We start from the raw sequence: 144179 nt of genomic DNA, 5'->3' as shown, positions 1-144179 counted from the left end.
AAGGTTTTTTAATGTTATTATTATCAGTACAATAGGACGATTAATTATAGTCAAATGATCACTGGATCCCACATCATTCCTAGTTGTCTAACGTGAAAACAAAAGATTGATATATAAAATCATCCAATATACTGGTTATCAACTTAAAGTAATTATCAGATATCGGTGCATTAAAATTCTTTTTCTTTTCAGGCGTTCACGTATTTGGCTTATGTGCCACGGCTCTGATTACCGACATCATCCAGTTGTCGACGGGTTACCCCACCCCCTACTTCCTGACTGTCTGCAAGCCCAACTACACTCACCTCAATACCTCCTGTGAGGAAAGTTTCTTCATCCTGGAGGACATCTGCTCAGGATCTGATGCTGCTGTCATCAACGCCGGCAGGTACAGCTCTGATTCTTGGCAAGCGGAGACCTAGATCTCTGTTGGATTAACTGTGCCACAGTCATGTGAAACATAGATTATCTTAACATCTGCTGATACAGACAAGCTGATAAAAAATCTTTAAGTACTAGTCAAGTGTGAATTCTTGACTCTCAGGAATTCATATGAACGATATAGGCACAAGAGCCCATACAGATCAAAGCCAAGCTTCACTGCAGCCTAAGAATAGAGGCTGTAGATTAACAGAACAGCTTTTGATGTACTTTTTTAATAAGGTTGGTTTTCAAAGGAATGGATGAGGCTGGTGACCATCTCTCCACTAGTGAATTCACTAAATAATAAAGTACTGAAGTGGCTTATGAATTTCTGAGCATATGTATGATGCTGACACAAATACAAAGATATTGTTTACCCAGTGTATAACTCCCTCTCTATCTGAACAAGATTTGCTGTTGTGTCAATTCCAGAACTCTTCATCAGACTAAGTTGAAACTTGGCTGTGTTGTAGACCAGCAAGTGTAATCTAATGGTTCTGAAATTGTAAATAATGTTGAAGATTTTTGCATGCTTTCTCCAGACTTTTTTATTTACAATGTCTCTGTTTGTCAAAAATATAGAGTATAGCATATTATGATATTTGTTGTTTCCTGCTTACGAGGCCGCTGTGAATGTTTATTTATCCTCTGAACAGTCAGAGAAGATGCAGATACACCATTAGGTTCAACAGATTCACCACACCATGGGAGTCTCCCAAAGAGCCAGTAGCCATGGGCATAAACTTTGTCTCTAGAACATTCATATTAGTAATTACTAATTGCACAGACAATATGTGTGTGTATATATATATATATATATATATACTTAAAGAGATGTAGATCTTGTATGCGCAATATGTAGGAATGTTTCAAAAGTGTCTGCTGTATTCTTGTTTCAAACTCTTTTGATGCCAGAACTGATCGGAATTCCTTTCATTTATTTCAGAAAATCCTTCCCGTCACAGCATGCAACACTGGCATCCTTTGCTGCTGTTTATGTCTCGGTGAGTAAAAGTCAGGCATTCAGAAGTATTCAGGCACTTTCAATTCACTGTGTTGCTAGAGACTAACAGATAAAAAAGCTGCACTCATGTCACTTTCTGTGAAAAACTGACCCTGATGTGTGGATAAAAAGACTACAGCTCTCTACTGTTATTTGTGCTGCAACATCCGGATACCTTCATGCAGTTTTGTGGAGCTTGTCAAAGTAGCGTTGACCCGTTTGAGTCATGTGTTTTTATGTGTTTGTATGTAATTGTCCATTTGAGGGTAAGAATACAAAAATGTGTGTCTTTACATGTTGAACAAAATGCTGTTAAATACCAAAAATCTCATTCTCATTTTTCTCTGCTCTTGAAATCAAAACATACACTGCCCTCCAAAAGTTTGGAAACACCCTAGAAAAGTGGGGTTTTGGATAATATTGGCATGAATCCTTTTTAATTTGTGATAATTTTGCACTGATAAGGTACTACACAAACTACGAAAACATATTTTATTATATTCCGTTTATACATAGAAAAAAACTTTTTCGATTCATCAAAATATCCACCATTAGCAGCTATCTGACCTAAACTGGGTTCTGATTGGTTCATTGTATTCTAAACTTAATTGGCAATCAATTGTTGAATCTATTAAGGTTTGCTGACTCAAAAATCTTTTACAAACCTGGGCCAAGTTTAAACCAGTAACCAGGCATCACAGCTGGCAAAAGGGGATTTCTAACTTTGACATGTATATATTGCCATTATTATGTAATCAAAATGGAAATGATCATTGCTGGTCTTCAATTATAATGTCAAGTTACTGTAATATATTTGCACCAGAAAATGATGAGGATTTATGCTGATATCGTCCAAAACCACACTTTGCCAGGGGTGTTTCCAAACTTTTGGAGGGCAGTGTAAAACGACATGACCTATGTGCACATTATAGAGTATACTGTATGTTGATATATGTTGACAATGCAAAAAAAGGTATTTACATTTACATAAAAAATTATAAACTGACTAATTTAGATTCAAAGAACTTGTTCGCATGCAAAACCTTACCCCAAATTTGCATAAAGAGCTGAAAATGTGTTTGGTCGTGTAAATAGTGTTCTATTGTCAGTTAAAGGTCATAAAGGTCTAGACATATTTTTTGCCCATTATTCTGCATGCAAACACCTTTCCTGGTTTTCTGGCAGGTCAATATCTCTTTTTAAGTTTTAACATCAAAACCCGACAATTTCAAAGTGTGGTTTTCAATCTATATTGCTCCTCTCAAGCTCTAGGTCATTTGATTCATTACATACAACAAATAATCAACTGTTATTTATATTGAGCAGTTTCGCTTCAACCCTTCTGAATTTCCATTACAAGAACACAGTTTAAGCTGTTTAAATGATCTTACACATTGTCGTCAGTCTACAGTCAGTCTAATAATCTTGAGTCAGTGGATGCTGACTCATGTCTCTGGGAACTCTACCAACCACAACCCTAGGGTCTACCCAATCTCAAAATACACAAATGATCTAAAAGCACTTCATTGGTGTAGCGATAATGCGCTCTATGATATGCTCAAATCAGCTGATTCATATTCCCTGTGGTTAATTCATTTTTTTGTTATGTGTTTTAAGATCATTATAATTATCAAAGTGTCTATGTTCATTTGCAATGAAAAGCGGATGGTTCTGGCTCACTGCTACCTGATTCTGCTTCAGCTTGGAAACATTACAGCAAATTTGTGATCATGATCGTCTTTTTCTTGCACAGATGTACTTCAACAGCACACTGACGGACTCATCCAAACTGCTGAAGCCTCTTCTGGTCTTCTCCTTTATTATCTGTGCAATCATATGTGGCCTAACCCGCATTATTCAGCACAAGAACCACGCCATTGACGTTTACCTGGGCTTTCTGCTTGGAGGGGGCATCGCTGTTTACCTAGTGAGATGAATATAGGCAGTTTATCATATATTTGATAGCATTTTAAAGAATCTTCGTCAGATAAAAAGTCATGGTAATGCTATTTACTTGCATGTCTACAACATGAAACATGAACGCCATGATTTAGCCAAACTAGGACTTGCTCCCGGATCAGATCTTTGTCAGTTCTGGAACAACATTCCCATCAATCATAAGCCAAGCTGTATACTGTAGCTAACCCTTTCCTTTCCCTAAAATCAGAAGGAATCTGATTTTTTAAATTCTCCAAACTCTGGCCTGAGTCTGACCATAAAATCAGACAGTTCACAGCAAAGTTGTTCCAGGACCAAAAAGGATGTTGATCCAGGAATATGTCCTACTTGGGTATATTGTGTTAAGCAAACCAATATTATTAAGTATGTTGGGAAGTACCAATGAAATATTGTGTTTTGTCTGTCCAGGGTTTGTTTGCTGTAGGAAACTTTCAACCGAGCAAGGAGAAACAGACGAGTCAGTTTCACGTTCGGGATTCTCATCGAACTATGGCTGACCTGTGCCATCAAGGTCACCACCTTCCTGCCAAGAGTTGCAGTGGAAGTGATGGCCTCTCATCTTCATGTTCTGAAGGCATCCTGCACCGCAACGCCCAACACCACAAGGCCGGACCTCTTAGCAGCCTGAAAAAAACAAGCAGAGATGTGGAGGTCATCAATACTCGCAGCCCTCCACACAAGGAGAACATGGTGACCTTCAACACCTTGCCCAGAGTACATACACCCGCCATGGATGAGTCTGCCTTCCGGAATGCCACCATCCACACATCCTCGGTAGATTCTAGTCGATCCAAGCAGCTGTTGCTGCAATGGAAGAGTAAGAACGAGAACCATAAACATTCCCTGCATGCCATGGAAGGTGGACCAGGACAGTCCCCTCCAAACAGCATGGATGTCCGCTGCAATTCTGAACCCTCAGCTGTGGGAATCAACGGTGAACATCACGGACCTGGAACCCCATACTTAAAAATGGCCACTGGGAGTACAACACTACCAAGCAACCCCAGCGGGATTGCCGGCGGTGCTCGGATACCCATGCAGTCTCGGCCTGGTTCCTCGCAGTTGGTCCACATCCCAGAGGAGACGCAGGAGAACATGGGCGGCTTGGCGAATAACAGTAACGTCCGTGACAAATGGTTGAAAAGCATGGATAGGACTGTGGAGAAGGGCGGTGAGGTACCGATGGTTAGGACTAATTCTAATGGCCAGCCGCGCATCATGCAGGTCATTGCGATGTCCAAGCAGCAAGGTCTCTTGCAGGGAAGCTCTCCCAGTTCTGAAAGCAGCAGCCACACCAGCTCCACAGCACCGCTGCAGCGCTACAAGAGCCTAACTGAGGAGTCCGGAGGTCAAGGCAGCACTGGAGCAATCATTCGGGTGGAAGCCCATCCGGAGAATGGTCGACCCCTGGTGCATGCGCACTCCACGGATGGAAGTGGCTCCTGGACGTGGAAGTCCCAAAGCAGCTTTAGACAGTCATTTGAGCTTAACGACTTGAATCGGGACTCGGAGAGCTCTGAATCCGTGAGGGATGGGAACAGTTCTACAGATAGAAAGAGCTCTACGGACAGAAAGAAGAATGGCTCTAATGCTCCTAAAGTCGTAGCCGTGCCAACTGTCCCGACTGTCCCTATTGTATCTACAGCTGGCAGTGATCACCATCCCAACCAGACCATTTCCACCATCCGGGTCACTCCCATGGAAATGACTGAATCTGGTCCTGGGAGCCGCGACTCCAGCTTGCGAAGAAAAACCAGGATCCTCATCCCTGAAAGAGGAAACAGTCCAGATAATACCAGGAACATTTTTTACAAGGGAACATCAACCACCCCAGTTTTCAAAGAGTAGTCAGTCAATATCTCAACAAAAACAAGCAAATGAAGAAACTAGAAGAGGTTGGTTGGTTGGTTGGTTGGGTTGCTATGTTTTACACATCTCCAATGACGTTATGCATGAGATGATTCACTGACTTAAAAATATATACATGATAGCAAGAAAAGCACAAAATTCAGGTTTTGGTTTACTTTTGTGCTAATGACATTGACAGTATATCACATGGAAATGGTCTTACCTTTTGTGACACTGTGAAGATGAAACTGTGACTGTGCCAAGTTTGAACTGCAACACTGTATTTAAGTATTTAACATCACAAATATCTTAAAAAGATTTTTCATATAGTCAAACTTTAATATACATCATTCACTCATTCATACACTGATAACTATGCTAGCTGAAACTCTTATTTTTGTATTCTGTAAATAACTTTTAAACTTGGTGCTGCCCAATTCTTAGAACATTATGTAAAAAATGACAAGTTTTAAAAAAAAAAAAAAAACAGATGTTGAAATAGAAAAAAATATTGTTTTCCAATCTGTTCATTGCACTCCTGAAAACTGTCATTTGAACTTCCTAATGACCATAAGTGCTTAGAATATTCTCTGTAGCAAATGATAGTCATAAAATGACATGCACTTCACGTTTACTACTTGCAATACAAATACTTTAAATATGTATCTGTAGGAATTTGTACGTAAAAAGTATGTTCATGTATATTTCAATAGACACATAAAAGGCTTAATGTTTCCGAATTTGTCCAAACAATGATATTGTATGTATCCGTGTCTATCCAAACATAAAAAACTATACTTTACATACAAATACCAATGAATACAAACAAGATTCATTTCTTCCGCTCTTCCACTCTTTTCTCAAATGTATATTTGCATAACAGAATTAATTTTACTTTATTCCAAAATATAATTCTGATTGTATGTCAGTTATTTTAAGGTTAGCTGCATTAGTAGCAAAACAATATTCCACAATGATTATCTAACTGTGGTTATACCACTGTGAGCTCCAGCTTTTTAGGCCAAACAGTCATATTAAATGTTTTATATACACTTGAGTAGCCCACAAAGAAAAAAGAAAGATGGCTTTACTGTTCACAAAGAGATTTGCAATGAGCAAGAAGTGGCTCATTAAATCTAGTGTCATCTTAGCTGTTTAAAACTACAGCAGAGACATTAAATTCCATGTTAATTTACTGTGTAACTTTTTATAAACTGTAAATTAATGTGCCAAAGGGTATTTTAAAGAGAAGATTCTGTTTTGAAACATTTCTATAGAAGTCTGTATTCTTATAAACCACAAACTCTTTCAGCACAGCTGTAGCCAATGCATGGTAGTTTGATATTTCACATTTATTTTTGGTTTTCTTTTTGTAAATTATGCATTTGTGTAGAAGCTGCAAGTGTAACTATTTATACTGAATATAAACTACTTGTTGACAATCTTTATAGATAAAGATATTTTAAATCACACCAGAGTACACTGTATGTTATCTCTAACATGTCAAGAGATTGTTGGATACCTGTTAATGTGCGCTAATGATTTTAGAAATGCATTAAGCATGCTGGTAGCAGTGTGTGTGTGTGTGTTTTCCGAGGAACATTTTACTCTGTAGCACTCTGTGTAACTGTCATCGACACAGTGACGTGAGATTCAGTTTGAATAGGAATGAATCCAGTCGAACCTGTTACAGTGATGTTATGTGTTAATGTTGCTGCGGCCTGGCTGAAAAAATATGTCAAACTCTGTTAACATACAGTTTGTTTCTAACGTTACATGGTTTTGTTTTGCTCCAGTAACAGGGTAGATGAATAAAAACTGTGCTGTATCAGTGTTTGAATAAACATTTGCCATTTAAATCTTCTCAGTGTCTTCAATCATCAATTGGCTCAGCATTTGTAATGGTACTTTCCACAAATTGGGTAAGAAAAGGTCAAACTAAATATTACATGATGTGTTTTATTTTTTATTTATTTTATATGTAGTATACCCTTATTTTTGAATTTTATGTCTGAATATAATTTAAAACCCAATTTGTGTTTTATTATGACATTTAATTGTTGGATACAGTCAAAATGATAAAGACTACTGAAGTGGGACAGGGCAAAGTCTTAAATGTCAGAATTTTAATGGGACATCAGTTTGTACCCTATTCTTGAAAAGTGCCTAATACTTTGTTTCTTATTCTAAATATTGATAATTATGACACGAGAGTGATTTCTCTGTGCGTGAAGAACAATCAACAAACACGAATATGCATGTACTGCGTTTGAAATTGTAACTTTTTTCAAATGCAAATGAAGGCATAAGTTTAAACTGCTGCCTTTGGTTTTTTGTCCATCCTCGAAAATACACTCTGTCAGAAAATTAGCATGGTCAGATAACTCACATCCTTTCCCCTACACAATTCTACGTCAATTGCATTAAGCAAACCAAAGCTGGCATGCAATGCTTTATCCATGGCTATGCATTTAATGAGGATGTTTTAAAAGAAACATTCATTTCACACCAGATCAAGAACATTCAATGCCACACAAACACACACTAAGCTCCCTTCATGATGTGGAAACACTGGTCTCGTTAAGACTGCCATGTGTAATTATCATCGTACAGTAAAAAAGTAGGTCAGTGAATTGACCTAAATTGAATGTGAGCGCTGCCAGATACAACTCGTCTCTGATGAACCCATGAAGTAAACCAAAGGAAAATAAACCACATAAACTCAACAATGGCAGCTCTGTTACAAAAAAACACTTGTGTAGACCAGGGGTGTCCAATCTTGCTCCTGGAGGGCCACTGTCCTGCAAAGTTTAGCTCCAATCCCAATTAAACATGAAGTAGTGCTTCTGATTTTCAGTTCTCAGTTTTGTAAATATCATGACAAACAGAATAGGTAATACTTAAAGGGTTAGTTCACCCAAAATGTATATTGTATATTGTATATATATGGTGCCGCAAAAAACAAAATAACAACTTATTTAGTGATGGCCGATTTCAAAACACTGCTTCATGAAGCTTCGGAGCGTTATGAATCAACGTATCGAATCATGATTCGGATCACGTGTCAAACTGCCAAACTGCTGAAATCACATGACTTTGGCGCTCCGAACAGCTGATTCGACACACTGATTCATTATGCTCTGATGCTTCCTGAAGCAGTGTTTTGAAATTGGCCATCACTAAATAAATCGTTATTTAGTTTTTTTTTGGCGCACCTAAAATATTCTTGTTGTTTTATAATATTCATATTGAACCACTGTACTCACATGAACTGATTTAGATGTGTTTTTAGTACAGTGCTGGCTATATGCAGGCCTCACTGAGCCATCGGATTTCAACAAAAATATCTTAATTTGTGTTCCGAAGATTAACAAAGGTCTTACGGGTGTGGAAAGGCATGAGGATAATTAATAAATAACAGACTTTTAATTTTTGGGTGAACTAACCCTTTAATATACTTAAGGTATTTTTGTAGCAACCATAATTTAAGTGTACAGGCACACATAGCTAGTAACCACTAGAAAACCTATGAATAGCATTACTGTGGTTTGATCAATGTAACTGCAAATCAAACATACAACTGCCATAGTTGTAATAAAAAGGCATTAAATCCCCTCATTCCCCTAATAGGTGATTTAATATAAATACCAAAATACCCCGCTAGTTAGTGATATGGCAAGGAAAGTCCCTAATACAATTATTTTCAGACTTACTTCTTCAAGAGCAGTCAATATCCTTAGCTAAAATACTAGTCTGTACTACTTGTTTATTCAATTAACATATGGGAGTGCTAACCAAAAAACCTATTGGGCTACAAGATCTTGAAATCTGTAAAGCTAAAATGCTAATGCTAATGTTGTGGGTTCCCAAGACAGCTTCTGAATGCAAGCAATTATTGCCTTTGAATTATTCGGTATTCCTTGTGTCTGAAAGATGAGGAATTTTGTTTTGGATATGTATTGTTGAATAATGTATTGGATATCAATTAATGATTAATGTGAGACGGTTGACAGTCAAACTATACAAAAACAGTGGGATATGCATAATACAGAAGATGAAAATAAGAATGATTGGTCAGGTGATAGCAGAACTTTAGCTAACCTAACCATGTTTGAAAGAACTCATACAAAACCAGAGGGCATGAAATTCATAACTAGAGATAGCTGAAGTGGTATCATGGATATTTTAACACCTTTTCTTACATGTGCACCTTTTTTCACAAATCAAAGCTCACGCAATTTGGAAACAATTAAAACATTGTAATTGATTATTTGTGCATACAAAAATATATAATAATAATATAATATGATATAATATAATATGATAATTTAATTTATAAAAAATTGTCATCAATTTGACGTCAACACACTGATGGATCACATGTCAAACCGCCAAACTGCTGAAATCACGTGACCTTGGCGCTCCGAACAGCTGATTCGACACACTGATTCATTATGCTCTGAAGCTTCCTGAAGCAGTGTTTTGAAACTGGCCATCACTAAATAAGTCTTTTTTCTTTTTTTTTTGGCGCACCAAAAATATTCTCGTCACTTTATAATATTAATATTGAACCACTGTACTTACATGAACCGATTTAAATATGTTTTTAGTACATTAATGGATCTTGAGAGAGGAAATGTCATTGCTGGCTATGGAGGCCTCACTGAGCCATTGGATTTCAACAAAAATATCTTAAAGGTCCCATTTTTCGTGTTTTTTTGAAGCTTTGATTGTGTTTATAGTGTGCAATATAACATGTGTTCATGTTTCACGTGTAAAAAAACACAGTATTTTTCACATAATTTACTTATCTGTATACCGCTGTTTCCACTGTCATAAAAACGGGCTGATGACTTCCTTGTTCTATGAAGTCCCTCCTTCAGAAATACGTAACGAGTTCTGATTGTGCCAGCGGTTCCTGTGTTGTGATTCGACAGCAGCTTAGCGCTCCTTGCCGGGAAAGGTCACGCCTCTTACCATAACGTGTGCTGCACATAGTTTTACATGTGGATTATTGTGGTGTTGTGCCGAATGAACACAAAAGACAATAATTCCCGAGAGACTGAACTCTTTAATTTCCACAAGCAGCGACAGAAAATGTACAACGTTAACACTCACTCAGAAGAGTACCTTGTGGCCATTATGTGCACTGCAGTCCAACATTAACTATTGCAGTAAGGATAACACAATTATAATTTTCAGGAACGAGTTAAACATAAATTGTAACCATTGATCTCTATGTACAGCGTCCCTGGGAAGACCAAACAAAGGTGATTGGACTGCGGGATGAAAATAACACCGTTTCGACGACATGGCGACAAACACACTCTACAAACGCAACTCTTGTGTATTCCTGTGGGCGGAGGTTAGTCAAAAAACTGTTTTAGTGACGTCATTAAAGAAGGAAGTAGAGGGATGTAGTCCAAACTGGCCGTTCGGTGTAGGCGACTTCTGTTAAATAAAATATCTCGCTTGGCATTGAATTTTGAGCTTTAAAATTTTACAGATTTTATTTATACTCTAACAACAACATTACACACTAACTAAAGTTTGAAACATGGGATCACGAAGAACGGGACCTTTAATTTGTGTTCCGAAGATTAACAAAGGTCTTATGGGTGTGGAACAGCATGAGAGTAAGTAATGAATAACCTCACCTCATTTTTGGGTGAACTTTAATATACTTAAGGTATTTTTGTAGCAACCATAGTTTAAGTGTACAGGCACATAGCTAGTAACCACTAGAAAACATATGAATAGCATTACTGTGGTTCGATCAATGTAAATATAAAACAAACATACAACTGCCATAGTTGTAATAAAAAGGCATTAAATCTCCTCATTCCCCTATGTTGAAAAAAAACCCAAATTGACGTCAAATTGACGTCAACACACTGATGTCCAATTGATGTATCTGTTGGAACACAACAACATTTTTCTGTCATTGTAAATGCATTGAAAACTGAGATCAATTTCTATAAAATTTCTCATGAATGACATGATGGTGCTAAATAATGAAAGATTTTTCATATATGGGTGAAGTACTCCTTAAGTAAGGTTAAGTTAGGTCAACTATGAAAGGCAATTTGATTGTACTTGTACAAAAGCTGCAGCCTTCCAATGCCATTAGAAATTGGAAATGCTAATGAATGCCCTTTAAGTGCAGTGACCTTAATGGAACAAACATTTGTCAGCGTCACAGTTTATTTATATATTGCTGATATCATATTTACCTCACAGCATATGAGCACTGAAAGGTCAAAACTTCAAGTCATGTTGTATAGGATATGGGCAACAATGGCGTATAGGGGAAATAAAATAAATAATAAAACATAGCTCTGATTTGTAGAGCCAGAAATGCATTAAGGCTCAGGCCAGGTGCTTAGACATGATTTCTTCACACTTTGTGTGATAAATGACCTGTAGGCATTTACTGTATGGATCAGTACACAATGTAAAATGCAGCTGATTCCAGCATTAAAGATGTTTTCAATATTTGCAGCAGTTTATGGACCATTGCAGCTGTCTAGCAACATTCAGATTTGAGGTCTAATTGAAAGAAAACAAGTTATTCTTAAAGCACAGTCATTAGCGAAACTTTGCAGGCAAAGAATGTCCATCACCCATCAATAATGTAGCGATGCTTGAAGCAACGGTTACTCAGAGGTCACTTTCAAACTGACCAGCTTTTTATAGGCAAATCATGTGTTGAAAGATTAACAAACTTGAATCCGATGAGAAATCCGTGCGGCGAAATTCCAGATCGCATGGATTCCTGAGATAATTAATTAATTGAGATAATTAATTAAATTTGCAGTACAAAGATAAACAATGTGTGTGGACTGCAGGTTTGTTGTCTGCTGCTTTAAATGCTCGAGCTCAAGCAGGGTGGATTGTGATTGGCTGTCAGTGTTTTTATCATTCTTCAGCTGGAAAAAATCATTCTGAACGTGATTCCAACTCTCTGCGCTGTTATAGTTATGCACTGAATTGTTGGTTTAACTTAAAAAAGTAAGTTACCTGGTTGCCTTAAAGTTTTGAGTTCGTTGAAATTAAAATTTTGAGTTAATACAATGAAAGGGATTGGTTTAATCAACAGAAACTCAAAATATTATGTTATCTGACCCACATGAATTATCTAAGTTGATCTAACAAAAGAAAAAATGCTGTGATAACAAATCATGAAAATTATTTTTTACAGTGTAGTTGTGGTGTGAACGCTGCTTTTATGCATGTCCCTACAATGGACTGAACTGACATTTAGAATTTATGACATATTCAAAAATAAAATGTAAAAGGATATTAAAATCATAAAGAACATTACAATAATTTGATTTGAATATAATAATTTTAAATTAATGATTTATTATATTTAAATTATTATTTTATTAATAATTTTTATGTCTGTATATTTTATCAAATGTAACTGATCACTGTATATCAATTCTGACATTATTAAATTAAGTTGATATATACAATAAAATTATTTAATTTTATATTTTTATTATTATTTTAATCATATATACTTATTTTGAGCAGATGTAACTGAATATAAATTCTGACATTATAAATTACAAAACAATATACACAACAATAATTTAATTTTATATTATTATTTAACTAATGTATACTTATGATCAGATGTAATTTATCAATGAATATGAATTCTGATTCTCTCAGTTCTGTCGAGTGTACTGATGAAAACACTGTGACTTATTTTTCAGACTGGCTGCTGCCAGATTCATGAGATTTGTGCTGTGGATCATGTCATCCTAAACACCTCTGAATTTTTCATGAACAGCCCTGATGTGCCACAGGCAAGCTGGCATTATATTAATAAAATCCTCACTGGCTTGATGCAGAGGAGGAGGCGATAAGGATTTAAAAATCATTTAGATTTTTTTGTAATGTAAGCCAATGGAAGGAATTCCATTATTGGATATGAGAGTCAGGTAAATGTGGAAAATTCAAGTGCCTGGCATTTAAATGACTGTGTAATTTAAGTCAACATAAAATGGCATTGGCACAACCCATTTTCCTACATAATGTGCTAAGATATTTTTTAGAGAAACAAAAAATATTCAATGAGATTTTTTATTTTTTGAGGTACATTTTGATTTCATGTTGGTTTTAAAATGTTTTTTGAACTAATTGAAATAACAATAATTTGATAATAATGAACATTTTTAATGCAGAACTGGCAAGCATTGTGGAAAAGAATACTGCAAAGTGAGTCTGTTCTGAACTGCATTAAACAATAATGAAATGTTTCTCAAAAAAAGACACCACTGTCATATAAAATAAGCTTATTCAGCCAGGAAAGGACCTTGTTCAGATGTACTGTTGTTTTAGACAATACATACTCACTGCAGACCACAAACTGGGTCATGTATGATGAGATATGAAATGTTATTTCTGCGAGTGATATTTTGCCAGTTTTACCTTCACTGCCATGGAATCAAACAGTAACTCGGTGGGTCATGATTGTTGTCATGACAGTGAACTTCCAAAAGAGACTTCATTATTCCAGGATCCTGGAAGACAAACATAAACAGCATGAAAGGGCTTGTGGATGATGCATTTGTGTTAAACAATAATTGCTTGTTTGAATTTTTTTCAATTGCTTGTTTTTTTAGAGTGGATATCAAATCGATCCGAATCTTTCATGTTCTTTCTATTCTATCTAAGGTTTAAATGTCAGAAATATTAGTAAATCCTGACCTGCATTTGTATTTGGTTGATTATGAATGGATTTTGTTGTACCAAGTCTACATTGTTGCTGCTTTTGTGCAACCTTGAACTGACTCTGAATTTAATTTATTATGCAATTAAGTATAATTATGAAAATGTATGTGAATATTTTTTGCTTTATTTCAATAAACTCCACAACAGCTGTCTATCTCTCTGCTCATCTATGGATAGATTTGCTTTCAGAGCAGAAACCGAAGGTTTTAGGTGTGATTCTCATGGGAGGTAAGGCTGTTTGTTAACGGCCTACAATCGAAACAGATGCATTTGTTCAGCCTCATCTCTGTGGGTGTTCTGTGATTGTCTGAAACACAAACAGATATCTGAAGAAGTGAGATATGGACTTGTACTATGGAGGAGGAATGTTTAGATGTTTATACTACGGGCTCTGAAGAGAAAATTATGACTTTTCATGTGACCATTTATCAAGGCCCATTCACACCAAGAACGATAACTATATTAACGTCCGCACCAACGCACATTAACATTTTGTATGTTTTGTATATTTTAAGCAGTTATGTTCCCTGACAGCAACATAGTGTCGTCCCAGATCCGGCCCATATCTGGTCCACGTGTAATCCACAGGTACCAGATGTGGGCCGGATCTGGGCCACACTATGTTGCTGTTTGGGTATCTGCTGCATTAAAGGTACAATTTGTGATATTTTTTTCCGCTAGAGGTCGCTAGAAGCCTATTCAAAACAAAGGCGTAGTTTGATGACGTAAAGTTTTAGAGTGGAAACTTGGAACATGTGGTCTCCATAGGAGGCCCCAAGATGGCGCTCTGATAAGACGTGCATTAGAGAGCTCCGCAAATTCAAACTAATATTTTAATTGTAGTGCAATAACAAAGACCATTCAGTTACATTTTGGTGCATATATGATTGTAGTAACATTTGGAATAACTGAGAATGGGAAAATCTGAGAAGAGGAAAAACAAGAACGTGTATCAAGTTAAGGCTAACCCGACTAATAAAGCTACTTCAGCGACGCAACAAGGCCCGAACAAACTTTTAAGTGAAAATTTGCATGATTACCTCGAGTCAGAAATGGATTCTGCAGATATCATGCCTGCTGAGGTAATATTTCCTCCTCTTCCCCAAACTCCAAGCGAATCTCCTTTAATTAAACAACGGAAGATGGAAAGCCTTGATACTGCCAGTATTCTCTCACAGTTCAAAGAACTCTCGCGTCTGATTAACTATCGATCTGATGCACTGGAAAGAATGGTGGGTGAGAATGCACGAGCGATCGCGAACATGAAAGAAACCATCACTGAAAACACCAAACAGATAACCGACGTGAAGACAGCTGTTGAGTTTGTGAGTGCCGAAGTTAATGATGTTAAAATTCAACTCGGCACAATGAAATCACAAGTGAAAAATGTTGAGACGAAATCGTCCGAGCAAGAAAAACGTCTCTCTCACCTCGAAGGATACACGCGTCGATGGAATCTGAGAGTTTACGGGATCCCCGAAAAGGAGAGGGAGGATGTTCGAGAGAGTGTCATCCAGGTATGCCAACAGCTTTTACCAGAAGCAAGGGATAAACTTCCATACATTGTTGACACTGTACATCGACTCGGTCGTAAACAGATTAGCAACGACAAACCTAGAGGGATCATCGTTCAGTTTACATCGCGTTTCTATCGTGACGCAATTTGGCGAGCAGCGAAGGACTCTCAGTTTCTCAGAAACAACAACTTAAAAATCTCAGAGGATCTGTCTCAGACGGATAGAGAAAACCGAAAGAAACTGTGGCCTCTCGTAGAACAAGCACGGCGAGATAACAAGCGGGCCTATTTTGTAGGAGGTAGGGCCTTTGTGAATGGCATGGAAATATTCCCACCAACTTGAATTCTCCTTTCTTCTCTTCGTTTACCTGCTCCACTCTAGAATAGAACTGCACACTTTTGTACTTAAGGAGTTTTGTATAAACAAACTCGTGTGCTTGTACGCTGAACAGCAATGCCTTTATTCTGTTAATCTACCCCTTTGGATTTCAACCCTGTTCTAATGGGTTTAGTTTAGAATTGGTTGAACAAAACGAGAAGCTTTGGTGCGATTGCTGTTTAGCAATGTGTGGATTACCTGTTCTCCTATTATATTATGTTCTGGTGTTAATAATTTATGAATATTCATTTTATACTGCACTACATAATTACTTTGGTATCTTTTGTTATAGAATTTGCTGAGCTCCGTTATGCGCATACTCCCTCGTAGATAAGTGCGTTTTCTTGCTACGTTATTCGTATAATATTTCTTGAAGGTTTTATTTTTCATTTTTCCTTTTTTTTTATGTCATGGTTCTGTCTATTATTTCTTTTAATGTTAGAGGGCTAAGAAACCTTACCAAACGCAAGGCTGTCTTTTTATACCTTAAACAGTTTAACTCTGACTTCTATTTTTTACAAGAATGTCATTCAGTCAAAGAAGATTTAAATTTTTGGAGATCACAATGGGGCATGGACCTGTGGATGTCCCATGGAACATCAAACTCAGCTGGGGTTTGCATCTTACGTCATCGCTTTAATGGGAAAATTCTTTTTTCAGACTGTGATCCAAATGGACGATATGTTTGTCTTTTACTTGAAATTTCAGATACTACGTTTATTGTTACCAATCTCTACGGATTTAATCAACAAAAGGAAAATGAAAATTTCTTTTATCGAATGGAAGAACGTATGCTTTCACTGTTAAATAATTACCCCAACTCTTATTTGGTTTTCGGAGGCGATTTCAATGTGGTTATGGACAATAATATTGATAGATGGCCCCCCAAATCTAATACGCCTAACTCCAACTACTTAAAGATGTTCATGCAAAGATTTTCTCTTGCTGATAGCTGGAGAGAAACCCACCCATCTTTAAAAGTATTTACATGGAGTAATAACTCTCTCTCATGCCAATCTCGTATTGACCTATGGCTTACTTCAAAGGACCTGCATAATATTTCATCTGACATTATACCTTCGCCTTTATCTGATCATAAATGTATTACTATTAGAATCCCTCTTTCAAATAATATTAACTCATATAGATCTCCCTCTTATTGGAAGCTTAATAATTCAATCCTCTATTATGATGAAGTAAGAAACAAAATTGATAATATCATTACTACCTTTTGGAATAAAGCAAAAGAAGAAAATAATTATTGCAGCAATTGGGAGCTAACCAAATATGAAGTTTGTAAGTTTTTTCGTAAATTCAGTAGTGACTTAGCTAAAAAGAGGAAATCCTATGAGAATGAAGTAATTTTTAAAATTGCCAATCTTTTAGCCAAAAATATAGAAGATATTACTGATTTGGAAAAAGCTGAACTTGCTGAACAGCAACAGCATTTAGATAAAATATATAAAGATAAAGCTGAAGGAGCCTACATACGGTCGCGCAGAAAATGGCTCGAGGAAGGTGAACAAAGCTCTGCGTATTTCTTTAGATTAGAAAGGGAGCAAGCCAAAAATAATAATATAACAAAACTTATAATTGATGGAACAATAAGTGAAGATCAGAAAATTATTGGAAAATTTTGCGCTAAATTTTACAGTGAATTATATACATCCAAATTTTGCTACCAAGATGCCAATGATTTTTTTGAGTCTCTCCAGAATGTACAGCAGTTGAATATGGTAGATAAAGCCTTTTGTGACAGCCCTATTACCTTGAAAGAAATTGTTGATGCAATTAGTATGTTAAAAAATGGAAAATCTCCGGGAAATGATGGACTCACCTCAGAGTTTTATAAATTATTTAGCAAAAAAATAGCACCTTTTTTATTAGAAGTTTTTAAAGAAAGTACAGAAAAAACATTTCTCCCCCCCACCTTATGTCAGGGAATAATTACCCTAATCCCAAAGCCAAACAAAGATCCCCTTCTCATAGACAATTGGCGTCCAATCTCCTTACTAAATAATGACTACAAAATAATAGCATTAGTTCTGGCTAAAAGACTAAAATGTGTGTTAAACTCAATTATTGATGAAACGCAGTCTGGATTTTTGCCTAACAGACATATTTCAAACAACATACGTTTAATATTAGATATGTTAGACTATACACATTTACTTCAAAAAGAAAGCTTTATTTTATTTTTAGACTATTATAAAGCGTTTGATACGCTAGAACATGAATTTTTGTTTCAAGCACTGCATAGAATTGGCTTTGGGGACCCCTTTTGTAATATGATCAAAATGTTGTATGCGAACAGTAATAGTTCAATTAAATTAAGTAATTGTACCTCTCCCAGATTTTTCTTAAATCGAGGTGTTCGACAGGGATGTCCAGTCTCTCCCTATATTTTCCTGATTGCGACACAATTTCTAAGCTCATACATCAAAACAAGCCGTCTAAAAGGCATCAGTATTGGAAATACAGAGATAATTATTACTCAGTTAGCAGATGATACTGCTCTGTTCTTAGAAGACTCTCTCCAAATACCAACAGCCCTACATATTCTTCAGCGTTTCTCTAAAGCTTCAGGCTTACATCTTAATCTTAATAAATGTGAATTACTTCCAGTTAAAAATAGTATGGCTTCTTCAATTAATGGTATTGCAGTTAAAAATTGTGTTACATATTTGGGTATACAGATAACTAAAGATAACCTTAGATGCTCTGCAAATTTTAACCCTATTATTACAAAAACAAAAAAAAGGTTCAATTGCTGGCTACAGAGAGACCTTTCTTTGAAAGGCAGAAGTTTGCTTGTTAAAGCAGAAGGTCTATCTCGCCTCACTTATGCCACTCAATCATTGTACATTAATAACCCCACATGTAAAGTAATCGATGGAATCTTATCTAAATTTTTATGGAAAAACAAGCCCCATTATTTAAAAAAATCAGTCATATTAAATTCTCAGAATAAGGGTGGTTTAAACTTTCTTGACTTTAACTCCTTAAATAATACAATTAAAATAAATTGGCTTATTCGTTTCCTCAAAAATCCCACCTCCATTTGGAATATTTTTCCCCATTCTGTCTTCTCACAGCTTGGTGGTGCAAAATTTGTCTTAATGTGTAATTATGATCCCCAAAAATTCCCTGTCAAGCTATCTAATTTTCACCAACAGGTTCTTCTGGCATGGACTCTTATTTACAAACATAATTTTTCTCCTCACCGGTGTTACATATGGAACAATAGGAATATTTTATTTAAGAATAAATCTTTGTTTTATAATCAGTGGTTCAGTAATGGAATATTTCATGTTGGTCAGCTCTTTAACAAGGATGGTCTACTTTTTAGATATACAGAATTTCTTTTACAATATAATATACCTGTAACTCCTAAAGAGTTTGCAACTGTTATGGATGCTATTCCATCTGGCTTATGCATGCTTTTCAGAAATTATACTGTATCTATAGAAACAATTCCCTTTCCTGAACCTGTTAACACACCTATTGGTGAAATATGTTTTACTGGAAAAAAAGGAAGAAATTATAAAATAAGAACTTTATTCCTTGAGAACATTGTCTCTGCCCCCCCTGCAGTCTCATATTGGAACAACCTTTTTGATAATTTAAATTGGAAAAATATATGGTCCATGCAACAAAGATTTTTCCTTACTAACAAAATAAAAGAAATAACTTTTAAATTGCTCCATAATATTTACCCTGTCAAACATTTTCTTAAGAAAAAATTTGGATCAGATTTTGACACTAAATGCTCCTTTTGTCAGAATAATACTGAAACACTTCTTCATTTGTTTTGGTCATGTAACTATACTTTTCAACTTTGGAAAGATGTAAGTTCTTTTATTTCAAGTACTATCTTACAGGGTTTTTCAATGAGTCCTAAATCTGTTATTTTTGGTTTCTTTACTGCAGATTCAAATGCCTGCTTTATAATAAACCTAATTCTCTTTCTATGTAGATTTTATATTCATAAATGTAAATTTTCAAATTGTAAACCTATTTTTCTAGTATTCTTTCAAGAGATAAAACATTACTTACTCACAATTTCACTCTCACTTAACAAAAAAGCTCTTAAAACATGTACAGTTTGCACGGCCTACAAACTCTTTACTGTATTTAATGTATAATTTTTATTCATTTGTATGATGCCCTCATTTCTTTTTTTTTTTTTTTGTTATGGTCTTTTACAGCTTTGAATTATGTTATTGTTACTTTTACTATATGGTTATTATTATTTTTTTTATTATTATTATTGTTGTTGTTGTTTTTTCTTCTGTATATTCTATTGGTATTATGTTTAATTGTTGTTGTTACATTTTGAGTTGTTTGTTCCATAGTGTAAACTAAGTGTTCAAATAAAGCATATAAAAAAAAAAAAAAAAAAAAAAAAAAAAACATGTGGTCTCCATATCAACGGACGGTGCAAAAGAATAGGGATTGGAGTCTGGAAGAACTCATGTTCGTGGATGCGATTATTAACGTTACCTAGTATGAAGTAGCGCAGGACCGAGTGTTGCGGGAGCTGAAGGAGGAGCTGGAGCGATTGATCAACACACGCCTCACGAGCAGCGGGACTTTTATTATGACACAGTCGTCGGCGCCGCTTCCGCTTTTCCGGTCATGAGTTTACGGGAGCTGTCCTTCGCTGCGTTCCAGTTCAGTTTTTAAATGCCCTTCCCTCGCTAACTTCACTCGGTCTCGTTGACTCGGATGTACGTCATTGCTTACGTTGCACGAGTGCCCACTTCTGGCGGAACCTTGCAATGGGCTGAACTGGAACGTCCTAAGCCCTTCATCACTTGGAATTCGCAATGGAGCTGATTTATTATTTATTTTGTCCCCTTAAAAATTGTTTAATACAGCATTCTATATGTATATATGTGTGTTTTAAATGTTTTAAAAAATAATTAAAATATCATAGAGTTGTTTGTGGTGGAGTAAATTAAACGTGATATGCGGTGATGTCATAATCGTGTTGCATTGTGGGTTATGAAGCTGCCTGAAGTGTACATATGAAGTAGACTCGCTCCCTCGGTCAAAATCGAGGGAGCGAGGGTCTGTCCATAAACTTCCCTCGTCCACTTCGCGAAGTGGAACGCACTTCAAAATGGCGGCAGGGATTCCCCGGAGGGGAAGTGTTTAGGAAAGTTTGCGAGTGTGTGTCTAAAACTGGACTGGAACGCAGCCCTTGTCGACAGAACCAGCGGCAGATGGTAAACAGTAATTATTTTCCATAAATAAGTAACACAATCCACCATAAAACGTGCAAGAAGTAAATAAGGAACTGCTTGAAGCAACTAGTGGTTTGCTGGACGCTAGACACTACTTCCGCATTTGTCCACGGCACTGTTGTCATGTGGTTTCTACGTCAGTAAAGGCGGTAACAAAGGTAATTGACATCATTGACAGGCGACTGCACTGCCCCGTGTCACGGTTTAGAATGGGAATTTTCTCATGATTTACAAGTAGTTGAAAACATTAGAGATATTGTTTGTAATCAGCTGGACAAAATATATAACACTAGCCTAGTGGTTTTTGGATATTTTACTGCAAAAATTTTACATATTGTACCTTTAAATGTTCAAGCTCCTTAAATGAGGATGGATGAATGATAAATGAGGAATTTTTTTTTTTTTTTTTTTAATATATCAAAATCAACTGTAGGCGGTAGATCCTTCTCCTATTTGGCACCTAAACTCTGGAACAATCTTCCTAGCATTGTTTGGGATGCAGATACACTCTGTCAGTTTAAATCTAGACTAAAAACGCATCTCTTTAACCTGGCATACACGTAACACATTATCAATTTATATTTTCAAATCCGTTAAAGGATTATTAGGCTGCATAAATTAGGTCAGCCGGAACCGGGAACACTTCCTATAACACCAGATGTACTCGTCACATCAGAAAAATAATGGCATGTATGTTAATATTAGTCTTTCTGTTTATCCCGAGGTTTACCGTAGTCAACCGGATCTGGGCCGTATCCAGCTGAGACCAAGGACCGGTGCCATGACACGACCACAACGCAGCCCTGAATTATCAGCAGAGATCAAGTCAACTAGATCATCCATTGTGAAGACATCATCAACATGACAGCCAGTGCCACAGTTCCTCAACAGACCGTCCATATCGGCGTGATGAATACGATCCTCAACTGGACACGACCACAACGCAGCCCTGAAGTATCAGCAGAGATCGAGTCAACTGGATCATCCATTGTGAAGGCCTCATCGACATGACAGCCAGTGCCACAGTTCCTCAACAGACCGTCCATACCGGCGTGATGAATACGATCCTCAACTGGATGGAACTGAAATAAATACTTTGATTGTTGCGATCCTATCAGACTTATGATAGCAACCTGATTGTAACAAAGCACTGTTCGCCAGAGGAGAACTGGCCCCCCGACTAAGCCTGGTTTCTCCCAAGGTTTTTTTTTTCTCCATTTTAACACCTATTTGCCACCTGATGTCACCTGATGGAGATTGGGTTCCTTGCCGTTGTCGCCTTTGGCTTGCTTAGTTGGGGACACTTGACATTTGATATTCAATAGTATTCTTGATATTTATTCAACAGTGCTTCTGATCTGCCTGCATTGACACTATTATCTAAGAGCTGCTGTGCAGCCAAATTATGTACCAGTTATCAATGTAAAGCTGCTTTGACACAATCTGCATTGTAAAAATCGCTATATAAATAAAGGTGACTTGACTTGACTTAAAGTGATTCCAACAATATTGATCTCCTGTGCTGTTATCGCTACAGTTATAGTTATACAGTTATACTCATTATAGTTTTCATGCATGGAGTGAACGGGCCTAAAGCTATGCTGTACAAACTAGAGAAAGACTCCAGTAATATCATGTGAGACACCAAAGTATAGAGTTTTAGAACAGATTTCAACCATAGACTGTATAAAACAAGATGAAAAATGAAGCCGAAATGGCCGTTGACATTGTGCAGAGTTTATGTCATTTGGAGCCTGAGTCTGCACAGTAGTAATCCTGAGGTTGAGCTGTTGTAGAGTCCCACCAATACTCCCGCAAACTGAAATCGCAAGCATAGCTGTCAATCATGACAGTACCTGGGTTTAGGATCAAACTACTAACTAAAACCGAACTTACTGAAAAAATAAATAAATAAAGGTACGCCAACATGATGAGAACTACATAAAATTACAGAAACCATCTTTGGAAAAAAATGTATTTAAGTGTAATTGGATTAATTTGAAGCTTTGTATGTCCCATACAAGTACATGGAGGGTTTATGACATATGCAGCCAGGGGGGCAATCAAAATGTTTTGGCTTCACTTTTCAGGATGTGTGTGGCACACTTGATCTCAACAGTGTCACAAACTGTGCATTCTCAGCCGTCACATCTTCGGGAGGTTCGATGCCAAACCTCCTCATGGAAGAAGAAAGCAGTTATGTGACAATGAGCGCAATGTGCTCAGATTTGCCAAAGTCTCAATACAAACTCAAATACTTCTCACTACATTTTTCCATAACCATATGATCAATTGTAGCCACATTAAACCTTTTACTCTGCATGTCAATTATATGATTCAGTTGTGTCCATTAATAATATATTTATCAGAATATCAGCCATAATTTTAACGTGCATTCCATGTTAGGAACAACATCTGAGATGAAATTGATACTTAAATGAAAGAACAGGTAACTGTATGAGATATAAAAGAGCAACATCTGAACAATAAAAAATTAATTTGGGAATGGATAGCTCGCCTGGGACTCAGCATATTAAAGGAAGATGAATCCTCACACTAGCATAAAAAAGAAGGATGTTTTTTCCTATTGTCAGTGTTAGTTACATTTATATTTGTCACACTTGCTGTTTGGATCTAAGAAACTGTTAAGCTCTAGTCTAATCTTTACACCTGAATACTCACACACACACATCATAAAGAGTTGGCCTCATTCTGACAAATGACACATGCCGCTTTTTTCACACGCGGCGTTGCACGATTAGCAGTGCGGTGAGCCGTGAAGCTAATTGCCACAATGGTGTTCACTCATGCACCGTGCTGACATTTAGCGAGCGATGGCCAGACATACATTTCCATCCAGTTTATGGGGATGAAAGTGGATTATGATTTATCAAAGTAGCATGCTAGCTTGAACAATCCTTCTGTCAAAGGTTTACTACAAAAATGTTTTATTACAGCATTAAAGGTGCCCTAGAATTAAAAATATAATTTACCTTGGCATAGTTAAATAAGAGTTCAGTACATGGAAATGACATGCAGTGAGTCTCAAACTCCGTTGTTTCCTCCTTCTTATATAGATCTCATTTGTTTAAAAGACCTCTGAAGAACAGGCGAATCTCAACATAACACAGACTGTTACGTAACAGTCGGGATCATTAATATGTACGCCCCCATATTTTGCATATGCCAGCCCATGTTCAAGGCATTACACAAGGGCAGCCAGTATTAATGTCTGGATCTGTGCACAGCTGAATCATCAGACTAGGTAAGCAAGCAAGGACAACAGAGAAAAATGGCAGATGGAGCAATAATAACTGACATGATCCATGATAACATGATATTTTTAGTGATATTTGTAAATTCTAAATGTTTCGTTAGCATGTAGCTAATGTACTGTTAAATGTGGTTAAAGTTACCATCGTTTATTACTATATTCACAGAGACAAGACTGTTGTTATTTTTTTAAACACTTGCAGTCTGTATAATTCATAAACACAACTTCAATCTTTATAAATCTCTCCAACAGTGTAGCATTAGCCGTTAGCCACGGAGCATATAACCTCAAACTCATTCAGAATCAAATGTAAACATCCAAATAAACAATGTACTTACGAGATTAGACATGCTGCATGACGAACACTTTGTAAAGATCCATTTTGAGGGTTATATTAGCTGTGTGATCTTTGTTTATGCTGTTTAAGGCAAACGCGAGCTCCGTGGGCGGGAAGCACGAGATTTAAAGGGGCAGTTAAAAAAATTAACAAAAAAAATCTATGGGGTATTTTGCAATTTCTGCAATTGTTTTGTTTCTTAAAAATAACACAAAAACAAATAAGTTGATACAAGAACTTAAGTTTATTAAGTTGGTTTAACAATGCATAATTTGTTTAAATGAAATTGTTTTATTATTGTTATACCAACCTAAACTAATTGTGTTTTTTCTTAATTAAATTAAGTTTACTGAACAAACATTTTTTTAAATGTACATTCTCGCCTTCTTTATTATGTTGTCTTTTTTTCTTTTGCTGTGTGTCTGGTTATGGGACAGCCAGGACACTCCTAAAGCAGTTTAGATTGGATGGTTGAACAGGTACATGGGCACTGAATCGCCCATGAGAAGGGAAAAAAAAAAAGGAAACAGTGGCAAAAATGTAAAATTAGAGTTGTGAGAGATTCAAAATACCTCACTGTGTTAGCAAAATTCACAGCAAAAGAATGTTTAAAATATGTGGAGGTATATCAGCAAATACTTTGTACAACGTTTAAACATTCACTGCATAAGCATTTTAGTTCTGCTTCTCACAATCAGATGGGTATTGAAGACTTTTGGGTTGACTTTTCCTGTCATCTGCTGGTGGCTGGGTCTCACTACAGATACAGAGCAAAATATCAGCTGTTCAAGAGAATATTTTAATTTATAATTTTAATCTATTATGTGTGTGCACAGAGTTTATTAGCATCAGTTTGATAATATTAGAACCTTGTGCAAGAAACATTCTGGGAACAGAATCCAACAGCAAAAATCTAGCTATCTGAATCCATTTCCCTACCAATATGATAAGAAATGTTGATTTTTTATTGTGATAGGACAGTATAGGTAGACAGGAAGAAAAGTAGGAAAGAGACAGGATTAGGAAAAGTCCATGAGCCGGGACTTGAACTCTGGTTGCCCAAAGCACAAGAGTGCTGTATGTCCAAAAATATTTTCGTCACTTTATAATATTAATATTGAACTACTGTACTCACATGAACCGATTTAAATATGTTTTTAGTACCTTTTTGGATCTTGAGAGAGGAAGTGTCATTGCTCCCTATGGAGGCCTCACGGAGCCATCGGATTTCAACAAAAAAATATCTGTTTGTGTTCTGAAGATTAACGAAGGTCTTACGGGTGTGGAATGGCATGAGGGTGAGTAATAAATAACAGAATTTTCATTTTTGGGTAAACTAACCCTTTAAGCTAGTCCCAGACTAAAATGAATGTTTGAGCTGTTTTAACTGAATATGTCACTTAGTGACATATCTTAAAATGTCAGTGACATTATTTTGTCTCAAGATGCACACCTGTAATGTTTTTATCTAGTGTACTTTTATAAAAGCTATTTAAATATCCTAATTGAACTAAGGCTTTTTCTTTGTCCTATACTCTGTTCAGCACTTTGGTCAGCTTTGCTGTATTTAAATGTGCTATATAAATAAAATTTACTTACTACTTACAGCTAACAGAATTCTGTTATAAGAATGTTCTCTAAATATTCGATGTTGGTTCTGGGAACGTAAAAAATGTCCAGTTTTTTCTTGACGTTATTTAACTGTAATTACCAATAATCGTAATCACCAATAACTTAAGCACACATCAAGGTCTCAATGTAACTGAAAAGTCTTTGGCTATTCAGTGGAGGAGGTGAAAGACACTTTAAACACTCAAGTTACATACAAATTCATTTTATTAAAGTAATGCTACAATAATTTTCTACCAGATTACAGTGTTGGTGCACCAAACAAAACAGACATTAAGAGACTCAGAATAACAGCCATGCTGCTCTTAGGAATACATTTTAAGAGGAATATTTCTCCCAAATATGAAAATAGTCATTTGAACACAAAAGATATTTTGAAAAAAAAAAAAAATAATAAAAAAAAGCTTTTTTTGTGTTTTTGTGTGTGTGTGTGTGTGTATCTTCATTTAATGGAAGTGGAAGTTACAATGGAAATTCATGCAAATTCAGACAACAACAGAGATTTAATGTGAAATTGATTTTGTTGATTAAAAAAATCTTTTGCTTTGAATAACTTTCATGCTGATTTAGCTCAGATCACAGGAGAAATTGCAATGCTTTCAGCTAACAATGTGCCTGCAAGTCCTCCTGTGTCTGAGTGAACAAGTGTTTTCCTGGTAACCCTTTCAACATAGACATGGCCCCAATTTTCAAAACCGAAAACAATTTTCAACTAAATCAATTTCATTGATTCAGAACACACTTAACTCAGATTTGGGCTATCAGGATTTTGATCCCGATAGGCGAAATATGAAACAACACTCAAAGGGACAGTCCCACTGAAGGAACATGGGTATAAGTGCTTAGCCCAACTGCAAAAATGGAAATAGTTCATGGCCTGTAAGAATCAAACCAACAACTTATCCAGCACAGGAGTGCATTTCCCAAAAGCATCGTTAGTCAACTATAGTCGCAAGTTCCATTGAACTTTATTGATAATGGGAACTTGGGGAAATGCACCCCTGATCTTAAAATCTTATGGATCTTTCTGAATCTTTGTATAAAACTCTTTAGTTGACAATGCTGGCTAATGTTAAGTTGAGATTCAAAGCAGTAACAAAAATAGTATTTATAGGTTACTGTACAATGTTTTGCAGGGGGGTCCTTTAACCAATAATCTATACCTCGCTTTGGTTCCCAATCTTTTGAGATTCTGTTTAACAATATAAAGCTTAATGAAGAAATTTGAAGAGAAAAAGGATGAAAATGGCACTCAATATATATTATATAATACACTGACCTTCAGCTTAAAGGCTTTACAAGTGGTCAGTGCCTTAATTTTTAAAATATACTCTTTAGAAAAGACAAAACTTGAATATTGCTAATTTAACAGAAGAATGTAGCATCATAAATTCTGAAGCAGCTCCATGAGGCAGGCGTGCATGCTGTAGAGAATGTAATCTTTAGCCAAGGTCAGAAGAATGATGTGATTACTGGTCTTTATCAGGCTTGTAGATGGACAGGGTTCTGGCTGAGGGGTCTGTAGCCTTGATCCAGCGGGGCATCCAGTAATGTGGCGTCCATTCGCTGCGGCCCGGGTACATCTTCTCAAAGACCTGCCTTATGTAGAAGCCTTCTTTGGTTTTGGGGGGGTTGAAAGGGAACAGCTTATCAGCCTTCTCCAACTGAGAGTCATTCACCTGGAGGAGAAACAATAGATTAGAGGGTACACACTGTGTACATCCATGACATCATGGTCTGCGTGTACATGTGTAGTACCTCAGACTCAATGTGCTCCTGTAGGCTTGTATACCAGGATTTCTTCAAGGATGTTATACCATCACTGAAGGCTTCTTTCCTTCTCCAGAGAATCTCATCTGGGATAAGTTTCATCCCTTTAAACGATTCCCTCAGGAGATACTTCTCCACGCCATCCTGCTCCAATCAAACAAATTATTCAGTTTGGTTACAAAAAAACACTATTATGATATTTGAAAAAGTGATAGCAATAAATTAAGCATCACTATTATTACTCATTGCTCATATTTGGGGTTTTGGTTTTTGTATTACACTTAAGACCAGGCACCGTAACTGATGTGGGAACAGACACATTTTAGACTGACATGAGGAAGGATAAATCATTGAAGTGTAAGGTGTCAGGACTCACCGTTGGTGCTCTCATCTCTGCAGGCAGAGAGAGGTAGTATGCGGTGAATCTATGGTCCAGGAAAGGCACTCTCAGCTCCAGTCTAGTGAAAAAGTTTTGATGTCACAAACACAGTGGAAATCACCAAGCTACTGTGGGAAGGGAAGAGAAGGAAGGAGTATTTTGTCTTACCCGTGTGCAGCTGTGGTTCTGTCCGCTCTCAGCACATCAAACAGATAAAGCTCTTTCAGCAGACGTACACTGTCCTCAGCACCCACTTTAGGGGACGGCGCCTAATTCAAAGCAGGTCAAATTCAGCTGAAATCAAGTCTTAAGATGCAGCTAACAATGAATGACAAGACACTGTCTCACATAGGGACAATATAGTGAAAAAACTGCTTGAACAGTGAAGCCTCTCTTAGGTGCCCTAGAACCAGTTTTTACAAGATGTAATATAAGTCTAAGGTTGAAGTTTCAACTCAAAATACCCCATGGATTTTTTTTAATTAATTTTTTTAACTGCCTATTTTGGGGCATTATTAACTATGCACCGATTCAGGCTGCGGCCCCTTTAAATCGCGCACTCCCTGCCGCCCGAGCTCTCGACTATAATACAGTGCATTTACAAAGTTCACACAGCTAATATAACCCTCAAATGGATCTTTACAAGATGGTAACTTTAACCACATTTAACAGTACATTAGCAACATGCTAACGAAACATTTAGAAAGACAATTTACAAATATCACTAAAAATATCATGATATCATGGATCATGTCAGTTATTATTGCTCCATCTGACATTTTTCGCTATTGTTTTTGCTTGCTTACCTAGTCTGATGATTCAGCTGTGCACAGATCCAGACGTTAATACTGGCTGCCCTTGTGTAATGCCTTGAACATGGGCTGGCATATGCAAATATTGGGGCGTACATATTAATGATCCTGACTGTTACATAACAGTCGGTGTTATGTTGAGATTCACCTGTTCTTCTGAGGTCTTTTAAACAAATGAGATTTACACAAGAAGGAGGAAACAATGGAGTTTGAGACTCAATGTATGTCGTTTCCATGTACTGAACTCGTTATTCAACTATGCCAAGGTAAATTCAATTTTTGATTCTAGGGCACCTTTAAAATGTCTGTATGTCATTGAATTACATTATAAAACTGAAAAAAATTTTGTTACACTTTTTCTCAGAACCAGCTTCATTTTTCAGTAAACTTAGAACATATTGACATGTACCTTATGAAAGTAGATGTATCCTTGTGTCAGCTCATCAGAGCCTTCACCTGAGAAAATCACAATGCTGTCAGTCTTCTCACGGATGTACTTTGATATCAGGTACATACCTTTGTAGAAAAGAGAGAGAGAGAAAAAAAAAAAAACTAAACAAATCTTTTTTCTGCAAAGCACTGTTGCCACCTAGTGGCTATAAGATGAGCTAGGAAATTCATATTGCTGAAGCAAATAATGAAAAAAAAACCAAACAAAAAAAACCTCCTACTGAAGAGTATAAAATAAAAGTATAAAATAAACAGGGCATGACAGTGTGAGCATTTTACTCACATTAAAAAAAAATAGAAACTGAAAAAAAAAACTGAAAATATTTGAACTGGTATAACACTTCCAAGTATAAATATGAGCACTGCATGTTTTAAAGCAGCGGTTCTCAACCTTTATTGGGTCACCATAAGCATAGTATTATTTTTTACAGAATTTTTACAGAAGTTGTTCTTCATTTTCTGTAATGCTTGAAAACGTGTTTTTACCACATTGATCTTACAATTTTTGGGAAATGTTTTTAATTGGCTTTCAGTGAAAAATATTTATTTATTCCTTAGTTTTAGAAGATATCCTTATTTTGATGAATATCTCATGGATTTTTGAATCCTGACTCATGGACTTTTCCCGATCCTATCACCACCTCTCCATTACTTACTGTCAAATCTACACTGTCCTATCAAATAGGCAAAAACAGCCAAAAAATAAATTTAAAACACTCTAAAATACATTTTTGGTCATACAGATAAGAGTAATACATTATTCAAAAGATTACAAAAATCAAATTTTATTTGTGTGCATTCACAATAACTATAAAATGATGAAAACAAACAGGATGTTGACCTGAAAAAAAAAAAAAAAAAAAAAAAAAAAGATTCTGTACTCACCAACAGAGGCACGCACAGTGGTGATGTCATAACTCTCCAAGTGAAAGATGACTTCGTCCAGTGCGCGGATACCCTCCTCAGGTGTGAAGTTCACCTCATGGTGTTCGCTGCCAATGTGGGCTGCCACCTGCCACACAATGCCAGTTAAAACTAGGGCTGCAACTAACGATTATTTTGATAATCGATTAGTTGGCCGATTATTTTTCAATTAATCGGATAAAAATCCTAATTTTTATTATTTTATTGACAAAAACTATTGCACAATTCATGCTCACATACTGCATTTTGGTATAATAACAGTATGTCCAGTAAAGCTGTTCTCATTTACATATTTTCTGTCAGACAACGGAACAAGTTTGATATAGTGACTAAGTACATGTTAACCAGCAATCACTTCCACTGCTAAAATTCCTTATTTCTAAATGTAACAACGTCAGCCAAAATCACTCGACTTGTAAGTTGTAAGTGAAAGACAGCAGCTGAGCTGTTGAATAGTATTGCATTACAGCACAGTGATTGAATTAAGTTCATTCTCATGAATAATGCAGAGAAAAGCTCAGAAACTGACGATGTAGTTTCCAGCCACGGCAGCTAATCACCACTCCAAATTAATGCACATTAAAAGTCAACACAACGTGCATAGAAATGCACTATCCATAGAAAGTGCCACACGTTCAGGCTATAGAAGCATAGAATGCATATGACATACTGAATGTACAGTGTCACTTACCTTGCGGGCAGCAATAACATCTGGGCTGTCATCTGAACCAATGGCAAAGGTCTGAATGGGATACGGAAGCTGTTCTTCTTTGGCAAGTTTCACGAGTGTCGCGGCAACCAGACTTGAATCGAGACCACCTGGAAATAAAAACATCATGGATAGGGTGAAGGTAATAAAAAGAAAAGACCACTTAAAGCAAATAACAGAAAGAGCACAGGCACCTGAGAGGAGGCAGCCGATTCTTCTGTGAGCCATCAAGCGTTTCTTTACAGCATCTTCAAACAGGATCCTAATGTTGCTCTTGACCGTCTCCAATTCAAAGCCTGACGAAGAGGAGGGAAGGGGAGGGCATATTTCTCTTTAGTTTTGATTGATGGTAAGCAGACATACAGTGCTGCTTCAAAGTTTGTGAACCTTTTAGAATTTTCTATATTTCTGCATTAATACTACCCGAAACATCAAATGTTTACAAAATTTCTAGACAAAACGACTGTTTCCACAGAGCGGTACGGTTAATTACAGTACAGTACGGTATGCAATCATTTCCGTTTCCATTGTCAGAAGTTGTGAATGTTACCAAAATTCTGAATCGTAGCGTACCACTTTTTTGGAACCATTCTGTTTTGGGTCATATTAATGCAGAAATATAGAAAATTCTAAAAAAGGTTCACAAACTTTCAATCAGCACTGTAAAATACAGTGATTGGAAGGTTCCAACAATATTTCTCCCATTTATCTGTTCCATAGACATTTAAATGCAACAAAAATATTGATTCAGTGTGCAAAACTGGACTGAATGATTAATCCAACAAGTGAATAACTTAATTTGTCACACAAAGCTATCAAATGGCACACCAAGCCGACGATCCACCATCGGGCTATTATTGAGCATCAGCCGACATAGTGTTCTACGGCTACCATCCATTTTCGTGTGTTCCACGCACAGGCTAACTGACAGTGAGCTGTAGTACTTTTAGTGTGTTCAAATGCAGCTTTTTTGCCCTGACGCAGGCAACACAAGGTGACAACACTGACAGCTTTCATCAGCGCTAGTTCTTTGGAGATGGTTTGGTGTGTAATCTGGACTACTTTCACGCCACTATATGACATCTACCTGTGCCAAGGCCCTGAAGGATGTTATAGGAGGCATGTTTGGGTTCATCTGTGCAGCAGTGAAAGCGATCTATCATGACAGACTTCACTTTTCCAGTGAGCTTCAAGTCAAACACCTCAAAGTATCCTGGGGGGAACGGGGTGATCTTTGCAGGGGTGGGCAGGGAGTGTGTGATCTCTGTCAAACCTGTTTGGATTAAAATCACAGTGAAAATGTGATGCAAATCGTTCTGCAATAAATGTGTGCTTAAAGTACTGCACCAATGATATGAATGAAACTAAATGAAATGTAATTACATAAAAAAATACAAATAAAATAACTCTCCTGGTTTGCTGTGCTTCTTCATAGGGCTGCACAATTTGGCCCTAAATTGTTTGTTTTTATATCAATATGACTAACAAAAAATTATTATTTTATTCTGATTATTATTAGTAGTATTGCTAAGAATATGAAAATAAAAATATTACTAAAGTAATGTTGTAGAATAAAGAATTACTATTTAAGAAATACATTTTTTTTTTACAGTATCTCTGTGAATTTACAATGCTAAATGGCTATGTTAATTTCTTTATTTTCAGACTTTGAACCATCAAGCATTTATTTTGGTAGAAAATGGCAGGGAGACCAACTCTTAAAGGGTTAGTTCAACCAAAAATGAAATTTCTGTCATTAAGTACTCACCCTCATATCGTCCCAAACCTATAAGACCTTCGTTTGTCTTCGGAACACGAATTAAGATATTTTTGATGAAATCCGAGGGGGCAGCAATGACATTGCACCTTTTAAGGTCCAATAAAAAGGTACTAAAGATATTGTTAAAATTGGCAACGTGACCACAGTGGTCCAACCTTAATATTATGAAGTGATGAGAATACTTTTTGTGCGCAAAAAACAAAACAAAAATAAAGACTTTATTCGACAAATTTAACAAAAACAAGTTCTGCAACGAAAATAGCATAGCAGTATGACAGGGGACAGATGAATTTGTTGAATAAAATCATTATTTTTGTTTTGTTATTGTGCACAAAAAGAATTCTCGTCACTTTACAATAATACGGTTCAATCACTGTAGTCACATCGCCGGTTTTAACAATATCTTTTGTAGCTTTCTGGACCTCAAAAGGTGAAATGTCATTGCTACCTATGTGTGGATTGGATTGGATTAATGACAGAAATTTCATTTTTGGGTGAACTAACCCTTTAACTGTCACCCCCCTTTTTTGAGAATAGACATGGAAATGCACTTTCCAAACTTAAAAGAGAAGTTGATAGATTGCTTATAAACTTATATAATTATATCATCCATCAAAATGCATCAATGCAACATTGGAGTGACAATCAAGAAATGGATCTTGATTTTCAAATAAGTTTTTCTGTATCATGATGCCAATGTGCCCATTTTAAGTTGTCCCTCATGCTCACATGCTAATGGCCTCATCTGCAAATGCACTGCCTCCTCCAAATTCTGTGCGACATAATACTTTATCACTGAGTATTTCAATGAATTATGCTTGATTATGCCTTCATTACAGCTCTACATATTTCTTTCCACACAGTCATTACAATTTTGGAGAGATGGCAGTTAGTTGCGCTCCAAAATTGCTTGCTTTAAGCAACCCAAACTCAGAGCAGATGCAGAGAGGAGTTCGAGTGGAGCAGCATTTGCTCAATTGAGCCACTCAGGCATATAAAAGAACAGAGCAGTGCTTCCCACTGAATTGTGCATTCATTTATTTCTTTTAAATCACAGCTTTGCGATTTGATAGTCACAATAATCAGTATCGGGATTACCGTTTTAGTTCAATTAATCGTGCAGCCCTACAAGGAGAGGACAAATATGACTTGGATTTATTCATTATACCTTTGGCTTCAGAACAGGCAGCTAGAAAGCCATCGTCAGTGAGCAGTTTGAACAGTGGTCTCACACCGTAGGTGTCCCTCCCTAAGAAAACCTTTCTGTTAGCAGTATCCAACAGGATGAATGCAAACACGCCATCTAGCAGAGATGCCATCTTCTCGATTCCAAAGCGATCATACAGGTGCAGAAGGATCTCTCCATCGACTTTGGTCTGATACTCAAAGTCATAGTGGTCCTTCAGCTATAAGGGAAAAGACTGGTCATCAGATGTTATGTTAAACCATCTATGATTCAATCACATGGAGGAGAAAGGCCTTAAAGGGATCATTCCATGAGAAATCAAATTTTCCTTCATCCTTTGGCATAAGAGGTCTTTGTATCATTAATACATCCTGCAAGTTCCATAACTCAATCATCAATAAAAAAGCATTCATATAATCAAGCTGTAAAAATACGTTTGAATCCAAGGTGGCATGTGACGTCACAGGGGCACAATTATTTTCATATGGCTACCTCTGGAATAAGACAACACCACCAACTTTTACAACATCCTTTTCTTCGCTCCACTGCCACTGAGAGGCCACCAACTTGTTTGAGTTTTTTTTTTTTAAATCTCCAAGCTGGTCACGTAATTGGCTGCTAGCATTCTGATTGGAGGATCTCAAAAAATTTCCCACGACCGATCTAAAGTATCCAGAGAGAAATTTGTTGCTCATTCTCAAGGGGAAAGTGCCCAAGCAACATTGCTCAAAAAGTTGCCCTGTGTATCATCACCTTAAAGGATTAGTCCACTTTTAAATACACTTTTCCTGATGAATTTACTCACCCCAATGTCATCCAAGATGTTCATGTCTTTCTTTCGTCAGTTGAAAAGAAATTAAGGTTTTTGAGGAAAACTTTCCAGGATTTTTCTCCATATAGTGGATTTCAATGGCTACCAACAGGTTAAAGGTCCAAATTGCAGTTTTAGTGTAGATTCAAAGGGGTTTAGATGATACCAGACGAGGAATAAAGGTCTTCTCTAGTGAAACGATTGGTAATTTTCGAAAAAAATACAACCGTTTATGCTTTATAAACAAAATATCGCCTTGAACGTACTTTCCGCTTCCGCATTCTTCAAAACGTTTACGCTGAATGTCCTACGCCTTACCTGTTCTACATACGGAACGAATGCGATGCCAGTTTCATTTTTTTTCTATTTCAGTTTTCATTTTTACTGATCGTTTCGCTAGATAAGACTCTTATTCCTCGTCTAGTATCGTTTAAAGCCCTTTGAAGCTGCACTGAAACTAATTTGGACCTTCAACCTGTTGGTAGCCGTTGAAATCCACTATATGGAGAAAAATCCTGGAATGTTTTCCTCAAAAATCTTCATCTCTTTTCGACTGACGAAAGACATAACCATCTTGGATGACATGGGGGTGAGTAAATTTATCAGGAAAAGTGTATAAAAGTGGACTAATCCTTTAAGTGTATAGTGTAAACAGATATCGGATATGGGTCACTTTTAATGCAAGCTGGTCCTCAAAATTGGATATAGCCAATAAAATTGGGATAATTTGGCATCAGCTCCTGCAGTGTAAAAGCAGCCTATGTTTCCTCTACATTGTGTGTTAATATGTGACTACCATTCACTGTATTGTATTAATAGAAAGCTAGCAACCATAAGTATTTTTACAAAATTTAGTTTCAATTGTATTTTCATGCAGTGACCATTGAGGCAGAAACATTTATAACATGGCCATACACATTTACTAGACAATCTCATTCTAGCGTTTAATGCGGAGGAGGACTCCAGCCTACTGAACTAGAAAGGACACAGCATCTGTTGGACACAGCCTTCCATTTGAGAAGCACGTATGCCTTCATCTTGAAAACATTATTTTTTGTCTCACAATTCATAATGAACTTCTATTAGTATGCAAATGATTGTGGGTGATTGATGGACACAAGGCGAGTGACTCAAAATGAGCTGAATGATGGACGTAATGTTGACCTTCGAAGGGTCAAATTAAGATGGCCTTCGGCGGTGCTTGATGACATGGCATCTGAGATATGCAGCCTTTCATTTGAGAAGCACCCTAAGCATCTGAGAGTTTCACATTATTCCTTACTGATATCAGTGGATGTGGACATACACGCAAAGAGAGAAACATTTTGACAGATTCCTAAAACATTTGTGTTCTCTCTTTATTATGACCGGTGGTCTAATTCATGCATGCAGTGTGTGTGTGTACACAAACATAAAATTATCACTGTGCTAAAAATTATATTTGTGTGTAATCAACATTCAGCTACTTACCCTGATGTGGTTGTAGATCTCACCGTTGTAACACAACCAGAGGTAGGGAAACTTCTTGACACGCAGAGGCTGCATGCCATACAGCTGGTCCACAATAGCAAGGCGGTGAAACCCAAAGCAACAGTTGGTGAATCCATTGACATTCTCAAAGCGGAAAGCATCTGGACCACGATGGGCGATCTTCATGGCCTTGGTGCACTGAACCGCAAGGCACTCATCACTACCAAACAAGGCCCATATACCACACATTCTGATGCTGGAAAAAAAACGGTGCATAAAAATGTTATTAAAATTAGAAGGGAGCAAAAGTAATCATGTCCACATGTTTTAACAGACCTACTGGAATATGACTTTCAGAAATGTATGCCAGTTTGGCTGGACCAAAATCAGATTAATGCTGGATTTATTGATTGGCCACAGGCCAATCGTGGTTTAGCAACCGTAACTAGGCGCGGGAGGTCTGTCAAGCGTTGTGCGTAGGGATTGTATAAATCTGATATCCGGTATCCTAAAAGTTTGGACGGGGTGGTGGAATTTTTTCCCTTCCCAAAACCTAAAACCCAAGGGGAGGAATGCCGGTGTTCTGACAATTTGTGCTACCCTGTCAGATTTTGCTACCTCCCACTGAAACAGTAGGTAGCAAAGTCTGACAGCGAAAAATGCTCAATCAGATTGTGCTTCAAGCGTGATATTAACATGGGTTATGGCTTTATTAACATCTAAACCTACCCTTATAATAATGCAAGTACAGTAGTTGTAGCACAATATGATATAGCATTAATCGTTAGAACAAGTATAAATCGATAGCGAAAAATGCTACTTATCAGATTATGCTTTATTAATGTCTACACCTACCCCAACACTAAACCTACCCTTACAATAATGCAAATACAGTAATTTTGTGTTATTTATCATGACAACAATGATGTAATATTGATGTGCGCACATGCAGTAAGCCCAAGTAGGACAATCTGACGGGTATGTTAGCTAGCTAGCTAACTCAGCACATCATTGCTTTGAAATAATGACAGTTCTTTGTTCATAATGCATATATATGAACGTAAAATAAGATGATTAAAGGCAAGATGGAGTAGCCCATGTTATCATTGCAAAGTGGTCAGGCTAATGTCTTGTGTTTATTCCACAAGACTTATGGATAAGCTGTTTGATTTATAATTATTAGGTTATTTTCACAAATTTGCGCATTTTCCATTTGAATGGTCAGCGTATGAAGCGGCTGCAGCTTGCGCTGTGACCTATAGGCTTTAGCTTCAATTTTTATCAAATTAATTTCTAATCGGTTGCATATTAGGTTGTGGATATTTCCCTCTAATGCATACTGCATTCCCTTTTGACTTGCTCTCTCATATATATTTCACCTGTTTGCCAAAAATGACTAATTATCTCCTTGGAAATGTCTGACACCGGTGCTTACATACTGTAAATGACTTGCCAGACGTGAAAGCTTGACAGGCGTAGCAACAGTAACTAAGGAGGGCAGGGCTTAGCGAAGGGTCCACTGGGCTCATCTTGAGCCCCGAAGACCGGGAGTGTGATTTATTTATTTATTTTTTTATTTTTTACACATACCTTCAGAACAGCCAAATCATGGCTTTTTTGAGTGTGTGGATAATGTAAAAAAAATGCCACTGAGATGAAGGGAACCATGTTTTTTTAATTAAGGAAAGTTCAGATGGGGGTTATATTGACCCCAAACACTGTATTAGGGTTAATGACTTTTCCCAATTCAACTCTGACAACTGGATAAGCAAAGTTAACATGAAGGTATGTTTTTGATGTCCTGTAGACATTTTGTAGCATCAATGTTCTTTGGGGTCGATTCGACACCAGGCTCATTTAGCTGTTGTGTTAAGATGAAATATAACAACTACAATTATATTAAAGTATGTTTACTAATTAACTGATATTATATCATCCATATGTAAAATTTTACAAAAATAATAATACAATTTAATTTAATCTTAAATACATTTCATTACATACAGTGATATAGTGAGAAAAGCTGCACTATGTTCAGCTGTGAGGTTTCTCTGAATAACACAGACATACGCATATGTACTATCTCACTATTGCGTGAGAGGTCTGTAATCTGGGTCTGTATGAAAGGCGTTTATTCTGATAATTGGTGAGAATGGAACACTTGGCATTGCCCAAGGTAACGCTTCTGCAAACAGCGGCATGTTTGACAAGAGTGATAAAAGGCTGTAAGGAAAAGTGTGCGCGGAAAGCCCTTATATGGAGATAGCTTGGGAGTGTTTTATGTAAAATTACAAAAAATATTAAACAATTTAATCAAAAAATACTATTTAAATACAATAACATGTATAATAATAATAATAATAATAATAATAATAATAATAATAATAAAAATGTTAACCTGAATACAATGTCAAGTTTTTGACATTTTCACATGTGAGTTCCAAATTAAATATGGTAGCACAAGATTAAATGGAATGTTAGAGAGTGGAAATGCATTTAAATATGTAAAATTTCAGATAATTTGCCAAAAATAATTTACCCTAATAGGACAATGTCAGTTATAAATGACGAAACCCTAAAAAAAAAAAAAAAAAAAAAAAAAAAAAAAAGGTCAGATGTAGAAAACTATATTTTACATATATTTAAAGTTAAAATAATTTCTAAAGTTAAAGTCATTAATTTTGTATTAATGGTGATTTCATAATTAGTCCCATTGAGGGTTAAATAAATATCCTAGGCACAAAATTTGCAGTTGATAAGTGGCATTTATATGCTTCGCAGTAACTCCACCAATTAGTTGCATGTGCGTTTAAAGTCAGCATGAAACGGAAGTGACGTCTATCCGAGTGTAACGGATGACAGGGCGGGACTTGATTTTGTTGTTGATTGGATCGTTGGAAGTTGGGCATTGCTAACAATTTCGATTTCTCTCCGCGGGCTCACTGCCAGCACCCTCACGTTAAGAACTTTATTTATTGAGGATGACGAGGAGGAGGATGGTCAACGGCACTTAATAGTGAGAGAGCGCACGAGAGAGAGAGAGACTGACTGATGATGGTGCGTGACGCGCAGTGCGAGCGGAGAAGAGCAAGCGTTTTTGGTTAATTCCTATGAAAGCTGAGCCTCACACTCACGCGCAATTTAAAAACACTTGTTGTCATATGGTGAATCCGGCCAATTGACCCTTCACCGGGGGTTTGATTGACAAGCAATCTAACCAATCAGAACGCCGAATCTGCCATTTTGTCCAAAAAAGCAGCCAGGAGTTAACCTCAATGGAGTTAAACTTGAAAAATTGTGTATATTGACATCTTTCTGCGTTTGAAACAACATTGATTCTCATGTTCATCCATGTTTATTTGATGCTATAAATGGACTCGTAGGAAAAGATGAACGGTTTACGAGCCTCTTGAACTGAGGCGCTACAGCAATCTGTCACAACCATGGTCATGACACATTAAAGAGCCACAAAACGGTTTTTATTGTTTGAATTTCTTAAAAAACTACACAGCTGGGACTTTGTTTAATATCATAAGTAACCTGGTTTGTCTTGTCTGTTGACGTGTTGTCAGTGTCCTCTTTGCTCTGCGATGTATTTTTCACTCTGTGTGGCGTGACAGCGCCACGGCTTGTCGGACAAAGCAACAGTAACTAAGGGGGCGGGTCTTTACGAAGGGTCAATTGTGAAACCACTGTTTCATCATCAGAGCTTGTGCAGCCGCTAATGAGAAGCTGCATACGTCACAGTCACATGGTGTTGGCGCTGTCTCAAGTTGGACAAAATTTCTAACCAGCATGCACTGCTTCAAGTCAGACGTCGATCGGTCTGCGCAGTGCTGCATGAATTCAAACAAGGCTAGTTCCAGATAGCTCCGCCCTCGAGCACGTGACAGGAAGTCATTTTGAAGGAGGGGAGATTAAAGTTTCTGATTAATGATTACAAGGGCAAGTGAATTTAAAAAAAAAAATTTATATATATATATATATATATATATATATATATATATATATATATATTTTATTATTATTATTATTATTATTATTTTTATTATAATTTTTATTATTATTATAAATATAAATATAATACAACAAAAAATACGAATTGTCATTTTTTTAATTTCATGGTGACTTCAATATCGTGATCTGAACAGTAAAACGTGCACTCATGGCTGGCTTGACCAGTAAAACGGTGTAGTGTAAATGAGCATAATTCTCAAGAAGAAACCTTGCATAGTTTATGGTTAATTTATGTTTAATTGTTTGTTTATTGCTCTACGTCTGTTAAATGTAGGCCTATACGACAGGAAAGCTGCTGTGGTTTAACATTTGAAGCAATCTGTAGCATACCAACTCCTATATCACTTCTTAACATCTTAAAAACACATCTCGTGGGATAAATTCGTAATAAATCAATCAAATACAACGTGTACTACCTTTAAAAGATGCTTGATTTTGTGTTTCTCGGATCAGGTGTGAGAAGTATCCGTTCTTCTTCTGTGAGGATGGCTGATGAAACACACGTGTATTGTTTCTGCATTAGTCCACATATTTGTCCTCAGTTCCTCTCCAAAAGTCGCTGCTGATTGGTCGAGTCTTGGCCATGTGACTGCAGGGCCGTCTCTAGGTGGGTTCGGCTTGTAAAATACATAGACGCCCCATTGGCCGCTGGGTCGTACGTCAACGGCGCCGCCATATTGCTCCAGGCAATTTGCCGTAACTCTCATAAGTGGACAGATGAAAAGATGCCAATTTTGAGGTTTGACAGACCGTCGCACAATCCAAACCAGATCTCGGGTTTCACGTGTAAGTCAATTTATTAATTAATAGTCTGGCTTTGGTGGACAACTAGCTGTCAGAATAGCTATAATATAATATTAATAGCTTTAGACTTTATAAGAAATAATATAGAGTTTATGATTCTTAGAAGTCTGAGATTATATTATAGTTTATATTATGAGCTAATCTAAATCGCAAGTGAGTCTTCCGTGTAATGAAGCCAGAGGACTTTGATAAGATAGCAGGCTGTCAGAATTACAGATAGGGCTAAACCTATCTAATTTCATACAATTTATATTTTACTGTAATTGTACTATAAATGTTCTACAAATTTTCATTTTTGGTTGAACTATCCATTGTTCTATTTCATTTTGGTTAAACTAACTATTGTCTTATAATTAGGGGTCCAGGCTGTGCTATTAATATTGTCCACTAGAGAGTTCCACCTCCACGTGATAAAGTATCTTTTAAACCCAATTTGACGTCACTTTCCCGCCGGAGCGCGCTCCCTCAGATGGACTGAGTGGCCAAAAAGCCTGCTGCATGACTGGATTATGCACGTGACGTCACCGTCGACCGTTATGACTGCGGTTACGCCCGCTAAGTGGCAAAAGACTGAGCATTGGTTTTCAGCGTGAATGTCGCGAAAAACACACAAAACACATCCAAAAAGCAAAAGAGCTTTGCGACTGACTGTACAAATAGATTTGACACAAAATCTGAGGTATATTTGTACAGACTGCTGAAAGCTACAGAAAAAAAAAGAAGCAAATGGATCACTGCAATTCACAGAAACAGCTGGACTCCAGCAGCGAAACATGAATTTGCAGTTCCCTTTCGATACTTCACTCGTACTGCGTATGGGGAAAGGTCTCCCTTTTTCCCCGCTGCTGAAGCCTTTTTCAATAACGCAGTGTAACTGCACCGTCATTGGTTCACTCATAGACAAGTTGTTGAACCAATGACGGCGCGGCATAGCCGCGCGGCCTATGGCGACAAAGCGCGCGAATATTCCCGCCGAAATGGGCGGGGTTAAGGGCTATATAAGCAGGCGTTTCGCCATAGGATTTCAGTGTTTTTCTCCTTCAGCGACGACCTCATCATCTCCTCGCTGATCTCCGCCTGAAGCCGAGAAGCTCGCCGCCTTCCTGACTGCTCTCGCCGCCGTCTGAAGAGGCTCGCCTGGACTCGCCGGACTGAGGACAGCGCCGGCGCCCTCTCCGACTGCAGCGTCAGCGCCGTCGCCGAGTCGCCGCCTCCCGCTTCCCGCTCCCGGCCGCTTCCTGTGTGTCCCCTGCCGCCATCCGGCGTGCCGTCTTGAGAGCTTCACCGCGGCTTAACGCCGCTCTAAAAGAGCATATTTCAGCGGTTTTCACCGCTTCTAGAGCTTCCGCGGCCCTCGCCGCTCTAAAAGAGCCACCCAAGTGCCGTTTTCACGGCAACGGCGTCTTCTCAGATGCCCCGCCACTCGTGTGGCACGTGCAGGGCCCCCCTGCACGACGGTGATGGTCACAGCGAGTGCGTCGCTTGCCTGGGCAAGCCCCATGCAGACGGCGCGCTCGCTGGGGACTCATGCCCGCACTGCGAGTGCATGAGTCTCAGTTCCCTGCGCTCGCGGGTCGCCTTCTTCACAGAGGGTGATCTCGCCGCTCGCGCCCTCCCGTCTCCTTCCTACCGCGAGCCGGCTAGGAAGAGACAGCGGGGCAGAGCGACCCAGCGCCAGGAGATAGGCGAGCTCACGCCGGCCCAGTTCCCGCGTGCCTCGCCCTCTCCCCCGAGGGAACCCTCTCCCGTCCTGTTCTCTCGGCCTGAGCAGCGTCCCTCTGCGGAAGCGAGTGACCTTGTCTCATTCGGTGGAACAGACGACGAGCAAGACGACTCCATGTCTCTTGCGGCTTCCGAAGCAGAAGTGTGGGCTGGCGAATCGGACGATCCCGCCCCCCCGCCTCCCTTGGAGCCCATTGAACATGGCCAGGGCATGGATGCCGAGCTCCTCCGCATCCTTTCCAGAGCCGTAGAAGAGCTGGACCTCGACTGGGCCCCACCTGAGGAGCCGTCGCGCAGTCGCCTTGACGAGTGGTTCCTGCCTGGCCGCCGCCAAGCCCCTCGCCAGCGAGCAGCGCCCTTTTTTCCCGAGGTCCACGAGGAGCTGACGAAGTCGTGGCGCGCTCCGTACTCCGCCCGCCTTCATACCACGCACCGCTCCGCCCTCACTGCCGTCGACGGCGCCGAGGAAAAGGGATACGAGCACCTGCCACCCCTTGACGAAGCAGTGGCTGCTCACCTCTGCCCTCCCGCGGCTGTGGGATGGAAAGTCAAGTCAAGTCAAGTCAAATTTATTTATATAGCGCTTTTACAATTGGTAATTGTTTCAAAGCAGCTTTACATATTAGAAGCACAGAAAAAAAGGGAAGTGGTTAAAACTGTACAAACAAGCGTGGTAATATGTAACATATACAAGATGGTGCTACATTAAGCCAATGTCGGCTGACTTCCAGGGGTGGAAAAAACCCCCTAGGAGAAAAACCCAGCGTGCTAGCACTGGGAAAAAAGTCCTAGGAGGGAAAAAACCCCTTGGAAGATATATATATGTAAATGTATATGGAGATCAAAATCTGAATTGTACATTTTTATTATAGAGATTAAAAATCGATTATATATAAATATATGCAAGCGGATACGGGGATCCTGGGCTACGTTGTAGTCAGGTCCAGACGCAGGTTCTCCATCTGACCTGGATACGGCCTGGATCCAGCACCCGGCAAACCTCAGGATAAGCAGAGAGACAGATATTAGCGTAGATGCCATTCTTGTTCTGATGTACAGGTATATCTAGTGTTATAGGAAATGTTCTCGGTTCCGGCCGACCTAATTATTGCAGCGTAACAATCCTTTAACGGATTTGAAAAATGTTAATGTATTGATGATGTGTTATGTGTATGCAAGAGCAAAGAGATGTGTTTTTAGTCTAGATTTAAACTGACAGAGTGTGTCTGCTTCCCGAACAATGCTAGGAAGATTGTTCCAGAGTTTAGGTGCTAAATAGGAAAATGATCTGCCGCCTTCAGTTGATTTTGATATTCTGGGTATTATCAACTGGCCTAAATTCTGAGATCGCAATAAACGTGAAGGACTATAATGCATTAAGAGCTCACTTAGGTACTGGGGAGCTAAACCATTTAGAGCTTTATAAGTAAGTAGCAAGATTTTAAAATCTATACGATGTTTAATAGGGAGCCAATGTAATGTTGACAGAACTGGGCTAATATGGTCATACTTTCTGGTTCTAGTAAGAACTCTAGCTGCCGCATTTTGAACCAACTGTAGTTTGTTTAAAAGCCGAGCAGAACAACCACCCAGTAGAGCGTTACAATAATCTAGTCTTGAGGTCATGAATGCATGAACCAACTGTTCCGCATTTGTCATTGAGAGCATATGTCGTAATTTAGATATATTTTTTATAGCTAAGAGGTCACTCCCTTCCAAGCCCTGCCGGACTACTTCCACCTTAGCTGGTCGAGCTTACACTTCGGCAGGACAGGCCGCTTCTGCGCTACACTCCATGGCCATATTCCAAGTCTTCCAGGCCAAACTCCTCCGCTCTCTGGACGAGTCTGGGATTGACGCGCCGGCTTTCAAGGACCTTCGCAGCGCTACTGACCTTGCCCTGCGAGCCACGAAGGCTACGGCTCAGGCCATCGGCCGTTCCATGGCCAGCCTGGTAGTGTTGGAGCGCCACCTGTGGCTTAACTTGACGGAGATCAAGGACAATGACAAGACGGCCTTCTTAGACGCCCCGGTCTCTCCCTCTGGTCTCTTCGGCCCTGCAGTGGATGGCTTCACTGAACGCTTCACAGCGGCACAGAAATCGTCTCAGGCCATGAGACATTTCCTGCCCAAGCGCTCCAGCTCTGCTTCCAGCCGCCCCAGGACTGCGTCGGCTCAGCAGCACAAGCCCGCTCCACCTGCAGCACCGCAGTCAGCGCCACCTAAGGAGCAACGCCAGCGCTCGCGCTCTGCCAAGCGCCATCCCTTCCCGAGACGCCAGGGACCCCGGCCCAAGATTGTGCTGGACCCGGTGCCTCCGAAGTCATCCTGATCTGCCAGGAAGGAAGAGGATGGGGAATCGTCCCGTCACGACTGGACCACCCCAAAAGCTCCCACGAACACTTTCCCCTCCGCCTCGTTTAAATCCGGGCGTGGGAAACATGTTTCAAGTGACAACTGGGCCCACAACTGTTGCGCCCACTAAAACGCCGTTTCCACGGCGAACAAATTTTTATATAATCTAAAAGAGAGCAAATTTCCTCTTCCGCTACTCTCGGTGTACAACCCCCTCAGCGGCGGTCTGTCACACGATATCATTCAACCCCTTGCCACTCGGGCCGAGGCTTGGCAGGCCATCCCCGATGTGTCAGATTGGGTCATGGGGATCGTAACTCAGGGTTACTCGCTCCAGTTTGCACGCCGGCCCCCTCGCTTCGGCGGGGTGCTTCAAACTTTGGTCAATCCGGACGACGCCCATGTCCTCCGAGCCGAAGTCATGACGTTGCAAAGAAAAGGAGCTGTGGAAATAGTTCCCCCGCGGAAAGCGAGTCAGGCTTCTACAGCCGCTATTTTCTGGTCCCCAAGAAAGATGGTGGTCTCAGACCCATCCTGGATCTCAGACTTTTGAATCATTCCCTCATGAGACGGAAGTTCAAAATGCTGACACTGAAACAGATCCTCGCGCACATCTGCCCCGAGGACTGGTTCTGCTCGCTGGACCTGAAGGATGCGTATTTTCACATCCAGATAGCCCCTCGTCACAGACGATTCTTGAGATTCGCATACGAGGGAGTGACATACCAATATACGGTCCTGCCCTTCGGGCTGTCTCTGGCTCCTCGCACTTTCACCAAGTGCATGGACGCGGCACTTTCCCCTCTCAGACAGGCGGGAATCCGAGTCCTGAATTATCTCGACGACTGGCTCATTCTAGCCCGTTCGCGAGTCGAGCTGGAACACCACAGATCCGTGCTCCTCAGCCATTTACAATGCCTGGGTCTCAGGGTCAACGCAACCAAGAGCTTGCTGTGCCCCACTCAACGAATATCGTTTCTGGGAGCAGTTTTCGACTCAGTCCATATGACGGCAGTAGTCTCGCCAGAGCGCGCTCTGACGATTCAGCAGCTCACAGCCTCAGTCAAGAACAGAGCCTGCCTCCCTCTGAAGTTTTTTCAGAGGCTGCTAGGGCTAATGGCTTCCGCCTCTCCGGTACTACAGCTCGGCCTTCTTCGGATGCGGCCTCTTCAGTACTGGTTGAAGTTCCGGGTTCCTCCCAGCGCTTGGCGGCACGGCCGCCTTCGCCTCAAGGTCAATCAGGCCTGTCTTCTAGCCCTGAAACCTTGGACGAACCCTGTATGGTTCAAGCGCGGAGTGCCCTTACAGGCGGTCTCACGAAGGACGGTGCTAGCAACAGACGCCTCCAACTCGGGTTGGGGCGCTGTGTGCGACGGCAGACCGGCCTTCGGCTCATGGAGCCAAGAGGAAAGCCTTCTGCACATCAACTGTCTAGAGATGCTAGCAGTGATGAAGGCCCTTCAGTTCTTTCAGGCTCATTTGACAGGGCGTCACGTTCTAGTCCAATCGGACAGTATGACAGTGGTGTCATATTTAAACCACCAGGGCGGTCTCTCGTCCAGCCGCTTATGCGCTCTGGCGAAACGTCTACTGGAATGGGCTCTTCCGAGGCTTCAGTCGCTCAGAGCGACTCATGTTCCTGGCAGGAACAATCTGGGTGCAGATATGCTGTCACGGAGCAACGTCCCCTCCGACGAGTGGACGCTCCATCCCCAGGTTGTCCTCAGGATTTGGGAGCTCTTCGGGAAGGCAAAGATAGACCTCTTCGCCTCAGAAGACAACTCTCATTGCCCAACATTTTTCTCGAAGGAGGTCGACGCTCTGGCCCATTCATGGCCCAGCACGCTCCTTTACGCTTTTCCTCCGATCGCCCTGATCCCTCAGGTCATCAGGCGCATCAGAGAAGACCAACACAGAGTCCTTCTAGTGGCCCCGCTCTGGAGGAACCAGATTTGGTCCTCGGAGCTGTTCAAGCTCTCTCTGAGAGCCCCGTGGCCGATCCCCCTGAGACGGGACCTCCTCTCTCAGGCGAACAGGGCAATCTGGCACCCACAGCCGGAGCTCTGGGCTCTGCACCTCTGGTCCCTCGATGGGAGCCTACTAACCTCCCCAGGGACGTCCTAAATACCATTTCTCAGGCTAGAGCGCCGTCCACGAGACGCCTCTACGACCAGAAATGGTCGGTCTTTGCTGACTGGTGTTCGTCACGCAACATAGACCCAATGGAGAGTGACGTATCTTCTATACTGTCTTTCCTCCAAGAACGCTTGGAAATGGGGCGCACCCCTTCCACGCTCAAGGTTTACGTAGCAGCCATTGCAGCGTTCCATGCTCCTATTGCTGGCCAATCAGTGGGACGAAACGGACTTGTCATCCGTTTCCTGAGGGGCGCTAGGCGATTGAATCCCCCTCGCCCCCTCACCGTTCCCTCCTGGGACCTGTCTTTGGTCCTCAGGGCCTTAAAAGGAGCCCCATTTGAACCAATGGGCTCAGTCGACCTCAGGCCATTGACGCTAAAAACCGCCTTGCTGTTAGCACTGGCCTCGGTTAAGCGTGTTGGCGATTTGCAGGCCCTCTCTGTGAGCCCTGCATGCCTCGAATTCGGGCCTGGAGACTCTAAGGTCGTTCTGAAACCCAGGCATGGCTACGTCCCTAAGGTGCTCTCAACGCCGTTTAGAGCTCAGGTCATCTCGCTCTCTGCTCTGCCCCCTTCGACGGAAGAGCAAGGGCTGGAGTTACTCTGCCCTGTCAGGGCATTGAGGACCTACATAGAGCGATCGCAGTCTTTCAGACAGTCAGATCAGCTCTTTGTCTGTTTTGGAGGCCGCACCAAAGGATCTCCGGTCTCAAAACAGCGCATTTCTCGTTGGATAGTGGACGCTATTACGCTGTGCTACTCCTCACTGGGAGCCAAATGCCCCATAGGAGTCAGAGCCCACTCCACTAGAGGGATGGCCTCCTCATGGGCTTGGTCCAACGGAGTTTCCATCCAAGACATCTGTGTGGCGGCCGGCTGGTCTTCGCCGTCCACCTTTGTCAGGTTTTACCATCTCGATGTCCCGACCTTACAGGCTCGAGTCCTTTCAGTGTGATTAGCGGCCTCAGATGAGCTCCGCCTCACGCTATCATGGAAATAAATTTCCTCTAAGTGTAACGCAAGGGTTCGGTAAGGGCTTGCCCTCTCGCTTGTCTCTTGGGCCCCCTCTCAGGTGTCCAAGCTTCAAGCTATATCGTTCCCAGCCGTGGCACGGCGTGGTTGAATTCGTTCCCCATACGCAGTACGAGTGAAGTATCGAAAGGGAACGTACTCGGTTACTAACGTAACCTCGGTTCCCTGAGATACGGAACGAGTACTGCGATACTTGCCGTGCCACGAGGCTGCGGCTCAGGGTCGTCGCTTCAGTCGAATGACACTGAAATCCTATGGCGAAACGCCTGCTTATATAGCCCTTAACCCCGCCCATTTCGGCGGGAATATTCGCGCGCTTTGTCGCCATAGGCCGCGCAGCTATGCCGCGCCGTCATTGGTTCAACAACTTGTCTATGAGTGAACCAATGACGGTGCAGTTACACTGCGTTATTGAAAAAGGCTTCAGCAGCGGGGAAAAAGGGAGACCTTTCCCCATACGCAGTACTCGTTCCGTATCTCAGGGAACCGAGGTTACGTTAGTAACCGAGTACGTTATCATTTTGTGTCAAACTGTTGGATTTTGAGGTAAAATCATACCGTTTATTGTATTGTTATATTGTGTTGACAACTCATCAATTAAATATTTCCCATCTTATATTCTGCATAATTGGGTGTTTTTAAATAAACACTGACAAAAACTATACTATAAAATTAAGTTATGTTTTAGGGCTGGACAATATGACAATATATGAAGAGTTTCGTTAACTCCGTTTTTTTTAATTTTTCAAAAATCTTGTGTTTTGCTTGTGCATTCCAATTATTATCAACTGCAGTTGGTTTGTTTTGATTTAAACCTTCATAACTTAAAAAATACAGCTAAGTAGCACCATAAAACAAAATAATAACATGATAACATAATAATAAACATGTTTTGACAAATGTTAAAAACGGAGTTATCTCGTTTTGCAACGAAACTCTTCATATATAACATTGATATAAGTGATTATGCGGATTTAAACCTACCTATATTGTAGTTATATAAAATATTCACATGCAGGCAGATTTGCTTTATGTATTTCCCCCGCTTTAAAATTAGGCACATATAAATGTCAGGAAACACAGTCCCAGCGTGTTTTCGGCGGGAAAGTGGCGTCGATGCATACCCTCTATAGGGGAAACTGCGTAAACACGAGTAACCACGCTAAAGTTTGACTCGATAGTGTTCCTTACAACTTGTCAAAGAAACCTAATCCATGGATATTGACATGCAGCCAGGAAGAAAACCAAAGTCATCCATACTCTGATTTGGTGAAAAGAAACATTTTTTTTTCTTAAGGGGACATTTCAGTCTTGTGTGTGACATTTAATTACACGTTTTATATTTCAAATTCTGGTAATAATAACATATAAAGAATGTGTAAATGATGGTAATGAAATTACGAGCACATGATCGTTGCTGCTACGTTGCCAGTAAGTCATGGAATGACCATTATATTACCAATAGAGGACGTATCTGGAACGTCCTTGGTAATCTTGTAACGTTTGGAGAACGTACTGACGACGTTGTGATATGGTAATTTGATGGTAATATTATTACGGGCATACAACGTTGTAGTTACGTTACTAGTAAGTCATGGAATTACCAATATATTACGAATAGAGGACGTATCTGGAACGTCCTTGGTAATCTTGTAACGTTTGGAGAACGTACTGACGACGTTGTGATATGGTAATTTGATGGTAATATTATTACGGGCATACAACGTTGTAGTTACGTTACTAGTAAGTCATGGAATTACCAATATATTACGAATAGAGGACGTATCTGGAACGTTCTGGGTAATCTTATAACGTTAGGAGAACGTACTGACGACGTTGTGAGATGGTAATCTGAAGGTAATGAAATTACTGGCATGCGACGTCGTAGTTACGTTGTCAGTTAGTAAGTCATGACATTACCAAAAAGTACGAATACATTACGTAACTGTTACGTCGTGTGTTAGCTGATTTCGACGCCAGGGACATAAAGCAAATTTGCCTGTGAACGCTTTATATAAATAGGTAGGTATAAATCCGAGTGATCACTAATATTAATGTTATATAACTATATCATCCAGCCCTAAAAGTATAGTTTTTGTCAGTGTTTATTTAAAAACACTCAATTATGCAGTAGATGGTAAATATTTAACTGTAGTTGTCAATACAATATATAACAATAGGGTATGATTTTAACCCAAAATCCAACATTTTGACACAAAATGATAACTGCAAATCCATGTTTCTTTGCCTGGAGTAGTTGCTTCTGTGAATTGCAGCGATCAATTTGCTTATTTTTTCTGTAGCTTTCGGCAGTTGGTAAAAATGTAGCCTACCTCATTTCTTGTCAAATCTTTTTGTACAGTCGGTCGCAAAGCTCTTTCCCGTTTTAGATGTTTTTTGTCTGTTTTTCATGGTGAAAACCGATTTGCCACTCAGTGGGCGTAACCGCAGTCACAACGGCCAGTGGTGACGTCACGTGCATACCCTCTATTATTTCTATGAATTTATAGAGTACCTCAGGGATGACGTGTTTTTGTAGGCTAGTTGGCATTTTAGGACTTCCAGTTCCATCGCCCTAACATCTATGGGTTTTTTTAATGGGTTTTTGCCAAATCGCCCGAAATAAGGTCTGTGGTTAACAAAGCCTCTAAATATTTTCACGTTTTGATCTATGACATTAATCACACCAGTTATAACCAGCTGGTCATTTTTTTTTAAACCTTGTATCTTAAAAACGGCAGTTGCTAAAAGGGCCTACTTCCTATGGCGGGGACTTTAGAGGTCATCATGACAAACAGAACATTTGGACAGCATTTCTCATAAAAAAAAGTGGATAAGTATTCATACACTGCGCAGATCATAATCAGCGAGCATGTTTTTAAATAAAGACGTTTTTTAAATAAAGTTTGAGGAAGCTTGGTGGTGGTGACGTTGCTGTAATCCGTTTATAGCCTACTGTTAGCTTTTTTTATCTGACGACTTTATTTAGGCTTCAAATTGTATGTTGTGTTAACTTGTAAAGATTATCTTGATAGACAAAATGTGTAAGAGTCATAACCCTTTGTTAAACACAGAGCTTATTTTTTGCAATTTTCCAAAAGTCTATGAGAAAAATGCATAGGCTTTTGATCGAGGGAACCCGTGCACCACTAACTTCTGGGTTATTGGTCTACAAAAACACGTCATCCCTGAGTCTTGTTTGAGATGCATCAGCGCTGTGCAGACCGATCAAGGTATGACATTAAGCAAAGAGTCGTCTCTCCAAGCTCTCCAATCGGTCTCACGGTACTCGAACAACCTATTATGTCTATGATAGCGTTCTGACGTAGCACACGGAAGCCTGCACTGTCTACATAAACAGCGTTTTGTTGTTTTTTTTTTTTGTTTTTTTGCGCACAAAAAGTATTCTCGTCGCTTCATTTAATTGAGGTTGAACCACTAGTCACGTTAACTATTTTAACTGTCTTTATTACTTTTCTGGACCTATGTGGTAGCTAACTACGATGCTTTCTATGGATTAAAAAACAAACAAACTCGGATTTCATTGAAAATATCTTAATTTGGGTTCCGAAGATGAATGAATGCTTATGGATGTGGAACGACATGAGGGTGAGTAATTAATGACGACAATAATTTTACTCATCTTACTCAAGTACCTATGTACTTAAGTTGACCGCATCAAATTTGAAAGATAAAATTGGTAAAAATAGACAATTAAAATAGAGTATCTCAATCACTTTACAAAGTTGTGTGGTAGTTTTTCCCCTACGCACCTGAATTAAGTTAAAGGGGTGTCCATGACATCTATGAATTTAAGCGCACTTCAATAGGCTACCTGTTCGAGTCGGTAGATGTCTCAACCTGTTTGAGCACTATAACTTGGGAATAAGATCTAGAGCTCCACTAAAACACTATCACTTGAGTATGAAAGTAAGATTCTCTAGTGTCTAGTCAGCTGCACAGCATAAGAACCACACTGACTCCAGCTGATGTCCTTGAATCCTTTAATCACGGCCGGAAGAGTTCTCATAATAATCTCACCAGCAAAAAGAATACAGCAGGTTTTTATTAGACCTCAGGTACATCACACAGTCAAAATAACATGATATATTACTCATTATCATCAGTCTAATATGATTGGTTCAGATTTGAGCAAAACAAACCTCTATACTTCCTCTGTTACTAGCAGAGCAAAATTAGATCAGAATCACTGAATCACAGTCCCATCAAAATCACGAGGTTAATAGTTCGTTAATCACTCAATATGTCAAGGGATTATTACAGATTTTTTATATTTGAATGCTGTCTAGCAGGCATGGCAAAAATTTTGGTTACACTTTATTTTACAGTTCCGTAGTTACAATTACTCAAATAAGTACTGAGTAATATTAATTAACTACATGTACTTACTATAGAGTTACATTTAGGGTTAGGGTTTGGTTTAGGGTTAGTTACTTGTAATTATGCATAATTTGCTGTTACTACTGTTGTAAGTACATGTAGTAACATGTAACTACGGCACTGTAAAATAAAGTGTTACCAAAATTTCTACTGTTACAACACACTCAGTCTTAGTGAATACTTTTCTATTCTCAAGAGTTAAATGTTAGGCCTGTAGGGAAAAAGAAATGTCAGTTGTTAGTTAATTATGATTATGTTTAAAAATCCACCACAGTTGTTTTTCCTCCAAAGAAGTGATGACTGTTTTATATGATGTCATTTAATTTTAATTTAAAGGGAAAGTAGAAAAAATAACAAGCTGATACTGATAGTACTGCTGCTCTATGCGGAGTACACAGCGTGCCACCAAACCAGCTACCAAGGGGGAACCTAATTTTTTAAAGCTACTTTTGCTAAAAATGAGAAGCTGGACAGATGATAATGGCAGAAAGAGACAGCTAGCAGGACGGCCTCAGGATCTTGTTGGCCAAGTAAGCTCGATAAACTCGCCATTCTAGAGAGCAGACAGAACAAACAACAATGTAAGCATTTTTCTGCAGTCTTAAGTCAATGTAGGTGTGTCCCAATTTGCATACTTATGCTCTATTCTATGACGTTTTTAAGTAGCCTATGAGTAGTGTGTTCACAGAGAATTCCAAAAAGAAAATGTGCACTTTAAATACCCTGATGATGCACTAAATTAACGAAGTGTGGAATGTTGGACACTTCATTCACTCAACTGTCACAGTTTTAAATACAGAGGGGGCGGGACTACCAGACTCTGATGTTTAATGACAAAATAACCTTATAAAATTCATACACTACATGGATGAATACATGTGCATAAGTACATAGTGTCATCTGGGATGCAACTTGTGAAGTGTGACTGCAGTTAGGAGTTATTTAATTAACACTCCTACACTCATTTTAAAAAATAACTCAATTATGACGATTAATTGTTTGTTTTAAGGCTTTGTAATACATTTTGTGTGCCAAGTTCTGAGAATCGGCTGATACTAGTGCTGTTTTTTCTATATCACTATACAGTATATACATCCGTGTTTGTGGAACTAATGGTCACTCTTTTATTTGTTAAACACAGTCCACTAAATACACACTACCTCATTACAGAGAAAAACAACATATGAATTATATATATATATAATATATGTGTGTGTATGTATTTCAATTGTAAAAATCCTTTTAGTAATAGTAATAGGGTTAGTAGTAGATGGTAGTAATTATAATTTGCTATATGCACATGTGTTATTTTAAGCATATATTTCATACCTGAATTTGGCCCTAAGCAGCCTGTAGGAACTCCACAACCTCCTTACGTTCAAAGGCTCTTGCCTGAAAGTGAGAGAGGCCAATTCATGATTACAGGAAGAATGACATTATCAACATATCTTAACATACATGTTTGATATTTGTTGACATAGAAGACAAGTTCACATTAACAATGTCATTTTGCAAACGCTTTTTCCGAAGCAACGTACAAACGAGGAACAAGAAAATGCCTTATATCCACAAATCTACTCATACAACTTTATAAATGACAAGTCACTGCAGGCACCGGTTGTTGGGTTGTGTACTATTCCACACATATCCCCATTAACTTACCACTTCAATAGGTGTCTTTCCATCATAACCGGACACAGCCATATTAACCCCAGCTAACTTCCAAATCTTCAATCCCTCCAAGTCACCACTTGCAGCAAGACTGTAAAAGACACACCAGAATATCTATATGAAACAAATAAATATTACGGAAAGGATGAAGAGTGAAGAGGAGTGCGTGTGTATGTGTGTGTGAGAGTGGGGGAAATACCGGCACAGCTCTGTTTCAGTATCCTTCAATTCATCTTGGGAGAGGTGAGCTCCACTCTTCCTCAGCAGCTCGACAACATCCTTATGCCTACCGACACAGAAAAGTGACATGTCTTAAAGGGATAGTTCACCAAAAATTAAAATAATCTTATTTGCTAAACGTCAAGCCATTCTATATGACTATCTTCTTTACGTGTGTAGACCATCTGCCAGAAGTTAGTTATTTTAGTTTGTAATGTTTTAAATATGGATATTTCCCTTACAAAAACCCATCTCTTCAGAAGGCCTTTATTAACCCCCTGAAGCCATATGGATTATTGTTTATGATGGATGGATGCATTTTTTTGGGACTTCAAAACATGCCCCCTGTTCACTACCATTATAATGCTTGGAAGAGCCAGGGTATTTTTTAAATATCTCCAGTTGTGTTCATCTGAAAGTAGATAGTCATGTACACCTAGGATGACTTGAGGGTGAGTAACTCGTGGGATAATTTTTTAAATCAATGGGATTCCTTTTTGGGTGAACTATCCCTTTAAGTTAATGACATTTGTGTTCACAGTTTAATTCACGAGCCTACATCTTGGATAAGTTTCCTAAAAGTTTCGCACCTACAGCACAAAAATACTGTCAAATGGCTCTATAAATTAGGTGGACAAACTAAAATAGTAATAACATAAAAACTGAAACCTCTAGATGACTTTAAGAACCTTAGCGGTGTCAGTTTGTGTAAAGGGAAGAAATATGTTTCATGATAAAACATGTTATACAACATGCCCACACACATCTGCACATTAGCTGTGGTGAAAACAGAGAAAAAGCTTTCAGGTACAGCAAAGCATTCAGTTATATACACATTTACAAGCTTCCTAATGCATATAATGCAAATAGGTATCAAGCTAAACCATCCTTCTTACCTGAAGTGAATGGCATTGCGAAGGGGTGTATCTCCAAAGCGATCTTTGACATAGAAGGTGGTCCCTTTACTCAGCAGATATTGCACCACTTTCAGATGTCCTTCACATGCGGCAATATGAAGCGGTGTTCGGCCATCATAATCCGCCATGCTCAAGTCAGTGCCCTACAAAGAACAACAATAGTAAAAAAGAAAGCATAATTTCTTATGCCTCTTTTTCATGAGGGTGAGTAAATTTTCATCTTTGGAGAAGACAAATGAAGACCTTTTTGATGACAGAATGCTGCAGAATTTCCTTCCATAGACTGCCTTTGCAACTATACAGATATAATTTAGGTTTTTATTCGCATATAAACATTGATCAGCGAACATAAGCAGAAGCTCAACCAAACCTGAATAACGCACAAAAGCAAACCTCTTCTGGAAGCTGAAACGTGCTGCGTAAAACAAGATTGAGCCTCATTGGTTACGCAGCACTTGTTCTTGTGCATTATTCAGGTTCGGTTGAGCTTCTGCTTATGTTTGATGATCAATGTTTACATGCGAGTAAAAGCCTAAATTATATCTGTTCATCATAAGAAGCAATCGATTCTCTTCAAAAAAAATTTGGACCAAACCGCTCGATTCATATGGATTAGTTTTCCAATCTCTTCATGACGTTTTTGAAGTATCAGAGTGGTAGCTGCAAAGGCAGTCAATGGAAGGCAATCTGACAGCATTCTGTCATCAAAAAGATCTTCATTTGTGTTCTGAAGATGAACGAAAGCCTTATGGGTGTGGAACGACATGAGGGTGAGTAATTAATGAAAGAATTTTCATTTTGGGGTGAACTAACCCTTTAATTCTGAATTTTAAGATTTATTATTGTAAATGAAAATCATAGATCAGGACTGTCAGTTGTTTGTGTACAAAATCTGCTGTAAAAAAGCGAGCCATTTAAGCAAAGTCCCTTTCAGACAAGTCATTTCACTCGACGGCCATCTTTGATCAATCAGGCGCAATGATATTACGCAGCGTCTCTAACAAACGTCTACATGGTTGCAAGGCACGTTCCCTGTGCAAGCAGGGGCTCACTGGCGCTGCATAATATCATTGCACTGCTGCAGCCATGGAACGGCAGCAAAGTTCCTTGATTATTACGCCTGAATGAGAGTATAGTTCCTAGCCATATCAGCCTAGAAAATCACAACTTTTTATTTTCCGTCGGTACAAGATTTAACTACAGAAGAGTCAAGCTTTAAATAGGAAAAATATCAAAACTCTTTGGTCATTTTTAAGCGCGATGCTAACGGTCTAATCAGATTCGATGAACTATGCTAAGCTATGCTAAAAGTGGTACCGCCAGACCCGGAGATCAGCTGAATGGATTCGAAAACGGTAAAACTCGACTGTTTAACTCTAGGGGAGTTGGAAAATTAGCCTATTTTCAAAAAAAGTGGAGTGTTCCTTTAACAAAAGATGCCAGATTATTAGATGTTGAGTTGCTCTAAACAAAGAGTTACACAGTACAGTCATTGCAAAGGCAAACACCCAAATGCTTACCATTTGCCTTATGGCCTCTAAAGCCTCAGTATCTCCATTCTTAGCAGCAGCACAGGCCAGAGTGGGCATTAGCGCATTTCGTATGGCTTCAAGCTCCTAAGGACATCAATAATATTATGGTGGATTACAACTGTTAATCACAACCTCTTCTGATCCTGAATATGCTTGTTCATTATGGGGCTATACAAACTCAACCAGAATAACAAGATTAGAAGGTCTGGCCTACTCACCTCTTTACAGCCAATGCTGAGGGACCTGGCGATGACCTGAATAAAGCGACTGTCGCTGAGAGAGAGCTTTGCACCCTCCAGGTCAGCTACCATCTCACCACGCAGATTGCGACTCATCATCTTATGAATAAATAACATGTTTTGAAACCATAAAGTAACATTACTTACACTGTACTGTGCAAATTGTCCTGGGAGAAGCAAAATTTTCACTTTGTTTTATATTTAGATTCTGTATTTTTCACAGTCATTTTTTTTTACCTTCTTCTTCTCTTCTGTACTGATGTCTTGTTTTGCCAGCACATAGGAGAGCTTTGAAAGAGCAGCTTCTGGAGTCATATCAAACCCAGCTACCACACCTGCATTACTCAGAGCCTGAGAGGGAAAATTAAATAAGTACGCACTTCTGGATTACACCCACATTAGGTCTTTCTCAAGCAAACTCCCATACCTGGCCAGTAGCGTATGCTATTGTGACTGTGCCCCTGAGGCACTGAGTGCAGTTGACAATGACGAGTCCTCTCTCAGTCGCTTTACGGATCTCATCCAGCAAGTCTTTGCGGTTATCAGGGGCGTTACCACTGCCGTAAGTCTCCAAAATGACACCCTCCATGGGAGCCTTTAAGAAGGCCTTGACCTGATGTGAAAATAGACCTCATTTCCTCATCTGAAAACTTGCATGTCAATATTAATTTATCATTTATTATTAAACATTCACAAGCCATTTTATAGATTTTCCATAATGTAATGTAATTCTGAGTGAAACAGAAAACTGAACAAGAAAAAAATGGCAGACAGGACTTGATTTTATCTATACGGATTGGCGTACCCCAACGGTTTTCCTTTTTCAAATTTAACATTATTTAGTAATATGGCTATAATCTTACATTATTATAAATATTTAAAAATAAAACTAATGTTAACCAGCATATGATTATCATTTTTTGTGTCTCTGTATACAAACCCGATTCCAAAAAAGTTGGGACATTGTACAAATTGTGCATAAAAACAGAATGCAATGATGTGGAAGTTTCAAATTTCAATATTTTATTCAGAATACAACATAGATGACAAATCAAATGTTTAAACTAAGTAAATGTATAATTTTAAGGGAAAAATTAGTTGATTTTAAATTTCATGGCATCAACACATCTCAAAAAAGTTTGGACAAGGCCATGTTTACCACTATGTGGCATCCCCTCTTCTTTTTATAACAGTCTGCAAACGTCTGGGGACTGAGGAGACAAGTTGCTCAAGTTTAGGAATAGGAATGTTGTCCCATTCTTGTCTAATACAGGCTTCTAGTTGCTCAACTGTCTTAGGTCTTCTTTGTCGCATCTTCCTCTTTATGATGCGCCAAATGTTTTCTATGGGTGAAAGATCTGGACTGCAGGCTGGCCATTTCAGTACCCGGATCCTTCTTCTACGCAGCCATGATGTTGTAATTGATGCAGTATGTGGTCTGGCATTGTCATGTTGGAAAATGCAAGGACTTCCCTGAAAGAGGCGACATCTGGATGGGAGCATATGTTGTGCTAGAACTTGGATATACCTTTCAGCATTGATGGTGCCTTTCCAGATGTGTAAGCTGCCCATGCCACACGCACTCATGCAACCCCATACCATCAGAGATGCAGGCTTCTGAACTGAGCACTGATAACAAACTTGGGTTTAACAAACTTTTAACAAACTTTGGATTAACTTGGGTTGTCCTTGTCCTCTTTAGTCTTTAGGATGACATGGCGTCCCAGTTTTCCAAAAAGAACTTCAAATTTTGATTCGTCTGACCACAGAACAGTTTTCCACTTTGCCACAGTCCATTTTAAATGAGCCTTGGCCCAGAGAAAACGCCTGCGCTTCCGGATCATGTTTAGATATGGCTTCTTTTTTGACCTATAGAGTTTTAGACGGCAACGGCGAATGGCACGGTGGATTGTGTTCACCGACAATGTTTTCTGGAAGTATTCCTGAGCCCATGTTGTGATATCCATAACAGTAGCATTCCTGTATGTGATGCAGTGCCATCTAAGGGCCCGAAGATCAGGGGCATCCAGTATGGTTTTCCGGCCCTGACCCTTACGCACAGAGATTGTTCCAGATTCTCTAAATCTTTGGATGATATTATGCACTGTAGATGATGATAACTTCAAACTCTTTGCAATTTTTCTCTGAGAAACTCCTTTCTGATATTGCTCCACTATTGCTCTTTTTATATCCAATCATGTTGCCAATTGACCTAATAAGTTGCAAATTGGTCCTCCAGCTGTTCCTTATATGTACATTTAACTTTTCCGGCCTCTTATTGCTACCTGTCCCAACTTTTTTGGAATGTGTAGCTCTCATGAAATCCAAAATGAGCCTATATTTGGCATGACATTTCAAAATGTCTCACTTTCAACATTTGATATGTTATCTATATTCTATTGTGAATAAAATATAAGTTTATGAGATTTGTAAATTATTGCATTCCTTTTTTATTCACAATTTGTACAGTGTCCCAATTTTTTTTGGAATCGGGTTTGTATATATAAATATTTGTGTGGCACAATGGAGAAAAGAATTAAAGACGATGAAGATTAAATTAAAGCTCTGGTGGACCCCAAGCCTGCTTTGGCACATCTGGAAAACAAGCTACCAAAAACCAGCACACCCAAAGACATTTCTCACAGGCCTGAGATTTGAGATGAAATCAAGAATATTTCTGATGCTACTTGATGGTTAGACTTGGCTAGCTGTCTCATCACATACAGAAGAAATGGTAACACTTTACAATACGGTTCATTTGTTAAAAATTAGTTAATGGATTAACTAACATGAACTAACAATGAGCAATACATTTGTTACTGTATTTACTAATCTTCATTAGTGTTAGTTAATGAGAATACAGTTGTTCATTCTTTGTTCATGTTAGTTCACAGTGCATTAACTAATGTTAACAAGCTTTTAATAATGTATTAGTAAATGTTGAAATTAACATTAACAAAGATTAATAAATGCTGTATAAGTGCAGTTCATTATTAGTTCATGTTAACTAATGTTAACTAATGAACCGTATTGTAAAGTGTTACTGAAGAAATAACAGCAAATCAACAGCAACTGCCTAAACAATCCCCTACAGCAAATCTATGATATGTTCAAATCAGAACGTCTGCATGGAAGATCAACTCTCATCATCAGATTCCAATTTACTTCAAATGTTTTGTCACTCAACATTAAAGATGTTTGACCAAAATATGTGGCATATTACCACCCAGCCTTACTGTATCAGTAGTGATCCCTGGGAAGAGTCGCAGGAGACCCACATTGAGGTTCATTTGTGTGTTGACGGTGAATTTGGCAGTTGTGCCTGGTCGCCACACAGTGTCCCAGTTAACTAAACAATAAGGTATGATCATTTTTACATCAGAATATAGACATTAGTGCAATTACATCAGTAATGGGAAGTTGACATGAAATTGCAAGCATTGGCAGCATTGTCTTGTGACACAGTCTGTAAGCTACTTAAAATCCGCTACAAATTGCGAGATACATTTACGTATCTTACAATCTGTAGTAGATTTCAAGTACTCTAATATTTTTGAGTGATGCAGCCATAAATGTTTGAAGAACTGAAATTACCAGTGATGTCAACTTCAGCACTGGCTAATGGCGGAAGATTTGGTGAGGCAAATGCTTTAAAGCTTCCAGAGTCCACCTTGGTGACACGATTGCCTCTGTACAGCTTATGGTGAAAATAGAGGCAAACCTGTAGAGAAATAAAGAGATAAAATCTATTTTCTTGTCCCTTACTCATTTCAAACATTTTTTAATCATTTTATATGTCTCTTTATTGTGCTTCATCTTATCATGGACCATCAAAACATGTACTGACTGATTTGAACCATACACTTGACCATTTAAACAGCTAAATATGTACTACAAGATTTGTGAGTAAAATTTATTTTTTCATCCATCCATCCATCCATCCATCCATCCATCCATCCATCCATCCATCCATCTATTCATCAATTCCTCAAACTGCATAACCTCTGTAGGGTCGCAGGGAGCTTGATCATATCCTAGGGCCACTAGGGCTGCAACTAATGATTATGTTATTATATGTAATGATAATTGATTAGTTGGCGAATTATTTCTTCGATTAATCGATTTATTGGATAAAAAGCCCAATTCTCTTTTTTTTCTTTTTTTTATTGACAAAACACAATATTCCACATCCTGTCCCATGCTGTCCTTCAAATAAACATCCCAACAGAATGCTATGAAAAAATATATTGAATATATGTATATCTATGCTATATATTATGTGTAAGTGTTATAAAGTCACACCCCCAGTGGTGAACCATTGAAATTTCGAAGTTCTTATGAAGTAACAAAGCCTTCTTTACTGAAATCATGTGACTTTGGCAGTTTGATACACGCTCCGAAACAAAAGATTCAGAAAGCTTCATGAAGCAGTGTTTTGAAATAGCCCATCACTAGATATTGCTGAATTAAGTTGCTATTTTGTTTTGTTTTTTGTTCATAACATTAAGGTTCAACCACTGTAGTCACATGAACTGTTTTAAATATGTTTTTTAATTAGCTTTCTGGGCACTGCTCAGAGTACATATGGTCCCTCTCTAAATAGTGTTAAAATAACACTGAAGCAGAGTTAAAGTTAATGAGATAATTAAACAATTAATTAAGTGATGATTGTTCATTAGTGATGAACACCTGCTGTTAACAAGCAGAATCACTGAAGAAAAGAGAAACACAAGAACTACAACTGACATCAGTCACAGCCTTATTAATTGCCTAACCCTTAAATGCATGACTGTTTCGCCAATCATTCTTACATATTCGGGTCTTTATCGACCCGGATCTATATCTAACACGGAAGGATCACTACCTGTCGTGATAATATAAAACTCCTCTGATATTAGAGTAACAATTACAGAAGAATAAAATAAATCATATTTTGTTACCTTTTGGAGCTTGAAAGGGCTCCGTTTGAGCAGATGTTTTATGCCATCATCACTGTCCTCGTCAGAGCTCATTTCCGTATACATTCAGCAAATAATAGGCTAGTTTTATGGTTGAGGTCGCGAATATGAGCCCAATCGTGATCTCAAACATATTCTCAGAACTATATAATTTTCAACATCTTCAAAATCAATATTTCGATCGCTAACAGCTTCACCAGATCCATCCAGTAACAGTTACAGTCATTCATTGCGTTCAGTACTTGCTCTGCAGTAAATCGCTGAGCCATTTCATTTTTCTTTTATTATTTCGTTTTCTGTCTAAATGAGTCGTCACTTCAGCATTGTGTATCAGACATTGCCACCTTGTGGAATAAAGGTGAATTGCACTTATTCTGTCATCTAAGATTCAATTATTGTTGTGCAGAAAAAATATACGTACACTTATACACACCTCGGGTCGTTTGCGACCCTATACAATTTTTACGAAAAAATGGATACAAAAACAGGCATTCTTTTATAATTTTATGATTTTTTTCTTGTTATATTCTTTACAATGAATTGATTGAGGAATACCAAGAAGGTTGATGTCTAACTTTTAAAAATGAACGAGGAGGAGGGTAGTGAATGACGACCCGGGTCACTAAAGACCCGAGGTATGCATTTAAGGGTTAATTATCTCATTAACTTTAATTCTGCTTCAGTGTTACGTTTTTTAACACTATTTAGAGAGGGACCATATGTACTCTGAGCAGAGTTGATTTAACTCTGGGGATTTTACTGTGTGTTGTGTAATAATTTAGTAGATGCACGCCGGTCTGTTATTGTTGGGACGTCGACTTTACATTTCTCGCCCCTAAACATGACGTGGAACAAAACGAACTGTGATTGGTTGCGGTCAGTCAAACATCCTCTTGGGCGGTCTTTGGCCAATATCGCAGCTTTCAGAGTCCAGACCTTCTGCCATCATTCCTACACGAGACTAATTATTCAGTGAAGTTTGAAGTTCAATACAGAATGCCAGGACTCAGGACGAGCCTTCATGCAAAATGGAAATACTCGTGTGAATCTGTAACATTTACAGATGAGGATATAACCATACAATTGTGGTCAGGAGACATATCTCACACATTAAACAGCACACACATCTTTCAAAGTGTCTGACAGGCAAGCCATGTTAAACATTATGCTAATATGTTAGCTTGAAGCTTAAAATAAAGATTTTAAGTCCCTAGAATTTTTTTTTTACCTAGATATGCGTTGATATTCAGTGCTGTTATTTGACACTACTGGTGGAAGATTTTTGTGCATGGTGGGCAGACGTGACGAATCAAAAATGACATTTGTCGTCATGATATTCATTATTGATTTTTCGCTGCAGCCCTAGTTCACACGCAGACATTCGCACTCTCATTCACACCTACGGGCAACTTTAGCATCTCCAATTCACCTGTGCAGCATGTTTTTGGATTGTGGGGAAACCAGAGCACACAGAGGAAATATGGGGAGAACTTGCAAACTCATAAAATTTATTTTATATTCAATAACACTATATACGAATATTTTGAATATTTGTATCATACTGCTTTTGCAATGGATATAAAAGAAATATCTCTCACCTCAGGGATGACAAACTGTCCTGCAATCAACAGCGCCCCCAACAGGTTGTCCCTCCCATCACTCCTCATCTCAAAGATGGGCACCTGCCACACATAAAATGGTTAGTTAAAGGAATAGTTCACTTAAAATACCTTTTTAAAACGTGTTACCTGTGAGCCAGTGAGGATGACAGGCTTTCCCAGATTCTCACACATGAATGATAAGGCAGAGACGGTGTAAGCCATGGTGTCAGTGCCATGCAGAACAACAAAGCCATCATATTCCTCATAGTATTTCTGTGAACAAGACAAATGTTTCTCAGCACTGACTGTCGAAAGTGGGGGGGTGGAAACTTCAAAAATGCTGGGTTCAAAATAACCCAAGTTGGGTTAAAAATGGACAAACACAGTGTTGTTCTAACCCAGCTGTTTGACTCAACCTGCTGGGTAGTTTTTATTTAACTCAACTATTGCTTAAAAAATTACTGTATTGCTTGCTTAAAACAAACCCAAAATATGTTGGAAATTAACATTTATTATTATGTTCAATAATGAACAAAAGTTAAAATAAAACAGATAGTAATTAAATAATAAACATTAAATTGCTTATTAATAAATGTTCACCTTTTGATTATTATTGTTGCCTCTAGTAATTATGTGTCTGATTTTTAATTTCCAACCTATTTTGTGTTCATTTAAGCCAGCCATATAGTCATTTTAAACAATAGTTAAGTTAAATAAAACTGCCCAGCACGTTGGTCAAACATTTTACACAACCACTGGGTTAAAACAACCCAATCACTGGGTTTGTCCATACCCAGCTTTTTTTTGTGAGTGTAGAGATGGTTAAAAAAAAAAAAAGGCACCTCAATGTCTTTTGCAATAGTGATCCAGTCATTTGGAGTCATATTGCTGGAGTCAAGCAGGGGAGAGTACTCTAAAAACGTATACACAACCCTCTTGTCCAGTTTGGATCGTCTGAGGTTAAGCAAATGTAAGCAAAATGTATCACAAAACTGTTCTGATTGGATCACAGAAAGTAAGGGAAAAACAATGCTATAATAAAAGGCTTTAAACAATACATAAATACTTAGTTAGGATGCCATATTAAATAAACATCAACTTTTAAAAAGGAGGAGAAAGTTCTTACAATAACTTTTGTTCTTGGCATCAAAGGTTTATGGTGTTATACTAATACAAAATAGTGTTGTTTTTAGGCTTGTACACTGCACATCAACTGTTCTTTAAAGGGTTAGTTCACCCAAAAATGAAAATTCTGTCATTAATTACTCACCTTCATGTCATTCCAAACCTGTAAGACCTTCGTTCATCTTCTGAACACAAATTAAAGATATTTTTGATGAAATCCGAGAGCTCTCTGACTCAAATTAGCTTAATTAACTTGAAAGTGGTAATTCAATTGCTGTCTATTGAGAGTCGGATAGCTCTTGGATTTCATCAAAAATATCTTAATTTGTGTTCAGAAGATGAACGAAGGTCTTACAGGTTTGGAATGACATGAAGGTGAGTAATTAATGACAGAATTTTCATTTTGGGTGAACTAACCCTTTAAGCATTTACAAATTTTCAGCAAATTGTCAGTACTTAGTATGTTTAAATATGGTAAAGTTCGTGGTAACTTTGTACAGTTTTTTTTTTTTTTTCTTGTGCATGATTAATTGATTTTGCTATGGCATCACCAAATAATTTACCATGACACTCTGGGTCCTGATCAAAATCAGCGGAGAGCTACCTCCTTAAATAACAAACTTGATTACATGTTTTCATGGGAACTTACGGCAGCACCAGTGTTTTCTCCTCAGGCTTGTAACTTTCATACAGCTTTGTCTTTTGTGCGTACTTCTCATCATGCAGAATGGGCAGTGTGCGTAGAGTTTTAACAAGAGCATTTGGTTCTGGAGACAGAACTGCAAATATAGAAGAAAAGCATTTGACAACAAATTCATATGTGTACAACAGTAAGTGCTGCATGATTGAAAACCCCTGGCACAGTTGCTGCATCCTGTTTTATCAGTTTATTTTAGCATTTCATGAGCGCTTTGAAGAAGCTGTACCATACGACAGCATAAGTGGCATATGGCCATATACACAAATGTGGACTTAAAGCTTGAGTCATACAGCAAACATGTGTATGGAGTTATTCACTTATAATCAGATTGAATAAGAGTATGCATATTTGGCTTGCTGTCTGAGGGAATTTAGCCTGAACCCTGAGAATTCCCCTACATCCCAAGATGGGATAGGAATAGTTAGGACTGAGGTGTTGGGATGCTCGAAACTGAATAGATTATCAGAATGTGCTCCACCTGTGCAAAATTGGTTGATTATCTAAATGTGCTTCCCCTTTACTTTTGTTAACAAAACATCATTTAAAATGAGCAGCATAAAGCATTTCCATTTATTTATTTATTTATTTTACAGACTTCTTGTTTGCGACATGGAAAACAAAGAGATAGTTCACCCGAAAATGAAAATTCTGTCAAGTTGTTCCAAGCCTGTTTAAATTTTTATTTCTTTTTTTGTACTGCTGAACACAAAGGAAGCTATTTTGAAGAATGTCTTAAACTGAACAGTTTTAGGGCCCCATTGACTTCCATAGTATTTTTTTTTTCTACTATGGAAGTCAGTGGTGCCCCAAAACGGCCTGGTTACAAACTTTCTTTAAAATATCTTCCGTTGTGTTCAGCAGAAACAAAGAACTTGAGGGTAATAAATGATGACAGAATTTTCATTTTTGGGTAAACTATCGCTTTAAGAAACACTCAAGAGAGCATTTATCAGCACTGCCCAAACCTTTATGAATTTCTTTGTTCTATTTGGAAGAATGTCAGTAACCAAACAGATTTCGCATAACATTTATCATAACACAGCTCTAAATAGTAACTCAATAACAGATTGAAAGTACATTCCTCTGTAATGTATCTGAGTTCTTTGGACCCAGATAAGATTTTAATAAAGATAAAGAGTGAAATTTGTGAGATTTCTGAAGCTGTGTTATTGTGCATGGGCAGAATTAAATGGCTTTATAGGCTTATAATTGCAGTCAGAGGTGGGTAAAAAGTAAAAGTAATAATCTTTATAGTTACTTTATAGGAGTAAAAAAGTATCCGATGAAAAAAACTACTCAAGTAGCGAGTTAATAACTAATTACTATTAACATTAATAATAACTTAATAACAATAATATATACTGTATGTGTGTGTGTATATATACAGCTATGGAAAAAAATAAGAGACCACTTAACATTGATTTCTGAACTTGGAGTGGTCTCTTAATTTTTTCCATAGCTGTATATATATAGTACAGTCCAAAAGTTTGGAACCTCTAAGATTTTTTTATGTTTTTAAAAGAAGTTTCGTCTGCTCACCAAGGCTACATTTATTTAATTAAAAATACAGTAAAAAACTGTAATATTGTGAAATATTATTACAATTTAAAATAACTGTGTACTATTTAAATATATTTGACAAAGTAATATATTCCTGTGATGCAAAGCTGAATTTTCAGCATCGTTACTCCAGTCTTCAGTGTCACATGATCCTTCAGAAATCATTCTAATATGCTGATCTGCTGCTCAAGAAACATTTAATGTGTACAATTGTACAAAATATTTGTGTACAATATTTTTTTTCAGGATTTTTTGAAGAATAGAAAGTTCAAAAGAACAGTGTTTATCTGAAATCTAATCTTTTGTAACATTATAAATGTCTTTACTGCCATTTATGTCTTTTGATTGATTTAATGCATCCTTGCTGAATAAAAGTATTCATTTCTTTAATTTCTTTTCAAAAAAATAAAAATAAAAATTCTTACTGACTCCAAACTTTTGAACGGTAGTGTATAATGCTACAGAAGCTTTGTATTTCAGATAAATGCTGTTCTTTTGAACTTTCTATTCATCAAGGAAAAAAAGTACACAACTGTTTTCAACATTGAAAATAATCATAAATGTTTCTTGAGCAGCAGATCAGCATATTAAAATGATTTCTGAAGGATTGTGTGACAATGAAGACTGGAGTAACGATGCTGAAAATTCAGCTTTGCATCACAGGAATAAATTACTTTGTCAAATATATTTAAATAGTACACAGTTATTTTAAATTGTAATAATATTTCAATATTACTGTTTTTTACTGTATTTTTAATTAAATAAATGTAGCCTTGGTGAGCAGACGAAACTTCTTTTAAAAACATTAAAAATCTTAGTGGTTCCAAACTTTTGGACTGTACTGTATGTATATATATATATATATATATATATATATATATATATATATATATATATATATATATATATATATATATATATATATAAAACACAAACTAAACAGTCCTAATATATTGCCTTTGATAAACAAAATTATTATTATTATTTCTGTTTATCTTCACTGTTACATCAAGTATTTAGGCCTGCTATCTTCCTGACTGACTTTCCCACTGTTAAAGAATGTCTCGTATGTAACCTTGGTTCCATGAATAGGGAACAAGACGCTGCACAGCCTTCAGTATGAGGACACCTTCGATGTGATGAATGTCTGAAGCCCTTATACCACCTTATACCTTATACCTTATACCAGGGCTTCCCAACCACATTCATGGAGCCCCCCAATACTGCGTGTTTTCCATGACTCCTTGACTCAGGTCAACAACTCACTAGTCGAAACTCCAAGACCTGAAATGGGTGTTTCAGACAGTGGTTCTCAAACCTGGAATACCAACAGCCCTGCACATTTTGTATGTCTCCCTGTATCTGACACACCCATTTCAGGTCTTGCAGTCTCTACTAATGAGCTCATGAGCTGAATCAGGTGTTATGGATGAGATGATTGAACCTATAAGTTAACTGCTGTCAAGCTGATCAAGCTGTCCCAATGCAAAATGTGTTTTGTTCTCATGACTGATAAAATCCTAGCCTTCAGATATTCCAAGTGATAACAAAAAGCATTAAGAGTCCGATGTAATCTGGAATGTAGCAAGTAATCATAAGAAAATGTTAAGTTTAACTACCTGAAGTAACATTCTGTCAAACTGAAAAGGTTCCAGGAGGTGCTTTATAAAATGCATCATATGCAAACAAGTAATTAAGTATTTTTAATTGCATTTATTACTGATCAATTTGCACGAGGTCAATTTGATAAATAAAATAAAATAAAATATCCAATTTTGGCCGTTGGCCGTTCGACAACGGAACGCGTCCATCACTGATCACTGTTATCGCGAAAATATTTTCTCCAAAAATGAGTTCTGAAATTTAGAACACAATTCATAGAGGGATTATTATTCACCTAAGTCCTCGTTGCCATTAACGTAGCAGGCCAATGTAAAGTGTTCAAAAAGTATTTTAATTAAACTAATTTAAACCCAAATTCATATAGCTTAATTTTTGTTTAACTTCTAGATAATGACTCATTATATTTTGAGTGCTCAACTCCATTAATGAGAGTAGGATCGTTAGAATACATGAAACGGTAAACAGAGTTTAAAATAATTTTTACTTCATTACTCCGCACACAAAACAGACGTATGCGGCGCTGAACATGACCTAAAGAAAATGTTATGCGATATATCTACTTAAAAAAAAAAAAAAAAAAAAAATATATATATATATATATATATATATATATATATATATATATATATATATATATATATATATATATATATATATATATTTAGCGCAATCTATTACAATAAATAATGTAAAATCTCCTAAATTATTTAGTCTGACAATTAATTTAATATTATTAGTGAAATGTGCTTTTTTTATTTTAAGTAGACTTTTAGCAAACGGAAATGACCTGTTTGTATTTTTTAGTCTCTCCAGCTAGAGCACAATAATAAACTTGCAACTGCAATGACATAGCAACTATTGCGCACTGAGCAACATACATCACAGTATTGGGCTTTATCCATAACCTAAGCTCTTCTGCACAATAGTATTGATAAAAACTTCAGCATAACAGAAACTCGTTTAAACGCCACACGAACATTAAACATAAACATGTTTTTCTTAAATAAAAAAAAAAAGAAGAAAGAAATACACAAAATAGCAGTTGCGTCCAAATGATGTCTCCGAATAAAACCGCGTAATTTAACTGATTCTTTTAAAATTAATAGGTAACCTTGAATCCTTAATTGTACCACCAGTTCCTCAATTGAAGCCTCAAAGCTCCTTAAGATTAAGTTAAGGAGAAAAAGAAAAGAGAATTAATCTCTTGCATGGTTTTATTTGTCTAGTGAACTGTTCTTTTTATACAACACCGAACCACAATTACTTTAATAAAATACACACTATTTTAATTAGCCACTTAAATTAGGCCTATGAAATTACGTTTACAAAAAGCGGCTTCTGTCATTTGGAATAGGACTCAAACAGTCGCATGAAACGATATGCAAAGTGACAGCCTCTGTGAATTAGCCTATAATGTGAGGGTGTTGCATTTTTTTTTTAGGCCGGTGGGTTTTATATTTATTTTTTAACGAACAGTTATGCTAAGAGTCAATGTGAAAGTGTTACTAACTTTTTTTTTTTTTTTTACTGATTGGTCTATAAAACAATAGAAAGTAAAAAGTAAAAGTAATTCGGACACAGTGTTCATTTTGTTTATATCATAGAATAGGTGTGGCATTCATTTTATCATTATATAATTCAGATTACAACATAAGATAAAGTCTAACTTTTTTTTTTTTTTTTTTTTGCAATTTTGCAATTTTCTGTGTGCAATATATCTATGAATCCTTATAATTCTTTGAAAAACTGTGCCAGTGCTGTTCAGTATTCGTTGTCTGTATGAACCCTTGTGCAGTCAGGTGTGAAAGCGCAGCAGATGGTGTTTACCGCCGTCATGCAAGATCATTCCGATGGTTCCGCCGGTGTTTATGACCAGGACCCTCGTCTCGACATCGGTGTCAGAACTGGCGCAGACTCTCCTTCGACCCTGTCCCATGGCGCTTCTGCAGGGAGACTTCTGCGACTGAAACACATCAGATAGATTTAACCGGTTACTCAGCGATGTCATGCTTGCTAAAGCCCCAAAATAACCAACAATTTCTTTGAGAGACTTTGATTTTAAACATATATGCCTGCAACTAACGTGCTATAGCCTAAATTAACTTATAGTTACTTTTACACTTTTATCAACACAAAAGTATCATTATATCAGAACATTTTAAATGTGCGTTTTACAATGAGTAAAATATAAACCTTTGTCTTATCAAATCCAGTTATTATTATTATTTTTTTTTTCAAAAACCTTACCAGGAAATGCAAATCCATGTCTTTTTTTTTTTTGTTTTTTTTTCGTAAGAATGTGAATTCATGTGACTGTTAAAGATAATCGTGCAGATTTAAAATTTACTCTTTTATTTGTTGCAGACATGAAGTGAAACTTTGTTTAAGCCAATGAGGTCGCTGGACAACGGTCATGTGACTGTGAAATAAATGTATATTTAAAAAAAGAACTAGAGTTGCATAAGGTCTTACTTAGTTACTGCTATTTCGATAACACAACCTTTAAAAATGACATGGTCATCATAATATTTTTTTTTTCACGTTTTTTTTTTTTTTCTTTTTTTTTATTTCATCGTTCTATTAAAAAGTTGCTCAGATAACCCCTGCGGATGAGTTAGACATTGCTAATGCTGTATTTCACATTAATAAAACACAAAATAGATTACGTTTAAAAATGCTGGGCTGTGATCACACTAAAATATTAACCAAAATTAAATTAAATCACACTAAAATATTGGCCAAAACCGGTTTTAAGAGTACTGACATGTTGGAATGGCAGAATTCATAGCCTTTGTCATGATGCTCTTCACAACTGGAATAAGCAGAGCAAGTCAAACAGTAGCTGAGCACTTCATCGACTCCCGATCATGAATGAACTCCAGTAGCTAACAGAATTTTGTTATAAGAACGTTCTCCAAATATTCAGTGTTCGTATGGCAACGTAAAATATGTCCAGTTTTCTTGACGATAGAGGAACGTGTTTAAATGATGTCCCTTAAACGTTCTTTCAACTTAATTTTGATTTAAGTTGAAAGAACTCTTCTTTATATAATTAATTTTTTTTTTTTTTTTTTTTTTTTTTTGAAAATTCATAACAATAAACTTTGATAACGGAAGGCTACATTAACAGAAGTCATTTTGATTTAGCTTAAATAGAAAAAATTATAATCTCAACCAGAGGCGATTCTAGGATTTTGATTTTAGGGGGGCTCAGCCCCCAATAAGGGTATGATTAAAAAAATATTATTTGACTGACTGTTGCTCATTTGCAGACCTACTCCCGCACGACAAGAAAAAATGTCGTATATCCATCTACAATGAAATATAAATTATTTTAGTTTTTTAGCTTTTTAGCCTTTATAATCAACAATACGGTTGGATATTCATAAAGTCACCCCATGAAAATTGATGTCATTTTAAGTATTTTCACTAACCAGCTAATATTCATTAAGAATATAGACAAACCATGTATTAATGTAATTGTCTATTGGCAATATGATTAATCTGTTTTATATTTATTTCTATTTATTAAAAATAACAACATGAATTATCAATTTGCCACTTCTATAAATCTAGTACAAATCTAGTATAAATAGTATAAATCAAGAAAATCAAAAATCCCTTTACTCTACGCTTACTCTAATTTATGTATCATGACACTTCTCCTGATTCATTATTACTATATTTAATAATACAAAACAAAATAACTCCACATTCTCTCTCTGGGCCATCTAGTGCTTTCAGACAATGATGTGTGTCATTTCTGTGCATGGCTGCATAATGTAATGTCAAAATACATTATAATATGTCTGTAATTGTAAAAAGTAAATTAAAATAAATCATGATCGTTTTCTGAATCTAAAGTATGTTTTCATGGGTGTTAATCACTTCATTTTTGTAGGAATAAAAAACAACTATCACACAAGGGCTGAAGGTGAACGCAGCGAAACGTATTTGTATTGGATGAGAAACCGAGCCGTCCCGTGTGCTCCCAATGCTCCAGTAACATTACATTATGTAAACTGCAATGCATTTATGACAAAGAACTGCACCGATGCAGATGTAATATCATAGCATTAGCAATCTATCAATAAATGCCAGGGGCGGAGCCAGACATTGTAAACATTCGGGGCTTAGCCCAAATCTATGTTTGGCCAAAGACATTTTAATTTTCTATTAACAGCTTTACTGACATGAAAGGAGCTTTTGTTGTCGTATTCTTGTTCAGAAAATGTACATTATTTGACACTGTAATTTGTAAAACTTTATTGAACGTACCAGCTCTAGGGGGGTCCGGGGGCATGCTCCCCAGGAAGAAAATTTTGTACATTTTAAGGTTAAATGCATCAATCTGGTGCACTCTGGAAACTCAAAATTAAGAGCTTCAACACATGTACAGTGTGCAAATTGAACAAAGAAACAGCATTGACTTGTACCTGGACATTAAAAAGGGTTCAAACATCTTTTTTTACAATACTTTTGTACTCATTTCTTTTTAAAAGATAAATCCTTGAGCTTTTATTTTGATCATCACCAGCTGATCGCGTGCGCAAATGTGCGAGAGAGAGAAAGCGCGGCCGGTGTATGGTCGGATACTGTAGAAAAGCGGTATTGAACTGCTTAACGTATTTTAATAGAGAGATGTGTTAAGAAAAATTATATTTTGAGAGCACTGTTAAGAAACCTCTAACCTGAAATTCCTGCTTGCTGACTGTCTCGCACTCTTGCGGTTGACTGTGCTAGCTCCTCCCCTACCTGCTGCATATTCAACAGAGAGGAAGAAACGGAGTAGCCCATAGGCTACCGACAGCAAAGAAATGTATTCTATAGGCTAGATTATTTTTAAGGTCTATTTTTACAGGCTGTATGCAGTATATGCAAAGCCAAAGCGCAATGAAATAAAGCAACTTATGATTTCGGGGGTTTACATAGGCTATTGTCCAGTTTCATATTTTCTCAGTGACAGTCATTACATTCGGGGCTTGACTCAAAACATTCGGGGCTGAAGCCCCGGCAAAATCGGCTGGCGCCGCCCCTGATAAATGCACGCACACACGACACACACCTTGTGCTCTCTGATGTTCGCTCTGCTCGGCGCCCCTGCAGATTGAAAAATGCGCTAAATCCAAGCAGACTCAGATAAGGGGAGGAGCCGAAACTTGACGCAGCTTGCCGCCGTTTCAAATGAGTTTTTTTAAAGGGGACTGAAGCGATCAAAAATTTATTAATCAAATATTTTTTAGGGGGGCTGGGCAGAAGTTTAGGGGGGCTGAAGCCCCCCTAAAAAGGGCCTAGTGACGCCCCTGATCTCAACAATATATAAATATTAAAATCTCAACAAGTAGCACAATGAAGCATTTTATAACTAGCGAAGCCAACTGTTACAGGTATAATAACCATCTATTCACTTCAAGATTAGATATAAATTTGAAGAAAGAATGCAACATATCATTAGACAAAAATGAATACTTGAAAATTGAAAAATGGCTGAAAACATGCCAAGTTCTAAGCCAATCAGTTTATATAGGTTTCTTTCGATTTTTCCGAAATGCGACAATGTGGTCTTGTTTGCAATAGCTGAGTAGTTTTGTGAGGATTTGAACTTAAAATAAATAAATAAATAAAAAAATAACATCGTTTAAACTCTGCCCCTTTCTTGATTGCCAGCGGGTGCAAAGTACAACATGAAAGTGCAAGGCTGATGATGAGATATATATATGAGAGCCCGATCACACGAAAATGCGTATCAATAGTACGAGTTTGTAATCTCGTAGAATATATACGCCAAAATGAGTTTTGGCGTGCTTCGCAGTTTTTCGCGTGCATATGATACGCACTTTATAAAAACTGCGTAGGCTACCATAAGCACGCCAAAACTCATTTTGGCGTATGTATTCTACGAGATTACAAACTCGTACTATTGATACGCATTCTCATGTGATCGTGTTGACGTGTGGGACGATTACTAAATTTGTGTGGGACAATGTGGGAGATGTAACCAACACTAAAACACAACCTGAAGCTGTTATATAATGTCTAACTTAATAAAAAACATTTGTATTCTGCCTTTCAGCTGATAAAATTACTTTGTTCTTTAGTCGCTTCCAGAAAAAAACATTACATCACAATATAACATAACATATCTTTATTTTACATGTAATTTAAATTAAACAGGCATCTATTTTTGAATTAGGTGAATGGAAACTGGGGACATTTCCTATTTGAGTGGTCAAAATATTACGAAAATCTCATTTGTTATTATCTATTTAAAAAACAGGGACAATACATTTTTGAATGTTTTTGTTTTTAATTGTTTTTGGTTCCTTATAGACTATTATTACATTAATAATTATGATTTAGTTTTATTATTAGGATTTTTGTTTTGGTTTTAATACACATATTTTAAGATTAACAGTAGCTAAAGTTCAAAACAATATGCCTGTTATAGGAAACAGAATTATGACTTTTCAAGAGCACATTACATTACAAAAATAAAACAACATAAATAGGCCTATAAGAAGATATTTAACAGCATTTAACAAATATTTTTTAACATTATTGAATTTAGTATTTTTAGCTACCATATACAGAGATTACACCTGCATTAACTTTTAACTATTTTTATCTATTATTTTAAAATAGACTCATTTTAAGCACAAAGTAGGCTACGTGTATTATTTTATTTTATTTTTTATTTATACATAGCTATCTGAGTGTAGACTACCTTCACGTAGACGTGTGTGTGGAAATTGCTGTGTTGTGACTGCATGAGGAACTTTTGTGGACGTTTAAAATTGTGCAAAATCTCGCACCCTGTTGAGGCTCTGTTATAAAACATACAAACAGTTAGTATAGTTAACGATAACGCTGTTTTTTTTTTTTTTTTTTTGATATTTGGCTATAATGGCGCTTATTTGCTCTGGTCCAGATCCAGATTACATTCGTCATGAAGTAGCGGCTCGCGCGCGACCAAGTAGCCCTCTGTTGGTGAACATGATCACTACACAATTTCTCCAGCAGGCTGCTGTATGCTCGTCGGGCTTTTTCCAATGAGCTGTAAAACGGGGACATTTCCAGGGACAGCTCCAGTCGGGGGACAGAACACCAAAAACCGGTCTGCAGATGGCCACCAACCATTGTCACCCTATTTTTTTTAAACAGTTCTTACCAAGTCCAACTCCGCTCCACATTTGGATTGACAGTCGTCACAACCAACTAATGACTGTGTTTACTCCTCTCTTTTCAACCATTGGATAAGATTTAAAAAACGGCTGTTGTATTTGTGTAATGCGGGATGTTACATTGGTCGAAGCGCTGTTAAATAGCCTATAGGTGAAAAACTACGCAGCAAAAATAATAAATAAAATGTTTTCTTAAAAAGGCAAAAGAACGCATGCACATTTTTATATATATATATATATTATATATATATATATATAGGCTAATTAAAAACCACCAGACTGATGAAAATGCGGGACATTTCCTCAATATGCGACGGGCGGGACAAGGAGTCAAAATGCTGTGCGGTACAACGCAAAGCGGGACAGGTGGTCACCTAGTATTGGTAGGTTTAAGGCTGATTTATACTTCAGCGTCGGACCTACGCCGGAGCCTCTACGCCGTAGGCTGCGTCTGTTTTCATTTAGACTTCGTCGTTGTCCACGTCGACGTGCATGCAGACCACTAGGAGGCGGTGTCCGCGGTCATGTTGAGTATCCAAACAAAAGCCGAAGAAGAAGCAGCTCGTCATGCAAGTTGTCAGAGAAGCTTACAAACAGAAACGGCAGAGAAGCGGCAAATAGGTAATGACTTTTGTTGCAGTTTGGCTTCGTGTGTCCTCTGAAACAGAGTGTTTTTTGAATTCATAGTGAAGTTGAAAGCGCTCGCTCTTGTCCGAGTGCTCCGCGCCAGTTTTTTGACCCGAGGGAGGGGTTCTAGCATATGAGGCGCCGGACTGGACAAAAGTGAAGCGAACGCCGCGAGCGAGCGACACTGCGCGAGAGAGACCGAGTTTGCGCGCGAGAGCGAGCGAACCTGCGCGAGAGAGACCGAGTTTGAGCGCGAGAGCGAGCGAACCTGCGCGAGAGAGACCGAATATGCGCGCGAGAGAGATCGAGTTGTCCGAGAGCTAGCGAACCTGCGCGAGAGAGATCGAGTTGTCCGAGAGCTAGTGAACCTGCGCGAGAGAGACCGAATATGCGCGCGAGAGAGATCGAGTTGTCCGAGAGCGAGCGAACCTGCGCGAGAGAGACCAAGTGTGTCCGAGCATTAGTACATTAGTATATTAGTAAACAGTGATCAGATTATATGCAGTCATTTAAAACAATTCTACTGTAGGAGTGGAATTTGGGGACCAATATTACAGACATACTAGCAGACCAATCATAGCGCTTGCGGTCCGCTTAGAATTGACGCGTTGTTACATTTTTGAAGAGGTCCATGTCAGGCCACGTCGTAGGCTACGCGTGCTACGAACAGCCTACGCAGTTACTACGGCGTACACTCGACGCAGAAGTATAAATCAGCCTTTAGGAGTAGGTGTGGGGGAGGGGATAGGATTAAGGGTGGGGTTAAGATTAGGCAGTCATGTAGCGACTTCAATGAGGGGAACCCGCCTGGGGAATAATTTGGCAGGGGTCGAAATTCGGCACAACACCGGCACTCATCTGGCACAAGAGGATTACCGTTTTTACAGGATCAGGGAAATAAAGTGTGGTTGCGTCTGTTACAATGAATAATCATACATTATAAGAACAGAAAACAAATACCCTGAGTTTGCATCAATATGAAATAATAAAGAAAAGCACAATAATTAGGTTAAATCACATTTTTTTTTAAAAATCATCATAATGCATCAAATTTTGCACTTTTTTGTTATTTCTAAGTCTGAGGGATAAAATAAAGGAGCTAAATTCAGCAAGAAAAAGAGGAAAGCTTAGGGGAGATTTAAGCCACTTTTGTTTGTGAATGAAGAATTTTGCATACAAGATAAAAAAAAAAAAACATATACAAGGGATAGCAGCTTTGGGTTTTCATAGTAAAAATAACTTCTTTAAGGGTGAAGGTATGGCTGACATTCGTATGGGTAAAAATATAGGAGCTTAAATCAGCTCAAAATGTATTGGTTAAATTACAATCATAAAATAAATGGGCAGCTGTTTCTTCAACAAAACCACAGAAGGAGCAAGTTTCATCAATATCAGAATATTTAGAAATAGATGAGTTAACAGGGTAGATTTTATGAAGGATTTTATAATGATTTTCTTTAACTTTGATATACAAAATTTACTTGGCAAAAGCCAGGCAAAAACAAACCAAGTATAAATACACACTGATGAGCAAACACAAAACAGCTGGTTGCAATGACAAGATAATGAGTCCAGGAAGTGTGTTATGGGAAATAAAGTCCAAGGGGTGAAACAAGAGTCTGGGTTGGAGTGCCCTCTAGTGGCCGATTAGGGCACTCTCACTTGTAATCATGACAGTACCCCCCTCAAAGGAGCGGCTATCAGACGCTCCACCAGACAAAACAAAAACAAAACTCTCAGGAGGGAGGTGGACTGGAGGAGGACCAGGGGGAGGGATGGTGGGCCAGGTCCAGAGACCCCGACCGAAGGCCAGGGGGGAGCCGGAGGAACAGACCATGGGGGCTCCATGAAGGTCGGAGTCCTGGCTGAGTGCCAGGGCGGTGCTGGAGGAACTGACCAGGTGGGCTTCAGCAGGACTGACAGCCTGGGCGGCAGGGCAGATGGCCTGGGCAGCGGCGGCGGCAGGGCAGACCAAGGGAGCTCAGAGACCACATCAGGAAGAACGGGCTGCTCATTGACAGCCTCCGAGGCCGTTTCATGGAGAGCTGGCTGCTTGGTGATGGCCTCAATGACCGTATCAGAAAGAGCGGGCAGTTCTGAGATGGCAGCAGGCCATTCTGGAATGACAGCGGCCTGCTCTGGAACGATGGCGAGCTGCTCTGGGACAACAGCGGGCTTGGGCTGGCAGACTGTTCCAATGTCAATAAAGTTAGAGTGCATCCTCCACGCACTCAGGTAGGGCTGGACGATTAATCGAAAAGTAAAACGAAAAAATAACTTGTTGTCAGCTCTGTCCTGTGATTTATCACTAAAAAAGCTTAGAAACTTTAAAAAAAGAAAGTTATAGCATCTATTTTTTTCTACTTTTTGAAGGAACTATTTACAACCCACAACTTCACAATTAGAGAGACGGTATGACTAACAACGAGCAGAAACCTGTAAGAAATGTTACAAACCATAGATAAAATAGCCTAACTGCTGATAGTGAGCTATGATGTCAGATCACTCTTTCAACAGGGAAAAAAAAATCCCACCTTAATAGTCAATCATAGGCTATTTACAGTACAAAGCTTGTCAGTGAACTATGAGGGCAAAAACAAAAAACAAAACCCCAAATAAAATAATCGTTCATTAATCGTAATCGAGGTAAAATGTTCAATTAATCGAGGTTTTGATTTTAGGCCATAATCATCCAGCCCTACACTCAGGACAGCCAGAACATAAAAAGTGAAGATAGCCCTCTTGGCCATAACAGGACTGACAAGGAGAGCAGGCTGCTTTGGGATGACAGTGGGCTCGGGCTGCTCCGGGACAGCAGCGGGCTCGGGCTGGCAGACTTGTCCATGATCAACAGAACTGGAATGTATCCTCCAGGTCCGCAAGACAGCCAGAACATAGAACGTAAGAACAGTCCTTCTGGCAATGACGGGACTGACAGGAAGCACATGCGGGGCTGGAGCAGACTCTGAAAAGGCCTCCGGGCCTTGAGGGATGAAGGAAGCCTTCCTCCTCCTCTTACGTGAGTGAGGCGGTGACTCTGTACCCGCCTCCTCTGAGGGCTCTGGAGCAAACTCACGGACTGGAGCGGTCTCTGGAGCGGACTCACGGGCTGGAGCGGGCCCATGGGCTGGAGCGGGCTGACGAGTGGACTGATGGGCTGGAGCAGGTGCTGGAGGTAACCAAATCTGCCCATTCTTACGCAGATACAGGTAATTAGAGAAATTCCAGAAATGTAACCCCTTCACCAGCTCCATCTCCCACTGCGGCAGAGGGTCACCTAAGCAGTCATTAAATGTGTCCTTGAGGACCGCGTCAGGGAGACTACACCTCTCCGCCCGTGACCAGAACTTCTGCTATGATATGGAATATTTGCGGAAGTGTACTAGTATCTAATTTCACAGATTTGTTTTTGTACTGTTTGTATATATAAAAATGCAGATACAATGTAAAGTATTTGCCTGTTTTAAATAATTTTTGTTCCATTATTATGCTTGTACAAGCAGAATGTGGCGGTTGGTCGGTGTTGTATTTGTCCCGCCCCTCCACTGTGATTGGACGTCTGGGTACAAAGTGACAGCATTTTACCCAAATTTGGACATTATTTAACTCGAGGCGACCGATAAAAATCACTGAGCGTTCAACTCTTCAGCGTGAAATAGACGCTCAGCACCTCCTGGCGTTTTAAAAACTAGGCGCTCCCATTAAAACAATTGTAAAAATATGCTAGCGGCGGCTTTGGTGGACACACTGCCTTACCGTGATTAATAGATAATATACTAGATTATTAATAAAAAGAGATCAATAAATACAAAAAATAGGACGAATAAAACCAACACATTTGTCTAAACATAGCTAAAATGAGCGCTCCCATGCAGTTTGTGGCTTCATTAAGGCCACGCCCACTCAGCTAAACAGCTTTACAAATAAAACAGCATACCACATACATATTATAAAATGCACAGTCAAGAACACAGTAAAACAGTGATGGAAGAAGGTCAGACAGTCAGTCAGTGGGCACCCCATACCCGTTGGCACTCACAATGCCTGTAGACCTCGACTCTCGATCTAGGGCTCTCGCACCGCCCCTCCTGTGGTCAATTCCTCCCTGGCTTCCCTGTTGTCCTCTCTGATGACGATCCATGCCAGCGAATGCCACTGCTAATGCCGTCCTGCAGACTCATTTAAAGGGGTTAAAGTCCTGTGTCATAAAACTGTCCTGAACAAACAAATCAATTTGTGAGTGACGAACTTGAGCATCTCCCTCCTTGCCATTGACAAAAACGGGAGCATTCCGTAGATTCTTCCTCGTTCCATTCTAGTGGTCAGTGCTTGCTTTACAACAACAACAAAAAAAACAATCAGATCAACTCTGAATTCTGTTTTATAATTTAACCGTTTTGTTACTGTTTAATTACTGATTATTTTTGTAATTTTAACATATATTTGTTTGTAATTTAAAAAAAAACAGAAAAAATACTGTATTTAATTTCTGTAAAAAAAACATGTGAATTACTGTAATTTTTCATTAATGTCATAATACTTAAAATAACAGCCGAGTTGTTCATTTACATATATTGTTTGTAATTTTACAGAGTTTTGAGTATAAATTAAAATAAAAGAAAATTACCATAAATTACTGATTATTTTTATTTTTTTTTATAGTGCATTTTGGGAGACACAGCAAGTGAATAGCGAAATAAATTATATATCAGTATTCCTGTTAATTATTAGATATTATTATGAATATCTACGGACTGTTGCAATCGTTGCTTTCACTTCCTAACCTCAACATCTGTATCCTTGATCTGTTGAAATAATTCATTGTATTTATTTATTACTCCCAGTATTACACTTCTTTTTTCATTACATGTTGCTCCAAGAACACATTAATATGCAAATTAGATACAGTGTATTGAATGGGAAAAACCCATGTATGGCCATTTTACTCACATATTGCATAAAGTAAAATGGTATATTGATTCATTCCGTTCTATCTTTCATAGCTGAGAATCATCTTTAAACATTAGTTTAAAAAATCCTGAAGCCTAAAAATGTATTGGTGAATTAAAAAATTGTTTTTTGTTTAAAACATTTAAAAAATTGTTTAAAACATTGTTTTTTCCTATACATGTAATATTATAATATAATATAATATAATAAATTCCTGTAGACTTTCTCAAAAATGACAAATATTACCCAGAATGCATTGTTTTCTACAGTATATTACTGTTTTCATCGAAAATGGTTTGTTACTGTCAGAATTTGGACTTTTTTTTACAGCAAGGTTTAACAATGAATTTAATTATGTGAAGAAAAAAAAATTCTAAATTCAAAAACTTGTTTTTCCTGGGTCCCAGGAGAATATATCACTGCTGAATTATATTTTATGTAATATGAATGTGGTTACTTGATTTACGTGAAATGGTGAAGAGAATGATTGCCGTTATAGAGTTGCAATGATTCAGCATTTTCTGTTGTGCTGTTAGCGTTAATTGCATATTTATGTGGTTTTCTGTTACTGATTAAGTTTATTTGCTTATTGCAGAACCACATTTGAGAGTCATACACATCAACAGGATAAATACTTAGTAATACACACATTCTAGACTTATATACACATATATGCATGATTCCTCATGCATCAGGGGACCTGATGCAGCTTCTCGACCAGCTTCACATCATCATCATCCGGACATCTGCATTTCTTAAAGAACTGTGGAGACTAACACGGACTGTTGCAATCGTTGCTTTCACTTCCTAACCTCAACATCTGTATCCTTGATCTGTTGAAATAATTCATTGTATTTATTTATTATTCTGCGAAGGCCTATGGACATTTTTTACATTTATGTGATCCTTTTGAAATTGTGCAATAATTATGAATCATTCAAAAGCATTTCTTTCTCAGGTGATGTATTAATATAAGCAACTCAAATGAATTGTGTAATTAATAATATATATATATATATAATATTTTTTTTTTTTTTTTTTTGTCATGAACTGCTCAGTATTTCTTAGAAGTAGTAATCCACAATCAAGTCCAAAAACAGGCAAAATATAAAACAGTGTGCAAACAAAGATATCCAGAACACATGCAAACCGAACAAGAGAAAACCAAAAAATCAAGGACAGAGAAGCAGTGTGAACATTTGCAAGACTGAGGAAAGAATGAGACAGAAACCAGGGCCCGGTTTTTCAAAAGGTTTAATCCGGATAAAATTGATCCGGATTTAGTAATCCTTTTTTTGCGATCCGTGATCACGTAATCCAGTTTACTTTTGGAGCCAGTTTTTTAAAGCAACATCGGATTGGATCAATCTGATCCGGATAGGAACTTTTCAGGATCACCAAATCTGGATTTCCAGTGCTCTACGGAGGGACATGTTGATAGAAAGAATATGGGTTTAGAATTAAATATATTTTTGTTGGATATTTACAGCTGTTTAGGGATTGTTTTATGGCACCAAAATTTCTTTTTACTTTACAGTAGGTTACCGAAAGGCTAAATATGTAGACTAATGTCTGCATTTAATTTATTACTTTAACAGTTAAACTAATCAAGAGCAAGATAAAAAGGTGTATGTATATTACATGATAAAAATGTTGTATTTTTGACTAGTTTTAAAGTTTTACTACATTTTCCTCCTGGAATCCACCTTGAAATCCTATCCCCTGTTGGAATCAAAATAATCCTGTTTTTTTTAATCAAAGTGATCCAAATCCTACAAAAAATTTCTGAAAAACCCAAACTAAAGGTTTGATCCGGATCAAAACCAAGATTGGATTACGTGATCTAATACGATTATGTAATCCGTTTTTTCTTTTGAAAAACACATGTTCAAGATTTGGTCCAATCCATTATCCAAAATCCTAGTGGATTACTTTTGAAAAACCGGGCCCAGGGGTTAAAAATTATGAGATTGATGAGGAAACAACACACAGTTGTAGACAATCATGGCTGATTAGATTGGGCAGTGGGTTATGGGTAATTAAGTCCTTGATAGTGTGGTAATAGCAAAGCCACTGGAAGGCAAGCCTGCAAGCTTTAGCCAAAAAAGCGCAACGGCTAATAATAACTGTCAGTACACATTGGCGGTACACAGGGAGGAGTTTTGAATGGCGACCTGATAGGCTGAGAGGTGCCGCACGTGATTAAGTTAGCCGTTACACTTTCTCCAATGGTAAGAATTACAGACCCTCTTATCTCTTTATATTAATACAATCTATGGTAATAGTCCAGTTTGGAGTGCCCTCTGGTGGCTATCAAGGGCAGTCTCGATAAGATCTTCTGTAGACGTGTGACAGAAATAAAGTCAGTCTGGTTAGTAATATGTGAAGCTGGTAATGCTGTTTGTGGAGTTGTTTAATCAGATCTTCAGAGCTTTAATGTCTTCATTTAACTTCAGTTGATTTCATCTAAGGCTGTGGCTGAAGTCGTAGTTCTTGTGTTTCTCTTTTCTTCAGTGATTCTGCTTCTTAAAAGCACATTTTCATTATTAAACGTAATCATTCCTTAATTAATCACTTAATTACATCATTAACTGTTAGGGTTGGAGCTAAACTCTGCAGGAATGTGGATCTCGAGGTCCGGATTTGAGGACCCCTGATATAACTGTTTTTTTGTTACTGTTAACATACATTTTGTGGGTGTGTCTTTTTATCTTACACCTTTAACCATTTCAACCCCACAGGAAAATCCTCTAGTGTCCACACTACAAAGAGTAAAAGTAACATTGATGCTGTTGCAGTGAGATAATTAAGTGAATATGTAAGTGACGATGAGCATTAATGATGAACACCTGCTGTTAACAAGCATAATCACTGAAAAGAGGAACAAGAACGGAAAAACACGAGCAGAAACACAAGAACTACAACTGTCTTCCAGCCATTGCACATTATTACACTTATTACTGACCAGTTTGACTTTATTTCTACAGAAGATCTTATTGAGAATTAAAAGAAGTTTAGATGTTGATGTTTTATTGAAAAGGTTTGGTTTGATGTCACCATTGAGGGGATCAGTGTTTGCTTTAAAGCTTTTGATCCTTGAGTACTTAACATTAGCTTTTCCCCTCTGGCTGCTTTAACTGTTTTTGCAAGCCACTTTGTAAAGGGGGGGAAAAAGATGATCATTGGATGCTGATAGTTATGTATTGATGGTGATATAATCATCACAGTCTCTTGATTTGCTGATCTCATACTGTGTTTATTTTCCTTGTGCTACATTATTAAGAGACTTAAATTTGACATTACTACCAATGTGAAACTACAGTGAGGTCCGAAAAAAAAAAAAAAAATCACTTGCAATGAAGGTTTTTTAAACACATAACACACACACACACAAAATAAAACCTATATCATAGATACACAGATATCAAAAATCAGCACATGAATCTCAACAATGGTGGCAATAAAAAAAGACTATTCAGCTGCATAATCCATTCATGCTGCAGTGCATGCTGGGAGTTTTGTACTATGCTAGCACCCAGCATGCATTGCGACATAATTTTCTTTATTTGTCACCATTGTTGAGATTCATATTCTGATTGTTGATGTCTGTGTGTGTCTAAATTATGCAGGAGCTCAAAATGTCTTTTGCATTACGTGACTTCAATATTCTTCTAAAAAAATATATAGACATTGTTGGCTCTTATGCTGTTGAATCACAGACCTAGTATAACAAATAAATAAATCCAAAATGATTATGTTCCAAACAATTTTAAATGGACTTATCAAACTTTTAACTGCATACATTTTACATCATGTGTCCTCAAATATTACCTGTAACCAGTTTTGCTTTAGAACACCCACAATTCATGTAAATGTGATAACTCTTGAATGAATGAATGAAAGTATGCCTTATTTGGAATCAGAGGTGTCAAGTAACGAAGTACAAATACTTCGTTACCTTACTTAAGTAGAAATTTCGGGTATCTATACTTTACTGAAGTAATTATTTTTCAGACGACTTTTTACTTCTACTCCTTACATTTTCACGCAATTATCTGTACTTTCTACTCCTTACATTTTAAAAATAGCCTCGTTACTCCTATTTCATTTCGGCTTGTTTTCATTCCGGCTTGGAAAAAAAAACTATCCAGATAAATCGCGCCATCTGGATAGAGTGAATTTGATTGTGGTTGGATGAGAATAAACAAATACAATTCTGACACCCTATTGGGTTGTACGCGATCCATCACACCTGCACGTCACAAATCACGTCACACTCCAGCAAGGACGACAGTGCTGGGGGTCGTTACTCGAAAAAGATTATTTCTTAAGTTATTATTTCTCTACTACTGGCTCATTTAGGCTATCAAACGGGTGCTTTCTCTTCGTCTTCCGCAAATTAAGCTAGGTAGTTCGGTAGAGAGACGTTTGAATAAATTGGCGTATACACCGGTTTTTAAACTTTTTTTTTTTGCGCGACCCTTTTTATTTATGTGACCCATAGTCATATACAACCATGTAGCTAAACAAGCCAAAACGAAACTGAAGGTAAACCTGCGTTGCTCTCATGGTGTTATACCTCTCTCTTTCGGTGAAGTGGAGCAGTGCCCTTGCTGAATGGCACGGATTGCACTACGGACTATTGTTCCTTTTATATGTTTTTTTTTTAAACTGTATTTTATTTTTTATAACGAACAAGCTGCGATGTCACGTTTCCAGTGCTTTGTTGTGTGTGCGTGAGGCGCGGGCGCGATCAAACAGCTGTCTTTGCAGGGGACTTGCCTCATCGTCATGGCAACGGTTCGTGGCCAGGTCAGATTACGTCAGGCCCTGCGTTCCATTCGGAGGGGCTCATCCCTATGCCCTAATCCCTTCAAAGGGTTTACCCTCCAGAGTGAGAGCTTCGAAGGGATGAAGGGTGTACAGGTCAAAAATACTCCTTTTTTGGAACGCACTTCTGCGTCATCTTAACGAGACAATCAAGGAGGATAGATTGCGCAAGTTGCGCCTTTTGTTTAACGTTAGTTTATTTTTTATTTTTTGGTTTATCGCACCATAATGTATATTGTGTCTATGTATTTGAAACATTTCAATGGACTGATGAAGGGAGCTGTAAAGTATTTTTGTTGAAGTACAATGTTGTTTTGACCATAATAATGTACTAAATCTAACTCGTATAAATATTACAGTAGTATAGAAAAATACTATACATATATTTATGGGTAAAATCGAACTCCGAGCCCATTCTGTGAAGACAAACAACTTCACTGTGCAAAGGATCATGGGGGTCCGAAGTGTCCATCAGTTATACCCTTCGAAATCCTTCATTCCGAAGGGCCCTTTAAAGTGGCCAGTTTTGAACACTTCGGTTTGGAACGACCCTTCAATATGGCGGCCATGATTGTTTTCACTCCGAAGTGCCCTTCAGAGGGCGATATATCCCATTTGGAACGCACCGAGAGTTTGTTGCCGTTTGTTGGATGCTCAGACGACCAAACAAACGCTGATTAAACATGTTCAGTCTGGTAAAAACAGACTCCAACCAACGCCAACACCTATCCAACAAGCTCCAACAGACGAATTTGTTGGCGTTTGTCGGTGCGGTGTGAACTGAAACAGCTGAAAACTTTGGTGGGTTGGCAGGTGTTAATGTCAAGCCCTGATTGTTACTAAGCCTGCCCTGGGTACACCAAAACTACCCACATTGTTCTTGTCCGCTGCCCTCACAGATTCCTGCAGTTAAGCTTGGATGTACATTGACATTCCAATAAAGGTTATTGATGACATTTTGAGGAGGTGGAGTGCACAATAGACCCCTGTGACACGGCCTAAGCTTTTGTCCTTAATGGCATTTTTTTCCCTTATATTACTTTTACTTTTTTACTTTAAGTAGTTTTGAAACCAGTACTTTTACACTTTTACTTGAGTAAAAAGCTTGAGTTGATACTTCAACTTCTACAGAAGTATTTTTAAACCCTAGTATCTATACTTCTACTTGAGTATTGAATGTGAATACTTTTGACACCAGTGTTTGGAATGGATTTAATTATTTTCCTTTTTTCTAAAATCCTGGCTTGAATGAAATCTGTTTAAAATGTATCATATTCCATTTAATAGAAATTAAGTTTAAAATGTAAAATCTCTTCTAAAGCAGAGATGGGAAGTAACACCTATGTATGAATGGGGGCAGAGAAAAGCCCTTTTGAAACAGGACAATATCTGATTGGCCAAAACTCCTCTCAGAGGTGTGACAAACACCTAAATTTAAATAGTCATATCACAAGATAGTGGACTAGAACTACAGAGTGAACTAGAAGAAAGAACCGGTCAGCAGTGGCCAGAGTAAGCAGAACAATGAGTAACCATGGAGTATCCTAACAAGAAGAGCAGACAAGCAGCTCATTCAAGCCATCCAACTTTCACTTACTTTTCTTTCCTTTTACTTAATTTTCTTCTCCGCTGAAAGTTGTTCTTGTGTTCTAAGAAACTTGTGTTCTAAGTTTTGCCGCAAAGTTCAGCCAACGACTTTTGCCGCTTCAACTTTAACTCCAGTGACAAAGAGACTTCCTTTCATTTTTTCAGCAAGCATAAATGTGATTGGGTTTTACCAAACACAATAAGACCCTGCGACAAATCATCGACTTGGAAAACCCTTCTCTGCACGCAGACGAGGGAAATTCACATTTAAAGTCGACTAAAGCAAGTACCTCCAGATTCTAAAAAAACTGAACTGGTGCATTTAAATGAATGATTCATGGTTCGTTCAGGTCTTTGAAGTTAATATTTTGCTAGGAACCCTGTTCATCATATCAATCTCTTTCTCTTAAAACTCTTTCTCTCTCATTCCCTTTCTTACTGCAACGTGTATGAAAGTGTGTGTGTGTGTGTGTGTGTGTGTATGTGTGTGTTTGTGTTAGATTAGTTTGTGTTAGAATAAATAAAGTCTCTTGTAGATTTTAAAAGAAAGTGTTTTGTATTATGTGCTTCTAAAATGTAATCTCTTAAACTGTCTTACCGTTAAGTTACCGTGCTCTAATCAGTGTTTTCACGATTGATGGATATTTACATCCTTTACAAGAGCTTATTACGGCTCGAGCAAATGAACGCTGGATGACTCAGTTGCTCAGTCGTAAACTAAACAACTCTTTATAATTCCCTATCAATTAATTATTTAATTTGAGCTAATTTTACTTCCTAGAGTGTGTGTTCCCTACAGACCTATCAGCCTGAAGACTATTGCCATATATTTATAAAGCAACTTTTCACTCTACACACGCATTGGCAGATATGTTTATATCTGCACAATGAATGACATAGACAGAAAGGATAGACAAACACCCCCCAAAACAGCAGATCTACCACCATGACATATATGTTTATAGCCTTGCTAATCCTGATTTAACTCATCAGCCCATTATGTACCTGAACTGCCTCAGCTTATAGGGAGACATGCAAATGTGCAGTGTTTGGGTACTCAGGACCAAGACTGCACTGCATGTAGGCCTATGGTGTATCTGGCAAAGAATCAAAAACATTTTTACATTGGATTCGGCAACTTTTCTTTGAATTTTAAGTTCCTAAAAATGATTGTCACTTGATGTTGCAAGGTTATAAAAAGTCTAATAAAACTACATGGTCATCATAATGAGTGAAACTGCCAAACATAGGCAACTGTTACCACAGAGTGTAATCATGAACTTATACTTACTTGGCTGATAACAGCTTCACAAAACTCTAAAGAATGATTATCTTAATGAATATTTTAATTTATATATATATAAACAATATTTTAATTTATATATATATATATATATATATATATATATATATATATATATATATATATATATATATATATATATATATACACACACAATTTAAAGACACGTTAAATTGCATCACAGTGAAAATCGCAACTGACAGCACTACTCTTCACCACAATGGTAACACAAAATTCAATAACAGAAACTCCTCTAAATGTTCAACTGCATAAACATTACCATAAACTCCCAACACCTTTCCCTCTACTGAAAAACATAAAATAACACTTAAGCCCTAAATGTACTCTCCTAATGCAGTCCCTTGCAAAGCATGCTGGGAACTACAGATCCACTGCCACATACAATTTTGTGGTTACCATTGTGTTGAAGAGTAGTGCTTGTGCTTAAACTGTGGACATGTGTCATAATAAGTCTACATCTGGTTAATAATAAGTGAAGCTGCAAATGTTGTTTGTGGAGTGGGTTAATTCTCTCTTGCTGAGCTCTTGAAAGATTTAATGTTTTCTATCTTCAGTTGATTTCTTTTAAGGTTGTGGCTGGACATCAGTTTTAGTTCTTGTGTTTTTCTTTCCTTCAGTGATTTTGCTTGTTATCATCAGGTGTTTATCAGTAATGCTCAATCATAACTTAATAAATCTCATTAACTTCCTTCAGTGTTATTTTATGTAGCGTTGGACCATATGTTGTAGTAATTTCAGATATTAAGGGGCCATTGAAAGAGATGATTGAAATGTGTAATAAAAGTGAAGAGCACACAATCATTTTGATTTATGTGGTTCTTTAAATTCTGGATGAGACAAGATAGCTTCTGGAACAGCCTAGATAAATGCAAACAAATAGACGAGTCTTTTCAACAAGTTGATGTGAGGTAAGGACACAGCTGCAGAAAGAGAAACACAGGAAGTGCTGATGCAGTTTTCCTCCAGAAAGAGCAAGCTGGCATTTCTGTCAAATGTTTTCAACATGGATAAAGACTGATTTTTGCAGGAAAGGTCGACACAAAATTTATTTGTTTGATCTCATTAATTTCCTTCAATGTTATTTTATGTAGAGTTTGACCATATGTTGTAGTAATTTCAGATATTAAGGGGCCATTGAAAGAGATGGTTGAAATGTGTAATAAAAGTGAAGAGCACACAATCATTTTGATTTATGTGGTTCTTTAAATTCTGGATGAGACAAGATAGCTTCTGGAACAGCCTAGATAAATGGGAACAAATAGACTGGAGTCTTTTCAACAAGTTGATGTGAGGTAAGGACACAGCGGCAGAAAGAGAAACACAGGAAGTGCTGATGCAGCTTTCCTCCAGAAAGAGGAAGCTGGCATTTCTGTCAAATGTTTTCAACATGGATAAAGACTGATTTTCGCAGGACAAGTTGAAACTTACAATTTATCCATATACAATTCAATATTATCATGCAATATTGTGGAAGGATTGATCAAAAGCCATACGTAAAAACAAAAACTGAAAACCTGTCTAAATATGTTCACCATTGTCCATTTATACACATAATAATGAATAATAAAAGAGAGGGCTGTATAAATATCCCTAGGTAAGTTATCAGATTCATAATTGGGATAACTGATGGTATCTAGGTAGTCTGAGCTTTTTTGTTTAAAGGTAGAAGAGAAGATTTGGACCAATTGATCCTGTATCCAGAAAATTTATTCCCTAAATAGTTAAATGTTTTTAGTACGTTTTGGATTGTGTCGAAATCTGAAAAATACAGTAAAATGTCATCTGCGTAGAGAGACATTGCATGTTGGGTATCCTTGATTGAAATGGAACAAATTTGGTCTTGTCTTATTTTTTGTGCTAGAGGTTCAAGAGACAATGCAAATAACATTGGTGAGAGGGGGCATCCTTGCCTTGTCCCTCTCAAGATATCAAAAGGTTGGGAATGTAAGCCATTTGTTGCTATAATTGCTGATGGATTATAATAAATTATTTGTACATTAATAAATTTCTCATCGAAACCAAATTTATCTAACACCATCCATAAATAACCCCAATTGAATCTATCGAAAGCTTTATCTGCATTTATGGATAAAACTGCACAAGGGGAATCTTTACTTTCATGAATTACATGTAGCAACCAATGTATATTGTCTGCAGCCAAACGATGTGGGATAAAGCCAGATTGATCGCTATGAACTAATTTACAGATATATTTTTCAAGACGTAAAGCTAAAACCCTTGCATATATTTTTAAATCTGAGTTAATTAAAGAAATTGGTCTAAAATTTGAACATTTAATATGGTCCTTATCTTTTTTTGGAATTAAAGAGATTAGAGCTGTATTCATTTGTTTTTCAAAGTATCCCTTTTGGATTGCAGCATTTATTGCAGCATGCATAATTGGTCCTAATATATACCAAAAATGTAAGATTAATTTTGGGGGGATCCTGTCTGGCCCAGGTGATTTTCCCTTCTTTACCGTTTTTAGTGCTGCATACAGCTCCTCAAGTGTTATATTGGCTCATTTGTTCAGATTCACTATGTGTTAATTGTGGTAAATCAATGCCATGTAGAAATATATGACATTCAACCTTATCAATATGATCCTTTGGCTGATATAGCTCTTTAAAATGTTCTGCAAAAGTATTGTTTATCTCTCGATTTGTTACTTTTGTAGGTGAATGAATGGTATCAATAATAGCCCTAGCTTCACTTTGTCTGAGTTGTAGAGCCAGTAACTTGGGTCTTGGCCCATTATAGTGATACTTCTGACAGACTCTATGCATAATGAATTCAGCTTTTCTTTGAAGCAAATTATTTAGCTTGGACCTGGAACTCTTTAAAGCATTTTCAACTGATCTTGAGAATTTCTTCTTCAAATATTTCTCTTGGGAGAGGCAAATTTGTTCTAATTCCTCAATTTGTGATTTTATTTAAATGTGATGAGAAAGATATAACGAAATCTCTAATAAAGCCTTTTGTAGCCATCCATACCATCATGTGGTTACCACACTATTGAGGATTATGCTCAGAAAGTCTTTCAATTTATTTCTAAAATATATTAAAAATGCAGAATCTTGTAGAACAGTTATAATAAATTGCCATCTTGGAGACCTCTCATGTGAGCAATAAATAAACTTTGTGAGAAGAGGGTTGTGGTCAGATATTACAGCAGGAAGGATTGCGATGCTCTCAAAACACATCCTGAATTCACGAGAACATAAAATATAATCTATTCTAGAATGCGTCTGATGCCTTGAAGAAAAGAAAGAATAATCTTTAACCAAAGGATTCTGAACAAAAAAGATAAAAAAAGATTGGATTCCTGAAGCTCGCAACTCCTTCCGTGTATCAGCAAAGCTTCTTCGCCTTTGCAAAGCGTAGGCGCTGTAGTCAGCAAAGAATTTCAGCCGATTCTTGCAATCCAGAATTGGTCCCCTCTTGCTCACCTCTCTTGCCCCCTCTAAGATAGACTGATTGGTCTTGATATCTCAGCACTTTAAAAACCATAGTGCGACCAGTCTCCGTGGACCTCTGCTGTCCATAGATGCGGTAGGCTCTTTTGATCTCTATCGGCCTGTTTGAGAGCGAGGGGATCCACTTTGGAAGCATTTCTATGAGAAAGCATATCACGTTGCCTCCCTCACGGTTCGGTGCGAGCCCAACAATTCGAATATTATTGCGTCTTTCTCAATCTTCCAACTCTGCCAGCTTTGCTTGAAGTTTAGACACATCTGATTTGCAGCCGACTATGTCTTTCAGGCCTCTCGTCTCACGTTGTCCACTTTGACGGCCATCTGTGATTGGAATTCGGCAGTCAATGACTGCACGCACTGTGTTACATCTTTCATCGCAATATGCACTGCGTTCCGGACAACTTCTTCCAATGTATCTTGTTATTTCGTCAATGCCAGAGAAATGCCGTCTGCCATGTCTTCAATGCAAGTTGAAGATTTCATCCGTTTTCCAGTCAGGGTTTTTGCTGGCGAGGATGCAACCTTGTTGGCATTCAGCTTGTTTAACCCTTAAATGCATACCTCGGGTCTTTTGTGACCCGGGACGTCATTCACTACCCTCCTCCTTGTTCATTTTTTAAAGTTAGACATCAACCTTGTTGGTATTCCTCAATCAATTCATTATAAAGAATATAACAAGAAAAAAATCATAAAATTATAAAAGAATGCCTATTTTTGTATTCATTTTTTGTAAAAATTGTATAGGGTCGCAAACGACCCGAGGTGTGTATGAGTGTACATATATTTTTCTGCACAACAATAATTGAATCTTAGATGACGGAATAAGTGCGATTCACCTTTATTCCACAAGGTGGCAGTGTCTGATACACAATGCTGAAGTGACGACTCATTTAGACAGAAAACGAAATAATAATAACAACATGAAATGGCTCAGTGATTTACTGCAGAGCAAGTACTGAACGCAATGAAATAGGACTGTAACTGTCACTGGATGGATCCAGAGGTGGAGATTCCAGGGGTCAGAAAGTAAAAGTCCTGCCATATTTTTATTCCACCCACTGAAGCATTAATGAGATAATTAAGTGATTAATTGAGTGATGATTGAGCATTATTGAAGACACCTGATGATAACAAGCAGAATCACCAAAGGAGAAAATCACAATTTTTAAGTTACCATCATCGAGGTCAGGGTTTGTTTTAGTTGAGCTCTTGACCCTTGCCTTTTTAGTATTAGATTTTCTTTGGGCAGTTTAAACTGCATTTAAACCAACCAGACAAGCAAAGTTATGTTTTCTCGAAATCATTATTTGATCTGAATCACTGAGCTCATTTAGAGCCCAGTCTCTGAGTTAGATTTACATTATTGATTACTGCAGCACTGTGATTCTGCAGAAGATCAGCTTATACAATACAATTTTTTTTTTAAAAAAAAAGTCCTTATCACAAAAGAAAAAAAAAGAAGTCTTTTAGGCACACACAAACATCAAGTATCAGCCTGTGAATCTCAACGACGGTGACAAGCAACATATTCTGATCAACAGATCAACTCTGAACATCAGAAAACAAGCTACTAAAAAGTCACAGAAAAACAGCTAAATTTTAATAGTGAGAATAAATGAAATTACTAAGACAATTAAGCTCATAATTTATTCATGCAGCAATGCATGATGGGAGCCATGGATGAATTTTGATTGGTGGCTCCCAGAATGCACTGCAACATGCTTTATGATGGCCACCACTGTTGAGATTCACAGGATGATTCTTGATGTTTGTGTGTTTAAATGAGCTCTACTTTTTTTTAATCAGAATTCTTAAAAAAAAAATGTATTGTAAAAGCTGATCTTGTGCTGTAGAATCACAGTTCTGCTGTAATCAATAATGTCAATCTAACTCAGAGATTGGGCTCTAAATGTGTTCAGTGAATCAGATCAAATAATGTTTACGTAAAAACAAAACCTGATCATCTTTTAACTTTGCTTGTCTGTTTGGTTTTAATGCAGTTAAAACTGCCTAATCAAAATCTAATATTAAAAAGTCAAGGATCAAGATCTCAACTAAAACAAACCCTGACCTCGATGATGGTAACTTAAAAATTGTGATTTTCTCCTTTGGTGATTCTGCTTGTTATCATCAGGTGTCTTCAATAATGCTCAATCATCACTCAATTAATCACTTATTTATCTCATTAATGCTTCAGTGGGTGGAATAAAAATATGGCAGGACTTTTACTTTCTGACCCCTGGAATCTCCACCTCTGGATGGATCTGGTGAAGCTGTTAGTGATAGAAATATTGATTTTGAAGATGTTGAAAATGAAATGGTTTTGAGAATACGTTTGAGATCGCGAATGGGCTTATATTCATGGCCTCATACATAAAACTAGCCTATTATTTGCTGAATTTACTGGGAAATGAGCTCTGACGAGGACAGTGATGATGGCATAAAACATCTGCTCAGAATGAGCCCTTTCAAGCTCCAAAAGGTAACAAAATATGCTTTATTTTATTCTTCTGTAATTGTTACTCTAATATCAGAGGAGTTTTATATTATCGCAACAGGTAGAGATCCTTCCATGTTAGATATAGTTCTGGGTCGATAAAGACCCGAATATGTAAGAATGATTGGTGAAACAGTCATGCATTTAAGGGTTAAAGGTGTGTTTAGACTGGTAGATTTGTAAACTTTAACCTGTTAAATGTAATGCCCATCTTCAGGTGCACATGCACAAGCGTGCAATTGCATATCTGCGGTGCGCGTGCGTGAACCTGCGTGCATGTCTATAATACGCGTGCGTGAAGCTGAGAGTGCATGTCTGCAGCCAGCCAAACCGTTTCGATACAATCACAGTCACGCTACTGTGAACATTTAACACATGCCGCTGCTGCACATAAACATACATAAGACCACCTAGCAGCAGCTGGGGAAGGTGGACTGTTTCTGAACGCGAGCTGCAAACTGCAACAGCAAAAACTGACACTATGTTTGAAATGTTTTAGCAATGAAATCATTGGCTGCCGATTCAACAACATTCAATCAGCTGTGCTATGAGATAACAATGTGATTGCTAGCAGATTACGTTAAGGACCTATCAGCCTGAAGACTATTGCCATATATTTATAAAGTAACTTTTCACTCTACACAGTTGCACAGGGTAATGGAGAAATAGACAATACAAGCAATATGCACATGCTGCTGAGAGAGAAAACAGCTACTGCATTGGCAGATATGCATATATCACAGAGTCACAGAGAATGACATAGACAGAAAGGATAGGACAAACATCTCCCAATCCCATCTACCACCATGACATATATGTTTATAGCCTTGCTAATCCTGATTTAACTCATCAGCCCATTATGTACCTGAACTGCCTCAGCTTATAGGGAGACATGCAAATGTGCAGTGTTTGGGTACTCAGAACCAAGACTGCACTGCATGTAGGCCTATGGTGTATCTGGCAAAGAATCAAAAACATTTTTAGATTGGATTGGGCAACTTTTGTGAATTTTTTAGTTCCTAAAAATTATTGTCACTTGATGTAGCAAGGCTATAAAAAATCTAATAAAACTACATGGTCATCATATTGTGTGAATAACTGCCAAACATGTTGGGGCGGTTTCCCGGACAGGATTTAAATGAAGCCAGAATAGGCCTTAATCTAAAATAGTTAATAAAAAAAATTGGCTTTCTGAAACCCAGATTAAGTACAGATTACTAAAACCTGGACTATGGAGTCCTGAATTAAAATAAACTAGATTAATTTAAAAAACATCTAAACAATCTAAATTAGCATGAGAGAGGTTGCCTGTAAAACATGGAATGAACCAAGAAAAGCTTAAAATTGCATGGAACTGAGAAGCAAATCCAAGGAAAAGAAAAAGACTGCAATCCAAAAAAAAAAAAAAACACATTACTAAACAAGCGATAGTTATTTTAAAGCAAGCAAAATACATCAGTAAGTGAAAAAAAGAAATGCCTGGAAATCTGTTTGTAATGAATTCATTTTTTTATTGTAAATTATTTTTAAAAATGAAACTTTCATATATTCTAGATTCCCTACATGTAAAGTAAAACATTTCAATAGTTTTTTTTATTTTTTATTTTTTTTTATTTTGATAATTAGAGCGTACAGCTCATGAAAGTCCAAAATCCAGTATCTCAAAATATTAGAATATTTCCTAAGATCAATCAAAAAATAGATTTTCAAAACAGAAAAGTTCAAGTTCTTTAAAGTATGTTCATTTGTGCACTCAATACTTGGCCGGCAGCACATATTACAGCAAATGACTTGCTCCTAGCACAAATTACAGCATCAGTGAAGTAGATAGATTCAGGGGTCAGGCATGTTGGCTGGCCAATTAAACACAGTAATATCATGGTCAGCAAACCACTTGGAAGTGTTTTTTGCACTGTGGGCAGGTGCTAAAGTCCTACTGGAAAAGGAAATCAGCATCTCCATAAAGCTTGTCAGCAGATGGAAGCATAAAGTGCTCCAAAATCTCCTGGAAGATGGCTGCATTGACTTTGCACTTGATAAAACACAATGGACCAACACCAGCAGATGTCACGGCCCCCCAAATCATTACTAACTTCAGAAACTTCCCACTAGACTTCAAGCAGCTTGAATTCTGTGCCTCTCCAGTCTTCCTTCAGACACTGGGACCATGATTTCAATATGAAAAGAGGACTTTCGACCACTGTTCACTGTCCAGTTCTTTTTCTCCTTAGCCCAGGTAAGATGCTTCTGACGTTGTTTCTGTTTCAGAAGTGGCTTGGTAGTCCTTTTCCTGAAGATGTCTGAGTGTGGTGACTCTTGATGTGCTGACTCCGGCTTCATTTAACTCATTGTGAAGCTCTCCCAAGTGTTTGAATCGGCTTTACTTGACAGTATTCTCAAGCTTGTGGTCATCCCTGTTGCATGTGCACCTTTGCCTACCCAATTTCTTCCTTCTAGTCAACTTTGCATTTAATATGCTTTTTAATACATCACTCTGTAAACAGCCACCACATTCAGTAATGACCATCTGTGACTTACTCTCTTTGTGGAGGGTGTCAATGATTGTCTCCTGGACCATTGCCAAGTCAGCAGTCTTCCCCATTAGTGTGGTTTCAAAGAACAAGAGATACCCAGAATTTATACTGTAGGAATGGTCATTTAATGAAACTCAAATGTAAATATTCTAATATTTTGAGATACTAGATTTTGGACTTTCATTAGCTGTACGCTCTAATCAACAAATAAAAAATAAATAAAAAAACTTTTGAAATGTTTTACTTTACATGTAGGGAATCTAGTATAAATGAAAGTTTCATTTTTTAAAAATAATTTACAATTAAAAAATGAACTTTTTCACGATATTCTAATTATATGACCAGCACCTGTATGTATGTATATATATATATATATATATATATATATATATATATATATATATATAAAATCATATGATTGTTAGTGCTTTTGTTTTGTCCTTTACATAGCAACAAACAAAACTTAACAAAAACTAACACAAACTGTAACAAAAACTTTTACATAATAGAACATTAAACATTTAGTCCTGGAGTAGCTCTTGTCTTCCTCCAGGAAATCAGCTTATTAAACTCTGGACTAGACTAAGTCTAGGAATATTTTAAACCATGACAGAGAAAGCAGATTTATGTTAATCTAGTTTAAAGGGACAGTCAATTATGTCACTTTGAACGGCTTGATCTATTTTATCATTATAGGGTGGTTGTGTAGACACACTGCCAACACACATTTATGTCCAAACACCATGTAAAAGTGAATTTTGCATCCAATGTCTCCTTTAAAAGAGAATCATTGAGAGATTTATTGTCTTTTATTTTCAGTTAATTTCAGGCTGCGTGGCTTTAACTCAGTTGTAGTTGTGTTTCATTTTCGCAGAGTGCAAGCATGATGTTGAACCAACGTCACATTTTAACTGATTCAGTGCCATTACCATTGATTTTTTGTTGAAATTTCAACATTTTTTCAACATTAATTGCGGGTGCAAAGGTGATATTGATTCAGTGCGGTTAACATTGACACATTAACATTGATTCAACATTGTTTTGATTATTGCTTGCTATCTGGGTCATTAGATCATTCAAATAAGTTGAAACCCAATACTTACATTTAAAAGTGTCATTTGGCAATTAAGGACACAGCCTCTGATATGGGATTCAGTAAACCAGTTTAACTTACCTGGCTGTGGTCTTGGCTAAGCCTGAAATACATCACACGGGAGTGAAACATCCCCGCCATTTCCTCCAGTGAGGTATAAAAAAAACAAAAAACAAATTCTGGATCCATAGTTTCTGTTTCATTATACCACATAAGGATGGCAGCTCACATCTCACACCATGCTAGGTGACACAAGCGGTAATCGGAAATCGGTAATCTGGTGGCACAATTAGGAAATCCTGTGAAGGCTAGACCTTGGGGATGGAGCCAAGATATTGTCCAATGCTTACAGAGTATTTTGTTGTTAGAGCTTGTATTCATTTTTCACACCCACTTAGGGTGACTTGATTTCTCATGGTGAAATATGGGATGGGACGGGTGGGCAACCCAGCAAACACAGAAAGTTCCCCAGACGTTAATTTTTTGGAAACCAAATACTAACATTAGAGGACTGTTCTTTTTAGGATTTATATAAATTTTTTGTAACAATAAAATAACATTCACAGAATGTTGCAAGGTGATTATTTTTAAATAACCTAAAATAACTTTCTGGGAATATTATAAAAATGTTATGGATGTTAAAGAATAACATTCTACAAACCAAAAACTAACATTCCCAGAACGTCACATTCACGTTGGAATAATGTTCTACAAACCAAAAACTAACGTACCCAGAGCATTACATTAATGTTAGAATAATGTATTACAAACCAAAACATTCACAGAATGTTACATTAACATTAGAATAATGTTCTACAAGCCAAAAACTACCATTGTGGGAAAGTTAGAATAACGTTAAAATAACGTTCTACAAACCAAAAACTAACATTCCCAGAACATTAAATTAACATTAGAATAACGTTCTACAAACCGAAAACTAATGTTTCCAGAACGTTATATTAATGTTAGAATAACATTCTACAAACCAAAAACTAACATTGCCAGAACATTACATTAACGTTAGAATAACATTCCACAAACCAAAAACTAACATTGTGGGAAAGTTAGAATAACATTAGAATAATGTTCTACAAACCAAATACTAATAATCCCAGAATATTAAATTAACATTAGAATAACGTTCTACAAACCAAAAACGAACATTCCCAGAACGTTAGATTAACGCTAGAATAGTGTTCTACAAACCAAAACCAAAAACTAACGTTCCCAGAACATTACATTAACATTAGAATAAATGTTAATTTAATAAAATGTTATTTTCTCATCCAGTTTTCTTTTTTTTTTTTTTTAAGGTGGCACTGCCTCCCTTGCCTCCTAGAAACAACTTGCCACCTAGGAAACGCCCTATATATATATAATATATATATATATATATATATATATAAGAAGCAGAAATATGAAAGTGATACAAATTAAATAAACTTGCTTTTCAGTAGGTTTACTTAACATATACATTTAAAATCTTTAGTTGTTTGATTAATATTAATGACACAGACAGCTATAGGCATGGATGTAATACAGGCTACTGACACATATCCAGTTTTCACCCACCTGTTCACGTAAACTTAAGCCATAACCGACTGTATTTACGTGAGATTACATGTTAACAACCGTGTGTGTATTTGAGCATTCTGGCGCAAGGAACTCTAAACTGTCTCGCACTGTCTGAGAACTGGGATCATGCGCACAAGAGAGAGAGGGTGCTTCTGATGTGTGCCATTCGATCAGTACCCATCCCGCCTTCACTAACTGCAAGTTAATCGAAAACGAATTGTGATTTGATGGTAGCCTAAATTTGTTTGTTTGGGTGTTCTCATGTAACAGTACTCCTACTACCTCGTAAAGAAATTAGATGAAATACGGGACAAAACATGATTTTTTCCTCAATAAGTCAGGACACTAAAAATAGAGCTGAAATACGGGACTGTCCCTGGAAAAATGGAACGTCCGGTCACCCTACATTCATTGAACAACTTCACAAACTTTTAACTTATTTGTACTGTTTATGGACATGTGGTTTTCTTATTGCTTTCACTTTTTTCTTTTCTTTTCTTTTCATTTCATTACTTTTCTTTTAATTATTTATTTATTATTATTGTAGTGGTTAATTTTAGAAGCTTATGTTTTTATGTAATTTATTATTCGTTATTGCCCTTGTATGTTCATTGTTCCAAAGATTGCAATAAAAAAAGGCTAGACCTTACCATTTAATAATACAACACAGGCCCTACACTGTTAAACCTTGCTGCAGAAAAAAGGCCAAGTTCTGACAGTAACAAACCATTTTCCATTAAACAGTAATGCATTCTGGGTAATATTTGTAATTTTCGAGAAAGTAGCCTACAGGAATATACTGTGGGTTAACATTGCTCAAAGTCGACACTCAGAGGCTGTGTTCCAAATCACACCCTATACTCTTATTCACTATTGCCTACATTAGTTCACTATTATAGTACACTTGACAGAGTGAATGAGAAGGAGAGAGTGAATTCAGACACAGATGAACACCTGATAAGCAGAATCACTGAAGGACAGAGAAACAAGACCAGAAAAAAACAAGAGACCAGCAGAAACACAAGAACTACAACTGACTTCAGCCACACTGAGTGTCAAACCAGTTCACAAAGCAGTTTGACATTATTTTTTCATACATGTACAGAAGTTCTTGTTAAGAATTAAAAGATTTGGATGTAGATGTTTTATTGAAAATAAAAATTTATTGAAGTTTGCAGTCACCATCACGGTGACCAGTGTCTGCTTTAGTTTTGATCTTGACTCTTTAACATTAGCTTTCTCTGGCTGTGTTTATAGTGTTTATAAAGCACATTTGTTATGGCAGGAAAAAGCCAACATGAAGTTGATCAGGTTTTTTGGCTGTTGTGGTGATGCTGTAATCATCTTGGTCTAGTCTAATTCGCTGAGCTCTTTCTGATTTAATGAGTATTTTATGATTATATTGTCTGTGACTTAACAAAAGAGTCAGCAATGTTTTAGTTTTTTAGGAGAATATAAAAGTCATATAATGCATAAAATATTTTGAGTTCCTGCTTACCTTGGACAGGAGAGACATCAGACATCAGAATATGAATCTCAACAATGGTGACATCCAAAAGTTTAATGTTGCAATGCATGCTGGATGCCAGCATAGTACAAAACTCCCAGCATGCACTGCAGCATGAATAAATTATGCAGCTGAATGGTCCTTTTTTATGTGCTGATTTTTTATATTTGTGTGTGTCTAAATAATGTTTTTTGTGCATGGTGTTTAAAAATAAACTCTTTTTAGTTGATTGTTGGAACTCTTGCTGTAGTTTCACAGAGATAACATAAAAAATTTAGTCAGTTAATAATGTAAAAAGGGATGAAACATGGTATGAATTCATTGAATCAAGACTGATGGTTATGTCTTCACCAATACATATATAGCAGCACTCAATGATTTTTTTCTCCACATTTGTTTCTGCTATAACAAATGTGACTTGCAAACTAGTTTAAGCAACCAAAGAAAAAACAAAATCTGATGCATAAAAAGTCATGGGTCAAGAGCTCAATTAAAGCAAACACAGATCTCCTCGATGGTAACATCAAACCAAACATTTTCAATAAAACATCAACATCTAAACTTCTGTTTATTCTCAATAAGATCTTCTGTAGAAATAAAGTTAAACTGGTCAGTAATAAGTGTAATAATGTGCTCGTATTTTTTTCCATTCTTGTTCCTCTTTTCAGTAGTTCTGCTTGTTAACAGCAGGTGTTCATCATTAATGCTCAATCATCACTTAAATATTGACTTAATTATCTCACTGCAACACAGCGTCAATGTTAATTTTACTTGTAGTGTGGACAGAGGATGTTCCTGTGGGGTTGAAAGGGTTAAAGGTGTAAGATAAAAAGACACACCCACAAAATGTATTTTAACAGTAACAAACTGTAAGTTAAAAAAACAGTTATATATGTTTTACAGTTTACTGTAAAATTGAGTTTTGTGGGTCACCATTGTGCTGAAGAGTAGAGCCTATGCTTAAGTTCTGGAGAAGATCAAGAGACATTGGTGATATGTTGTGTGTTGTTTTATTTAACAGATGGTCACTGTGTAGTTGTTGAGGCAGTGCAAATCTCTTTATTTACAAATGAACTTATTTACTAATGAAATAAGTTCATAATATGCTCACATTGTTAGCATATAATAAATATTAGTGTCATGGTTATGCTATGTTCGTTTTAGTGTTCATGGACTTTTAGTTTGATACCTTCAGTCATTTGTGTTTCCTTTGTCTAGTTTCCTGCCACAATCAGTCACCATGGACACTCATCACATTCATCACAGCTGTTTGTCATTATAGTTAATTATCTGTGTATTTAGTTCCCTGGTTTCTGTTCTTTGTTGTCCTGTCTCGTTTGTGTATGGATGTGTGTTACTTTCCTGTGCCTGTTGAATTATTAAAGTCAGCTTTATCTTCATTATCTTCGTGTTCGTGTGATTTATACCAGCACAGTCCCTGACAATTAGTTTGTAAATTTAAATGGCAGTCAGACAATTTGAGGCAGTTGGTTTCTGCAAATGAATCAGGTAACACAAGTTTTAATTTAGTGCATGGTATCTTTACAGTAACATACTGTAGATTACAGTAAATAACTGTACAATCAACAGTAAATTACTGGCAACAGTGTTGCCAGTATTTTACTGTAAAAAAGCCTGGCAAGGTCTAACAGTGTAATGAAACATACATTTTATACATTAAAAGATTTAAAAAGAAATATATTTTTTTATCATAATTTACATCCGTTAGGTTATGGACCATTCATGGAAATTAATACGAGCCATTTCAGAGTGCTCAGTTTTTTATGTTCAAGAGAGTGACCGTGCATGGCTGATGACATAATGGCCTAACTAAATCCAAAGTTTAATTATATTTTATTGTAACAGCATTTTATGAACTCTTGAACTCCACATGGGTGATAATAGCTGTTTTATTGTGTTCTGTTCATTTGGCACAGGATTTTTTGGTTCCCTACCCCTGTATTTTCGTCATAGGTTTATGATCACTGATATAAAGATCATATGACATGTCTACAGTGGTGGAAAGAGTACTGAAACTTTTTACTCAAGTACAAGTACTGTTACATTGCTGAAATAATACTCAATTACAAGTAAGAGCACTGGCGTCAAAAAAGTACTTGAGTAAAAGTACAAATTACTCTTCTCAAAAACAAACACAAAGTACTAAAATTACAAATTACTTTTTAGCTGGCGATATTTAATAAATTATCAAAAATATTCAATCAAATCATAGATCTAAGTAGAAAATAGCTACTTTAAAGAAAGCGCTTTCACCTTATTGATGAATTATTGGTCACAAAGGTCCTTGCCTTCGCCGCTTTGTACCGCCAGTCTGACAAGCGGGTCTGTGACCAGTGCCGAGAATGGCTGCAGGACCGGATGGCTGCTTGCCTGTGCTGGGTTACCTCCACCCCCCACTCACCTCCCCTGTTGCAATTCGTGTGTTTTTTATGATTGTGTGCTTATGTTGCTGAGGTGTTTTTTTCCTGTTCCCACACTGTACTCCCCACAGGAGCATAGTCTGGGGTTTTTTTTTCTTCTCTCCTCTCCTCCCTCATGTTATGCTGTATTTTTTCCTTAATTCTCTGTCTTTCTGTCCTGTCTACCCCCTTGTCATATTGTATGTATGGACAGATTGATGGCTAATTTCGCTGGTACCTGTGACCAGTGACAATAAAGTACTACTACTACTACAATATTGGAATTTCTAACTTCAATACAATACCTTGAAAATGATCAATGTTCAGTATCATTTTAAATACCATGGGAAAAATCGCCACATACTGTATACCGTAGATATTTTAATATCTAACTTTTTTTTCCATCCATTTTGTCAAGGCAATCATTATTTTTAAAGCTTCACAAAGCACAAGACTCATAACAGTAATCAATTTAAATGGAGCCTTTTGAAAAAAAGTCTTTTGAAGAGACATGTCCACTTTATACAATGAACAGATTTTAATTTAGGCTTTTATTTGCATATTTAAGCATTGTCAATAATGTTATATAATGTTACATTGATCAATTACCATTACAATAATCTCACTTAAACATTTGCTCACTCTGTGTTTGTGTCTTTACAATAGGGTAACTTTGTTGCAATAGCTTACACGCAGCACAAGAAAACTTGATTTCAAACTGAAATATAGCTGCAAGCAGCAATTACGGGGCCAACCACAAAAACGGCACAATAAGCCAGCCAACATGGCTGTGAGCATCAGATCAACTGCAACAGTGAGCAATTAAAGACCTATTAAGATCATTCTAGGCAAACAAGCTGAAAAATAATCAAAAATGAGGATTTACTGGTTCATCACTTTCGACCAATAGGTGGCGCTGTGTCCAAATTGATAATGACACTTGCAAAGTTTGGTGTCAATAATGTCAAAGCATTGCAGAGATATGGCTTAAAGAGTGAGTTTTGCATCATGCCTCAAAATCATTGCTCCGGTATATGAAAACGGTTTGATATATCATATTGAAATCCATAACTTTTTGTCAGCATGGTCTGAAGATGATACGGTTAAATTTTGGTGAAAATCTGAGCAACGGTCTAGGAGGAGTTCGAAAAAGTAGGTTTTTAAAGAAAAACAATATTGCGGACAGGAAGTTCAGTCGACTATGTCAAATTTTATATCTATGTTCTCAGCATGACCCAAGGAATCTACTGAGACCAGTTTCATTACAATCGGTTAATATAGTCAAAAGTTATTAGCATTTTGTAAATTTTGTTATAACTTTTGACCACAAGGTGGCGCTGCACCAAAACTTTTTGAGTATTGTAAGGACATGGTGCCAAAGACGCATACCAAGTTTCGTAACGATATGCTACTGTGTTCGTAAATTACAGCATTTTAGCACAAAATTCAAAATGGCCGACGGCCAAAATGGCTGATATGTAAAAATTTTAGATCATTTGACTCGGCATAATGCCCTAAATCTATAATGAGACCAAATTTATGATTTTTGGACAAAGCCATCAGAAGTTATAAGCAAAAAAAGCCATTTTCAATATCTCATTAAAATAATGAGATTATCCCTAAAAGTTAAGTGCACAAAGTTTTTGACCAGCAACATGTTTTTCCATCATTAAGCGCCACCTCTTAGGCAGTCACAATATGTTTTCATCACAAGTGCATCACAATATGTTTTCATCAACTTACAGGTTATAGTTTTCAGTTGCTGTGTTTTTTTTTCTTTTTGTTGTTTTTTTTTTCTGTGATTTAGCCAAAATATATAAGACGAAGTGTTATAAAATAGGCACGTCCAGGCTCTGCGCCCACTGAAGTGCAGCTTCACTTGAGTTCAAAACTTTTCAGCTCGCAAGCAAAAGTTTTTGATTCGCAGACAATGACAGCAGAACAGAGAGCATGTGTGTGTTTGTGAATACTGCACCAAAGAAAACAAATAGGCTAGTTTCTCGCACTGCAAAGAGTTTTGTAGGCCTAATTAAATTTGCTATCAAACACAGTAGACTATGTTTGATTGAATAAAAAAGACACAAAAATAACTCCTTATTGCGGCCAGGACACTGCACATATTCATCGGGCATCATATACACTCTACACTTATACTTTCACTTTCACTTTCACCATTGTGTTATTTCCAAGCTGAAAACCAGAATCTGCACTTCGTCTGAGATTCGTTGCAGTTTTCACACAACTTGTGAGAGCGGCTAAGGCAGTTCATAACACACACTGTAAAAAGTAATATGTTATATCTCAATTGTGGCAACAGATTACAAGCAATATTATTAATTAAATTCAGCAAATAGGAATTGAGTAAGAATGAATCAAATTTCTTAAAAGTCAATCATTTAAAATTAGTAAAAATTTAAGTAAAATTTAAACAAAAATATCTGAATAACAGACAGACATCAAAGAATTAAGAACTCTAGTTTTTATTGCCAACAATGAAGACACCTGATGATAACACACAGAATCACTGAAGGAAAGAGAAACACAAGAACAAATGACTTCAGCTGCAGCCTCAGATGAAATCAACTGAAGATAAAAGACATTAAGGCCCAGTTTCACAGACAGGGCTTAGCAGCTTTACTTTTTTCTAACCAGGTAGACTTTATTTCTTGTTTAATGAAAATAAAAGTTTCATTTGAAGTCACCATGATGGATATCAGTGAACAGTTGAGTTTTACCGTTTTCGAATCCATTCAGCCGATCTCCAGTTCTGGCGGTACCACTTTTAGCATAGCTTAGCATAGTTCATTGAATCTGATTAGAACGTTAGCATCACGCTTAAAAATGACCAAAGAGTTTTGATATTTTTCCTATTTAAAACTTGACTCTTCTGTAGTTAAATCGTGTACTAAGACCGATGGAAAATAAAAAGTTGTGATTTTCTAGGCTGATATGGCTAGGAACTATACTCTCATTCAGGCGTAATAATAAAGGAACTTTGCTGCCGTTCCATGGCTGCAGCAGTGCAATGATATTACGCAGCGCCCGTGAGCCCCTGCTTGCACAGGGAACGTGCCTTGCAACCATGGAGATGTATTTGAGAGAGACGCTGCGTAATATCATTGCGCCTGCTGCAGCCATGATACGGCAGCAAAGTTCCTTGATTATTACGCCTGAATGAGAGTATAGTTCCTAGCCATATCAGCCTAGAAAATCGCAACTTTTCATTTTCTGTCGGTCTTAGTACACGATTTAACTAAAGAAGAGTCAAGTTTTAAATAGAAAAAATATCAAAACTCTTTGGTCATTTTTAAGCGCAATGCTAACGGTCTAATCAGATTCAATGATCTATGCTAAGCTATGCTAAAAGTGGTACCGCCAGAACCGGAGATCGGCTGAATGGATTCGAAAACAGTAAAACTCAACTGTTTACCTTTAGGGGAGTTGGAAAATGAGCCTATTTTCAAAAAAAGTGGAGTGTTCCTTTAAGTTTGTCACCATAGTTGAGATTAATATGCTGATTCAGTATGTCTGTGTATTAATAAATAATAATAAAAAAAAATCCTACACATAAGTTGGATTTACTTAAAAAATTTGAGGAAACTGGTAATGATGGTAATGAAGTAATGATTAAGTAATGCAAACTTAATAATTTGAGTTCATTTAACTTAAAATGTTTTGTAATATTAATTACTTTGTAGTTATTACATAGTATATTTAAGTTCAATGTACTAAGCAAGTTAAATTGCCACCAATCAAAATTCATCCATGCCTCCCATCATGCATTGCTGCAGAATATTTTCTTTATTCTCACTATTTAAATTTTGCTGTTTTTCTGTGACTTTTTAGTAGCTTGTTTTCTAATGTTCAGAGTTGATCAGTTTATCAGAATATGTTGCTTGTCACTGTTGTTGAGATTCATGAAAAAAGAAAACAATAATGTCTGATCTGTGCAACATCTATTTGTGAACATCTATTAATATCGAATAACTACTTTTGGTCAGTTATGATATTAGTCAATAATTTTACTGTACGATTATTAAAACTTTTGCATCTGATCATTTTTGTTTATGGTTTCTCTTGTAATGAATTATGTGCTTTAATAAACACTCTTACAAATAGTAAAGTCAAACTGCCCAACTAAAGAAACACTAATCAATCACCACAATGGTAACCAGATATTTTCAATGAAACATTGGCAACTAAACTTTCTCAAAAAGAACTGTAGACTTATGACAGAAATAAAGTCAGTATATGTTAGAGAGATTTAATGTCTTTTCAGTTGATTTCATCTGAAACTATATGGCTGAAGTCATTTGTAGTTCTTGTGTTTCTCTTTCCTTCTGTGATTCTGTTTGTTATCATCAGGTCTTCAATGTTGGCAATAAAAAAATAGAGTTCTTAATTCATCTTTAACATCTGTCTGTTATTCAGATATTTTTGTTTAATTTACTCATTTTGACTTTTAAAGGTGATACAGAGGATCTTTTTTTTAGTAGACTGAGAAACCAAAGACAGTTTTTGAAATGAGCGCATGCGTAAGAACAACCCCCCACCTTCACAGTTCATTTTGAGGGAACGCCTCCCAAAACTCATGCACCAGTATTGGAACATGAGTGTTTACCACCGGCATTCGCTGTGTCGTGTTAGTGGATTCATTATGTCTGACTCACCGCAGGTAACTCATAATCTGCAGTTGTTACTCCTGTCTCCTGACAAAAACATCGCATGTGGCGTCTGTGGAGTGTGGAAAGTTAGTGGAGCGCGCAGCCGCGCTCGTCTCTCACAAGGAACGTCACGGCAGTGATTGACAAGCCAGAGGGCCAATCGTTTATGCGATGATCGCGTAAACGATTGGCTGATGTTTTTAAGGCCCTACCTCCTGCACAGATGATGTATATTAATATTATTAATTTCAGTGCACCTAATAAATAGTCTTTTATCAGTTAGTAAAGACAGTTTCAAGTAATATTGCAAAAATGTATAAAACAAAACATCCTCTTTAAGGAATTAATTTGATTAATTCTTACTCAATTCTTATTTGTTTAATTAATAATATTGCTTGTAATCTGTTGCCACAATTTTACAACATCAAGATTGTCCATCCCATGCTTCTTGACTGTATTATCTAACCATTTCACACCTCTCTGCTGATCTCAATATTATCTGTATATTTTCTTCTTTCAGTCTGCGCTGAACAATTTATAACCTCTGCCATGAATAACATAAAACACTTTTTACTTACTATGATTGTGTCATTCGATATATTGCTTCTCTTTTCCTCATTTCTGGTTTGATCTTTCCATTCTTCCTTCCCCTCACTCTCTTTCTTTTTCCTTGAGTCCAATTTTTTTTTTTTTTTTTTTTTTTTAAACCGGCAGGTTAGTGTAGTTCATCTCGAACAAGCCTAATATGAGCAGGCGGTTGAGAGACAAGTCCGAAGGGACCGTCTGCAAAGTGCAAAATCCGAAAAGCGTACAAAAAATATTCAATAACTTGAACACACTGTACTGTACTGTCACCAAATTCAGTTCACACATCAGTGCTCTCCTGCTGGCCACACTACAACACTTAGTTTGGAAAAATGTGCTTTTGCATAATCTTTATGATTTGTATTATAAAACAATATTTAATAACTTCACTATTTATGCAGTGTAATGCCATCAAATTCAGTCCACACATCGATGCTCTCTTGATGATTATAATAGTACTTAATTTGAAAAAATGTGCTTTTGTGCATATAGCCTAATTGTTATGATTTTGTGAAAATGAAAATGATTTTGTTATGATTATGTAAAAAACATTTTATCAAACTAAGTAGGAGAGAGCACTGATGTGAGGGGTGTGAACTGTATTTTGTAAGTGTGTTACGTTGAAGTTATTAAATATTTTTAACAATAAAAAATAATAAAGATGATGCAAAAGAACGTTTTATCAAACTAAGTGTTGTACTATGTTGTAGGAGACCACTGATGTTTAAACTGAATTTGGTGACACTACAGTGTGTAACATTGAAGTTATTAACTATTTTTTTTCGGGTTTTGCACTTTGCAGACGATCCCTTCGGACTTGTCTCTCAGTCGCCTGCATAAAGGGATCAATATTGAGCGGAATTAGGTTGTAGCTCAATGGAAAGGTGTCATCTGTGTTTTTAAAAAAACGTTTAGCTCACGAGTTATTGATCCAGGAACTTTACTGAACTCCTTGAGTTATGCACTGACCCTATTTCTTTTTAAGTCCAAGTTCAAAGTAAAACTCCATGAACCTCTCCATTGTGAACGTACTGTAGAGCTGTCTGAAACACTGCCAGCGAGACGTTAAACAGGAAGTGTTTGTCCGGAGACAACAGAAACTTTCTCTGGGGAACGCAAAATTCTAAAAAATAGCCCATTTTTTCCTCCTATCCCGGCTCCACTACACTCTCTTGACAATAGTGATTACAATAACACCATAGAAGCTGCCTCAAAATAACTATAAAGAAGAGGAGAATGTCGTGTCTGAAAGCTGCTTTGCTGTCCATCAGCACGTTGCCACGTTCTGACATAATGTAGGGCAGGCGATAAATGATTGCATTGGCAGACGTGCCAAAGGCCTATGCGGTACTGCTGCGGTCCAACCGCGAGCGCTAATTATTTAAATGGAAAATCAGAATAATGAGTCGTTTTTTATGTTTGTTCAGCAATCAAACTCGGACGCAACAACACAAACTTTTAGAATCGCAAACTAAACTGAGTGACAATTATCCGTTTGTTAATTATTCTAAAGAAATGAAAAATTAAAATGACAGGCCAACTTTTCATTTGGTTCATTTTGATTGAACAAAGAACTGAAAAGCGTTACGGACCGCCAAATTGTTTAAAACTTATCTCATAACTTAAAGCAAACATTCTCTGTAAAATTCTGTTAAACAGTAAATGCCTATTTATGAATATATTAGCCTATTTAAAATGGAAATTTGTAGGACCTATTTATCAGTATATGGCCAAAACTTTGCAGAAAATTCTGTCAATATACTTCGTGCCTTCTGCACTCTAATTGATTGTTCGTAGTTTTTTTTAATCAAGGTCTTACTCATAAATCTTTAATTATTTTTATAAAGTAAATGTAAAGATAAACATTTACTGGACTGAAGCAACTTGGCTTTACTTGATTATTCATGCCTCCTTTTTTACATTTTACATTTACATATTTTTACATTTTTTTCATGTGTATTTAAATGTCAAATATGACACAACATGCTTTTGGGGAACATTTATTTGGCCATTTCTCAATTACCATTTATTTGCCGAGAGTCCCCACAACGATACACGTGCGTGCGTGTGTGTGTGAGAGAGACATATATTAAAATAAAATAAAAAAAAAATACATGCAAACTTGTATATAAATATATATGCAATTTTTTTGAGCATCATATTATACATCTGTTTTTTATAGCTCATAGCAATTTTTTGCTTTTTGCAAATCAATGATAATTGGGTGATGGACGAATAAATGTTCCCCCGCCTATCAAAAAAAAAAAATGTAAAAAGTAGTTTTAATTTTAAAAATAGTTTTAACGTTAAAAATAGTATATATAATTAAGTTGCTTCAGTCCAGTAAATGTTTATCTTACATTTACTTAATAAAAATCAGTAAAATTTTATGAGCAAAAAAGACTTTACTTGATATAAATAAAGTATGAACGATAAATCACAGAAGGCATAAAGTATATTTTTTTCAGCAAAGTTTTGGTTATATTGATAATCTATAGGCCCTAGAATTTTGCGTATTAAATTTGCGTAAACAGAAATTTTACAAAGAATGTTTAGTTTAGGTTATAAGAGAATAAATGTTTTGAAAATCTGCATTGCCGAACAAGCATTATTTTTTCAATTAATTTATACCGTCAAAGTAGCAACGTATCCTGGAGATACAAACATTATTTAGAATTAAAAAATAAAAGTCATGTTTTTTTTGTTTTTTTTTTTAAATCATGAAATTGTATTATTTATGTCCTAATTAGATGGAGAATAACATTTAAATCTGATTTCTCTTTATGGACTTGCCCTTTTTAGGGTTAGTATACATTTTATTTGTGCTGAATTAACTTTTTGAGTTTGCATTATAAATGTATTCATAAATATTGTTTATCACTTATTGTTTATCAGAATGTGTTAGAAAGGATGTTTATTGTATGTTGTTATAAAATAAAATGTTTTAAAATAGTTTAAAATGTTGTAAAAGGCACTGCCAAACAAGAATTCAGTTTTCAATGAATTTATTCCCCCAAAGTGGCAACGTATCCTGTGCGATACAAACATTAAAATCGAAACGAAAAGTCATATTTTGAGAAAAAAAAAAAAAAAAAAAAAAAAAAATATATATATATATATATATATATATATATATATATATATATATATATATATATATATATATATATATATATATATATATCAAGTTGTTCCATTTGGGATTCAGCCTTTCGTTTACTTTTAAGGAGAGGCAAAGGGTATTTGCGTCAACTTGCAAAAGTACCAATCCCCAGCTGGAGAAACAAAGGTGAAAGGTTCGCGTTTTGCGCATGCGTCCCCAGAAGCTCGTGCAAGTGTGTAGCGACAAGAAGGGAGACGGACGATCCGATTAACGCTGCGTTTAAAAAAGCTGCCGAACCGAGCCGGACAAAACTCATCTGAGGTCTACAAGAGCATAATATGGCGGACGAGGGTCTCGGTCAGATGTCGATTAGTGAGTTTGATGATGGAGATGAAGATGCTGCTACATATTGTCTGTAGTGTTGCGTCAGATTCTGTCTTACATACTATATTTTATTTAGCCTATGCATACTCCACCAGGACACATAGCCTACTACACAGTATATATTTCATATAGGGATGTGCCTGAAGCCGAATACCATGTTCGGAAAATAAAGGATTTGTAGCCTACTATGGAGCCACTAAAGGGAGATGATGTTAAAATATAGTAAAATAAAGTTCAGTGCTTTCTCTCGCAATTATATAGTTGGGTAATATTACTGTGTATAATTTGCGGGAATCAGGGAGCCGCTATTAAAATGAGTAGTATTGAAATCGCTTTTGAATGCTCACACGCTTTTTACTTTCACTTTAGAGATTCGCCATCACACGTAGGCAGTGTTTGACATTAACTTTTTTGCTCAACAGCCACTGTGGCTTGTGGTTTTCTAAAGTTACTAGCCACTCAAGATTTTCACTGGCCACAATTTAGCTGTTGGGAAATTACATTTTATATGATCAAAGTTGACTTTGGCATGCTAAAATTACTTGATTTTGAGTCATTTTACTTGATTAGCTAGATTTAAAACCCTTTCAAACTTTCAAATGCAGATTGACCACCAAAATCAAGACTGGGCGTACATGGTTTATCAGCTGGTATGTATGGGTGTGCAAGGGGTGGGTAATATGACCATAATATGAAAAATTTTATAATTGTATAAGTTATTTTTGTTAGGCTATATAAAAAGAACAAGGAAGTAAATTAGCAAATTACAAATACAAAAGTAAATAACTGCAAGCAGCAATTACGGGGCCAAGCACGAAGAAGACACAAGAAGCCAGCCAACATGGCTGTGAGCATCAGACCAACCACAACAGTGAGCAATTAAAGACCTATTTAGATCATTTTAGGCAAAAGAGCTAAAAAATCTGAAATACAGTCACTAATAAAGATTTACTGGTTTATCACTTCCGACCAATAGGTGGCACTGTGATTAAATTAATGAGGTATGGTCAGAGTGAGGTGACAATGACACTTGCAAAGTTTGGTGTCAATATGTGAAAGCATTGCAGAGATACAGCTTCAAGAGTCATTTTGGCATCAAGCCTCTAATTTGTTGCTGTAGTAAATGAATAAGGTTTCATCTATCAACACAAAATCCATAACATTTCACCAGCATGGTCTAAAGATGATACGATTTGGTTTTGTGACAACTGGACCAACGGTTTAAGAGTAGATCAAAAAAGTATGTTTTTAAAGAAAATCAAAAAGACTGACAGGAAGTTTGGCTGACTGTGGCAAAATTGGCATCAATGTTCTCAGCATGACCCACGGAATCTAATAAGACCAGTCTCATTGCAATAGGCCACATTTATATAAAGCTATTTGCATTTAAAAAAAATAATAATAATAATTATAAAGTTTGACCACAAGGAGGCGCTATCTCAAAACTTATTGTGTACCTACAGAGCATGGTGCCGATGGCACATCCTGAGTTTTGTAAATGTACATCAATGCACTCATATAATACAGCATTTTATATCATAATACTGTATTGTAGTTAATGGAAATTTCATGTTTTGTTCAATTATAGCACCACCAAGAGGCATGGATGACTTTGTTTTGATTTTTTTTGCCACTTCCTATCAAAATTTTGACATTTGGGCTGTGACATTTTAGTTAACCAGTTTAGGTTCTGTGTTTCCTACGCGGGTTTTGTCTCGATCGGACTTACGGTTTCAAAGATATTTGTAATCGTTTTTTAAGCGCTAAATCACCACGCTGCACAAACCGTAAGTCGAAACCTAGCATGTTTGGTATCTTTGGACTCGGCAAGGATTCAGGAGTCTTAGAATGTGAGTCCCCTGAAAATAAGTCAACCAGATCAAAAGTTATAAGCATATGAAGAAAAAAAATTCTCCACTAGGCAGCGCTGGTCCAAAACTTCTCAGGCTCCTTCGGGGCATTGTGGTGATGACCCATAACGAGTCTCGTAATGATACGCTAATGCGTAAATAAAAAATACAGCATTTTAGCACAAAATTTAAAATGGCTGACAGTCAAAATGGCCGATATGGTAAAATTGGATATCATTCGACTCGGCATGATGCACCGAATGATTTTTGGACAAACCCATCAGAAGTTATAAGCAAAAATAGCCATTTTTCATATCTTCAGACCAGTAGGTGGCACTGCACTGAAACGCTGCAGGTTACCTCTGGTCATGCTTGTGATGACATGTACCAAGTTTGGTCTGAATATGATAAAGCGTTGCGGAGATACAGCCTTACGTCTATCTTTGCAAGCGCTACGTAAAATTTGTTTGCTTGTTTATCGAAAACAGTTTGAGTTATGGAAAAAGTTCCATAACCTTTTGTCGCCATGGTCTGAAGGTGATCTGGTTAAATTTTCGTGAAAATCGGCCTAGTAACGGCCTAGGAGGAGTACGAAAAAGTAAGTTTTTCAGAAAATTCAAAATGGCGGAAAAAGTTTCATGACGGAAAATGACGTCATAGGGTGAAATCGATTCGTCTTGACCCAAGGAATCAGAGGAATTTTGTTTCTAACCCTTACGGTTCAAAAGTTATTAACATAAACATGAGTGCAGGTTTGGACAGCTGGTGGCACTAGAGGGATTGAGTTAGAGACTCCAAATTTGCTCTGGACATAGATCAGACTGTCCTCTAACGGTGTGCCAAATTTCACAACTTTTTACCATACGGTCCTATGGCCTGCCAAAGACTCGAGCGGAAGAAAAAGAAGAAAAAAAAAAGAAAAAGAAAAAAAGAACGCCAACGGATACAATAGGTGCCTACGCACCTTCGGTGCTTGGCCCCTAATTAAATAGCCTAAACTCTTTTTTTCAGATACAGTAGGTTCATTTAACATTTATTTAACATCTTTTGTTGTTTGATTAACATTAATGACAGACAGGTATTTAATTGGGCTGCTGATGACATGTATGTAATATACTGACACATATCCAGTTTTTACCAACCAGTTTACATACACTTAAGCCATAACTGACTGTATTCACGCGAGATACTCCACACGATGGACATTTTGACATCTGTGTGTGCATGTATTTGACTATTCAGGCGCAAGGAGATCTGATCACGCGCACGAGAGAGAGAGAGAGCGCGCTTCTGTTGTGTGTCATTCAATGCGATTCCGCCGATTAGATATTCATCAGTGGCGCTTGGGATCTGAAAATCATTCACCATTGTCCAGTCTGCCATACTATCTTCATGTGGTAAGTCAGGGGTGTCCAAACTTTTTGCAGGGCTGTGGACACACGGGGGGGCCAGACATGTCAGACTTGTGTGTTTACCCAGGCTACATTTGTTTAATCAAAAACAGTAAAAACGGTAATATTGTGAAATATTGTTACAATTCAAAGTCCAGTCATGACAACTCTCAGGAGTTTATTAAATTCAACCAGCATTTATTGGCATGGGGCACGAAGTATACATTGCTTGATTTTGGTGTACGAGATCTGCTACGCTGCTGCTGAGCAAATACAAATTTGTTCAGCTTAGTCAAATAAAACAACAAAGAAAAGGCTGCTGCAAGAATGGTAGAACCCCCGTAGCAGATCTCTACAGGTGGCGCTGGGGAGGAGGAGGAATAACAGAGCTTCACATTTTGCAGCTTGTCAATCACAGGCTAGGGTACGATATATATGGCTGTGTGGATTTGGAAATACTTTTGATTGGCTGGTGCCACGGCAGAGAAACAACTCTGTATTTCAGTCATGACAACTCTTGGAGTAGATTAAATTTAACCAGCATTTATTGGCATGGGGCATGAAGTATACATGTCTTCATTTTGGCGTACAAGATCTGCTACGTTGCTGCTGCTACTGATGAGCAAATACAAGTTTGTTCAGCTTAGTGGCCTACACTAGAATGATACTAAGCCAGAGCTCATATGCATAAATAACATGCCTATAGAATGTGATTGTTTTATCTAATGCATTGTATGCAATGCTGGTTTTTGGATGGTGACCTTTCCAGAACATTCATCCCCGGTCCCCTGCATCAAACTCTAATCTCGCAGCCGAGACCCTCCCCTCCACTAGCCGAGGATTAATTGCTGCATACGCGTCATTGCTAACCTCCGCAAATGATCAAATTGAAATAATTGTATCTGAATTTAATAATTAATATACCCAGGTGCCCAGCACCACATGATGATTTAAAATCATAGATGTTTTTCGTCCTTTCAAAAGACTTAGGAATTAGGTCTGATGTAGCGTTTGTAGGCTGCCGAATTTCAGCGGCCCATTTCCTTAAGGGTAGTGAATGGTACTCTTGGAGCACTGACATGCTGCTCCGATTCTGAATGAGTGGTAGTGTAGACTTCTAGGATTAAGCCACATGGATGACATGGGTATTTTAATCCGGACAGAACCAGGCCCTGGTCATCGGATTTCCATCAGCTGTAAAGAAAGAGGATCTGAGGAGCTGCATTTCTCAGAATTTGCAGGAATCTTGACATGAAAGGAGAAGAGCAAAACACGGAATTAATGCTGGATAATAAAATGTGACCTTGTTAAATCTGCTGTTTTTGAGTGCTTTAAATGTAATAGAAAATAATTTGATTATTTATTTATATTAAGCTGACAAACTGCCTCTAGAAAGTATGGAATGTGGATCAAGAGCTTTCATTCTGAAGTGGTGAAACATGTTGTGCAGAGGTGTAGGAATAGCTTTGGTTGTTGGGAATGTCTTCACTATGCTGTTCAGTAGACAGATGCGGGTACTTGAAGAGGCTTGGTGCGCTGGGGTCCAGTGTCAGCAACAGGGATGAAACTGTGAATTGAAGAAGCAGATTTTTTTTAAATGTATAACTGGGTAGTTTGCTTTAAGCTTGGCTCTAATGCCTTTAAGACTATGTATGCCTGGCTACACACCGAATGGCCTAAACCCTATGGCTAGATTAAGTGTGCATGAGCCAAAGGCACAAACATGTTCAATTAGAATGTGCATAAGTGCTTTAACAATGATAAACACATTGCAAGCTAAGAGAGAGAAAAGAATCTCCCACACCAAATGAGCAAATAGTCTTAACGATTTAGCATCCTTTAATATTTGTAATTGGAAAAACCTTTATAGTATGGCAGACTCAGATGATGTCATATCATCTACTACCTCAACATGACAGTTCCTCTAAAATACAATGTTTGCGTGGTTCGTCCAAGATACAAACATGACTTTGATAGTTTATTTGTTATTCATTCGTTAGCCTATTATTTATATCATATTCATGACTTAATGCCATGAGCAACAATGGCTATTCATAGCAATATTAACAGTATTTCAATTCTCATTACAAAATCATGAATTCTTCATTGAATATCTCCATTAAGATATTCTGAATAAATGTTGTCTGATGCCATTTGACGGACTTAACGCAGTCTAAGATCATTTGCACCCAGCACATCACCTGTTCCACCTGCTGCCATCAGGGAGATGATACCGGCCCATATAAACCAGAACCACTAGACTGGCCCGCAGCTTTTATCCCAGTGTAATGAAACTGTTGAACGAATATCTTCAAATTTACACCCGGCCCATCACATTCACCACACTTTTCTACGTAACGCAGTAGAAAGTAGGCCTATGCATTGCTGCAATACATATGCCACAATCTGCATTATATTTCTTTCATATGGACAAATTCTGTGTCTCTGCTGACTGAGCCAAAGATTGCACTTTATGGACTTAATTGCACTTTTGCATTGTAGGATTCTCTAATGTTATCTCGTTATGTATAAACAATGACAATAAAGAACTAGGATTAAAAAAAAAAAAAAACATTATATTAAATACACTTAAGAATTTCACAACCGGTTGGTTATCTATTATTGTAACGAGGTCAGTAGATATGGGAAGAAGGAGGCGGGAACCGGCGAACGTTCAAACAAACTTTAATTTAAAATAAACAAAGAACAAAACAAAAGTAATGCCGGCAGACCCTCGTGGATGTCTGCCGGCCACACAAACATAATAAAACAAAATAAAGTCCAGGCCTGGTCCTCTCTCGTTCTTCACGGTAGTCGCTCCTCCTTTTATGCTCCCGGAGCTCCTCCGTGAGGGACTCAAGGCCGGTGCGCCTCCCAGGTGAAGCTCATTAACACTCACGCCACCGGCCTCACGCCGTTCCCTCACGGCTCTCGCCCACCCTGGTCGCCACAATTATATTTTGCCACTTTAGTACATGAATATATAGGAAAAGTTCAAAATTGCGTATATATCAAACACACAGCGTTTATCACACACAGCGTATATCAAACAAAATCGCAAAATCGTGTAAAATGTAGGTGTCGCTACATCAAATGTAATGTCCGCTCTGCAATAAATCTCCTTTTGTTAAGCAAATGCTTGCGTTTGAGCAGTTATTGATTGTGACTGATAATAAACACCTCTGAAGCCACACCCAGGATGAGCAAACATGTCCGTGATCGTCACGCAGCCCAGCAACGCGCTGCAAACGGAACACCCGATACTCTCCATGCATTACGTAATCACGCTGGAAAGGTCACGCGTGACGTATCACATTGCCTCCGCCAGCTTGCCTTCTTCCCATAGTGAATCATGGTGCCATGTGTTCCTAAGGTAAGTGACGCACACGCACCCGTCCATCCATGTGATGTAAAAGAAAACATGATTCATCAGACCAGGCCACCTTCTTTTATTCCTCCATGGTCCAGTTCTGATGTTCACGTGCCCACTGTTGGCACTTTCTGCGGTGGACAGGGGTCAGCATGGGCACCCTGAATGGTCAGCAGCTATGCAGCTCCATACGCAACAAACTGTGATGCACTGTGTATTCTGACACCTTTTGTCATTAACTTCTTGAGCAGGTTGAGCTACAGTAGCTCATCTGTTGGATCGGATCACACGGGCCAGCCTTCGATCCCCACGTGCATCACTGAGCCTTGGCCGCCCATGACCCTGTCGCCAGTTCACCACTGTTCCTTCCTTGGACCACTTTTGATCGATACTGCCCACTGCAGACCGGGAACACCCCACAAGAGCTGCAGTTTTAGAAATGCTTTGACCCAGTCGTCTAGCCATCGCAATTTGGCCCTTGTCAAACTCGCTCAAATCCTTACGCTTGCCCATTTTTCCTGCTTCCAACACATCAACTTTGAGGACTTTCGTGTGTTCCAAACGGGATATATCGCCCTCCGAAGGGCACTTCGGAGTGAAAATGATCATGGGGTTGTTCCAAACCAAAGTGCTTAAAACTGGCCACTTCAAATGGCCCTTCGGAATGAAGGATTTCGAAGGGTACAATTGATGGACACTTCGGGCCCCCATGATCCTTTGCACAGGGAAGTTGTTTGACGTCACAGAATAGGTATGTACAGGAGGCTCTGAGTTTGATTTTACCTATAAATGTATGTATAGTATTTTTCTGTACTACTGTAATATTTATACAAGTTAGATTTGGTACATTATTATGGTCAAAATAACATTGTACTTCAACAAAAAATGCTTTAATGCTACCTTTTTCAGTCAATTCAAATGTTTCAAATACATAGACACAATATACATTATATTTAACGTAAAAGACCAGCAGTAGCTTATAATGTTACTACAGTAAATTAATGTGAATTAATACAAAAAGTAAACCGGAGGAAAAAATATGGCGCCTCCTTGATTGTCTCGTTAAGATGACGCAGAAGTGCGTTCCAAAATAATAGTTTTTTTGACCCCTACACCCTTCATCCCTTCAAAGCTCTTACTCCAGAGGGTAAACCCTTTGAAGGGATTAGGGCATAGGGATGAGCCCTTCCGAATGGAACGCAGGGAAAATGTTCACTTGATGCCTGATATATTCCACCCAATAGGTGCTGTGAGGAAGAGATAATCAGTGTTATTCACGTCACCTGTCAGTGGTCATAACGTTATGCCGGATCAGTGTATAATATATTAGTGGTGGGCATAGATTAATTTTTTAATCTAGATTAATCTCACTGTAATCTTGGAATTAATCTAGATTAAAATGGCTCATTTGAATTCTGCCAAAAACATTTAGAGTATGTGTGCTACCCAAATAATGATTAAAAGTAATCCGCCATTTTGTCCGACAAAGCAGTCAGGAGTTAGAAGATTAACCTCGGTGGGATTAAAACTTGAAAAATTGTGTATATTGACATCTTTCCGCATTTGAAACAACATTCATTCTCATATTCATTGATGTTTATGTGATGCTATAAATGGACGGAAGAGATGATCGGTTTACGAGCCTCTTGAGCTGAGGCGCTACAACAATCTGTCACGACCATGGTCACGACATATTAAAGAGCCACAAAACGGTTTTTATTGTTAGAATTTCTTAAAAAAACTACACAGTTTTAAAGCTTGGACTTTGTTTAATATCATAAGTAACCTGCTCTGTCTTGTCTGTCGACGTGTTGTCAGTGTCCTCTTTGCTCCGTGATGCATTTATCACTGTATGTGGCGTGACGCCACGGCTTGTCGGACAAAGCAACAGTAACTAAGGGGGGCAGATCTTTGCGAAGGGTCAATTCGGCTAGGTATACATCCACGCTAAAATATCAAGGTATAGTCATCATAGCTTGCGTAGTATAGACCAGCTCCTAACCCAACTTTGAGAATAGATTAACAGCGATATTTTTTTTATAAGAGTCTCACGTTAACGCCGATAACGGCCCACCACTAATATACACACACACACACTGATCAGGCATATAGATAAAAACCATAAATAATTGAGTAACATTAGAATGATATTTGAAGGATCATGGGACACTGAAGACTGGAGTAATGATGCTGAGAACTCAGCTTTGATCACAGGAATAAATTACATTTTAAAATCTATTCTTATCTAACTTCGTGTCATAAACTGCTCCAAGACACAAAGGTTGAGGATCAAAATGCAGTATTTATTGAAAGGGTAATCCACAATCAAAGTCCAAAAACAAGCAAAGGTCAAAACATCACAGGGCACAGGAACATACGCAGACAGGGTAAAACCAGGTAACAGATAATCAATGCAGAAACACAGTGTACACACATAAAGACTTCTCAATGAATGGTTGAGTGAACAGGCTGGGCTAAACAAGGTAAAGAGAAACTGCTGTAGACAATCATGGATGATGAGATGAGGCAGTGTGTTTTGGCTAATGTAGTCCTTGATGGAGTGACAACAGTCTGATAGAGTGCCCCCTGGTGGCTCTCAAGGGCACTTCAGCTGGTGATCGTGACTACTATTCTGAATGGTAAATTTCACAATATTATGGCTTTATGGTATTTTTTGATCAAATAAATGCAGCCTTAGTAAGCAAAAGGCTTTTTTTTTTTTTTTTTTTTACATTATCGAAAGGTAGTGTATATTAACATGAGAAAAAAACAATTATTATTGCTGCTCCCATCGAAATCGGTGAAAGACTACAGATTATAAAAGTGTTTTTTAATATTTGTGTATATTTAAATGTACAAATATTTTATATATATATATATATATATATATATATATATATATATATACAAAGCTCTGCGCATTTGTGGCTCATCACCAGCTGATGCACAAAAGCATATTTGAATTTAGTAGTTGATTACCTGAACGTTATAGTCAAGCCGGTTTTATTCACGATTGAACCCCGGGCTGGACTGTGAACACCCCTGTGGTAAATATGATGTACTATAATGTAACAGACTATCGTTAGCAACCATTTCCCTTGAAGTGCTCCGTAGATGTTTTCTGCGCTCTTCATTTTCTGTGCCTTTCCGAATATGGATTTAGGATCGGGCACACCCCTAGTATGTAGGTGCTTCTCAAACGGAGACTGCGTCCTTCCTAGTCCAGTCCTTCTGAAGCTTGTAGGCTGTAGTCCTCTAGAATGAGACAGTCTAGTACAGAGGTCTCCAAACTTGGTCCTGGAGGGCCACTGGCCTGCAAAGTTTAGCTCCAACCCCAAATTAAACACACCTGACCCAGCTAATCAAAGTCTCACTAGGCATAAGAAACTTTCAAGCAGGTGTGTTGAAGCTAAACTCTGCAGTTTAAAACTTAATTTTGTAAATACTTTGAACAGAACATGCTTTATAATGGAAATAAAGCTCTCATCTATGCACAATTGATACATGATGTATTTGTTTGGCACATTAAAGCTACAGATGTTGAAGAACCTTTTACCACAGTAAAGTCTGTTGTGAATCTGCTTGCAATCTGGTAAAATGTTAAATCTGCCTTTGTTTCATCCTGCAGAAGAACTGTACGTGTCTGATAAACAGGGCAGTGATGCGGATGGAGATGGATCAGAGAAGAAACCCTTTAAAACTCCACTCAAGGTGCTGTGAGTTTTCTCTGCATTGCTATATATGATGCCATTTTCTGTGTTTTGTTTCATACTTTTCTCATTCATATTTCAGGCACTGTTGTTTGTGGGAAAAGAACCTTTTCCAGTGATCTATGTGGATTCGCAGAAGGAAGGAGAGGTGTGTAAACCTGCAGTTAACACTAACTTACAACTAACTGTAAAAGAATGATCATATAAATCTCATAATTAACAGTCATATAAACATAAATTAATGATTTATCAGATAGGTTCTTCCTGATATATACCTACACTCTGCCCAACAAAAAAATAACTTCTAAGCCTCATGCATTGATTTCTTTTTTTTCCAATCTCAGAAAGCATTTTAAAAAATAAAACCAGATAACAATGATGATTATATGAAACTAAAATGTTATAATATATAACATATATAATATGGTACATATATTTATAAAACGGTTAGTTCCTGTCTTGATTCTGATTGGTCAATAGCTGTGTTTTATTCACAATAAAACGCGGATATGACCGCTTCACCCAACGGTTCTATGTATCACTACACAACACCCTTAGTAACCACTCTTAGCAACATAAACTGTTCTCAATTGATATTGTTCATTGAAGCTTACTGTATTATGTAGAAGAGTGTTGTGAGAAAGAGGTCGATTGAGCGAGTTTATTACCTGCATTCAGATTTAGCATTTTCCTTCAGGTTAGTCCTATGTTCATGATAAAAAATCTGTTTAAATGTCCAATGTATTATCTTGTTCTTTTAACAGTTAAAGGGTTTTCCCATGACTGACGCACAGCGCTAGTCAAAACATTTGTCAGTTGCGTCTTGTTCCGTGTTTACAACAATCCAGTCTTTTCAATATAAAAGTCTTCGTTACTGACTGACACACTCATAAAGACAGTCTTTGCCGCCATCTAATGGCGTAATAATCTAACTTCTGTTGCTGTTCACGGTCAGGGACTATTTTATCTGGCGGAAGGAAGGCTTTTAATGAAAGTTTACCTCATAAAAGTTGCACTGATACATATTTTTGGCTTTAATATTTGTATTGTGTGGTAACCGTTTTATAAAAGCAATAAAGTATTCGAGGCTAGTGCTGTATCATAAATAAGTCACGGCTGAACAACACCCTTCAGCAGTGACTTATTCATGATACAGCACAGCCTCTTGTACCTTATTGCTCACATATGTATATATATATATATATATATATATATATATATATATATATATATATATATATATATATATATATATATATCACACTAATTTCCTATGACAGCTAAAACAACTTTATTTACATCCAGTCCCTTCCAATATAGAAGTTATTTGCAACTGACTTACTCATAAAGTCTTTGGCGCCATCTAATGGTGCAATAATGTAGCTTTTACAGAGTCAATATCACTACTAGAAATTAACACTTTCTCAATACCAAATACAGAACATAATTTACATAAAAGTAATATTTGTTGAACAACAATATTTAAACGAACAACAGTGGCCATTTTAAAATACAATAGTAAATGATTTAAGTTAACAGCTCTTAACCTAATTTGATTTGCTCAGGATTTTATACACTCAGAAGTAATTATATCTCATGTTTAACCACTATACTTTCTGAATGCACTGAATATATAGTGTATAGATAGTATTTTAAAATAAGAAATAAAGAAAGGTTATATTAGCTATAAAGTACATGTTAAGATGAAAGAAACTAAAATGAATCTAACATGTAACACATGCATCATTGTTTCCATGTTCATGCATTTTTGTTTCATGCTGCATTCAAAATTATTGTATATTTAATTAATATTTAGATAACTTGGCAAAGTTTTGTTGGAATAGCAATTAACCTGTAGCTTATTGCCTTTAATAGTTTGACATTATGGTGTGTTTGTGTTGTCAGCGTTGGGCCGTCATCTCTAAGACTCAAATGAAGAGCACAAAGAAGCTTTTTAATCAAAAGCAAATGAAGAGTGAGAACAAAGACCAGAAGGAGGTACCTGGAACATTCTGTGATTATAGACCTGTTGTATGTATCATGTTTTTTTGTTTTTTGACCTCTGCCTGTTTGATGTCATGATTGACAGGCTGAAGATGCTGAACGCAGAGAGAAGAATCTGGAAGAAGGTAAAAAGATCATCATCAAGAATGACCCCAGCCTTCCTGAACCCAAAACCGTGAGTGTTTTCTGCGTACTTACAGAATATAATATTGATTTTATAATAGCTCTGAGTTACAGTCTGGGGTGGTTTTAGCAGCATTGATGAAAGTGAAGTCGATATGGAAGTGAAAGTCTGCTTTTAGCGAGATTATCTGGATTGTTTTCTGTCACGCTCAGGTGAAGATCAATAAACTGGAGCCGCTCAGAGGACAGAGGGTGAAGGTGTTCGGTTGGGTACATCGATTACGCAGACAAGGTGAGCAGATTTGATATGTTTGTTCATTCAGAATTTATTCTGTCTGATTGAATGGCTTCTGTCTGAACCTCCTGCTTGGAGAACTTCACATATTTATAAAGCTCAGATTCAATAAAAATACACAGTATACATCTATTTAAAATTTATCTGCTAATGTTTTCCCAGGAAAGAACCTTCTGTTTATTGTGCTTCGTGACGGAACGGGTTTCCTGCAGTGTGTTCTCACAGACAAACTGGTACTGTTTGTTTGTCGATATTTTACACAATTATAAATGTGTAAATTAGTCCTATTTACTCTGTTAGTTATCAGTGCTTTTAGTTATTAGGATTAAGGCTAGACAATGCCCTAAATAAAAGATAATAAAACAAAAATTAAATTATATAAAAATGACATAACATAAAATCAAGGCTGCATTAAATGATAAAGTAAACATTGGGAAATATTATTTAATAGTAATAGTACAGTAAACATTGGGAAATATTATTAGAATTTAAAAAAAAGCTGTTTTCTTTGAAAATTATATTGTAAAATGTAATTTATTCCTGTGATCAAAGCTGATTTTTCAGCAGCATTACTCCAGTCTGCAGTGTCACATGATTCTTTAGAATATGCTCATTTGCTGCTCTAGAAACATACATTGTTGATTAGAAAGTTCAAAAGAACAACATTTATTTGGAATAAAATCTTTTTGTAACATTATAAATATCTTTACTGTCACTTTAGATCAATTTAATGCATCCTTGATGAATAAACATTTTCTTAAAAAAAACAAAACTTTTGAACGGTAGTGTATTAAAATATATAATATACAATTAATATATAATTTTAACGATATTTGATGCATGTTTTAAATCATGCCAGCAAAAAGAAAAAACATGTAAGCGATGTATTAATTCATGCTTGCAACATGCTAAAACATGCTAATTTGGTAAAACATGATAGCAATGTGCTGATTGATGTTAGCAACTTGTCAATTTAAGTTAACAGCGGGTTAAATCATGTTATCAACATGTTAAAACTTGCTAGCAAAAGGCTAAAAAATGTTAGCAATTTACTAAATCATGTTATAACTTGTTAGCTACATGGTAAATCATGCTAGCAACATGTTGAAACATGCTACCAGTGTGTTAATTCAAGTTTAAAACAAACAATTTGTTAAATCATGCTAAAACATGTTAGCAGTTTGCTAAAACATTAACAATGTGTTAAAATATGCTAGCAACTTGCTAAAACATTTTAACAATGTGCTAGAACATGGCATTTTTCTGACATTGAGGCTTTGTCAAGCCAACATCAACTTTGTTCACAAAATTTACTCATCTAATTGGAATTTGTCTTTGCTCTGAAATGGGTTGTTTATATTCAGTTATCCAAAACAGCTGTGTTTGATAATACTGAATGAAAAGTGAAATACAGTAAAAGTCTTTGAGATGATGGATGTGTGTGTTGTGTGCAGTGTCAGTGTTATAATGGACTGGTGTTGTCTACGGAGAGTACCGTCGCTCTGTACGGAACTGTGAAACCTGTTCCTGAGGGCAAACAGGTGAGGAATTAACCTGATTAATTAATTAACATTAAATGATTTTAATATAATATAATTCATATTAACTACCTACGTTTAACAGTTCATCAAAATGAAAGTTTGCTCACCCTTTAAAGGATTAGTGCACTTTTAAATAAAATTTTCCGGATAATTTACTCACCCCCATGTCATCCAAGATGTTCATGTCTTTCTTTCATCAGTCGAAAAGAAATTAAGGTTTTTGAGGAAAGCATTCCAGGATTTTTCTCCATATAGTGGATTTCAGTGGCTACCAACAGGTTGAAGGTCCAAACTGCAGTTTCAGTGCAGCTTCAAAGGGCTTTAAACGATACACCTTCCCTATTGTACTTACGGAATGAACGCGGCGCCAGTTTCGTTTTTTTCCGTAAGTAGAATAGGGAAGGCTTAGGACATTCAGCATAAGCTTTTTGAAGAATGCGGAAACGGGAAGTACGTTCAAGGCGATATTTTGTGTTTATAAAGCATAAATGGTTGTATTTTTTTTTTTAAATGACCGATCGTTTCTCTAGATAAGACCCTTATTCCTTCTCTGGTATCGTTTAAAGCCCTTTGAAGCTGCACTGAAACTGTAATTTTAACCTTTAACCATTTGGGCTCCAGTGAAGTCCATTATATGGAGAAAAATCCTGGAATGTTTTCCTCAAAAACCTTAATTTCTTTTCGACTGACGAAAGAAAGACATGAACATCTTGGATGACATGGGGGTGAGTAAATTATCAGGACAAGTTTATTTAAAAGTGGACTAATCCTTTAAGTCTTTTCCATATCTATTTGAATTCCAAAACAGAAAAAGAGTGTTTTTTTATCCTTTTTTTTTTTTTTTTTTTTTTTTTTTTGCAAGGCTCCGGGCGGCCATGAGTTGCACTGTGATTTCTGGGAGCTGATTGGTCTGGCTCCAGCGGGAGGCGCTGATAACCTGCTCAACGAGGAGTCTGACGTGGACGTGCAGCTGAACAACAGGCACATGATGATCCGCGGGGAAAACATCTCCAAGATCCTGAGAGTCCGATCCATTGTCATGCAGTGTTTTCGGGATCATTTCTTCAGCCGTGGTTACTGCGAGGTCATTCCCAAAGCCATGCACATGCACACATTAAGCACAGGCTCCTTGATGGATCCCAAAATGAAAATGATCCCAAAAATGTATGGGTCTCATTCATGAAACAAGAGCAGAACGAATTTTTGTGTAAATCGTGTGTAAAGTGGTTCTGGCGTAAATTTTCGGATTCATTAAAATGTTCGTATTTTCCAAATGTTAGTTGATACGAAAGAAATCTACACCTGCTCCCAGCCACGAGCAAATAGTGCGTTTAACATCCGAACTTTTTGCTTATTAATAAGGCTGCATTTTAATTCACCTTAATAAGGTACATATTTACAGCATTTTGAAAAAAATATTATATATAGTAATTACATACGTTTTTTCTTTTTTCTTTTGTTGTGAGAGCCAGTAATAAGCTGCGTTCACGTCACCTTGTATTCCCCGCTATCTTGAAATGACGTTATATTCGGAGCTGTTCACGTCCTTTTTGGTCCTTGGACTGGAAATTATGCGTTTCCATAGCACCACTATCAACGCCTAATAAATCAATCTACAGCGGTCAGGTGGTATAGTGGCCACATGTTACATGTGGGAGCTTTCAGAAAACTCCCAGCTTACAAACTGTAATTACGAACTCTACGACGACATGAACGCTTTTTACAAGCTAGAATCTTGTAACTACAGGAATTGGCCAAAATCCTTCATTTGGTGTCATAATATGATGCCCATATATTAGCCCTTCACAGCTTCATAATGGCACTTTGCTCCATCCTGCTCATACAGCATTTATTTTATTTGTGCAAGTCTTAAAAAATCTTAAGTGTGTTTTTTTTTTATTTTTTTTTATTTTATTTTTTTCTCCCGAAACCCTGCAAATGCCCTATATTACTCACCCTCATGCCATTCCACACCCGTAAGACCTTCGTTAATCTTCGGAACACAAATTAAGATATTTTAGTTGAAATCCGATGGCTCCGTGAGGCCTCCATAGGGAGCAATGAAACTTCCTCTCTCAAGATCCATTAATGGACTAAAAACATATTTAAATTGGTTCATGTAAGTACAGTGGTTCAATATTAATATTATAAAACGACAAGAATATTTTTGGAGCACCAAAAAAACAAAATAACGACTTATAAAGTGATGGCCAATTTCAAAATACTGCTTCAGGAAGCTTCGGAGCACAATTAATTAGTGTATCAAATCTGCTGTTCGGAGCGCCAAAGTCACGTGATTTCAGCCGTTGGCAGTTTGACACGCGATCTGAATCATGATTCGATACACTGCTTCAGGAAGCATCGGAGCACAGATGAATCAGTGTTTTGAAATCGGCCATTTTGGGTTTCTTTTTGGTCCACCAAAAATATTCGGAGCATAATGAATCAGTGTATCGAATCGTGATTTGGATCGCGTGTCAAACTGCCAACGGCTGAAATCACGTGACTTTGGAGCTCCGAACAGCAGATTTGATACACTAATTAATTGTGCTCCGATGCTTCATGAAGCAGTGTTTTGAAACTGGCCATCACTTTATAAGTCGTTATTTTCTTTTTTTGGCAATCCAAAAATATTCTTGTCGTTTTATAATATTAATATTGAGCCACTGTACTCACATGAACCAATTTAAATATGTTTTTAGTACCTTTATGGATCTTAAGAGAGGAAATGTCATTGTTCCCTATGGAGGCCTCACGGAGCCATCGGATTTCAACTAAAATATCTTAATTTTTGTTCCGAAGGTCTTACGGGTGTGGAACGGCATGAGGGTGAGTAATAAATAACAGAATTTTTGGGTGAACTAACCCTTTAACCCCATAGTCCTAGTTTTGGGGCATAGACCACAAAATGACATTTCCAGATTAATTTGTTATGAATCTTGAAGTACAAGAGTACAGATCTAAGAGATGTTATTAAATGTGAGGTTTGTTTTTGATGTGGTCCTCAGATAACTCCACCCACTCTGGTGCAGACGCAGGTGGAGGGCGGCTCCACCCTCTTCAGTCTTGACTACTTCGGTGAAAACGCGTACCTGACGCAGTCCTCTCAGCTCTACCTGGAGACCTGCATCCCTGCGCTGGGTGACACCTTCTGCATCGCCCAGTCGTACCGTGCCGAGCAGTCGCGCACCCGCAGACACCTGTCCGAGTGAGTCTGGAGCCATTTACTGAAACTGAAAGAAACGGGGCAGTGTAATGGAGTTTGGAATACAAGCTGAATTTTCAGCATAATTACTCCAGTGTTTAATGTCACTTAAACCTTCAGAAATCATTTTAATATGCTGATTTGCTTCTCAGGAAACATAATCATAAATGCTGTTTTTTTTAACTTTCTGTTCATCACAAAGTCCTGAAAAAATATTTAGCAGTTTCTACAAAAATATTAAGCAGGGTAGTAGGGTTTGTGTGAGGAGAGTATACAGTTTGTATAGTACAAAAACCATTACGTCTATAGAGAGTCCCCATAAATCATAAAAACCAACATGTTTGTGTGCTCTCAGGTACACCCACATTGAGGCTGAGTGTCCCTTCATGACTTATGAAGACCTTCTGAGCCGTTTGGAGGATCTGGTGTGTGATGTGGTCGACAGGGTTCTAAAGTCTCCCGCTGCGCAACTGCTGTACGACATCAACCCTGTACGACCCCAACCCCACACAACACCATTATATGTGTCTGAGTATCAGTAAACAATTATACAGATGTCCTGGAAACCTGGAAACGTTAATTAACTTTATTCAGGCCTGTAAAATTTATGAAATTGATGCATTTAAAAAGAATATTTTTTTAAATAGTTATTTGTAAAATATTAATCTTAAAATGTCAAAAGTATGGAGACTCTGGAATCTGTACATTACATCTATTTTTGATTTTTCCTTTTGCAGGACTTCAAGCCTCCCAAACGTCCGTTCAAGAGGATGAACTACACCGAGGCCATTGAGTGGCTGAGGGAGCACAAAATCAAGAAGGATGATGGGACATTTTATGAGTTTGGAGAGGTTTGTTATGATGAGCCTCATACATTGTTGCTCAACTACGAAGAAAAGAAAGCTGAAGCACTTGAATTATGATATTTGACTATTAGCGTGTCATTTCTACAGGATATCCCAGAAGCCCCTGAGCGCCTGATGACCGACACCATTAACGAGACCATCCTGCTGTGTCGATTCCCAGCTGAGATCAAATCCTTCTACATGCAGCGCTGCCCTGAGGACCGTCGCCTCACTGAATCGGTCAGGACCAGACTTTTTAACCTGTGTCATAACCAGAGCAAAACAAAAATATCCAGTAACAAAAATGATTTTTCCTTTCTACACCAAAGCCATTGCATTCAATGAGATTCACTGTGGGCAGAGTTACCAGTCAGCCACAAAATGAGGCGGAGCTGATACTGATCAGACATGGGCTGAAACAAACACATTTACAAGCAGCATATTTAATGATCAGTTGATGGCAGTTTTCAAGCTTGTTAACTGTCAGTGTCAACTGCTGCTTTTTTATTGCCTTTTAGTAATCCCAGAGGTGGAGACTCCAGGGGTCAGAAAGTAAAAGTCCTGCCATATTTTTATTCCACCCACTGAAGCATTAATGAGATAAATAAGTGATTAATTGAGTGATGATTAAGCATTATTGAAGACACCTGATGAGAACAAGCAGAATCACCAAAGGAGAAAATCACAATTTTTAAGTTACCATCATCGAGGTCAGGGTTTGTTTTAGCTGAGCTCTTGACCCTTGCCTTTACAATATTAGATTTTGTTTAGGCAGTTTTAACTGCAATAAAACCAACCAGACAAACAAAGTTAAACGATGATCAGGTGTTGGTTATGTTTTCACATAATCATTATTTGATCTGATTCACTGAACTCATTTAGAGCCCAATCTCTGAGTTAGATTGACATTATTGATTACAGCAGAACTGTGATTCTACAGCACAAGATCAGCTTTTACAATTTTTTTTTTTTTTTTTAAGAGTTCTGATATATATTAAAAAAAAAAGTAGAGCTCATTTAAACACACAAACATCAAGAATCATCCTGTGAATCTCAACAGTGGTGACCATCATAAAGCATGTTGCAGTGCATTCTGGGAGCCACCAATCAAAATTCATCCATGGCTCCCATCATGCATTGCTGCATGAATAAATTATGAGCTTAATTGTCCTAGTAATTTCATTTATTCTCACTATTAAAATGTTGCTGTTTTTCTGTGACTTTTTAGTAGCTTGTTTCTAATGTTCAGAGTTGATCTGTTGATCAGAATATGTTGCTTGTCACCGTTGTTGAGATTCACAGGCTGATACTTGATGTTTGTGTGTGCCTAAAATATATATTTTTTTTATGTGATAAGGACAACTTTTTTTAAAAAAAATGTCTGTATTGTATAAGCTGATCTTCTGCAGAATCACAGTGCTGCTGTAATCAATAATGTAAATCTAACTCAGAGATTGGGCTCTAAATGAGTTCAGTGATTCAGATCAAATAATGATTTTGAGAAAACATAACCAACACCTGATCATCTTTTAACTTTGCTTGTCTGGTTGGTTTTAATGCAGTTAAAACTGCCCAATTAAAATCTAATACTAAAAAAGTCAAGGGTCAAGAGCTCAACTAAAACAAACCCTGACCTCGATGATGGTAACTTAAAAATTGTGATTTTCTCCTTTGGTGATTCTGCTTGTTATCATCAGGTGTCTTCAATAATGCTCAATCATCACTCAATTAATCACTTATTTATCTCATTAATGCTTCAGTGGGTGGAATAAAAATATGGCAGGACTTTTAGTTTCTGACCCCTGGAATCTCCACCTCTGCATATCCTGATGCTCAAAGCTTTATAATGGCAGTGAACGGGACCAACGAGTATGAAGCTCAACAAAGTGCATCCATCCATCATAAACGTACTCCACAATTAAGGCCATCTGAAGTGAAGCGATGAGTTTGTGTAAGAAAAATATCCATCTTTAACAAGTTATAAAGTGAAAAACGTCGGATGATGTATGATGAACTCACTTTGTTGAGCTTCATACTTGTTGATCCTGTTTACTGCCATTATAAAGTGTCAGGATGTTTATTAATTTTAAGGGTTAGTTCACCCAAAAATGAAAATTCTGTCATTTATTACTCACCCTCATGACAATCCACATCCGTAAGACCTTCGTTAATCTTCGGAACGCAAATTAAGATATTTTAGTTAAAATCCGTGAGGCCTCCATGGGAAACAATGTAATTTCCTCTCTCAAGATCCATAAAGGTACTAAAAACATATTTAAATCGGTTCATGTGAGTACAGTGGTTCAATATTAATATTATAAAGTGACGAGAATATTTTTGGAGCACCACACATAATAAAATAACGACTTATTTAGTGATGGCCGATTTCAAAACACTGCTTCAGGAAGCATCGGAGCACAGATGAATCAGTGTATCGAATCTGCTGTTCGGAGAGCCAAAGTCACATGATTTCAGCCGTTGGCAGTTTGACACGCGATCTGAATCATGATTCAACACACTGATTTGTTTATGCTCCGATGCTTCATGAAGCAGTGTTTTGAAACTGGCCATCACTAAATAAGTTGTTATTTTCTTATTTTTGGCGCTCCAAAAATATTCTTGTTGCTTTATAATATTAATATTGAACCACTGTACTCACATGAACCGATTTAAACATGTTTTTACTACTTTTATGGATCTTGAGAGAGGAAACGTCATTGCTCCCTATGGAGGCCTCACGGAGACATCGGATTTCAACTAAGATATCTTAATTTGTGTTCTGAAGATTAACGAAGGTCTTACGTGTGTGGAACGGCATAAGTAATAAATGACAGAATTTTCATTTTTGGGTGAACTAACCCTTTACAGTAGGATGGCTTGAGGGTGAGTAAAGATTGGGGTAATTTTCATTCTAAAGTAAAATCCTTTAAAAACACTCAAAATTCATCAAGTGAAAACCATTTTGAAATTAGACATTGCGTTACCATGGAAATTGTACTTTAAAACCTCTTACAACTCAATTTTTGTTATCTTAACTTTATTTGGTTAGACGTACAGCTATGATTTTCTAGCAAATCTAGAAAGTCCAAACTGTTTAGTAAAATATGCATTTTTGTATGAAATATAAATGTTAAAGTGCCGCTCTTATGCTTTTTTTGCATATTATTCCTTTTCATGTAGTGTAATAGGGTTGCAACTAATGATTATTTTGATAATCCATTTGTTGGCCAATTTATTTTTTTCCGATTAATTAGATAAAAAGCCCAATTTTGTTTCATTTTATTGACAAAACAAACTACTCCACATCAGCTGAGTGCTATGAAAACATGCATAGTGAATATATCTACCCTTACAAAAATTAACCATGGTTTTACAATTAATAAAACATCAGCAAAAAAAATAATAATAAAATAAATAAATAAAACAGGGTTATTTTAGTTCTTCCATGGTACCCACAAATTAATCATGGTTTTGCTTTAAATCCATAGTTTAACGATGGTATTTGTGTGGTTATACAAATGGTAATCAATACGCCAAAATACATGGTTTTACTATAATAAAACCATGGTTAATTTCTGCTTGTTATCTTGATGATAACAAGCAGAATCATCAAAGGAGAAAATCACAATTTTTAAGTTACCATCATCGAGGTCAGGGTTTGTTTTAGTTGAGCTCTTGACCCTTGACTTCTTAATATTAGATTTTGTTTGGGCAGTTTTAACTGCATTAAAACCAACCAGACAAGCAAAGTTAAAAGATGATCAGGTGTTGGTTATGTTTTCACATAAACATTATTTGATCTGAATCACTGAAATCATTTAGAGCCCAATCTCTGAGTTAGATTGACATTATTGATTACAGCAGAACTGTGATTCTGCAGCAGAAGATCAACTTTATCAATACAAAATGTTTTTTTAAAAGTTGTCCTCGTCAAAAAAGAAGAGTTATTTTAGGCACACACAGACATCAAGAATCAGCGTATGAATCTCAACGACGGTGACAAGCAACATATTCTGATCAACAGATCAACTCTGAACATCAGAAAACAAGCTACTAAAAAGTCACAGAAAAACAGTAATTTTCTTTATTCTCACTATTTAAATTTTGCTAAGACAATTTAGCTCATAATTTATTCATGCAGCAATGCATGTTGGGAGGCATGGATGAATTTTGCTTGGTGGCACCCAGAATGCACTGCAACATGCTTTATTATTCTCACCATTGTTGAGATTCACAGGATGATTCTTGATGTCTGAGTGTTTAAATTTTTTTTTTTTTTTAATCAGAACTTTAAAAAAAATGTTTGTATTGATAAACTTTATCTTTTGCTGGAGTATCACAGTTCTGCTGTAATCAATAATGTAAATTTAACTCAGAGATTGGGCTCTTAATGAGTTCAGATCAAATAATGATTATGTGAAAACATAATCAATGCCACCTGATCATCTTTTAACTTTGCTTGTCTGGTTGTTTTTAATGCAGTTAAAATTGCCCAAACAAAATCTAATATTAAGAAGTTAAGGGTCAAGAGCTCAACTAAAACAAACCCTGACTTCGATGATGGTAACTTAAAAATTGTGATTTTCTCCTTTGGTGGTTCTGCTTGTTATCATCAGGTGTCTTCAATAATGCTCAATCATCACTCAATTAATCACTTATTTATCTCATTAATGCTTCAGTGGGTGGAATAAAAATATGGCAGGACTTTTACTTTCTGACCCCTGGACTACCCACCTCTGGTAAGGGTATATCTTTGCTATACATTATGTGTAAAAAGATACTAAGCAAAAGGACAGTTTAAATCCCTACATTATAATGATATTAAATAAAAACAAAAACTCAAAAACACAAACTTGGTGTTACCAGATAAGAGGAATGTTCTGCACACACATTCACTACTGACAAAGTAACCTGTTATAGCCTATTTACAGAATAAAGAAACGACAATAAGACACCTCTTACATTTATATTCAATTACACACTTTTATCCCTTTATAGTTACTACTCTCAATAAATACTTGAATTACATGTTGACTTTAAAACCTAAATTTAGCATCAGATATTTCAGCTAAATGAATGTTTTTGTGCTGAATATTGTCTCCCTCTCTACTGTTTGTTTACATGTGCAGTGAAGTTTGAAGTTTAGAGACTGAATCCTTAAGCTAACCATTTCAGACACTGTGAGAAAACAGCTGATGCTGCAGTGGATATTATTTTATGACAAAATTTGTGTTTTTTCACCCTTGAATGCATGTTAACCTCTTGTAGGAGACACAACTCTTTGTAAATGAGTCTGTAGGAGAGCAGTATTCAGCAGAATTGTGTTGTACATGGCTGATGTGTTTGTGTTTTTGTCAGGTGGATGTGCTGATGCCCAACGTCGGGGAGATCGTGGGAGGCTCCATGCGTATCTGGGATTCTGAGGAACTCCTGGAAGGGTATAAGAGAGAGGGAATCGACTCCACACCCTACTACTGGTACACTGACCAGGTAAGGGCCTTCTGCCAGCTGTTCATATAGACCAGAGGCCTCAGCAAACTTCCAAGGGGGACGCAAGATTAAAATGATCTAAAATAAGACAAAAATATTTAAAAATGGACAAAGCAAGCATTAAAACGAGCAACTAAATAACTAAAAAAAAGATATTTCTTATCATTTGGTTGTAAACATTAAAATATTTTATTAGGTAGAAATTGTGATTGTTCTCTTGAACTTTCTATTCAGCAAAGGATCTTGAAAAAAAAAAAATTCCAAAAAAAATACAAAAAATGTTTTCAACACAGATAATAATCAGAAAAACAACACTGTATGTTGCAGAGAAAGTTTGGCACGTGTCCTCACGGTGGATACGGTCTGGGACTGGAGCGGTTCCTCACCTGGCTGCTGAACCGACACCACATCCGTGACGTCTGCCTGTATCCGCGCTTCATTCAGCGCTGCCGGCCTTAAGCGCATACACACACACACACACACACACACACACACTGCAAGAGACCAATTAGGAAATCCCGTCGCTCACACTTATTGCTGGAGACCATATATATATATATATATATATATATATATATATATATATATATATATACGTCATGTTTAAAGATCTAATCAGAAGATGATTTGAAAGATGATTCAGTGTTGCATTATATTACTTACTGTTTTACTAATTGTAATGTTGATCTGTGGCACAACAAATCAGTGAGATGATGCACTTTGTTTTTGAATCCATTAGAGGGCATCAGAGATAAGATCAACTGCACTTCTGTTTGCTTAAATACACATTACTTTTTTAATAGATAACAAATACAGAATGACAGTATATTATAAGCCTCAGAGCAAAAAAGTAACATACCTTTTACAGCGATTTGCAGTTTTCACAACTTTTCTATTAGAAAAATCAGAAATCAGATACATATAGTGCTTTAAGACTTCAATAAAAAAGTTAAAGGAAGGCTTACTCTTACTAAATTTACTTTTTGTGCATAAAAATACACATTTTTGATCAATTAATGGGTCCATGTTATTTCTTAACATAAAATGCTTGTCATCAAAATGATATTCAGATATAATAAATTTTATATTACAGAAATAAAGGGTGATGAGATTTAATGTGGTATTAAGTGTTCTGATCTCATATTTGCAAGCAATAGATAGTTGAAGCAGTGATGTAATCATTTTGACAATAATTTGATACAATTCTTACCTAAACATTCTGTCATGAAAGAAGGATATTTTATGTTAATGACAAACTGACAACAATAAAAAATCTCTTATAAGAATGAATTGTCATTGGTGAGACACAACCGCTATCCAGCAGAGTTTAGCTCCTACCCCAGTTAAACACAACTGAACCAGCTAATCAAGCTTTCACTATGCATAACAGTGTGCATAGTGTATTGAGGCAAGCTGGTGCTTAACTCTACAGGACAGTGGCCCTCCAGGACTGAGTTTGGATAACCCTGCTCTCTAGCACAGGGGTTCCCAACCACATTGTGTCAAAAGAGAGATCCAAAATGTGCAGTGTTTGAGTGGAACATTGTTGGTAGTGAGTAAATGATGACAGCCTTTTCATGTTTAGATTAACTATCCCTTTAAATATCATAGAATTATGACAACACTGTTCCTGACCATTAATGTATCATGAGTTCTGGTGTTTCTGTCTGCCTAATGCTGCCTTCTGCCTCTGTTTTGCTCTTCTTCTGCTTCATCTGTCTCTTGCTTTGATTGTTTTAAAAGAATAATAATAAAAAAAGTGTCTCCCTTTCTCTTCATTTGGTCCTTCTGTCTCACAAAAACACATTAATGATGACTATTGGAATTGCTTGATCAAAAATACATAAGATTCATAATGTGTACAGCTGGCTAGCATGTGGCCAAAATGTGCAAGATAGCTTATTACTGGAGGATTGAAAATATACTGTATAACTATGGTTCAGGAAATTCATCGAGATGAACATGATTGACTGTACCTACTTCTGTGCATCAAATGATACATAACACTGAACTATTTGGTCACTGTGATGCAGAGGTGGAGATTCCAGGGGTCAGAAAGTAAAAGTCCTGCCATATTTTTATTCCACCCACTGAAGCATTAATGAGATAATTAAGTGATTAATTGAGTGATGATTGAGCATTATTGAAGACACCTGATGATAACAAGCAGAATCACCAAAGGAGAAAATCACAATTTTTTAGTTACCATCATCGAGGTCAGGGTTTGTTTTAGTTGAGCTCTTGATCCTTGACTTTTTAACATTAGATTTTGTTTGGTCAGTTTCTGCATTAAAACCAAACAGACAAGCAAAGTTAAAAGATGATCAGGTGTTGTTGGTTATGTTTTTACATAATCATTATTTGATCTGAATCACTGAACTCATTAAGAGCCCAATCTTTTGAGTTAGATTTACATTATTGATTACAGCAGAACTGTGATTCTACAGCACAAGATCAACTTTTACAATACATTTTTATAAGAGTTCTTATTAAAAAAAAAAGTAGAGCTCATTTAATCATCCTGTGAATCTCAACAGTGGTGGCCATCATAAAGCATGTTGCAGTGCATTCTGGGAGCCACCAATCAAAATTCATCCATGGCTCCCATCATGCATTGCTGCATGAATAAATTATGAGCTTAATTGTCTTAGTAATTTCATTTATTCTCACTATTAAAATTTTGCTGTTTTTCTGTGACTTTTTAGTAGCTTGTTTTCTGATGTTCAGAGTTGATCTGTTGATCAGAATATGTTGCTTGTCACCGTTGTTGAGATTCACAGGCTGATGCTTGATGTTTGTATGTGCCTAAAGGACTTTAAAAAAAAAAAAAAAAAAAATGTATTGTATAAGCTGATCTTCTGCAGAATCACAGTGCTGCTGTAATCAATAATGTAAACCAGAGATTGGGCTCTAAATGAGTTCAGTGATTCAGATCAAATAATGATTTTGAGAAAACATAACCAACACCACCTGACCTTTTAACTTTGCTTGTCTGGTTGGTTTTAATGCAGTTTAAATAGACCTTTTTCACAAGAATCGGAAATCACGTGACGCAGGGTAAAGTTAGTTCCGCTATGCGTCTACGGCTATTACATTGATATGCTCTTTTCTCAAATATCGCTTCTTACCTTTTCTGTTTTGTCTGTTTTCCAAATAGCTTTTGTATAATCTACAAATAAATTATTTTCTACTTGTTTGTAGCTTATACAGCCACTCAGACCGTTGATCGAATTTACCGGAAGATGGATTTATATCACCAGCTGTCATACAGCAAAGGCTATGCAGCTACGCATTCAGCAATTTCCCAGATCGTATTACGTACTACGAGTACGAACATTTATATAATTTATTAATTAAAAAAATTAACTCCCAATATATACTTTAATGTGGGATATAAAGTCGTGAGATACATAATATTGTCGTGAGTTTAATAGCTACGTTTTAAAAAAATATATAGCATGCCTCATATGGCATCACATCCCACATTCAAGCATATGTTATAATTAATCCTGATCGATTAAAATGATTAAACTAAGACATCATTTCCAAAACCACACTGTACACAACTATCAGTCTTTGCATGTTGCAATAGCACAACAGTGCTGCGCATAATACACACTTTAAGATGATGATGACAGGAAAATGAGTGAGAGATGACTGAAGTGTTTATATCCAGAAATATCATGGTGCGAGCAGTCCTGCTTCACGAATCAGAGGATCAGGCTTGTGTGATACGGGATCTACCAGTCGATCATTTCCCCAGCACGTCGCTAAAAACACTCTATACATCTCATTGTGTGCATACTATCCACCCTAAATAGTACTGAATATTAATAATGTCACATAGTATGCACGTTTAGACACAGACACTGTCTTTACAGCACATGGAGCGCGATAATGCACAGCCGCGCCAAACAGACACGAAGAATATAACCAGTTTAACCGCCATCACTTCAAATTATTTATTAAATTTAGCTCTTAATGCGAGCTCTGTAGTCTCACCAATAATTCACCAAGACCGTTCAAACATTTTCAAGACATTTAATTCGTAAAACGACTTTGATTCCCGAACTGGTTCTGATCGAGGCTATCTACCACTGTAACCGGAAAATCTTTTACACTGCGTGGCTCATTCCGGAAGCCAAAAACCCGGAAGTGTGAAAAAGGTCTATTGCCTAAAGAAAATCTAATACTAAAAAGGCAAGGGTCAAGAGCTCAACTAAAACAAACCCTGACCTCGATGATGGTAACTTAAAAATTGTGATTTTCTCCTTTGGTGATTCTGCTTGTTATCATCAGGTGTCTTCAATAATGCTCAATCATCACTCAATTAATCACTTATTTATCTCATTAATGCTTCAGTGGGTGGAATAAAAATATGGCAGGACTTTTACTTTCTGACCCCTGGAATCTCCACCTCTGCTGTGATGAAGTGCCGGCCCTACCTAATAGCGATATAAACGGTTGCATAGGGCCTCCGTGGCCATCAGGGGGCTCCCGTGCCAGGGGTTCAGGTTCAGACAGTAATACTTGGTATAACTTTGATAAAGTTTGCTCGTGTCAGTCGAGTACGTTCACGTTGACGTTTCAAAATGAAGAGGTGGCAAACTGGTGCAGAGAAGAGGAAAAATAGGAAAGAAAGTGAGCAAGGTAGGGACGATGCGCGTACAACAGCGCATGTGCGACAGACTTGAGCGCTTGAAAACAAAATCCATAAGATGCGCGCGCACCGAATCCGTGTTTCCGTACTCAAGTCCAGACGGAGCGGAACGCGGAAAATTAAGCATACCCAGGCCTTAAAGGTCCCGTTTTTCGTGTTTTTTTTTTTTTTTTTTTGAAGCTTTGATTGTGTTTATAGTGTGCAATATAACATGTGTTCATGTTTCGCGTGTAAAAAAAAAACTTATCTGTATACCGCTGTTTCCACTGTCATAAAAACGGGCTGATGACTTCCTTGTTCTATGAAGTCCCTCCTTCAGAAATACGTAACGAGTTCTGATTGTGCCAGCGGTTCCTGTGTTGTGATTCGACAGCAGCTTAGCGCACCCAGAGCCATAGAGAGAGCGCACCTTGACCGGAAAGGTCACGCAGCTAAATAGTCACCTCTTGTGGCCATTATGTGCACTGCAGTCCAACATTAACTATTGCAGTAAGGATACCACAATTATAATTTTCGGGAACCGAGTTAAACATAAATTGTAACCATTGATCTCTATGTACAGCGTCCCTGGGAAGGCCAAACAAAGGTGATTGGACTGCGGGATGAAAATAACAGCGTTTCGACGACATGGCGACAAACATATAGCCTGGTAATACCAGACTCTGCTACTTCACTTTGCTTCGTAGACAGAGTCTGGAATGGCATAATAGAGAAGTGTTTTCTCTCTCGCCAGGGGGCGCTTGTCTGAAGTTTAAAATCATTGGTTACCCGTAAGCCAATCAGATACGTTTAGTTATGACGTATGTTATGTGCCTGTACAGCCGCATCGAAGCACAGACATCATGCATCGAACTCAAATCTATGAGTGAACTTCCACTGTAAACCTGTTGTAAACACATGATAAAACAAATGTTTATCAAGCACTCTTCTTGTTCTTGGCTTCAGTTTGAAAAAGAGTTGAATGTTCTCCATAACAGAGCGAATTGCATCACATGTCTCGTTTCCCATTTCCGCGGTCGTTTCGGTTTTCGATTTCTCTAACCTACAATGTAAAACTCGGCGCTTAGCATCTACGTCACGGCTCTCAGCCCGCCCTCTGTTCGTTGATTGGCCCGGCTGTTTCCAGACCGGTGGTAAACAGAAAGCTCTGACGCTGTATCAGACTGAGTACAGAAGCGAAATGAAATTGAGCGGAAGTAGGAAGTCTGACGTAGTCAGGCTAACAAACACACTCTACAAACGCAACTCTTGTGTATTCCTGTGGGCGGAGGTTAGTCAAAAAACTGTTTTAGTGACGTAATTAAAGAAGGAAGTAGAGGGATGTAGTCCAAACTGGCCGTTCGGTGTAGGCGACTTCTGTTAAATAAAATATCTCACTTGGCATTGAACTTTGAGCTTTAAAATTTACAGATTTTATTTATACTCTAACAACAACATTACACACTGACTAAAGTTTGAAAGATGGGATCACGAAGAACGGGACCTTTAAAGGGTTAGTTCACCCAAAAATGAAAATTCTCTCATTAAATACTTACCCTCATGCCGTTCCACATCGTAAGACCTTTGTTAATCTTCAGAACACAAATTAAGATAGCTATTTTAGTTGAAATCCGATGGCTCCATGAGGCCTCCATAGGGAGCAATGACATTTCCTCTCTCAATATCCATAAAGGTACTAAAAACATATTTCAATTTTTTCGTGTGAGTGCAGTGGTTCAATATTAATTCAGATTCATTTATGCTCCAAAGCTTCCTGAAGCAGTGTTTTGAAATTGGCCATCACTGAATAAGTCGTTATTTTGTTTTGTTTTTGCCACACCAAAAATGCTTTATAATATTAATATTGTGCCACTGTACTCACATGAACTGATTTAAATATGTTTTTAGTACCTTTATGGATCTTGAGAGAGGAAAAAGCTGTGTCTGAAACTGCTCACTCGTTCACTCATTCACTAATCCCTATACAGTGTATGTCATTTGAGTGCACTATATCTGTATGGTGTGAACGAAATGAAGTGAGTGAATTCGGACGCTGACGTATACACTGTGCGTCGTAGATATCTGTCTCAGAAACGGCTCGACACGCGATAAA

The 144179-nt window shown here is 37.4% G+C and overlaps 4 protein-coding genes across 15 annotated transcripts in view; 2 read left to right on the top strand and 2 right to left on the bottom strand.

Annotated features, from left to right (window-relative positions):
- The window catches only part of LOC137014117 (phospholipid phosphatase-related protein type 4), a 15269-nt gene extending 10036 nt beyond the window's left edge, over window positions 1-5233 (top strand). The window contains exons 4-8 of one of the 2 annotated variants that reach the window (XM_067378264.1): window positions 193-388; window positions 1370-1427; window positions 3180-3353; window positions 3794-4944; window positions 5023-5233. In XM_067378264.1, coding sequence (XP_067234365.1) covers window positions 193-388; window positions 1370-1427; window positions 3180-3353; window positions 3794-4944; window positions 5023-5233 — 1790 coding nt within the window. The remainder of the gene's footprint in view (window positions 1-192; window positions 389-1369; window positions 1428-3179; window positions 3354-3793; window positions 4945-5022) is intronic. The other variant, XM_067378265.1, reaches the window with a different exon arrangement.
- Window positions 5234-26789: 21556 nt separating this feature from the next.
- Window positions 26790-41207, bottom strand: LOC137013998 (asparagine synthetase [glutamine-hydrolyzing]-like). Its single transcript, XM_067378083.1, has 12 exons — window positions 41087-41207; window positions 36654-36909; window positions 34355-34592; window positions 32494-32679; window positions 31601-31702; window positions 31389-31516; window positions 30659-30785; window positions 29733-29839; window positions 28680-28780; window positions 28509-28590; window positions 28121-28276; window positions 26790-28041 (listed from the first exon to the last, which is right to left on the bottom strand). Exons 2-12 carry the CDS (start codon window positions 36900-36902, stop codon window positions 27832-27834), a joined length of 1686 nt encoding a protein of 561 aa, XP_067234184.1. The 5' UTR covers window positions 36903-36909; window positions 41087-41207; the 3' UTR covers window positions 26790-27831.
- Window positions 41208-52716: 11509 nt separating this feature from the next.
- Window positions 52717-110243, bottom strand: LOC137013663 (60 kDa lysophospholipase-like). Of its 10 annotated transcripts, none has more exons than XM_067377635.1 (18): window positions 110110-110243; window positions 81114-81250; window positions 71094-71229; window positions 66033-66162; window positions 65101-65212; window positions 64406-64531; window positions 64256-64339; window positions 61294-61420; window positions 60936-61048; window positions 58127-58312; window positions 57937-58050; window positions 57679-57798; window positions 57449-57544; window positions 55908-56071; window positions 54992-55078; window positions 54784-54883; window positions 54451-54513; window positions 52717-53674 (listed from the first exon to the last, which is right to left on the bottom strand). In XM_067377635.1, the coding sequence occupies exons 2-17, from the start codon at window positions 81213-81215 to the stop codon at window positions 54463-54465; spliced, it is 1848 nt and encodes a 615-aa protein (XP_067233736.1). In that variant the 5' UTR covers window positions 81216-81250; window positions 110110-110243; the 3' UTR covers window positions 52717-53674; window positions 54451-54462. The 10 variants fall into 10 exon arrangements, with proteins under 10 accessions (XP_067233736.1, XP_067233737.1, XP_067233740.1 ...); XM_067377636.1 differs by having other exon boundaries at window positions 81114-81290; window positions 110110-110126; XM_067377639.1 differs by lacking the exon at window positions 110110-110243 and adding an exon at window positions 104722-104731 and having other exon boundaries at window positions 81114-81243.
- Window positions 110244-113441: 3198 nt separating this feature from the next.
- On the top strand, window positions 113442-139192 carry LOC137013610 (asparagine--tRNA ligase, cytoplasmic). Of its 2 annotated transcripts, none has more exons than XM_067377488.1 (15): window positions 113442-113591; window positions 123843-123925; window positions 124007-124072; window positions 125830-125922; window positions 126014-126103; window positions 126265-126343; window positions 126509-126579; window positions 127801-127887; window positions 128750-128971; window positions 130896-131095; window positions 131448-131583; window positions 131830-131943; window positions 132046-132177; window positions 137296-137427; window positions 137755-139192. In XM_067377488.1, exons 1-15 carry the CDS (start codon window positions 113558-113560, stop codon window positions 137884-137886), a joined length of 1671 nt encoding a protein of 556 aa, XP_067233589.1. In that variant the 5' UTR covers window positions 113442-113557; the 3' UTR covers window positions 137887-139192. The 2 variants fall into 2 exon arrangements, with proteins under 2 accessions (XP_067233589.1, XP_067233590.1); XM_067377489.1 differs by lacking the exon at window positions 113442-113591 and adding an exon at window positions 122668-122853.
- The last annotated feature ends 4987 nt before the right edge of the window (window positions 139193-144179 follow it).

Source organism: Chanodichthys erythropterus, chromosome 23, assembly GCF_024489055.1.
Source record: "Chanodichthys erythropterus isolate Z2021 chromosome 23, ASM2448905v1, whole genome shotgun sequence".
In the NCBI taxonomy this organism is placed as follows: domain Eukaryota; kingdom Metazoa; phylum Chordata; class Actinopteri; order Cypriniformes; family Xenocyprididae; genus Chanodichthys; species Chanodichthys erythropterus.
Note: the sequence above shows the minus strand (reverse complement) of the source record. Positions and strands in the feature narration are given on the sequence as shown.

Coding starts and splice junctions, on each gene's coding strand:
- LOC137013998 (XM_067378083.1), bottom strand. CDS start 36,902: ATGTGTGGTATATGGGCCTTGTTTGGTAGTGATGAGTGCCTTGCGGTT. Junction 31,517..31,600: donor AATCGGCTGCCTCCTCTCAG/GTGCCTGTGCTC, acceptor TTTTATTTCCAG/GTGGTCTCGATTCAAGTCTG. Junction 28,781..29,732: donor GATACATCTACTTTCATAAG/GTACATGTCAAT, acceptor GCTTTGAATTAG/GCGCCGTCCCCTAAAGTGGG.
- LOC137013663 (XM_067377632.1), bottom strand. CDS start 102,463: ATGTCTGATGTCTCTCCTGTCCAAG. Junction 58,051..58,126: donor TAGCATACGCTACTGGCCAG/GTATGGGAGTTT, acceptor TTTCCCTCTCAG/GCTCTGAGTAATGCAGGTGT. Junction 54,884..54,991: donor ACTGAAACAGAGCTGTGCCG/GTATTTCCCCCA, acceptor TGTCTTTTACAG/TCTTGCTGCAAGTGGTGACT.
- LOC137013610 (XM_067377488.1), top strand. CDS start 113,558: ATGGCGGACGAGGGTCTCGGTCAGATGTCGATTA. Junction 125,923..126,013: donor AGAACAAAGACCAGAAGGAG/GTACCTGGAACA, acceptor CATGATTGACAG/GCTGAAGATGCTGAACGCAG. Junction 137,428..137,754: donor ACTACTGGTACACTGACCAG/GTAAGGGCCTTC, acceptor TGTATGTTGCAG/AGAAAGTTTGGCACGTGTCC.